Source organism: Trachurus japonicus, chromosome 18 (genome assembly GCF_045865225.1).
Source record: "Trachurus japonicus isolate A0001 chromosome 18, Traja_1.0".
Taxonomy (NCBI): domain Eukaryota; kingdom Metazoa; phylum Chordata; class Actinopteri; order Carangiformes; family Carangidae; genus Trachurus; species Trachurus japonicus.
Window position 1 is genome coordinate 25,614,458 of NC_140924.1, and position 144,179 is coordinate 25,758,636.

Consider the following 144,179-nt stretch of genomic DNA (forward strand, 5'->3'; position numbering starts at 1 on the left):
CATTGTTTAGCAAAATGATTCTTGCCTTGGCAAGTGGAGCATTGCTTACCAAACGCTGGACACTGTCTAGGCTTGTGCTGTGAGCCGCAGCGCTTGCAGTTTATCCTCACGTCCTCCTGCTGTACAGGCCGGGTCTCTGTGCGCCGTCTCCGCTGATACGACACTGCTCCAACCGCTGCCGCGCTGTCGCTCTGCGCCGAGGCGACTGCAGACATCTCGCTGAACGTCCTCACGTGCCTTTGGGACAGCTCACTGGCCTGGCAGATCTTAATGGCTCCTGCCAGCGTCAGCTCCATCTCCCGTAGTAGCCTCTCTCTGACCTTTTTATCCTCCACGCCGTAGACAATCTGGTCCCGGACCATGGGGTCCGACAGCGCCGCGAAGTTGCAGGACTGCGCCTTTAGCCGCAAGTCCGTCAGGAAGCTATCGAAGGGCTCATGCTGCCGCTGTGTACGAGACCGAAACACGTACCTCTCGTACGTCTCGTTCTTCTTCGGAGAACAGTGAGCATCAAACTTGCTAAGCACTACATCCAACTTTTCATTATCTTCAGGACTGTCAAACACGAACGTGTTAAATACTTCTATGGCCTGTGGCCCTGCTATCGTTAGCAGCAGCGCTACCTTTCTTGCCTCCGGCTTAGCCTCGAGTCCCGTAGCCGAAACATACAGGTGAAACCGCTGTTTGAAGGTGCGCCAGTTCTCGTCGACATTCCCCGTTAGTTTCAAACTTTCCGGTGGTTTTAAATCCATGTCGTTCATTCGAGTTTACTCCTGGTACCATGTCATGTTCGTGTTCCAAGGATGAGGCCGTGTTGATAGCAAGTAACTTAGTTTAATGTCTCACGTTCTCAACAACATACATGTGGCTCCATGCAGTCTTGCTCTACTGTCCTATATGGTACGGTAAGCTGACTACTAACCAGTACTGCCGCCTAGCGGTCAAACATGTAATAACATCTAATCATAACACATAGTTCAGGTCGTCTGAGCCCAGATTCTGGAGATAATAATCATAATGATTAATATTATAGAAAAAGGGATAGTTCAACATTTTGGCAAATTGGCCCATTTAGTTTTATCGTTTTAGGAGTACCACGCTATGAGATAACGGAACGTTATAGACAGAGTTGTTTTCGGGGAAAATGCAGAGACTGCTTGACGAAAAAAGGCCTCCGATGGGAGCGCGCATAATCGGTTTTGCATGAATTTACCTTGAAAACAACTCGTAACGTTCCATTATTATCTCATAGCGTGGTGAATGTGCAAGTCACAACTGAGAGTGTTTTCGAGTTGTTGAACTGTGTATTTGATGAGTTTGATGAGGGACACCAAGAAATCCCATTAGCCTCCCTAGCGTAGCTCTGAGCAGCTATCTGCTTGCCGTTCTACCTACTGCTAAAACTATAGGTATTATGGCAATGGGCGAATTTGCCAAAATGTTGAACTATCCTTTTAATTACCAAAATATTAACTGAGGTAAAAGAGGACCAGTAGGACTTCCTAATTGACTGAACTTGAACAGTTTGATGCCTGTTGCAGGACAATGGTACAAAAATCATTTGTTTAGATTCACCTTTCAGACATCAACCTACTCTGTACAGATTAAGGAGTTTCCACCAGTTTATTATAATCAAACCACTTTGTATAAAAACTTGGATGATTTAAATAATAAATCATCCAGCTTTTGGTCGATGATTCTCATTGGTTCTTTGAACACAGTCATCAATAGCAACCTCATTGCATAAATCAAATAATCAAGGTTGAACTGGTCCTGTCAGAACTGAGTTAACGATGTATCTTAGAGTAAAAGATGTTTTACCTGGTTTCTTCCTGTCTGTGGTTCTTCACTCACAGCTACAAAAGACAAACGTTAAATATTACTGACTGCAGTTGTGGAGTTTTCCATCATGTTGACACAATTTACATGAGTATGTGCAACAAATTATAAAATCAAATTACGCTGTACCTATGTGAAGTTTCCTGATTTTAACAGCCAAGACAATAATGCAGATGATGAAGAAAACCATCAAAACACCCAGAACCAGACCAACCAGTATCCCACTTCTCCAGGTGTTCATTCCACCAGACCCTGCTACGATAAGAATCATAGATAAACCTCGGGTTGCTTTAGACATGGTCTGTATTGAAATTGCTCTGTCGTAAAAGAGAGAAGGAGAACCTCACCTTCAGAGTCAACATTCTCTTTATTGTCAGATTCATCACCACCTGAAAAAACAAAGATTCCGTTTATGGTTGTTTCTTTGTTCTGCTTTCACTCTATTGTCACATTATATCAGAGATACAGTAAACATAATGGAAAATGTCTGAAAGAGATTAGACTTAAATACAATCTTACCTTGAACATTTAACTGTGTTGTATCACCAATGACTGTGTGGCCATTTATGTAAAATCCACAGAAATACAGTCCAGAGTCAGATAAATCCACTCTGTTGATCTTCAGAGAAACAGTGAAATTGTTGGAGCTCATTTCAAATCTACTGTCAAATCCATCACAGAGTGAAGCTTTGGTTACAGCCCATAACATAGAAGAGACACAGCTGACTCTGGTTCTGTTGACCACTCTGAACCACTCTGTAGTAGTTGCCGTTTTGGAAATGTTGGAGCACAGCAGTGTGATGTTTTCACCAGGCTGGACGTTCACAGTGTGAGACACTGAGACAGAGATCCAGCCTGAAACAAACAGCAGAGACAACAAAAGAGCTGATGACACAACAGCAGAACATCTTGAATGATGTTTCTGATGAATGATCCAACAACAGAACTTACAGCAGAGAAGTAAAGCTGACATCAAGGTGAGACTCTTCATTGTGCGTATGATCGTCTTGCTGCAGTGAGACTTTATGTCTCTGAACTCTTGTACCGGGGGTTTGGTTAGAAAGAGGTGGAGCCTGTCAATCAAAGTGACCACATTAATGATGCAAAGCCTGTGAACTCATTCAGGCAGCCAACTGAGTTGCACCGTTTTACTGTATAATCCTTGACATGTCTCTCACAGTCATTCACACCCTTCCAATTTGGGCTTTCTGTTTCCAAAATCTACCCATCTTCCTCTTTGCCCGTCAGTGACACTGCTTCCCCTCAAAAAGTCTATTGCATAGTTTTAGGCCCACTACCACCTCAGCCTCCATCTGCAGGCTCTCGAGGGTCAAGATATTTCCTCATCACTCAGATATACATTTAATGAAATCCTGTTCACAGGGAGTGAAGCTGCAATAAATATTTATTTGAAATAAATAAATATTTCAAGTGTGAGTTGTCTGACTGAAATTAAAAAAAAAAAACTCAATCGGCCTCTCTCAAAGAGCTCTCCTTTGGTTTAATTCATACTAGGGATGGGCAATAAGAGATACAATAAAATAAGTAAATAAAATCAAAATGTGTCTGCTAATAAATGTAAAAATCTAAACGTTTAACACAAATAACATAATTAAATAAATAAAAAATAAAACAACAATTGTAACTTACATTTGAATGAAATAAAATGTCAAAGCAAGGTCATTTTATGTGTATAACCCATTTTTACAAACAGTTTGTCAACATCCTCTGCCCTTAGACCCTCACATCCACTGAGGAAAAACTCCCAAGAAAACCCAGGAGAAACCTCAGTGTGAGCAACAGAGGAGGGATCCCTCACTCAGGACGGGCAGACGTGCAATAGATGTTGTATACAGACAAGGAAACAGTTTATAAGATGGAATATGGAAATGGAATCTTTCAGTTAACAAGAATGGGCTCTATGCACAGTTCCACTGTTTCCTGAATTTAAGGTAGCTCCTTTTCCTGTCTTACATTATTGGACAAACTGATTAATCCAGGTGTGTCTGACCATTGTGAGTACTCAAGACACAACTGGATTAATCAGTTTGTCCAATAATGTAAGACAGGAAATAAAGGAGCTGCCTTAAATTCAGGAAGTAGTGGAGCTGTGCGTAGGGCCCATTGATGAAAGGAGCTTCTGGTGGGAAGGCTAGATTATATACAGGAAGGATTTTTTTTAAGGACTATATACCAAACGAGGAGCTTCTTGATCTGCCCATCCCCAATGAGAGACTCTATGTATGTAATGTCTGTTACTGTGACTGCAACTGCTGTATGAACGTCTTATGTTGGACCCCCTTGAAAAAGAAATCTCAAGGGGATATTCATAAATAAATTGCAAATATTGTAATACAAAAGATCTTTGTAAACTTGTCGTCACACATCTGAAATAAAGAGACAAGTGATTTGCCAGCTGACATGAGGGTGGAGTTGATCTGGACAGGTTACCAGTTTATTACAAAGTCACATAGAGATGAACAATGCATACACATGCACATTCATATGGGAGATATAGAATCACCAACCTACTGATAGAGTCTGTCTTTGGACTGTGGGAGGAAGCTGAAGAACCTGGAGAAACCCACACAGGCAGAGGGAGAACATGCAAACTCCACCCAGAAAAGCCTCAGGCCTGGAAATCAAACCCAGAACCTTCTTGCTGAGAGGAAACAGCGCTAACCACAGGAGCACGGTGCCACCCAAGTCAGTGGCAGTTTATAGAGACTATAGTTTAAAGACACAGAGGTGATTTTTTTGTCTTCTGTGCATAATTGATGCGTTTATTGAAAATTCATATGAGTCAATTCAGTTGTTGAGCCAGCAAAGATGCAGAAAAGTGAAGGTGTCCAGGCAGAGAGCAGCAAGAAGCAGGAGAAAGGCTTTCAGCACAGGAAATACAGTTCATACAGTGAGACGGTGGTTTCACCACATGTGCCTGGGTTCCAGCTACTTCCTGAATCTGATGGCATCGTAGATAACATGAGTTTCCACCTCTCTGAGTGAAGCAGGTCTCTTGTTCTTCATTGTCTTTGAGAGGAGCCTCAGAGCTGCTGCTGAGTTCAGGTCATCAGAGTCCAGATCCTGTAAAACAGAGAGTTTACAGTCAAAAACATGGAGCCTTCTCAGAAAGCAGCACAGAATATGTGAGGTTCAGGCTTCCAAGAGGAAAGAGTGGACCTCTAAGTGATTAGTAGTTCTGACTTTAAAGGGAAACTTTGCTTTGCTTTGCTATGTTGCTAACCTTCCTTCTGGCCATGTCCATTTGTTTTCAACGAAGCTGACGTGAAATCAATTCATGGAGCTGTGGATAACGTTATTCATCATATACACGTTACAATGTGAATTTGTGTAGTCTTATTTGTTAAAAACAAGACATTAATGGTTACGGGGCACGTTTGTGTCGCGGTGCTGCAGAGACAAGAGCTGAAACGCCGGGTTGGTGGCTGGCTGTGCAATTGCAAGTGTGGTTTTGGGCCAACAGATGCTAGGTGGATGTCAGAGAGCCTCCATTGTCCATGTAACAAGTTACAAGTCATATATTTAACCATCACAATTACTCCGAAGCTGTTTAACTAAGGCAAAAATGTAGCATAGTTCCTCTTTTAAGGTTGTATTTTCGTGGTTGAAGGTGCTGAAACAGTATGATTACTGTTCATAGTTTAATCAATGTTATTTAACTCATTGAGCCAACCACGTAATTTCTCGTTTTTCATTCCCATGCGTTGAGTGCCAAAAATGAGATTTCTCGTTTTTTGCTTTTTTTTTTTAAATTATGAAACTAGACACTAAGCACACCCCAAATTTACACACCTTATGTGTAAATTTGGGGACTCTACGACGAGTAGAACTGAAATAGATGACGGTCAAAAAACTCCTGACAGCTGGGGCGGTGCGTGGCGCAGTGGGTAGAGCGGCCGCCCCATGTAGAGGCTACAGTCCTCGCCGCAGGCGTCCCCGGTTCGAATCCCGCGTCGGGCAGACCTTTCCTGCGTGTCATTCCCCCTCTCTCTGCCTCCCCATTTCCTGTCTATCTCTACTGTCATCACTATCAAATAAAAAAAAAAAAAACTCCTGACAGGAAGTTTTTATCATAACTCGACTTTTGCAAACGGAGTTCTGCATGTGGATGCAGCAGCTGCTCTGCTCTCACCCGCGAGGCTCCAGCAGCTCGGAGCTGAAACAGGAAGCTCTCAGCCGACAGTCCCACCTGGTCTTCATCTGGAGCAACACCGTGTCCTCCCCAAGGTCCTCCCGCGGTAAAATGTGATGATCCCTCGGTCAAAGCAGACCGGCACCACCGACCCGTACCACAGAAGGACCGCGACCACTGGTGGGGCCGGTGTTTCCGGACCTGCTGTGGCCGAGAGACCATCACATTCCGCGGCGAGAGGCTGTGACGCGGCACGGTGCGTCTGTGTTATTGTTGTGAGCCACAGTATGTGTTGGTGGCAATAATATAGAATACACTGTGGCTCTACAAAAATCGTCAAAAATGGTCTAAATTGCCGGTACACTTGACTAAAACTTTGGAAAGGAGCGTGGCACTCAATGAGTTAAGAAAAAAAGAAAAAAGATGATTCACCTTGTTTCTTTCAGGATGCTGCTGTTCATTTGCTGCTCAGTGATAAAAGACAGAGTAGTGAATTAGTTGCTGACCTAATACCTTGCTCCGGTCCTTTTTGTCACAATTTCACACAACATACCACAACATAAGAAACAAATACTACATCAGCTGTACCTGAATGAAGTTTACCAGCCAGAACAATGATGACTACAGTGAGGATACCAGTCAGAACTCCCAGTATCATAGTCGTCAGGTTCGTCACTTCACCAGGTTCTTCAACAATAAAGATAAGAGATCAACTGGTGGATTTCGACATGGTTCATATTGAAGTTACACACTCTATGGTAACAGAGAGAAGTAGAAGCTCACCTTCAGAGTCAACATCTTCTTCATAGTCAGATTCATCATCACCTGAATAAACAGTTCAGTTAAATTACAGTTTTTCCTTGTGCTGATTTTACTTTGTATCATTATGGTAGAGAAACAGTGATCATGATGATGTGAAAACGGCATCTAAGAGGTCAGACATAAATACAAACTTACCTTGAACATTTAAATATATTGTATCACCGATGACTGTGTGTCCCTTTGAGTAAAATCCACAGAAATACAGTCCAGAGTCAGATAAATCCACTCTGTTGATCTTCAGAAAGACGGTGGAGACGTTGGAGCTCATTTCAAATCTACTGTCAAATCCATCACAGAGTGAAGCTTCTCCCTCATACCCGTATTTAGAGGAGACACAACTGGCTCTGGTTCTGTTGACCACTCTGAACCACTCTGTCTGAGTTGGATCACTGGAAATGTTGGAGCACAGCAGTGTGACGTCTTGACCAGGCTGGACGTCCACAGTGTGAGACACTGAGACAGAGATCCAGTCTGAAACAAACAGCAGAGACAATGAGAGTGTATAAAGTAACAGAGCTCCTCTTCATTAATCTAGATGCTGATGGTTCACTGGTTGAGTCACACTGTTAGTTTATAATAAAGTACTTACTGATGCAGCAGAGACATAAAGCTGTTATCAAGCTGAAGCTCCTCATTGTTGCTGTCGATGGAGTCACTACAAAGATGGCTTCATCCACCGAGCTCATATAAAGAGGTGTAGAGGGGCGGAGTGTGTGTAGTCTTTCATCTCATCCGTCACACTAAAGGCTGTTTGTTCTAGAACGCCTCCAAAACATTTTTCTCACTTGCATCTCAGGAGTCGTTTTTAAAGATGAAAAAATAGAGCAATTTGTGAAAGGAATATTCTGTGAATTTCAGCCTGTTATCCAGTGTGAATTCAACTTATCATAGTGAATCCTATGAGAGTCATGCCCACTTTGTGTCCAACAAAATAATTCATTTAAGAGGTGAACTGTTTTATAAAAAACAAAACCTCATCATAACCAGTGATGTTAAAGTCCCATGATGTTTAATCCATGAGTTGATTTATAGCTCATCATGAAGAACACAGTCCCCAGAGGGAAAATCCAGACTTTGATGACCTGAACTAATCAGTTCTGAGTTTCAGGAGGAGGCCTGTGTCAGAGACAGAGAGGGATGGAGACAGATGTTGTGTTCACTGCCTCTGCTGAGACTCAGGAAACCTGTGGAACTGCAGCTCAGAGTGGAGGAAGCAAAGTGATACTGTCATTTTGTCCATCAGAGGAGTTAATGTCACTTGTTACTGAATTTGTTGCCAAAATATAGTTTTGTGGTAAATTTCTTGCTTCATGTCAAACAGTGATAACTTGTAGAGTGCAGAGTTAAATTCTGTGTGTGGTGGAGGCGGAGCCTGAGAAGCCACTGACAGTCGTCCAGAGTCTTTTATATTGAGAGTTAGATGAAGATGTACAGCAGTAGAGGTGTGAGTGAGGTCACATCACCTTTGATCAGAGTACAACTGGTCTGCACTCACATGCAACAGCCGGCATGTGAAGGCCCTGGTTCTCTGCTCGTTGTTTTCCATTGCGGTTTTCGAATGGCGCTTTTAGAGACGTTTAAACAGAAGTGCCAACCACAGGAAGACAGGCCTTCAGCTCTCTGCATCATAACCACACACAAGGCTTTTTTTCTTTGTACTGTTTCATCAAAAATATATTCTTAGTCCATTTTCGTTATTTGATCCAACCTCAGTGTATCATCTCATAGTCTACCTGTCTACTTCCTACATCGTGCATATGCAAAACCAGGAAATGCTTGAAATCCATGATGCCACACATATGTATTATATTAATAAGTGCAAAAAGAAAAAGAAGAGCAGAAAAAATGGTATTTGTATTTCCTATAATGTTCCACGCTGTGTAGTGTGATGACTTGATGAATTTAGAATTAACCGTCTCTGTCGAAGACGTGAAGTGTAACTCACAGCTCCTCCCTCCCTGCAGACTCCTCCTCCTCTTTGTTGTCAGTGTTACACAGGAAACTCACCCTCATTGGTTCATATCACATTTCGTCAATCTCTGTTCAAGAGGAGTTTCTTATGTGTTTGTATTTTTCTCTCAGCTGTCTTTCAAACAAGTGATGAGTTCACCTCCCTCCTCTCAGAAACATCAGTGTCCTGTTCTGGCTCCTCCTCTGACAAACCTCTGAGCATCTTCTGTTTCCTCTTCAGATCACAATCAAAGACTAAACAAGCTGCTGTGAAGTGACTGAGTGAATGAAAGCTGATCTTTACCCACATCTATCACCCTGTGTCTTCACAGAGGGATGATCTTAACTCTCTGCTTTTACCTGCTGTCTGTTTCATCACACCAAAGCTGCCAGGAAAGAGAGACAGTTGGTGCTGGTGTGTTCACAACCAGATCATTTCTGTATCGTGAATTAATTCCTGAAACTCTGGCTGGTACTTTAATCTTGAAGTGTGAATGCTGATGTTTATGAAGCTTGTGAAAAGAAAGTAGTTAGGTAAACAGTCAATGACAGACACCACTGTCTGAGGAAATATTACACATTTATTTTTTGACATTGAATACTTCACTACACACACACACACACACAAAAAAAACGTAACACGGTGTGAATAGGGCAAAGCCTCAGCTCCATCCTGAGCTGCTCTTCTAGACGTTTCCTGACTCTATCTGGTGGCAGCGTACACAACGTTGGGCTCCATCTCTCTATCTGATGCAGGCCTGCGGTGTCTTTTTGGTTTGGCCTGGAAACTTAGAGCTGCGTAGTTCACGTCATCTGGACCCAGATTCTGGAGATTATAAGCATAATGATTAATATTATAGATATATTAAAGGGATAGTTCAACATTTTGGCAAATTGGCCCATTGCCATAATCCCTATAGTTTTAGGAGTACCACGCTATGAGATAACGGAACATTATGAGACAGACTTGTTTTCGGGGAAAATGCAGAGACTGCTTGCCGAAAAACTGCCCCCATGGGAACGTGCATCAGCAGTTTTGCATAAATTTACCTAGAAAATCTTATTATCTCATAGCGTGGTGAATGTGCAAATCACAACTTGTCCATGAGAGCATTTTAGAGTTGTTGGATTGTGTATTTGATGAGTTTGATGAGGGAAACCCAGAAATCCCATTAGACTCCGTAGCGTAGCTCTGAGCAGCTAGTCGCTTGGCCGTTCTAAAAATAGCTTGCAAGGACAACTAAAGGTAACAAACCTATACTGCTAAGACTATAGGGATTCTCACACCACTTTGTATAAAAACCTGGATAAAGTGTTTTGAGACATTTCTTGATTTAAATATTTAATTAATCATCCAGCTTTGGGTTAATGATTCTCATTGGTTCTTTGAACACAGTCATCAACAGCAACATCATTGCATCAATCAAATAATCAAGGTTGAACTGGTCCTGTCAGTGAAAACTGAGTTAACGACGTATCTCAGAGTATAAAAGATGTTTTACCTGGTTTCTTCCTGTCTGCGGTTCTTCACTCACAGCTACAAAAGACAAAAGTGAAATATTTCTGACTGCAGTTGTGGAGTTTTCCATCATGTTGACACAATTTACATGAGTATGTGCAACAAAACATAAAATCAAATTACACTGTACCTCTGTGAAGTTTCCAGATTTTAACAGCCAGGACAATGATGCCGATGAGAATCACAACAACCAGAACCAGAACAATCAGTATCACACTTCTCAGGTTTTTTTTTTTTTTTTTTTTTTTAAAGTATATTTTTTGGCTTTTCATGCCTTTATTAGATAGGACAGTTGAGAGTGTGACAGGAAATGGGAGGCAGAGATGGGGGGAATGACATGCAGGATAGGGTCGTCCGATGCGGGACTCGAACCGGGGCCGCCTGCAGCGAGGACTATAGCCTCAGCACATGGGGCGGGTGCTCTACCAACTGAGCTAAACTCCGCCCCACACTTCTCAGGTTTTTAATTCCACCAGACTCTGCTACAATAAGAATCATAGATGAATGTTTCGTTGCTTTAGACAAGACCTGTATTGAAATTGCATTGTACCAAGAGAAGGAGAACTTGACTTTTACAGTCAACATCCTCATCACCTGAAAAAACACAGATTCAGTTTTTGGTTGTTTCTATATGTGCTGTTTCACTCTGTTTTCACTCAGATTAGATTTAAACATAATCTTACCTTGAACATTTAACTGTGTTGTATCACTGATGACTGTGTGTCCCTCCATGTAAAATCCAACGAAATACAGTCCAGAGTCAGATAAATCCACTCTGTTGATCTTCAGAAAGACAGTGACATTGTTGGAGCTCATTTCAAATCTACTGTCAAATCCATCACAGGGTGAAGCTTTGGTCTCAGACCCGAACATAGAGGAGACACAGCTGGCTCTGGTTCTGTTGACCACTCTGAGCCACTCTGTAGTACTTGCCGTTTTGGAAATGTTGGAGCACAGCAGTGTGACGTTTTCCCCAGGCTGGATGTTCACAGTGTGAGACACTAGCTGCGTTTCCATTACAGATTTTCGCAAAATAAAAGCGATATTTCTGAAACTTCGAAAAAGTGCAATTGCTATTTGCGGGTGTTTCCATTGAAAGGTATTTTGCGAATGAGCCGTAATGCGTCTTGCGTTTCTATGGTGACGGCACAGCGATCTCAGCTGCCGACAGCTGTTGCTGTTATTGTTTTTAACAAAGACAAAAACAGCGCTTGATTGCTGAAAGGCAAAGCCCGTGTGGCGCTGGCAGCGGCCACAAATAAGGATGCACTCACACGGGCCAGTTGCTCCGCACCATGCTGAAGCTCTAATGCCCCCTCCTCTGTCCCCGCTGGCCCACACTCACACCACCTCCAACCCAAGCTGCTCAAGCACGGTTGCCTCCGTTGATAGAGGGACTATTTGTTTACCAACACGGCGGATGTGCGCTTTAACTTGACTGCAGAAAGAACGGAGCCTTTTAAACACCAGCGGTGATGAGGCGCTGACAACAATATAGGTGGTTGTGTCCACACACCCGTACTGGTTTATGTGACTTAAGGTGACATGTCGGCGCAGGAGGGAGTGGGAGCCTGGATGCGAGCCAATCTCCTTCAACCATGCACGGAAAAGGGGATAGGAAAGGTTTTTCTAATTTATTGAGAAACAATGCCCAGCTCAGCAATGCATGACAATAAACATGTGGTTCATTTGTCCCCTCAAGTTACATAAACCAACACAGCGTGGACACACACAACTCCGGTGACGCCGGTGACGTGTAGAAAAGCGATAAAAGTGTTTCCATTACACTTTTGCGATACACGTTTGTATCGATACGTCTCAAAAACCACCTCATGAGAGCGTAAAAACTTTTTTGCGATATTTGAGAGTTTTTTCGAAATGTAGGTGTTTCCATTACCAGTTTTTAATTTCGATATTTAGGTTTTGCGCATTTCAAGGGGTAATGGAAACGCACCTACTGAGACAGAGATCCAGCCTGAAACAAACAGCAGAGACAACAAAAGAGCTGATGACACAACAGCAGAACATCTTGAATGATGTTTCTGATGAATGATCCAACAACAGAACTTACAGCAGAGAAGTAAAGCTGACATCAAGGTGAGACTCTTCATTGTGCGTATGATCGTCCTGCTGCAGAGACACTTAACGTCTCTGAGCTCTTGTACCGGGGGTTTGGTTAGAAAGAGGTGGAGGCTGCCATTCAGTGTGACCACATTAATGACGCAAAGCCTGTGAACTAATTCAGGCAGCCAACTCGAGCTGCGCTGTTTTACTGTACAATGCATGACATGTCTCACTCAATCATTCACACTCTCAATCAGAGATGGGGACTCGAGTTTGCGACTCGAACTCGAGTTGCACTTAAGTCGCACCCACAGAGACTTCAGACTTGACTTGGACTCGTGTTTTGGGACTCGTGAACAATCATTATTTTTTTTGGCCCGTGCCTCCCTCCTGACAGGACGACCGGCGATCTAACGTTATTCAGATTGAAGTTAGATCTTCATATTGAACTCCTACAGAGTGCAGCCAAACACCAGTGTCTAAAGAGAAAGGAGCAGCAGAGCTCTTCTGACAGCGCAGTCAGCTGCTTTGGATGAGTCGTGAGACGTGTCGACACGCCATGAGTTGACGGAGCTAGTTAAAAAAATAACAACAACCAGTTCTTCTCTAAGAAACATGCATTTCCAGAAAGGTTTTGCTGCACATAAAGATGTGAGCTATACTATCCAGATCTAATGACCTATAATTAACAGCCTAAATCATTTTCCATGTTGTTCATCTGGGTTTCCTGAATTCAACAAAGCAAAAAAAGAGAAAAGGCCAGTGCAGTGCAGAGGGCAGAGCAGCCTTGATTCTTTCTTGACTCAGAATACAGTTTCCTTTAAAGGAAAGCTTTCATTGTGTGTTTTCTTCATATTGCATTGCAATATCCTGTTTGAAGTGATCATATAATAAACAACTTATCAATACTGTATAGATAAAGGAGTGATAATAACCTACAGTAAATGCTTTGAATCTCTTAGATATAGCTGTGCAGTATCCTTAGTAGACCGGATAGCAGCAGATGATAGAAGGGTCATTACAACCAGAAGAGACAGGAGACTTTTATTTTTTAGAGACTTGAGACTTGACTCGGACTTGTGAGCAAAGACTTGAGACTTGACTTGGACTTGGCAAAAAAAGACTTGTGGACATCTCTGTTCTCAATTTGGTGTTCTGTCTGCAAAATCTACCCATCTTCCTCTTTGCCCGTCAGTGACACTGCTTCCCCTAAAACAGCATACTGCATAGTTTTAGGCCCAGCACCACCTCAGCCTCCATCTGCAGGCTCTGGAGGGTCAAGATATTTCCTCATCACTCAGATATACGTTTAATGAAATCCTGTTCACAGGGAGTGATGAGGTCAGAGCTTTGATGCCAAACTCTAAATGCATACTGAAGCTGCAACAAATATTTCAAGTGTGAGTTGTCTGACTGAAATTACTTGAAATGACAATGTGTTCACAGTTTCAGAGAATGGTAAACTCACTGCTCCAATTTTTCGGGATCATCCCTATGTTCCCCGGGTCCTATGTTCCCTGGGTTCCCCACTTTGTATGGGACCGGGGAACATAGAACCCTAGGGTCCCATGTTCCCCACTTTTCCCCCAAAGGGTCCTATGTTCCCCACTGTTTTTCAGACCCCCAAAAGGACCCGGGGAACATGCAATTTTTGTACCCATACCTGGAAGTGGAGTTGTAAGTGACTTGGCATATTTTTGCCTATTTTTGAGTGAGAAGTTGAGTTGTGACTTAGAGTGAGAAGTGTAATTGTCCCATTGGTTGGATTTAGGCAATGAAGAAAGGAGTTGGTTAAAAAGACCAGGTAGAGGCTAGACAGGCCAGATAGATAGAGAGAGTTCAGATAAGTAGAGAGAGTCTATCGACCGGCAACAGCAGGGAACATAGGACCCTTTTTTCCCCCCTTTTTTTTAAAAAAAGGTCCTATGTTTCCCGGTAACAGTGGGGAACATAGGACCCTTTTTCAGAAAAAGGGTCCTATGTTTCCCAGTATGTATTGCAACCGGGTAACATAGGACCATTTTTCAAAAAGAGGGTCCTATATTCCCCGATAGGGGAACATTTTTCTGCACTGAAGTAAGGCCTTTGACATTGTCAATCACCATCTACTTCTTGATAAACTTAACTCTATTTACCTCTCTCAAAGAGCTCTCCTTTGGTTTAATTCATACTTGGGATGGGCTATACCAAATACAATAACTAAATAAAATCAAAATGTGTTCTATGCAGGCTATGGGGTTGACAAAAGTATCATGTTTTTATTTTACCAGCAGTTTAATCAGATACTATATGGGATGTCATCATGGTATGGCAACCTCTCCATAAAACTAAAAACTAAGCTTGCTCGTCTAGTACACATGGCCATGAAGGTCACTGGAAAAAGCGACAACCAGACCCTGCAGTCCATTTACGTGCAAACTGTTTTTAGACAAGCCCAGAGGATAGTAAATGACCCCTCTCACATCCTTCACTCAGAGTTTGACCTCCTACCCTCAGGCAGATGATACAGAGTCCCTCACTGTAAACTCAACTGTTTTAAGAATTATTTTGTTCCAACTTCCATCAAATTTCTTAACAATACTGCTTGAGTTTGTGCAATAATTCTTATAGTGCTCTTACTATGGTGAATTTATGAGGTGTATGTAGCCTATGTGCTATGTTATGTGATATGTGCAATATGTGTTATGTCATGGTTTAGTTTAGTTTAGTTTTTTATATCAAAGACAATCCCAATTAATCAACTATATCAATAACAGTTAAAAGGGCAGCTTTAGCCAGCATGACTAATATCCTGCTGCAGTCCTCGGCCAGATGACAACAGGCACCCTAAAAAGCTAAACAAAAAACATATGTACTTTTGTCATTGTGGCCATCAAGGCATTCATGGTGCAGCTACAGAGTCCAAGACAAATTTCCCCGAGTGGGACAATAAAGTTTATCATATTGTATCGTATATTGTATCCTATCGTATCATAAATGTGAATGAAATAAAATGGCAAGGCAAGGTCATTTTATTTGTATAACCCATTTTTACAAACTGTTTGTCTCAAAGGGCTATACACAGCATCATAACAACATCCTCTGCCCTTAGAACCTCACATCCACCGAGGAGAAACTCCCAAGAAAACCCAGGAGAAACCTCAGTGTGAGCAACAGAGGAGGGATCCCTCAAACAGGACGGGCAGACATGCAATAGATGTTGTATACAGACAAAGAGAACAGTTTATAACATGGAATATGGAAATGGAATCTTTCAGTTAGCAAGAATTGGTGAAAGCAGCTTCTGTGTATTGATACTGTAGTATTGATCTGCCCATCCCTAATGAGAGCCTCTATGTGCGTATGTAATGTCTGTTACTGTGACTGTAATTGCTGTATGAACTTTGTGTCTTATGTCGGACCCCCTTGAAATTAGATAGTTGTTCATCTCAAGGAAAGTGAATTGCAAAAAGAAATTAATAAAGGAATCAAATCAAAGAATCAAATCAATCAAGAATGAAAGAGACAAGAGATTTGCCAGCTGACATGAGGGTGGAGTTCATCTGGACAGTTCACCAAGTCACATATAGAGATGAACAACGCATTCACATTGATCTGGGGAATTTAGAATCACCAACCTACTGATAGAGTCTGTCTTTGGACTGTGGGAGGAAGCTGAAGAACCTGGAGAGAACCCACACAGGCAGAGGGAGAACATGCAAACTCCACCCAGAAAGACCTCAGGCCTGGAAATCAAACCCAGAACCTTCTTGCTGAGAGGAAACAGTGCTAACCACAGGAGCACGGTGCCACCCAAGTCAGTGGCAGTTTATAGAAACTAGTTTAAAGATTAACACAGAGGTGATTTTTTTTGTCTTCAGTGCATAATTGTTGTGTTTATTATCAGTTCATATGAGTCATTCTAACAGTTGCTCATCCAGGAAAGATGCAGAGAGGTGAAGGTGTCCAGGCAGAGAGCAGCAAGAAGCAGGAGAGAGGCTTTCAGCACAGGAAATACAGTTGGTCTCATCTGAATCAAACAATGAGATGGTGGTTTCACCACATGTGACTGAGTTCCAGCTACTTCCTGAATCTGATGGCGTCGTAGATAACATGAGTTTCCACCTCAGAGCCTAAACCCTGTAAAACACAGAGTTTACAGTCAAATACATGGAGTTTTCTCAGAAAGTAGCACAAAATCTGTGAAGTTCAGGCTTCCAAGAGGAAATGTAGTTCTGAGTTTAAAGTTGTATTTCAACAGTATGATTATTGTTCATCTAAGTTTATCAGGGTTATTTATTAAAAAAGATGAAACTTGAGCTAACGATGTTTCTGTCAAGTAAAAGATATGTTACCTGGTTTCTTCCTGTCTGTGCTTCTTCACTTGCAGCTACAAAAGACATAGGTCAAATATCACTGACTCTATATAGTGAAGTTTTACATCACTTTCAAATCAAATTAAGTTGTACCTGTTGGACGTTTAACTGCCAGAACAGCAACTATGATGAAGAAAACAGTCAGAACACCCAGAACCAGACCAACATACAGACTCATCAGGTTTGTCATTCCACCAGGCACTGTTACTGTATAATAAAAATCAAATATTAAGCTATGGCTGCAAGTTGAAGTTATACACACTCTGGTAACGGAGAGAGGGAGAACCTCACCGTCAGAGTCAACATCCACTTTATTGTCTGATCCATCATGACCTGAAAAAACACAGATTCGGTTATTTTACATGTTTTAGTTTATTATACAGGTTGTGCTGTTTTCACTCCACTGAGCCATTATATCAGAGATACAGTAAGGGTAATGTGAAATTGATATCTCAGACTTAAATACAATCTTACCTTGAACATTTAAATGTGTCGTATCACTGATGACTGTACGTGCATTTATGTAAAATCCACAGAAATACAGCCCAGAGTCAGATAAATCCACTCTGTTGATCTTCAGAAAGACAGTGGAGACGTTGGAGCTCATTTCAAATCTACTGTCAAATCCATCACAGAGTGAAGCTTCTGCCTCAGCCCAGAACATAGAGGAGACACAGTTGGCTCTGGTTCTGTTGACCACTCTGAACCAGTCAGTCTGAGTGGCATGTTTGGAAATGTTGGAGCACAGCAGTGTGACGTTTTCCCCAGGCTGGACGTCCACAGTTTGAGACACTGAGACAGAGATCCAGTCTGAAACAAACAGGAGAGACAATGAGAGTGAATAAAGTAACAGAGAACAACAGCAGTTCTTCCAGCTCCTCTTCATTAATCTAGATGGTGATAGTTCACTGGTTGAGTCACAGACTGTTAGTTTATAATAAAGTACTTACTGATGCAGCAGAGACATAAAGCTGTTATCAAGCTGAAGCTCCTCATTGTTGCTGTTGATAGAGCCACTACAAAGATGGCTTCATCCACCGAGCTCATATAAAGAGGTGTAGAGGGGCGGAGTGTGTGTAGTCTTTCATCTCACCCGTCACACTCTGTAGCCAATGTAAAGCCATGTGTCTGCATATACACTGTGCCGTAGCTTCAGGAAATAACACAAACTTTGAAAAAATGACCTCGCTGTAAGTTTTGTCACTCTGTTATGATTTCATATCTTAAGGAACTCCTCTGATCCATGACTTGTTTTATGTTTTTATGACTGCAGCTGGTGTGTAAAACCAAGACAAATGTCCCACTTGTGGGACAATAAAGTCAATCTTGAATCTTGAATGACAGTGTGGTAAAACATGTGAAATATGACAGGACAACAAATGAACATCTCTTTAGCATCATATTTTCATGATACTGTTTTCTATTGATGCATTGATTTAGTCAATTTATGGTGTTGTTCATATCATAAAAACCATACCATGATGTTGTAATGGCTTCATTCACTCTTCTCTCTACATAAAGAATGCTGCCTTCAAACACTAAACAGCTTCATGGAGTTTTGTTCTTGATGCCCCAGTCTGTTCTGAGGATACATTTCTGTGTCCATTGTGTTTTAAATTATGTAAAAAAAAAAAAATCCTCAATTAACAAACATGGATCAGGCCTTGTGCTCCACCCACAACTGGTTCCTCCACTTTCTTGTCAGGTGAAAGAGCTTCAAGATGGTTGGAGATGGAAACTTCAGAGAGACTGAGGAGTGTGAGACCAGAACCAGAGCCCAGAGAAGTTAGTTCTTTTCTTTTTCTTTTAATTTGTAAGTGTCAGAGGCTGACATTCTACTAATGCAAACTATCTCTCTGTAGAAAGAGGTTTGGGGTTATTTGCAACTCTTGACTCTCCTGACTGCTCCTACAGCACAGTCCTGAGGTTCATTGTCATGATCAGCTATTGGATGATATGAAGTTTAATGACACATTATTGATATGATGTAATAATCTTACACTAATACAAAGCTCAAAGCACCAGTGTCACAGAGTCACTAGCATGGCTCTGTACACAGACACTATTTCATCAACTCCTCTCACCATTACAGAATATGTTCATGTTCAAAAGGCAGACTGTGTTCTGTGGATCATCACACATCTTTATTCGGTATCGAAGGCAGATGTTGTTGTAGTGTGTCAAGTTTGTCCTCAGTGGGTGAGGTTTCACTACGTCTTTTTTAACTTTCCTTCAGAGCCTTGTCTTTAGGGGCCTTGTGATTTTCACCTCAGCTGAACTCAGACCACAGCATGCTGTCTCTTCCTGTTAAACAAGTGATGTGTATCTCACACTCTCCACCCACCACAGACCAGTGCATTGTCCCTATAAGTCAGTTTGACAGTGGTCGGAGTCTTTTCTGACTACTCCTCTATTGTTTCCCCTCAGACAAGAGGCAGAAAACTTAAGATTGACACAGAAAGAGACACCACTGTGTGAAGAAAATATCATACTTTTATTTATTTTTTTGGCATTTAGTCCTTCAGTACACACACACATAGAAAACACAACAAGGTGTGAATATGACAAAGCCTCAGCTCCATCCTGAGCTGCTCTTCTAGACGTTTCCTGACTCTATCTGGTGGCAGCGTACACAACGTTGGGCTCCATCTCTCTATCTGATGCAGGTCTGCGGTGTCTTTTTGGTTTGGCCTGGAAACTTAGAGCTGCGTAGTTCAGGTCGTCTGAGCCCAGATTCTGGAAATCAAAGTATTTAGAGTCACATAATGCAGAAGACACACAGGAACTATATTTACCAAAAATCTGTTAAACTGGCAGATTTGTAAAATGTCCCACTTACACCCAAATCTTGTGTTAGATATGTGTATATAGTGTTAGAGTCATACTTTAGCTGAAATCTAATTTCAGATTTTTAATTGAACTATTGCACATTTCAAAATTGTACATCAACACTAAGTATTTCACCAAAGACATCTGTTGCTTTAAACACTTCATCAGCCTCAACAATGTTGAGGTTGATGAAATGCAGGCAGAGAGTAACACACTGAGTAGAACAGTCACAGTCGCAATGATAATCTGGAAACATCAACAAATAAAAGGTTTTACTGGCTCTGTTATTTAATGTAACCACATTTAACAACGCTTCACACACAAATTGTTGTTTGTATAAATAATGTTTTACCTTGTTTCTTTCTGTCTGTGGGGTTTCGTTCACAGCTACATGACAATGACAAAAGTCTGATTAGTTAATCATTATATACAGTCTGAGTGTTTGAATTGAGTTTTCAATCATGTGCAACAAATTATAACTTATAATTCAACTGTACCTTTCTGAAGTTTCCAGGTTTTAACAGCCAGAACAATGATGACTACAGTGAGGAACACAGTCAGAACTCCCAGAATCATCGTCGTCAGGTTTGTCATTTTATCAGGTTCTTCTACAATAAAGATAACAGATTCAGCTCTAGTGGATTTAGACATGGTTCATGTTGAAGTTACACACTCCATGGTAACATAGAGAAGTAGAAGCTCACCTTCAGAGTCAACATCTTCTTCATAGTCAGATTCATTATCACCTCAAAAAACACAGATTCAGTTATTTGGCATGTTTCAGTTTATAGTTGTTTCTTTGTGCTGTTTTCACTCGACTGTGACAGTATATTAGAGATACAGTACAAATAAAAACATCCTGAAGAGGTTAGATTTAAATACAAACTTACCTTGAACATTTAACTGCTACGATAAGAATCATAGATAAACCTCGGGTTGCTTTAGACATGGTCTGTATTGAAATTGCTCTGTCGTAAAAGAGAGAAGGAGAACCTCACCTTCAGAGTCAACATTCTCTTTATTGTCAGATTCATCACCACCTGAAAAAACAAAGATTCCGTTTATGGTTGTTTCTTTGTACTGCTTTCACTCTATTGTCACATTATATCAGAGATACAGTAAACATAATGGAAAATGTCTGAAAGAGATTAGACTTAAATACAATCTTACCTTGAACATTTAACTGTGTTGTATCACCAATGACTGTGTTTCCCTTTGAGTAAAATCCACAGAAATACAGTCCAGAGTCAGATAAATCCACTCTGTCGATCTTTAGAAAGACAGTGAAATTGTTGGAGCTCATTTTAAATCTACTGTCAAATCCATCACAGAGTGAGGGTTCTCCCTCAGATCCATACATAGAGGAGACACAGCTGGCTCTGGTTCTGTTGACCACTCTGAACCACTCTGTCTGAGTTGGATCACTGGAAATGTTGGAGCACAGCAGTGTGACGGCCTCACCTCTGTGCACGTCCACAGTGTGAGACACTGAGACAGAGATCCAGCCTGAAACAAACAGCAGAGACAACAAAAGAGCTGATGACACAACAGCAGAACATCTTGAATGAAGTTTCTGATGAATGATCCAACAACAGAACTTACAGCAGAGAAGTAAAGCTGACATCAAGGTGAGACTCTTCATTGTGCGTATGATCGTCCTGCTGTAGTGAGACTTTATGTCTCTGAACTCTTGTACCGGGGGTTTGGTTAGAAAGAGGTGGAGCCTGTCAATCAAAGCGACCACATTAATGACTTTTGAAATTAATGTGTTAAAACAAAATAAGAAGCTTAAAAGTTTTTTTTTCTCCAATAGACCATTAAACTTCAGACATATTAAACTGTTCTATATAAAAAGTCAACTGTTCCCATCTCACTTAAGAAAGAAACTTTTACTAACAATGTCTTCACAATGCTGAAACAAATAGAGACAAGACATTTACCAATACAAGCTAATCTCAAAGGATGGCAGTAAAAATCTATTCACCTGTACTGAATAAATGAGATGGTGATAGTTTACTGTTGTCATAAGTAACATTAGTTGAGTCAGTTCAGGTACTTACAGTTGCAGCAGAGAGATGAAGCTGTTCTCAAGCTGAAGCTCCTGATTGTGCTTTTAGTCGTGTCAGTGCAATGATTGTTTGAAGCGCTGAGCTCATATAAAGAGGTTCAGAGGGGCGGAGTGTCTGTAGCTGTCTCTTACCCGTCATACTCACCAGCCAATGTAAAGCAATGCTCTTATGAACTCTACTGAAGCTATAGCACACGTAAAATAAGACTTCAATGAAAAATCATTTGTTGTTTCCTCATGAGACAATTCAGAGACAGCAGTTTGGACAAAGAACTGCTGAAGGGTCAACTCCTCAGTGACTCATCATACAAATACATACACGTTATATAAGTGTTTTCAGCTAATCAGTGGTTACAATAACATGACTCACTGTATGGACTTGCATTTATTTCCTATTTTATTTTGAAATACATAACATATTCACTGCTCGTTTTACTTGTCTTTATTCAGTTTCCTGTTACTGTATTGTGACTGTATCCTACACACTGCTAAGTTACACTCTATTTCACAAATTTCTGGTGACCTCGCAATCACGTGACTGCACATGATCACGGCCGTCAATCAAGATGCTCCAGCTCAGATATTTTTATATGCTGCATTTTATTTGAACTCGATTTATATTTGAGAAAGTGGAAGTATGGAGTATATGTTTAAGATTGTGTGTGGTGCTTTCATTCATAATTTTAAAAAGAATAATGATTAAAGGTATAATATGTAGGAATTACCCCCATCTAGCGGTGTGGTTGCATATCTGAACGTATTCTTGATGTTGCATTCACGTGGAATCGGGCAGACATCAGACAGACAACAGACGCTGCATGTAACAGGATAAACAAGCATCTATGTAAACAAGTGGTCCGCCAGCACGAGGCAAAACAATACAGGCGTGACAATATGTTGTCATGGTGATGTGGTATTGTTTACCTGACCCACGTTTTACCGTCTTGCCGACGACGTCATTCAGGTGTCTGACTGCACCTGAATGCAACATCAGTGCCTCCGTCCTTCCTCACACTACACAGTGGTGACAGTTTTAACAGGCGCTACCTGGAAAACTTTCTCCCCGAGCCGACAGCTCCAGTGAGTTTCCGTGGTAACCTACAGTCACGCTGCCACTGAACGTAAAAAATGGCGATGCAACATGGCCACCTCGGTTCAGTGCGTCGCCCCCTTGTATATTTGTAACGACTTGTAACAACTCATTCTAAGGTACGAGAAAGCTTTCATTTGTATGCGGGTGTGATTCGACAATATTTGATTTTTGCTAATAAAAAGCAAAATAAGTTACATACTGGGGCTTTAATTCAAAAAATATTTTCATCAAATTTTCTTTTTATCAATTAGGCCTACTAGACATTTCAGGCGACCCCATTTGAATTCCAGGTGACCCCAAGTGGGGTCTTGACCCCAAGGTTGAAAAACACTGGGTTAGGCAGCGAGGCAGAGAGCATTTCACTCTTCCAATGGGAAAATGAAAACGGCACCAGAGGAAAATACGATTGATGATGGACTATATGAGGTGTTTGTTTTGCTAACGTTACAGACACACGGTGTACAGATGCACTGTGTATGACACTTTCTACATTTGGTCCTGTGTTTGGCCCAGTGAGCATTCACACTGCATATGAACCGCACCATGGACCAAACAAGCGTCCTCTCTAGTGTTCGGATGAGCTTTCACACTGGCCCAAACGAAGCGGACTAACCCAGGAAATGAACCCTGGTCCGCTAAAGAGGAACTATGTAAGTCTGGTCGCTTTTCTGCTGTCATGCTAGCTGTCCACCTGGCCATGTGCATTTGTTTACAATGAAGCCGGTGAAAAATCAATACATGGAGCAGTGGATAACTTATATAACACATAGGATGTTATGACGTATATATTTGTGTAGTTTTAACTGTCATAAACAAAAGATTATGCGTTATGGAGCATGTTTGTGTCGCGGTGTGCAGAGACGAGAGCTGGACACCGGGGTGGCGGTTACTACTACACTGATGTTGGTTGGTTTTCATCCATAAGCCAGGTGGAAGGCAGAGAGCTTCCATTCTCACTCGTCACAAGTCATGTAGCCTAGTTAACTATCACAATTACTCCAGAGCTATTTAATTAAGGTAAAAATGTAGCATAGCCACAGAAAAATCCTGCTTAGTACCCCTTTAAGTGGACCAAATAGCTCTGTTGTAAAAGTGACCTCAGTGAAGGTGAAACATAGCGAGTGAATATCCAACTCCTTTACAGTTGCCATGATGCAGGATACTATTGTAGAGACCAAAACTGTTTAAACATGTTAACATTATTGCTGTAAAGTTGGACATTTAAACATGGTAGTCTATGGGGACTGACTCACTGTTGGAACCAGACTCTAGTGGACAACTGAGACACTTTTTTGACTTCCATCATGACTTCCTGTTCAGCCATGGAGGTTGCTACCTGCAGTGTTCTCCTTCTTTGCACCTAATCTTTTGTGTTGTTGGTGTATTGGATCTGGTTATGTTTGATACTTTGATCCATCTATAATAATCTGATATGATTACATGATGTATGAGAAGAAAATGAACCAACCACCCATTCAAACCACGGCTTTAATGGATGCACTGTATGGATTAATCCAAGAACTGTTCAGTGGACTGATATCATCTGTCCTCAGATCATTAACCAATGATCAGCTCAAATATAATAATGTTCGGCCTACTGATGGTTTAATTCACTCTACACCATCAAGTGTGTGGTGTGTATAAAACTTAGTTACCTACAGTAGTTTCCTTTTGCTCAGATCTCTTCTTCTAACACACACCAGTGTACCTTTCATATTTCTTTATCAATCTCCACTTTTTTTAAAGTCCTGAGTTATTTTCCTGTTTACACAAAGAGCATATGTAGAATCCTGCAGTACATGAACATGTTTCATATTGTGACACTTGCTCATTTGTGTTGTTGGTGTTTTGGATGCAGTTACCTTTGATCCTTTTTTCTATCTATAAGAATCTGATGTGATATTTGATAAGATGTAGCGCTGTCCTCAATAAATATTAATAAGGGCAGGCTTCTGGGTTCTTTTATTATATTTATTAATTGTGTTTTAACCCTACTTTTTCAATAAAATGTTTTTTTTTACCAAAAGGTGTCTGTCCCTTTAAACATGAAATGACTCTCTTCAGCTAGATAAGTGGAAATGAAACACACAACTCAGTTTTTTTAGCAAACTAAATGTCAATTATTTATCTTGTGAAAGAATGAATTTAGTTTCAGCAACAAAAATAAAATAATATATGTACCCTTTAAATTTTCAAAATGAAATTCACCTGTTGCACAGGAAAATATCCTTGAGCACGACTGTGCAGTAATATTTGTACACAAAATACTTTTTAACCCTGACGGAAACTCAAAATATCATTTAAAGGTTACTTTTCCACACAACCAATATATTTTGTGGGCCCACACACACACACACACCTGAGGAAATACTGTTCCTAAAGCCGGCAAATTAAATCTACTCAAACCAAAATATAATGTTGCAGGCCTGATGCGTGGCTCGGGATCGTTGTGGCCCAAAATTACAAGACCCCTTTGCTCTCTGGTGAGCAAAATAAACTGTAATGTACCTTATTCCTTGTGTGTCTTTAACCAACCGCTGGAAGTGCAGGTCCGGGCACAGGTCCGACTCCCGCAGCTCCTCGCCGCCACGGTGGATGATCTTGTCCTTCTCTCCTTCACGTCACCAGCAGAATGCACAGCTCAGCCCTGGTTGCTCCTCCGTCAGGGCTTTGTCGTACCTTCAGTCCGAAAGCAGCTGTCCCCGAATGTCACTCGTCCAACCGTGGGGTTAAACTGTATCTAGAAATTGCCCGTTCACTTGTAGTGTACCGACTGAGGCTATAATTCACTTTAGCTAAACATTAGCATTAGCATTAAGCAATCGCGAGTAGCGTTAGCATTAGCTCAGACATAAACAATTACGGAGCTTCGTGCAGAAGTCCCTCTTGTTTCGTAACATGCATCACGTCTTCTTTCACTCGACTGCTGTGTTAACAATCGCACAGAACAGGATACACACGGTTTAACTCACTTAAAGCTCACTTTTGCCTCTCTACCATGCTGATGCTCACGCTCTGGCTCATTCCTGGTTCCCACCCTCTCTAACGTCCGTGCAGAAACAGCGCACCTGACACTCCAGTAGGCTAACCTGTTCACTCCATAGGATGATCTAGACAATTATCAAGACAACATATTAATTGTTCACAAATCAATATCATACATATTTAAAATGACTTTAACAGTTTTATAACTTTTTTAATTTATTTAATCCCCTTTTTGAATGAACCCTTTTTTTAAATGAACAATCACTACTTATTATGTAGGGGAGCGCCGGGTCGATTGATACACTTTTCATTTAAACGTCTTTTTCAAAGATGACGTTATGTGACAGTTGAGGTTCCTGTCACTATGCCCCCAATTGATCATGCGCCCTGGCTACTTGGCCAAGAAGATGTCCCTTTGGCCAAGTGGCAAGCGCGCATCACTCTCACCCCGGGAGGTGTGGGTTCAATCTCTGCCCGGGCCCTCTTCACCTTGCCACATACACAAACATTTTTATCATGTGATCAACAACTTACATGTGTATTCTCTTAGTTACAAGTGTAATTTAACACATATGTTGGATGATCGCGCTGTTTTATAACTTTGAACGTAAGTTGACATTTGTCTCAAACGCCCCACCTATGCGGGTCGTTTGAAACACAGAGGAGGGACGGTTGAAACAGCATGTTTTAAACAGAAACTACTGTCATTACTCTCGTTTTTATGAAGCATATCGGACAACATACTAGTGTACTCGTCATTGCCAAAATGTCACATCATTTCTCACAATATAAATAGGTCAAATAAATATTTTTGTCCCGTGCGTAATTGTCAAGATCCGCATTTCGATTAAACTCACCTTATACATGTTGTTCATTCAAATTGGTTGTTGGTCATTGCAAAACAGTTAGGGTATTAATTCGGTGATTTATATACAGATATTGATCGCGCAATGTGACCACAATCAGTACGCACGGTGGCGTGAGGGACATTTGAAACAGCTGTATCAATCGTCCCTGCAGCGACTACTGACACTTCAACCTGTATTGCCTCTAAACTTCAAAACTATGACATTGCATACGTTAGGACCTGTTTATGTACGAATTCATCTGTTGTTAGGTGATATTATTATTGCATGAAACACACAATACAACTTTTGATCACAAAAAAACTACCGCACGTAACATTTTACTTTCCGTAGTCAAAAACCGGTTCGCGCTAATAACTTTTGAATGGCGTGACGTCATTTCACGAGCTTTCCCGGGATTGGTAGAGTGTTGAGTGCTGAAGGTGGTGACGAAATCTGACGGCTCAAGCTTGTGTGGTTTTCGAGGAAATCGCTGTGTATTAATCGTCCCGTGTATCAATCGACGGTTACACCCCGCCTTTCCGAAGCCCCGCCTTTCCGACAATAGACTTCCATTCATCGTAATAGCGGGGTTTTCTATTTTTTCTAAAGACCCCGCTACTCCGAAAAGGCTATTGGGGGAAACCCCCAGTGCGCAGTGCGCATTGATCCTTTTTTCCTTTTTGGGGTCAAACGGATCATGTGCATAATTAACTGCAAAACAAGCAAATACTTCATATTAATGACATAATGTTCATTATGCTTAGCCTGTCTAGCCTCTACCTGGTCTTTTTACTAAGCTTAACCAACTCCTTTCTTCATTGCCTAAGCCCAACCAAAGCATCTCCCTCAGTCAGCTGTCAGCAAGAGCGGCGGCTGCAGCAGCCTCGCGCCCCTGTGAGCTCAAGCCGGGTTCAGCCGCGCTCGAGCGGCGCAGGGGGGGAGAAAAAAAGTGTATTCCTTTTACTGTGTGGAGATCTCCAACAACGGAGTCGGGGAGAAAGCAAGTGGGACAGATCTGCCCAGTCCCTGAGCAGCGCACGTTTCACAGACAAGCCACAAAGCAGAATGTAAACAACATCACGCGGTTCAGCACCTTCGACATTGGACAGCTGCGGGGGGACTGTGTCGGAACAGCGGTGTTTCGAAGTGGGGGTATTTCGGAACAGCGGGGTGTCGAAATGGAGGGGTGTCGGAATGGAGAGCTGTCCCCTCAATCGACCCGGCGCTCCCCTAAACTATTTATACTATAGCTTCAGGCTTTTTTAACAGGGTTACATATGAAATAAGAAAAGCGCTTTATAAGTGCAAGTCCATTTACCATTTACCACATTCATGACTTATGCTGCTTTCTTGTAGGCTACTGTTCAGATTCATCCTGAAAGTGTTCAGCGGGCTGATATCATCAACTCACGTGTTATTGATGGTTTAATTCATTGTACACCCTCAAGTGTGGGTGTGTATACACTTAGTATGTTTCCTTTTGATGCTCAGATCTCTTCTTCTATCACACACCAAATGTACTCTCAATCTCCACTTTTTTATGTTTACATGAAGAGCAGATGTAGAATCCTGCAGTTACATGAACATGTTTCATATTGTGACACATTAAAGCTAGATCCTGTATTTAAGTGAGTTGAGTTAAATATGATTCTAAACAGCTTAGTCTTCACAGCTTCTTCTTACACTGTCCATCAGGGACTTGACCTTGAACTCCTCAAGAGGCAGAAACCATAACAAAGACACAGAAAGAAACTTTAAATTTTTTTTGGCATTTCCTCCTTCAATCCACAGCAGACACACAAACACACAACTCCATCCTGAAGACGTTTCCTGACTCTATCTGGTATCTAATTAAGTTATACCTCTCTGAAGTTTCCTGATTTTAACAGCCAGAACAACAATGACTATGATGAGGAAAACAGTTGGAACACCCAGTATCACACTCATCAGGCTTGTCATTCCACCAGATACTGCAACGATAAAAATTACAGATAAAGGTCGCTTCAGAAGTGGTTCATATTAAAATACAATCATTTGTCATTTTATAGTTTTTCATTTGTGCTGTTTTCACTGTGTGACATTATATTAAATACAATGAAAACATGATTATGTGACAATAGCATGTTAGAGGTTATGTACAATCTTGCCTTGAACATTTAACTGTGTTGTATCACCGATGTCTGTGTGTTTGTTTAAAGCAGATATCAGTGGAATGTTTTTGTTAATATAAGTCCTAAATAGTCCTATTTTCCGTCAGCAATCACTTACATGAAGTATTTCAGCCTAAACACGAGTCTCTCCGTCACTCTGCTCTGCTGTAACCCGAGGAGAAAATTTTCCTTGTGGGATACAAGTGTTATCCAATGAGGGGAGAGAACGGCATGAAGGGCTGTGTGTGCAGCCAAGGGATGCGCGTGAATGTGGTGACGTAGCACGAGGACCAATTGATGCCTGACAAGGGCGGGGGCTGCTAACTCATGGTGCGTTCAAGGAAACTCGTACTTTGTGTTTTTCCTTCCTGTGAAGTCATACCAGTTCGATCTGGTACGAGTTCACGGGTCGGAAGTTACGAGTGGCCGTTATAGGGAACTTTCACAGACAACAGGACGGTAAAAACACGAGCTACGGGTTACCTGGAACGCTACCAAGTCGTAGTTGTGACTTGAAGCTGTAACTTACGGTTTCAAAAGCCTGCCTTGAACACAGCATTAGCCGAAACGGCCGTGCCACTGATATCTGCTTTAAGTAAAATCCACAGAAATACAGTCCAGAGTCAGATAAATCCACTTTGTTGATCTTCAGAAAGACAGTGGAGACGTTGGAGCTCATTTCAAATCTACTGTCAAATCCATCACAGGTTGAAGCTTCTCCCTCAGCCTGGAACATGGAGGAGACACAACTGGCTCTGATTCTGTTGACCACTCTGAACCACTGTGTCACAGTTGCCTGTTTGGAAATGTTGGGGCACAGCAGTGTGATGTCTTCACCTCTGTGGACGTCCACAGTGTGAGACACTGAGACAGAGATCCAGTCTGAAACAAACAGCAGAGACAACAAAAGAGCTGATGACACAACAGCAGAACATCTTGAATGATGTTTCTGATGAATGATCCACCAACAGAACTTACAGCAGAGAAGTAAAGCTGACATCAAGGTGAGACTCTTCATTGATCGTATGATCGTCCTGCTGCAGTGAGACTTTATGTCTCTGAGCTCTTGTACCGGGGGTTTTGTTTGAAAGAGGTGGAGCCTGTCAATCAAAGTGACTACCTAAATATAGCGAAGCCTTTGAGTTAATTCAGGCAGCCAACTCAAGCTGCACTGTACTCTCCATCATACACCCCCTACAAACTAGGCAGTAAATGTACCCATCCTCCACTCTGTCTGTCAGTGACACTGTTGCTCTGTGTGCTGCCACCTACTATTGTTTTATTCTCACCACCCACCAGCAGCCTTGACCTGTAGGCTTTGTGGGTGTCAAGATACTTTTTCATCACTCTGTAGCCTACTTACTGACAGTTGACATGAAGCAATAATCTACAGATGTAGCCACCTAGAAGTTCCCCCTGGTCCCTGGTGGGACCACTGTGGGACCGTGGCAGGTCCGTGACGGGCTCCCGCTTGGCCCGTGGCGATAATTTAATCCCCCGCGATGACGTAGCGAACACACCCACGACTGTTAACGCCCCTCTGCAGCCCGTGTGAAAATCAGCTGCAGTGTCTCATTTGTCCACGGGGAGGAGCAGTGATTTTGACCTGAGTTAATCTGTCAATCACTTTTCCTCCTCCTTTCTTTTTTCCCTCAGATGAATTGCTATAATTGCCTCCAAAACAGGCGATCTATAAGTAGCTTCAAAGATAAATAAACACCGACAGAGCACAAATAAAAATGTATATCACTCGCAGTTTACCTGTCTACAGATTTTGCATTCTAGTAAATGTTTGCCTTGTGGTGGTTTTAATGTTAACACTGAAGCATATGGTGCGCAAATAAACCCTAACGAATAAATAAACAGCATGCCAACATGTCCGTGAATATAAACGCATGAGACTGTATGTGTAAAATTAAAGTGTGGTCCTAAGTGACCGGCCTTATTCAAACAAGAGGAAAGAGAAATAATTATGAGGTTTATAAATTAAAACACCATGATTGTGCGTCGTGCGCCCTCGCCATGGCACAGCTGAGACTTAACATAGGCTACTGGATGTTTTTTGTTTGTTTGTGTGAAACCTGTAATATAAACAGTTATTTACAAGCCCCTCTTTCAGTTTTTGCCAGTCGGCAACCATGAAATCTGCTGTGCATCTCTGGCTTGCTCATTCACTCCCGATCCGCAAATAAATAAATACATTTCTAGTGACCACAGCGTGTCACGTCTCAGAACCACGGGCTACATTTGTGTATTTATTAGGGCTGTGCAAGTTGCGTTATGGCAACTCATTAAACTATTAACGCCGACATTAATTTTATCACGCATTAATGCATGTTGCTCACATGCTTTTATTTTGTAAAAGTCTGTTGCTGGCTGCTGCTGTGTAGGGATCAGAGTCGCTGGACACCGTAAACATGCGCTGTGCACCTCTGTAAAATTCTCAATAAAATTTCATGAATGAGTGTATTTTTCACCACAGAATACTAATATCCCTCCCCCTGCGCTATGCTGACCTGACGCATCTAGAGTGGTTGACAGCTCTCTCTCTTTTTTTTTCACTTTTAATGATAAAGTCACGTCAAACCAGCCATTCCCATTAGGAGAGCCAAATGCCTGACGCGCGATCTACTGGCACTGACGCACCTGTCTTAATATGGAACTCAACATGAGAGCGAAGGTGCGCTCTGCTCTTATTTCCATCTCACCCCACACACGTCGACCTGTGTCTTGTGAAGACGTACAGCGCGATGGAGAGAGAGAGAGAGAGAGAGAGAGAGAGAGAGAGAGAATACAGTAGGCTATACTGTACAACGCGCACTGCACACCAGCTGATCCGCCGGTCCACTGAGTGAAATAAGCAAGTCAGGGCCTGAACATCAGGGCCTTTGCTAGGAATTCTGGGGCCCCTGAAAGAATACTAAAGTGGGCCCCTGACTTTTCCACTTTTTTTCTTAGACTATATATGTATGATCATTTTTTATTTAGCCTACTTTGTTTTGATGCTAATGCAGCATTACTATGAGTATTAGTCAGGGTCTTATGCAGAATAATTCAGTCATACAAAGATTAGACTAGGTGCAGCAGGTGTGTTCAACTTTGTGAAGTTGTGATATCAAATCGGAATGGGGTTTATAGTGGGATTGACAGTATAGGCTAGTGCTATAACTAGTAAATTATAGTGAAAAATCAATACATTTAATTAATAAATTTAATCCAGGGGAAGTACAGAGTTAAATGAAATTCCAGCACTGACTCCATATGTTCAGACCATCTGCAATCCTGTCTGACTTGTGTGTGTGTGTGTGTGTGTGTGTGTGTGTGTGTGTGTGTGTGTGTGTGTGTGTGTGTGTGTGTGTGTGTGTGTGTGTGTGTGTGTGTGTGTGTGACAGTTGAGGGTCCTGTCACTATGCCTCCTATTGATCATGCACCCTGGCTATTTGGCCAAGGGGATGTCCCGAATGGTTAGCGCACATGACTGTTACCCGAGAGTCTGGGGTTCGAAGCCCGCCCTGGACCCTGTTCACCTTGCCACATGTGCCTTTCCTAACCTCTGCCATGAAGCACTGTTGCACAATTACAACATTTTTTGTAAGATAGATAATAATGAAAATAAAAATGTTTAAAGCAGGACCTTCTAAGGAAATACCTGCTCATTTTCTAATCAATTCATAGTCAAAGCGGTGGGGGATGCTTGGAGATGGTAATGCTCTGGAGCAGGTGTGAATGTTCAGGGGTTTGGAGTGTGTTGTTGCTCAGGAGAGAGTCTGGTCCAGCTAGCCTTCCAACATAACCTCCCCCGGTCCTCCTTCAAAGTTGAACAGCCAGCTCCATTGCAGGCTCTGTGCGATTTGTGTGACAATGGGTGACCAATAGGTGGCCCATTAGGGCAAACAAAAGATTGAGCAATGATAATGCTAATTCCCTGGTCAAAGGCATGCACTGAATACCTGCAACTGCAAACATCTTAAAAAGGCTTTCATCACTCCCTTATTTTTTCCTATTTAAATGTAGAATCACAGTAAATAAATTGTGATAAAAAAAATTGACAGTAGGTATTATTAGCTACAACAATTTATTTCGAGATAAAACAGTGGCCAGCGCATCTCCAGTAGCTAGGTCTGTTATAATTTCACTTCTTAAATCAAACATGTACTCGTGGTTCTATGAATTATGAGAATTTCCACTCACCACCAGCGGCGGCACTTTAAATGCCGCCTCTGGCGATATGTACTGTTCTGTGAGAGAAGCGCCATCTCCTGGTCATGTCATGTATTTCATTGAATGGGTGGAGTTCCAGTAAAAACTAGTCACACCCAGGAAAAGGAGGGGGTCACTCCAGCTGCTGGGACTTTGCTGGAGCTCTGCTGGAACTCTCATGGGAACAGCATGGGAACAGCATGGCAGCAGCATGGCAGGGGAATTTCTATGTGGCTCCCACTGTATGTTTATTTACCAAAATAAGACCCCACAAAATAAATATATAATAATCTCTACTACCTGGGTAGGTGAAGAGTGTGTGTGTCTTATCTGTTCTCAGAATGTGTGATTCAGATGATCTGGAGCAGTGGTACCCAAACTTTTTGTGCCCAAGGCACACCAAAGGAAAATGTCAAGACACACCTATTGTGCAAAATAGCCTTTATAACACGTGTTGTGATTTATATCATGTAAAAATATCTGTAAATGTGCATAATTCAGGGATGCAAACAGCGCGCCGAAAAGCGAAACTCGACAAACACAACTATATTACTCATTAAATATCTATTAATGAAATATTTCAAAAAATTAATTTGAAACTTTATCAAATTAGGCTTCATCAAAGCAGCAACACACCCATTTAAACCAGACAGGTCACAGAATTAAAAATGAGGCAAAGGAAACTCAGCAGAAATTCAGCACAGAGAACTGCCACTGCAAGGAAACTGCACTGTCCATGGTCCTGAACTACCGATTGTAAATGTAACATTTTGAATCAGCATAAGTTTGGCAACTAATGCCTCTCAATGCAAAATGCAGTGGTTTGTCACAATATGTGGGTTTTGTCCCACATATCCCACTATGCTTTCACTCCCCCTGCCATGCATGCTGCACCATCTGTGCAAAGACTGACGCACATATTCCAGGTCAGACTGTTCTCTTTTAATTAGATATTTTTTCTTGTGTAGTATGGCTTTCCATTTCTTTGCAAAAGAAAACAGTCTCTTTGATAGAGTGACCATCAACATATCTGATGTTTGCCAGAAGTTGGGCAGCCCCACTTATGTCAGTAGATTAGTCTACTTATAGGGAAAATCTGCCGCCCGCCAGCAGTTTCTGTCAAATGTTGCTCAATGTCTTCTGACATACATTAGTCCCAAAATTGATACCATCTACAACTCCCTGGACTACTATCCATCCTCATCCTCCTGGACCTCACTGCCCCCTTTGACACCATCAACCATTCCATACTACTTTCCCAGCTGAACTCCCTCCTCAACATCACAGACGATGCCCTCTCCTAACTCCTATCTCTCTGACGAACAATAATTCAACTTAACAACTGCTCCTCCTCAACTGCCCACTTGCCCCTCACTGTCTTTCACTGTCGCTGAAACTCTGATCCACGCCTTCATCACATCCCGCCTCAATTACTGCAACAGCATCCTTTATGGTACAACCTCCAAACTCCTCAATAAAACTCTACTGCACGCTTCCTGTTTCTATAGTCTGTAAAGAAACTTTGAGTTCCCTGAAAAGCGCTCTATAAATAGGATGTATTATTGTTATTATTATTATGTTGTTGATTCTTCTTTTGATTGTATTATCAGATGACGGCACATTGGATAGCTCATTTGGACCCAGCATGACACCTGCAATTGTTTTGCAAGCAGAGAGGATGAGTGTCTCTGCTATTGTGTGACGCTTCTTCTGCTTTGCAATAAGCTCCGCTAGCATGTAACTAGCCTCCATTGCCTTTTCAGACACTTTCACACAATCCAACAAACGGTCTTGCTGCCTCTGGTTCAGATCCCATGCTCCTTTGAAGTAGGCCAAGTTTCTCTCAACATGGAAGAGATGTTTTGTTTCCAAGTGCCTCTTCAGCTTGTTTGGAACCATGTTAGCATTAGCTAACTTCTCCCAACAGAGGACGCACTCGGACGGAGGACTGTTGACATCCCCGATGAAGCCATCAGACAGGTAACTTTCATGATACTGTCTGCTACAGTATTTTTCCTCTTTTCTTTCAGTGGTTGGTAGTCTCTGCACTGGTGGTTGGTGGTTTGCTCCACACAAGAAAGCGCTCCTTTGTCCCTCTCGCATGTTTCTCTGTTTTAATGTTCTTCTGCAGGAGTGAAGACATGGAAGAAGGTCATATCCTCCTGAGAACTTATGACAACTTTTCCTGACACCACCATATCCTTATTGAATGTTAGGACAGGTGTGTCATACCAGAGGCAGCTCAGTTGCAGCGGTCATACACGATGTGGTGTGTGTGTGTGTGGTCATGGCTCTCTCTTTTGTGAGGCTTGGAGCGGATATATCGTCAGGGATGATGTTGTTATTCACAGGAAACATCCCTGTCCCCCTGAACCCAGCCTGTACATTCTCCACAGTGGCAGTCTATTCCAGGTCTGACTAAACAGGGTGAAGAACTCAGTTTTTTGGTGCTTCTGTCCTGCCGTTCTTTGTGTCCACTTCCTCCCCTCCTCATGCCAGTTGTTTTTTAAACTGCCTTTAAAGTGCCTTGTCAGCAGGCTGGAGGACATGGAATGGGATGGGTACGCCATCACATGCACATTGTTGGATCTCAGCAGAACATGGGGCCTTGGATCGTCCTTGGGCAGCTGCTCAGTAAACATCTGGGCCCACTCCAGGAACAGATAAGTGCAACATTTTCTGAGCACCCATAAATCCATTCACTCCTGAGTCGCTTTTCTTTAAAGATTACCATTGGTCTGGCAGAACTTTCCAGATGCATTGAAATCTGCAAGGACTGTTGTGGCTTCACCTTTCTCTCCTGCTGTTATTTCCACACAGGGTTTACCCACCTCCCCAACAAGACACTTGGAACAAAACTGGTCTTGCAGGCCAGACTCATCACAATTCCAAAGATGTGATGGAACATCTTTGATTCCAAGTTCCTCCAGGAGGTCTTCATACTGCTGAAACCACTGTCCTACCACTTCTGGGTGTATCCCTGCTGCTCTTGCTGCTCAAAGAGCCTCTGCTTTCTTTTTTTTTTGTGATCAAATTTTTATTGAGATTTCGAGGACAACAATTTTCATTCAACAGCACATAGAGCCTCTGCTTTCTTGATGCTGAGGTGTGGATTGTATTTCAGAAAATTTTGAAACCAATAATATTAGGGGTGGGAAAAAAAATCGATATTGCAATATATTGTTGTGCTCTCTGTCGCAATAAATAATCGATACACTGACGGCAAATATCGATATTTTGTTACAACACACATTATGGATTTACCCCGTTGTCACCGTCAGTACTTTTTTTTTTCACCGTCATTACTTAATCTCTCCTGTCCTTTTTGTGGGGGCGCTAATCCCGTAAATGAGGGTAAAGTAGGCGTGAGTAGCGGCCGGTGAAGAAGAAGACCCACCCGCAAGTTTCCACCAGAGTTTCCACTCTAAAGTGTGGACCTGTGGACCCACTTTGGCCTTTACGAAACAGATGACAGGAGAACACTGGATAAAGAATAGAATCTGCAAGAACTGTTTTGCGAAGGTAAAATATACAGCAACCACACAGACAGGCGTATGTCTCTCTGTGTGTGTGAGTTACTACGGTTACTGCGACGCTCCCATCCCCCGGATATTTCTGCAGCTTGATTTACATGATCCGGTCTGAGACATGAAACTCATGGACTGAGGAGTCGTCCCACTGCGTCTGCACGTCACACCGACGGTCGTACATTTGTAGGAGGAAGTTGTAGTTGCTGTTGTTGCCGTTGTGCGCGACGTAGAGCTGCCGCTTCCATTAGCGAGTTTTTTTTTTTCCCCCCACAATCGCCCGTTCATTCAGCCTGGTGAGGGAACTTGTTCTTCTTATCACCAAAGAGGCTGATCTCTCTCTGACAGCTGATTTTTAAATACCATGAATGGAAAATTACATAAAACAAGTTGCTACTGACTTTTCAGTATCATAAAGCACTGTCCTGGTTTACATAAGACATGTTATTAATGTTCATGCACTTTAATGTCTCCAGCTGTACAGTGTTTATTCATTTGTACATTGTACGAAGTTTTGGAATAAATGCATGAGACTTTTTCCTTTTTATGTTTTTTTTTTTCCAGTCACATATATCGTGATATATCGTTGATGAAATTTCTTGCAATATATCGAATATCGCAGATATCGTGTATCGTGATATTATCATTATCGTGGGCCAAATATCGCCACAGTATCGAATCGTGAGTTACCCATATCGTCCCACCCCTAAATAATATATAGCAGTGCCTTTTACCTCAGAGAAGTCTTTCATATTATTGACCTTTGCATAATTGACCCTTCGCCAACTCCTCCCACAAACGGCTATTGTCCAATCCTACGTTAGCAACCGTAACTATAGGCCTGGCAAGCTTTCCGCAGTGAGTCATTACGTTTGCTTTTGTGGACACATTTTGAGACTAAAAACGAAAAACATTTGTTTGTAGAGAAGGATGTTGTTGTTGCTGCTGCTACTACGGCGGTGGCGGCGGCGGCAGCAGCAATATAGAGATGTTCAGCTACGAGCGGACTTTTTTTTCGACTTGAGCAAGTGTAAATATGGGGATAACCATATGTTCACCTCCGAAATGACAGCTGTACTTTTACGGCATTTACCTGGGCTTTTAGGCGAGGGATCCTCCAGGCAGGGACTGCTTTCACTGACTGATACAGCGGTGGGAGAAAAAAAAACATCAGCGAAAGCTGTATGTGGTTCACAATCGCCCAAAAACTTAGAGTTTGACAACGTTTCATGACCAGTGAGATGACCGAAGTCTTCGTGGGTTGATAGACGGTAAAATTACCGGTCCTTACTGCTGCTCTGTACATTGTCCAGTCGTGTCGTTGAACAGATGTTTTATCCTCCTGCGCGAGTCACGTCACTGAAAACTATGAATGATCTTTGTGACTTCTTCTCTCTATTATCTCAGAACAGTTTATCCAGACATTTGCTGATATTTCCTTTGAAATCGATACCAAATACTGCCAGGAGCATGGCTGGGAGTGAAAGCTTGCCCGCCGTAGCAACAGTAACCAAGGGGGCGGGGCTTACGCGAAGGGTCAATTGAATGCACTCCTCTGTATATCCCTCTTAGTAAGGGGGAAACCTCCTTTGGAGAGGAGCTTGATAACACTGGCCAGTTCTTTCTCAGATTCCTCTGGCAGGCATTGCTTCCTCCCACACCATCACAGAATAGAACATGTTCATGTTCACAAGGCAGAGCTGTGTTCTGTGGATCATCAGACGACTTTTAACTGACTGTTAAAGTTTGTCTTCGACAGTAGGTGATATTTCAAGACTTTTTTCTTTTTTTAACTTTCCTTCAGAGCCTTGTCTTAAGGGGCCTCGTGATTCTCACCTCAGCTGACCTCAGACCACAGCATGCTGTCTCTTCCTGTATACCTCACTTGCTCCACCCACCACAGACCAGTGCATTGTCCCTATAATTCAGTTTGACAGTCGGAGTCTTTTCTGACTCCTCCTCCATCGTTTCCTCTCAGACAAGAGGCAGAAAACTTGAGATCCACACACAAAGACACAGAAACACCCGGAAATATTACACATTTATTTTTTATTTTTTTTGGCATTTAGTCCTTCACTACACACATATACAAAACAAAACAAGGTGTGAATATGACAAAGCCTCAGCTCCATCCTGCTCTTCTAGACATTTCCTGACTCTATCTGGTGGCAGCGTACACAACGCTGGTCTCGATCTCTCTTTCTGATGCAGGTCTGCGGCGTCTTTTTGGTTTGGCCGGGAAATTTAGAGCTGCGTGGTTCAGGTCGTCTGAGCCCAGATTCTGGAGATTATAATCATAACAATTGTTTTTTTCAGATTCATTAGATAACCATCATATTAACTGAAGAGGACCAGTAGGTCTTCCTGCTTGACTGAACTTGAACTGTTTGACGTCTGTTGCAGGACAAAGGTACAAAAATCATCATTTCTCATTTGTTTAGATTCACCTTTCAAACCTCAACCTACAGATTACAGGGTTTCCACCAGTTTATTACCATCACACCACTTTGTATGGAGCAAATGTTTTGAGACTTTTTTCAGTGACCACACAGTTTTGGCTTGATGAATTTCATCGAGTCATCAATCGCAACAGGCATCATTTCATCAGTCAAATAATTAAAGTCGACCTGGTCCTGTCAGTGAAACCTGAGCTAACGACGTATCTGTCAGAGTAAATGATGTTTTACCTGGTTTCTTCCTGTCTGTGGTTCTTCACTCACAGCTGCAAATGACAAAAGTCAAATATTACTGACTGTACATTGCGTGGAAGTTCCATCATGTTGATACAATTTATATGAACGTGTGCAACAAAATATAAAATCTAATTAAGTTGTACCTCTCTGAAGTTTCATGATTTTAACAGCCAGAGCAGCAATGACCACGATGAGGAAAACAGTCAGAACACCCAGAACCAGAGCAACCAGGATCAGACTCATCAGGTTTGCCATTGCACCAGGCTCTGCTACCATAGAAATAATAGATCAAACTTTGGTTACTTTAGATGCGGCTCATGTTGAAATTGCACTATGGTAAAATATAGGAAGAAAATCTCACCTTCAGATTCATTATGGTGTTTATTGTCAGATTCATGATCGCCTGAAAAAAAAACAGAGATTCAGTTATTTGACATGTTTCAAGTTACATTTCTTTCTTTGTGATGCTTTTATTCTACTGTGACATAATATTGCAGTTGAATGAAAACAGGATAGGCTATGAGAACATGATGATGTGAAAATGAAATGTGAGAGATTGGATTTACATCTTACCTTGAACATTTAAATGTATCATATCAGTGATGACTGTGTGTCTGTCTTGGTAAAATACACAGAAATACAGTCCAGAGTCAGATAAATTCACTCTGTTGATCTTCAGGAGGACAGTGGAGATGTTGGAGCTCATTTCAAATCTACTAAATCCATCACAGGGTGAAGCTTCTCCCTCAGACCCGGACATAGAGCAGACAGAGCTGACTCTGGTTCTGTTGACCACTCTGTACCAGTGAGACAGAGTTGGATTACTTTTGATTTTGGAGCACAGCAGTGTGACGTCTCTACCAGGCTGGACGTCCACAGTGTGAGACACTGAGACAGAGATCCAGTCTGAAACAAACAGCAGAGACAATGAGAGTGTATAAAGTAACAGAGCTCCTCTTCATTAATCTAGATGGTGATGCTTCACTGGTTGAGTCACACACTGTTAGTTTATAATAAAGTACTTACTGATGCAGCAGAGACATAAAGCTGTTATCAAGCTGAAGCTCCTCATTGTTGCTGTCGATGGAGTCACTACAAAGATGGCTTCATCCACCGAGCTCATATAAAGAGGTGTAGAGGGGCGGAGTGTGTGTAGTCTTTCATCTCACCCGTCACACTAAAGACCGTTTGTTCTAGAACGCCTCCAAAACATTTTTCTCACTTGCATCTCAGGAGTCGTTTTTTAAAGATGAAAAAATAGAACAATTTGTGAAATAAAAATAGAATAACTCTGAAAGTTATCCACTTAATTCACTGCGATGACTTCTGGCAGGTCAGTAGTGTGAATTTGACTTTTAATTGTTTGTGTCCAACAAATTAATTCATTTAAGAGGCCACTTCTTTCATAAAAACTCGACATTAACAGTGATGTTAACTCCCATGATGTTTAATCCATGAGTTGATTTATAGCTCATCATGAAGAACACAGTCCCCAGAGGGAAAATCCAGACATTGATGACCTGAACTAATCAGCTCTGAGTTTCAGGAGGAGGCCTGTGTCAGAGACAGAGAGGGATGGAGACAGATGTTGTGTTCACTGCCTCTATTGAGACTTTTTCACCGGAAAAGTTAATGTCACTTATACTGAATTAAGTATAATATAGTATATTAGTAAAGTTCTTGCTTCATGTCAAACAGTGATAACTTGTTGAGTGCAGAGTTAAATTTGGTGTGTGGTGGAGGCGGAGCCTGAGAAGCCACTGACAGTCGTCCAGAGTCTTTTATATTGTTTGAAGAGTTGAAGATCTGCAGCAGTAGAGGTGTGAATGAGGTCACATCACCTTTGATCAGAGTACAACTGGTCTGTACTCACATGCAACACTCTTTGTTTTCCATTTTGGTGTCAAACGACACTTTGAGAGAAGCTCAAACAGAAGTATCAACCACAGGAAGACAGGCCTTCAGCTCTCTGCATTCTAACCACACACAAGGCTTTTTGTTCTTCTTTGTTTCATCAAAAACATATTTTTAGTCTGTTTTCTTTATTTGATCCTACTTCAGTGTATCGTCTCATAGTCTACCTGTCTACTTCCTACATCGTGCATATGCAAAACCAGGAAATGCTGGAAATCCACGATGCCACACAAGTGAAAATATATTTTCTAGTTACATTGCAACATGAAAAAAAGCTGATATATTGACGTGTATTTCCCATAATGTTCCACACTGTGTAGTGTGATGACCTGTTAAACTTAGAGTGACCTGTCTCTGTCGAAGACGTTTAGTGTAACTCACAGCTCCTCCCTCCCTGCAGACTCCTCCTCCTCTTTGTTGTCAGTGTTACACAGGAAACTCACTCACTATTCATTGGTTCGTATCACATTTCATCAATCTCTGTTCAAGAGGAGTTTCTTATGTGTTTGTATTTTTCCCTCAACTGTCTTTCAAACAAGTGATGAGTTCACGTCCCTCTTCCCTCCTGTCAGAAACATCAGTGTCCTGTTCTGGCTCCTCCTCTGACAAACCTCTGAGCATCTTCTGTTTCCTCTTCAGATCACAATCAAAGACTAAACAAGCTGCTGTGAAGTGACTGAGTGAATGAAAGCTGGTCTTCAGCCCACATCTATCACCCTGTGTCTTCACGGAGGGATAATGTGTAATGCCTGACCCCAGAAATAATGGACAGAAAATTCTGATTCTTTTGAATCTGAAACCTTAATAAAATTTAATTAATATTATTAAATTATTTGCATATGTTTTTCCATTTGAAATCTAAATGATACATCTGGCATGCAGTTCTGGCGATACAACAAGAACATCAGAACATCAGCAGTTTTCAAACTGCTAGCTTTCCCAGTAACTATTTATTTTATTATGAACAGTGATAAGCATGAAAACAGAAGTTCAGGCAACAAGAACATCGGCCTATAATTTTTTCAAACTGCTACCTTTTCCAGGCACTTTTTCTATTATTATGCCATGTGGTAATGTGGTATGATGGACGTTGCATTTTCCACAACATACATGGGAAAAGTGTCCTGTGCAGTGTGCAGTGTATGCACCTTTGTCGCTTTTCCCAGTGTGACAGTTGAGGGTCCTGTCACTATGCCTCCAATTGATCATGCACCCTGGCTACATGGCCAAAGCGATGTCCCTTTGGCCAAGTGGTTTGCGCGCATGACTCTTACCCGGGAGTCTGGGATTCGAAGCCCGCCCGGGCCCTCTTCACCTTGCCACACCAGGATGGGAAGTGGTCGACCATATCTCTCCTCACATCTGGAGGCACAATGGTTGATCACCACCTCCTCTGTGGTGGTGTTGGTGATTGTGATGGTCTGCCAACCCTGACTTTTGCTTTTCCTGTGCTTGCCAGGGAAGAGCCAACTGAGGTCTGAAACCTTCTCAGAGGCATGGTGTTCTTCTCTAGGTCCAGTGCCTTCAGATGTCTTCAGTACATACCCAGGGGGCAAAGCAGAAAAACGGACACGGAGCGTTGTAAAAGGTTTGACACCAGAAATGATATCTAGGAACTTCAAGGATTAAAACCTGGGTGGACAACCCGGTCAACTAGCTGCTAGAAAGCTACAGGGGGCCAAAACCCCTTTCTGGGGTCATTTTCCTGGCAAAATGATGTAAATGCAAATATTTAGGTACTACAGTGGCATAAATAGTCATACAACTATAAAATTTGGCAGAGAGTATCTTGACACATAGGGGGAGGCATGAAAAAAAGATTCTGGGGTTTGTTGCAACTCAATTTTAAGATATCACCCTCAACATCCCAAAAAAGACCAAAAAAAGTACTGTTCACCTGACAAATTCTCATGAAAATTATTATTTTTCAGCACTTTATGGAGAATATCTATGCTTAACATGTATATAGAAAATTTCCTTAATTCATAAGCTTCCATTTGAGTCCTCTATGTCACTTGAATTGCCATCGAGGAAGCGGAAGACATCTTAACTCTTTGACTGCCAGCCATTCTCACAGCATCTTCCTCCAGCTTGCCAGGCATTTTCCAGATTTTTGACTGATTTTCATAGACCCACCATATATTATGTACTGTTACTACATACACATTCAACCCATCAAAGGAAAGATGAGGGTCTCTAGTTTCCAGCAAAAAAAAACTGTTTGTTTCTATCTTGTTCCAGTCTTGTGGAATTGGCGGTTGAATATAGGTTGGTTTAGCCCAAAATGCCATTTTGGCACCAAAATCTTGAGAAAAAGAGGTTTTTGTGTCGGCTGTCATTTTCAGGTGAACCAGTACAATTGGCTCCTTTATATTTTGCTTTAGTGATGCCTCAACATCTGTACAGTTGTTCTCTTGTAAACAACAACAAAATCAACACTGAAAAATGACTTTTGATGACAAAAGACAAAACATTTAGCTACTGACACACACTACTGCAGCCTTTTTTCTTTCTTTTCTTTGAGTTACAACTTTTTCTTTCCTTTTTTAGTGTGTGTGCGTGGTGCGTGACGTGTGCGTGTGCGTGTGTTCGGATCAGTTCGACAGGTTTTTGTAGCCGAAACACGGCCCCTTTAGATCAGATCCAGCTTCCTCTGGTCAGCAGGCAGCGGTCTTACTCACTCTCTGTCTCACACACACATCTACACACACACACACAGCCTACAGCTCTGGCTGACGTGCCCCCTGAACTCACAGCCACAGACATGTACGCTCACAACAGACACTCCCACCATCTTTAGCTCTCCTCTCGTCACGTTCGCCGGCGCCGTCCGTTCCTCATCCACACTAGATCGCGGGATTTTCAAGCTGCTATCTGAGTGATTTCTCGCAAATCTGGCGACTTTCCAAACGCTCTTGATGACTAACGACGAGCGATCAACGGGGTTGTTGTTACTAACGTTTGTGCTTTGTATCACGGAGCTGCACGGAGCTTCGACGAGCTGCCGAGCCGCCATGAGCCCCGCCGCCGCCCCCGAAGCTCTCACCGGCGGCCAGAGTGTCACGGAGCGGCGCCGCTGCAGTCAGACACCCGCTCCGCTCCGTGAGGGGGGAAACACACAATATTTTTTATATCTCTCAATCCAAATGTGTTTTTCTGCACTTTATTTTGATGATACAAGTCTGATCTTCACAGAGGAGTAGGGCAAGACATTCAACATGGCGTTGCCATTAAAAAAACGCTAAGACGAGTTATCTCGTCTTTGGCAGACTACGCTTGGATTCGCTAAGACGAGATAACTCGTCTTTGGCAGTCAAAGAGTTAAGCACAGTACCGTTTATCCATCTAAAGTACAGAATTATATGTTTATCAATTTGTAAGTGCAATTATTTGTTCTAAACACCACAATTCGATCTGTAATTTGTGTAATTGATTCATCAAAACATTTTTATGATGCACAATGGTCAATATAATGCATATTGAACCAAGACAAAAAATATAATGACAATTGAGAGATTTACCACCAAATTCCACTTTTTACCTGTACTGTAGTATCAAATTTGAATGCACATTTTCTGTACGATTTTACTATATAATAAAATGCAAAAAATTACGTAATTATAACTTCCTTCAACAGATTAAGTGCTCATGTTGAAATATCAGTAAACATTTCAAAGAAAATTTCACTGGAAAATTTTCACAATTACATTTTTTTTTTTTTTTTACCTTGATCCAGCGAGTTGGGAATTACTTGAAGGAGGCCATCTTGGATTGTCCCATGTTCTGTGTCCGAATTGTTGGTATCCACCAGGGGGTGGAAGACACAAGAGGGTGTTTAGTAAAGTTTTTTTTTTTATCATATAGTGATGCAATAGGTCTCAGAAATGCTTGTATCAAATTTGATACATTTGGCTCTCTGCTTTTACCTGCTGTCTGTTTCATCACACCAAAGCTGCCAGGACAGAGAGACAGTTGGTGCTGGTGTGTTCACAACCAGAACATTTCTGTATCATGAATTAATGCTGATGTTTATGAAGCTTGTGAAGTGAAAGTAGATATAGGTCCGTTTATGTACAGACACATACACAGCTTTTACTCTCTCTATAAATAGTATGAAAGTCATCGGTCTCTGGCTCCTCCTCATCATGTCTTTGTTCCTCTCAGATGAAGACTGGATGGACGACTTCATTCAGTATTGGGGGCAGATGTTGTTGTAGTCTGTTAAAGTTTATCTTCGACAGTAGGTGATATTTCACTACTTTTTTTTTTTTTTACTTTCCTTCAGAACCTTGTCTTATGGGGCCTTGTGATTCTCACCTTCTGAACTCAGACCACAGCATGCTGTCTCTTCCTGTCAAACAAGTGATGTGTATCTCACTCACTCCACCCACCACAGACCAGTGCATTGTCCCTATTAAGTCAGTTTGACAGTGGTCGGAGTCTTTTCTGACTCCTCCTCCATTGTTTCCTCTTAGACAAGAGGCAGAAAACTTAAGGTCCACACACAAAGACACAGACAGAAACACAACTGTGTGAGGAAATATTACACATTTATTTATTTTTGGCATTCAGTCCTTCACTACACACACACAAAGGACAACAAGGTGTGAATATGACAAAGCCTCAGCTCCATCCTGAGCTGCTCTTCTAGACGTTTCCTGACTCTATCTGGTGGCAGCGTACACAACGCTGGTCTCCATTTCTCTATCTGATGCAGGCCTGCGGTGTCTTTTTGGTTTGGCCTGGAAACTTAGAGCTGCATAGTTCAGGTCGTCTGAGTCCAGATTCTGGAGATTATAATCATAAAAACAATTATTCATAACCATGATATTAACTATAGAGGACCAGTAGGACTTCCTGCTTGACTGAACTTGAACTGTTTCACGACTGTTGCAGGACAATGGTACAAAAATCATCATTTTCATTGAACAGAGTCATCAATCGCAACAGGTATCATTGCATCAGTCAAATAATGAAAGTTGAACTGGTCCTGTCAGTGAAACCTGAGCTAACGAGATATCTATCAGAGTAAAAGATGTTTTACCTGGTTTCTTCCTGTCTGTGGTTCTTCACTCACAGCTACAAAAGACAAAAGTCAAATATTACTGACTGTACATTGTGTGGAAGTTGAGTTTTCCATGATGCATTCATACGAGCGTGTGCAACAAAATATAAAATCTAATTAAGTTGTACCTCTCTGAAGTTTTCTGATTTTAACAGCCAGAGCAGCAACGACTACGATGAGGAAAACAGTCAGAACACCCAGAACCAGAGCAACCAGGATCAGACTCATCAGGTTTGCCATTCCACCAGGCTCTGCTACAATATAAATCATAGATCAAACTTTGGTTGCTTTAGATGTGGTTCATGTTGAAGTTGCACTATGGAAACATATAGAAAGAAAATCTTACCTTCAGATTCATTATGGTCCTTATTATCAGATTCATCATCACCTGAAAAAAACTGAGATTCAGTTATTTGACATGTTTCAAGTTACATTTCTTTCTTTGTGATGCTTTTATTCTACTGTGACATATAATATTGCAGTTGAATGAAAACAGCATAGGCTTTGGAACATGATGATGTGAAAATTAAATGTGAGAGATTGGATTTACATCTTACCTTGAACATTTAAATGTATCATATCAGTGATGACTGTGTGTCTGTCTTGGTAAAATACACAGAAATACAGTCCAGAGTCAGATAAATCCACTTTGTTGATCTTCAGGAGGACAGTGGAGATGTTGGAGCTCATTTCAAATCTACTAAATCCATCACAGGGTGAAGCTTCTCCCTCAGACACGGACATAGAGCAGACAGAGCTGACTCTGGTTCTGTTGACCACTCTGTACCAGTGTGACAGAGTTGGATTACTTTTGATTTTGGAGCACTGCAGTGTGATGTTTCTACCAGGCTGGACGTCCACAATGTGAGACACTGAGACAGAGATCCAGTCTGAAACAAACAGCAGAGACAATGAGAGTGTATAAAGTAACAGAGCTCCTCTTCATTAATCTAGATGCTGATGCTTCACTGGTTGAGTCACACACTGTTAGTTTATAATAAAGTACTTACTGATGCAGCAGAGACATAAAGCTGTTATCAAGCTGAAGCTCCTCATTGTTGCTGTCGATGGAGTCACTACAAAGATGGCTTCATCCACCGAGCTCATATAAAGAGGTGTAGAGGGGCGGAGTGTGTGTAGTCTTTCATCTCACCGTCACACTAAAGACCGTTTGTTCTAGAACGCCTCCAAAACATTTTTCTCACTTGCATCTCAGGAGTCGTTTTTTAAAGATGAAAAAATAGAGCAATTTCTGAAATAAAAACAGAATAACTCTGCGAGTAATCCACTTAATTCACTTCAATGACTTCTTATAGGTAGGCAGGTCAATTGTGTGAATTTGACTTATCATAGTTTGTGTCCAACAAAGTAATTCATTTAAGAGGCCAATTGTTTTATAAAAACAAAAACTCAACATTAACAGTGAAGTTCAAGTAACATGATGTTTAATCCATGAGTTGATCTATCACTCATCATGAAGAACACAGTCCCAGAGGGAAAATCCAGACATTGATGACCTGAACCTTAGTAGTATTTTGTATATCTCTATTCTATTCTTTTATAGTACATGTGCATTTATAGTTTATGCATATAGTATATGCATATCTTTTGCATTAGAATATTTTAATTAATTCTATTTTGTTTTATTTAAATTCTTAATTCTCTAAATTCTTATTCTATTCTATTTTTGGTATACCTTTATGTTTGCACCTGACACCAAGACAAGTTCCTTGTGCTGTAAACTGACTTTTACTGCTCTGATTCTGAACTAATCAGCTCTGAGTTTCCGGAGGAGGCCTGTGTCAGAGACAGAGAGGGATGGAGACAGATATTGCGTTCACTGCCTCTATTGAGACTTGTTCACCAGGAAAGTTAATGTCAATTACTGATTTTGTTGAAAAAAATATACTTCTGTAGTTAAGAAGCCACTGACAGTCGTCCAGAGTCTTTTATATTGAGAGTTAGATGAAGATCTGCAGCAGTAGAGGTGTGAATGAGGTCACACCACCTTTGATCAGAGTACAACTGGTCTGCACTCATATGCAACAGCCGGCATGTGAAGGCCCTGGTTCTCTGCTCGTTGTTTTCCATTGTGGTGTCAAACGTCACTTTTAGAGAAGCTCAAACAGAAGTATCAACCACAGGAAGACAGGCCTTCAGCTCTCTGCATCATAACCACACACAAGGCTTTTTGTTCTTTGTACTGTTTCATGATAAACATATTTTTAGTCCGTTTTCTTAATTTGATCCTACTTCAGTGTATCGTCTCATAGTCTACCTATCTACTTCCTACATCGTGCATATGCAAAACCAGGAAATGCTGGAAATCCACGATGCCACACAAGTGAAAATATATTTTCTAGTTACATTGCAACATGAAAAAGAAAAGCCCATATATTGACATTTGTATTTCCCATAATGTTCCATGCTGTGTAGTGTGATGACCTGTTAAACTTAGAGTGACCTGTCTCTGTTGAAGACGTGAAGTGTAACTCACAGCTCCTCCCTCCCTGCAGACTCCTCCTCCTCTTTGTTGTCAGTGTTACACAGGAAACTCACCTTCATTGGTTCATATCACATTTCATCAACCTCTGTTCAAGAGGAGTTTCTTATGTGTTTGTATTTTTCTCTCAGCTGTCTTTCAAACAAGTGATGAGTTCACCTCCCTCCTCAGAAACATCAGTGTCCTGTTCTGGCTCCTCCTCTGACAAACCTCTGAGCATCTTCTGTTTCCTCTTCAGATCACAATCAAAGACTAAACAAGCTGCTGTGAAGTGACTGAGTGAATGAAAGCTGATCTTTACCCACATCTATCACCCTGTGTCTTCACAGAGGGATGATCTTAACTCTCTGCTTCTACCTGCTGTCTGTTTCATCACAGCAAAGCTGCCAGGAAAGAGAGACAGTTGGTGCTGGTGTGTTCACAACCAGATCATTTCTGTATCATGAATTAATTCCTGGAAGTCTGGCTAGCACTTTAATCTTGAAGTGTGAATGCTGATGTTTATGAAGCTTGTGAAGATAAGCTTATGTAGGTCAGTTTGTGTGCAGACACGTACACAACTTTTCTTCTCCCTATATGAGTAGTTTAACATTCGTCAGTCGATGAGACTCATCATCATGGCCCTCATTTATCAAACGTGCGTACACCAGCTCTGACCAGGTGTACGCACTTTTTGAACCAGCGTAGAACATGCAGGAACCAGTGCTGCTGTGTCAGAATGATAATTAAACCATACTAATGCAGCAATGCAAAATGAATAAGTAAAATAAATAAATACAAGTCTGTGTTGAAAACTTAACTCGACATTTATAAAAAACCACGATATGACAGATGCTCATTAATCAGCTGTGTAAACACGAAAGAGTCAATGACAGACACCACTGTCTGAGGAAATATTACACATTTATTTTTTGACATTGAATACTTCACCACACACACAAAAAAACGTAACAAGGTGTGAATATGGCAAAGCCTCAGCTCCATCCTGAGCTGCTCTTCTAGACGTTTCCTGACTCTATCTGGTGGCAGCGTACACAACGTTGGGCTCCATCTCTCTATCTGATGCAGGCCTGTGGTGTCTTTTTGGTTTGGCCTGGAAACTTAGAGCTGCATAGTTCAGGTCGTCTGAGCCCAGATTCTGGAGATAATAATCATAATGATTAATATTATAGATAAAGGGATAGTTCAACATTTTGGCAAATTGGCCCATTTAGTTTTATAGTTTTAGGAGTACCACGCTATGAGATAACGGAACGTTATAGACAGAGTTGTTTTCGGGGAAAATGCAGAGACTGCTTGACGAAAAAATGCCTCCGATGGGAGCGCGCATCATCGGTTTTGCATGAATTTACCTTGAAAACAACTCGTAACGTTCCATTATTATCTCATAGCGTGGTGAATGTGCAAGTCACAACTGAGAGTGTTTTCGAGTTGTTGAACTGTGTATTTGATGAGTTTGATGAGGGACACCAAGAAATCCCAATAGCCTCCCTAGCGTAGCTCTGAGCAGCTATCTGCTTGCCGTTCTACCTACTGCTAAAACTATAGGTATTATGGCAATGGGCGAATTTGCCAAAATGTTGAACTATCCTTTTAAATTACCAAAATATTAACTGAAGTAAAAGAGGACCAGTAGGACTTCCTAATTGACTGAACTTGAACAGTTTGATGCCTGTTGCAGGACAATGGTACAAAAATCATTTGTTTAGATTCACCTTTCAGACATCAACCTACTCTGTACAGATTAAAGCAGAAGTAAGTGGTCCGGTCGTTTTCGCTAATGCTGCGTTCCAGGCAGGCTTTTGAAATCGTAAATTACAGCTTCAAGTCACAACTTACGACTTTGTAGCGTTTCAGGCAACCCACTCGTGTTTTTCCGACCTGTTTTACCGGTGAAAGTCACTATAACGGCCACTCGTAACTTCCGACCGGTGAACTCGTACCAGATCGAACTGGTACGACTTCACGGTCGGAAAAATACGAGTTTCCTTGAATGCACCATAACAGTCCTCGTCCCTACGTCGCCACATTCACGGCGTTCCTTGGCTGCACACACAGCCCTGCATGCCGTTCTCTCTCCTCATTGGATAAAAACTGTAGGATACGATAAATGTTTTCTCCTCGGCTCAGAGCAGAGCAGAGTGACTGACAGACCCGTGTTTCAGTCCAAACACTCTATGTAAGTGATTGCTGTCGGAAGATATAACTATTTAAGACTTATATTAACACAAATATATCACTTACTTCTGCTTTAAGGGGTTTCCACCAGTTTATTATAATCAAACCACTTTGTATAAAAACTTGGATAAAATGTTTTGACACATTTCTTGATTTAAATAATAAATCATCCAGCTTTTGGTCGATGATTTTCCTTGGTTCTTTGAACACAGTCATCAATAGCAACCTCATTGCATCAATCAAATAATCAAGGTTAAACTGGTCCTGTCAGAACTGAGTTAACGACGTATCTCAGAGTAAAAGATGTTTTACCTGGTTTCTTCCTGTCTGTGGTTCTTCACTCACAGCTACAAAAGACAAACGTTAAATATTACTGACTGCAGTTGTGGAGTTTTCCATCATGTTGACACAATTTACATGAGTATGTGCAACAAATTATAAAATCAAATTACGCTGTACCTCTGTGAAGTTTCCTGATTTTAACAGCCAAGACAATAATGCAGATGATGAAGAAAACCATCAAAACACCCAGAACCAGACCAACCTGTATCCCACTTCTCCAGTTGTTCATTCCACCAGACCCTGCTACGATAAGAATCATAGATAAACCTCGGGTTGCTTTAGACATGGTCTGTATTGAAATTGCTCTGTCGTAACAGAGAGAAGGAGAACCTCACCTTCAGAGTCAACATTGTCTTTATTGTCAGATTCATCATCACCTGAAAAAACAAAGATTCCGTTTATGGTTGTTTCTTTGTACTGCTTTCACTCTATTGTCACATTATATCAGAGATACAGTAAACATAATGGAAAATGTCTGAAAGAGATTAGACTTAAATACAATCTTACCTTGAACATTTAACTGTGTTGTATCACCAATGACTGTGTGGCCATTTATGTAAAATCCACAGAAATACAGTCCAGAGTCAGATGAATCCACTCTGTTGATCTTCAGAGAGACAGTGAAATTGTTGGAGCTCATTTCAAATCTACTGTCAAATCCATCACAGAGTGAAGCTTTGGTTACAGCCCAAAACATAGAAGAGACACAGCTGGCTCTGGTTCTGTTGACCACTCTGAACCACTCTGTAGTAGTTGTGCTTTTGGAAATGTTGGAGCACAGCAGTGTGATGTTTTCACCAGGCTGGACGTCCACAGTGTGAGACACTGAGACAGAGATCCAGTCTGAAACAAACAGCAGAGACAACAAAAGAGCTGATGACACAACAGCAGAACATCTTGAATGATGTTTCTGATGAATGATCCAACAACAGAACTTACAGCAGAGAAGTAAAGCTGACATCAAGGTGAGACTCTTCATTGTGTGTTGATCGTCCTGCTGCAGAGACACTTAACGTCTCTGAGCTCTTGTACCGGGGGTTTGCTTAGAAAGAGGTGGAGCCTGTCAATCAAAGTGACCACATTAATGATGCAAAGCCTGTGAACTCATTCAGGCAGCCAACTGAGTTGCACTGTTTTACTGTATAATCCTTGACATGTCTCTAACAGTCATTCACACCCTTCCAATTTTGGCTTTCTGTTTCCAAAATCTACCCATCTTCCTCTTTGCCCGTCAGTGACACTGCTTCCCCTCAAAAAGCCTATTGCATAGTTTCAGGCCAACCACCACCTCAGCCTCCATCTGCAGGCTCTGGAGGGTCAAGATATTTCCTCATCACTCAGATATACTGTACGTTTAATGAAATCCTGTTCACAGGGAGTGATGAGGTCAGAGCTTTGACGCCAAACTCTAAATGAATACTGAAGCTGCAATAAATATTTCAAGTGTGAGTTGTCTGACTGAAATTACTTGGAATGACCATGTGTTCACTGTTTCAGAGAACACTGTTCACTGGTCCCATTTTTCTTCACTGAAGTATTGTATTTGACATTGTGAATCCCTTTCTACTTCTTGATAAACCTAACTCAATCGGCCTCTCTCAAAGAGCTCTCCTTTTGTTTAATTCATACTAGGGATGGGCAATAAGAGATACAATAAAATAAGTAAATAAAATCAAAATGTGTCTGCTAATAAATGTAAAAATCTAAATGTTTAATACAAATAACATAATTAAATAAATAAAAAATAAAACAACAATTGTAACTTACATTTGAATGAAATAAAATGTCAAAGCAAGGTCATTTTATGTGTATAACCCATTTTTACAAACAGTTTGTCAACATCCTCTGCCCTTAGACCCTCACATCCACTGAGGAAAAACTCCTAAGAAAACCCAGGAGAAACCTCAGTGTGAGCAACAGAGGAGGGATCCCTCACTCAGGACGGGCAGACGTGCAATAGATGTTGTATACAGACAAGGAAACAGTTTATAACATGGAATATGGAAATGGTATCTTTCAGTTAACAAGAATGGGCTCTATGCACAGTTCCACTATTTCCTGAATTTAAGGTAGCTCCTTTTCCTGTCTTACATTATTGGACAAACTGATTAATCCAGGTGTGTCTGACCATTGTGAGTACTCAAGACACAACTGGATTAATCAGTTTGTCCAATAATGTAAGACAGGAAATAAAGGAGCTGCCTTAAATTCAGGAAGTAGTGGAGCTGTGCGTAGGGCCCATTGATGAAAGGAGCTTCTGGTGGGAAGGCTAGATTATATACAGGAAGGATTTTTTTTAAGGACTAAATACCAAACGAGGAGCTTCTTGATCTGCCCATCCCCAATGAGAGCCTCTATGTATGTAATGTCTGTTACTGTCACTGTAACTGCTGTATGAACGTCTTATGTTGGACCCCCTTGAAAAAGAAATCTCAAGGGGATATTCATAAATGAATTGCAAACATTGTAATACAAAAGATCTTTGTAAACTTGTCGTCACACATCTGAAATAAAGAGACAAGAGATTTGCCAGCTGACATGAGGGTGGAGTCTATCTGGACAGGTCACCAGTTTATTACAAAGTCACATAGAGATGAACAATGCATACACATGCACATTCATATGAGAGATATAGAATCACCAACCTACTGATAGAGTCTGTCTGTGGACTGTGGGAGGAAGCTGAAGAACCTGGAGAGAACCCACACAGGCAGAGGGAGAACATGCAAACTCCACCCAGAAAGACCTCAGGCCTGGAAATCAAACCCAGAACCTTCTTGCTGAGAGGAAACAGTGCTAACCACAGGAGCACCGTGCCACCCAAGTCAGTGGCAGTTTATAGAAACTATAGTTTAAAGATTAACACAGAGGTGATTTTTTTGTCTTCTGTGCATAATTGATGCGTTTATTGAAAATTCATATGAGTCAATTCAGCAGTTGTTGAGCCAGCAAAGATGCAGAAAAGTGAAGGTGTCCAGGCAGAGAGCAGCAAGAAGCAGGAGAGAGGCTTTCAGCACAGGAAATACAGTTGGTCTCATCTGAATCAAACAGTGAGACGGTGGTTTCACCACATGTGCCTGGGTTCCAGCTACTTCCTGAATCTGATGGCATCGTAGATAACATGAGTTTCCACCTCTCTGAGTGAAGCAGGTCTCTTGTTCTTCATTGTCTTTGAGAGGAGCCTCAGAGCTGCCGCTGAGTTCAGGTCATCAGAGTCCAGATCCTGTAAAACAGAGTTTACAGTCAAAAACATGGAGCCTTCTCAGAAAGCAGCACAGATTATGTGAGGATCAGGCTTCCAAGAGGAAAGAGTGGACCTCTAAGTGATTAGTAGTTATGACTTTAACCCAGTCCTGTTGCTTCTTTGCTGTGTTGCTAACCTTCCTTCTGGCCATGTCCATTTGTTTTCAACGAAGCTGACGTGAAATCAATTCATGGAGCTGTGGATAACGTTATTCATCATATACACGTTACAATGTGAATTTGTGTAGTCTTATTTGTTAAAAACAAGACATTAATGGTTACGGGGCACGTTTGTGTCGCGGTGCTGCAGAGACGAGAGCTGAAACGCCGGGTCGGTGGCTGTGCAATTGCAAGTGTGGTTTTGGGCCAACAGATGCTAGGTGGATGTCAGAGAGCCTCCACTGTCCATGTAACAAGTTACAAATCATAATAACCATCACAATTACTCCGAAGCTGTTTAATTAAGGCAAAAATGTAGCATAGTTCCTCTTTTAAGGTTGTATGTCCGTGGTTGAAGGTGCTGAAACAGTATGAGTATTGTTCAAAGTTTAATCAATGTTATTTAAAAAAAAAAAAAAAACGTGATTCACCTTGTTACTTTCAGGATGCTGCTGTTCATTTGCTGCTCAGTGATAAAAGACAGAGTCTGATTAGTGTATTAGTTACTGACCAGATACCTTGCTCCGGTCCTTTTTGTCACAATTTCACACAACATACCACAAAATAAGAAACAAATACTACATCAGCTGTACCTGAATGAAGTTTACCAGCCAGAACAATGATGACTACAGTGAGGATACCAGTCAGAACTCCCAGTATCATCGTCGTCAGGTTTGTCATTTCACCAGATTCTTCAACAACAAAGATAACAGATCAACTGGTGGATTTCGACATGGTTCATATTGAAGTTACACACTCTATGGTAACAGAGAGAAGAAGCTCACCTTCAGAGTCAACATCTTCTTCATAGTCAGATTCATTATCACCTGAAAAAACAGTTCAGTTAAGTTACAGTTTTTCCTTGTGATGTTTTTACTTTGCATCATTATGTTAGATATACAGTGAGCACGATGATGTGAAAAGGGCATGTTAGAGATACTTAAATACTTAAATACAAACTTACCTTGAACATTTAATTGTGTTGTATCACCGATGACTGTGTGTCCCTTTGAGTAAAATCCACAGAAATACAGTCCAGAGTCAGATAAATCCACTCTGTTGATCTTCAGAAAGACAGTGGAGACGTTGGAGCTCATTTCAAATCTACTGTCAAATCCATCACAGGTTGAGGGTTCTCCCTCTGATCCATACATAGAGGAGACACAACTGACTCTGGTTCTGTTGACCACTCTGAACCACTCTGTCTGAGTTGGATCACTGGAAACGTTGGAGCACAGCAGTGTGACGTCTCTACCAGGCTGGACGTCCACAGTGTGAGACACTGAGACAGAGATCCAGTCTGAAACAAACAGCAGAGACAATGAGAGTGTATAAAGTAACAGAGCTCCTCTTCATTAATCTAGATGCTGATGCTTCACTGGTTGAGTCACACTGTTAGTTTATAATAAAGTACTTACTGATGCAGCAGAGACATAAAGCTGTTATCAAGCTGAAGCTCCTCATTGTTGCTGTCGATGGAGTCACTACAAAGATGGCTTCATCCACCGAGCTCATATAAAGAGGTGTAGAGGGGCGGAGTGTGTGTAGTCTTTCATCTCACCCGTCACACTAAAGACCGTTTGTTCTAGAACGCCTCCAAAACATTTTTCTCACTTGCATCTCAGGAGTCGTTTTTAAAGATGAAAAAATAGAGCAATTTGTGAAAGGAATATTCTGTGAATTTCAGCCTATTATCCAGTCTGAATTCAACTTATCATAGTGAATCCTATGAGAGTCATGCCCACTATGTGTCCAACAAAATAATTCATTTAAGAGGTGAACTGTTTTATAAAAAACAAAACCTCATCATAACCAGTGATGTTAAAGTCCCATGATGTTTAATCCATGAGTTGATTTATAGCTCATCATGAAGAACACAGTCCCCAGAGGGAAAATCCAGACATTGATGACCTGAACTAATCAGTTCTGAGTTTCAGGGGGAGGCCTGTGTCAGAGACAGAGAGGGATGGAGACAGATGTTGTGTTCACTGCCTCTGCTGAGACTCAGGAAACCTGTGGAACTGCAGCTCAGAGTGGAGGAAGCAAAGTGATACTGTCATTTTGTCCATCAGAGGAGTTAATGTCACTTGTTACTGAATTTGTTGCCAAAATATAGTTTTGTGGTAAATTTCTTGCTTCATGTCAAACAGTGATAACTTGTAGAGTGCAGAGTTAAATTCTGTGTGTGGAGGAGGCGGAGCCTGAGAAGCCACTGACAGTCGTCCAGAGTCTTTTATATTGAGAGTTAGATGAAGATCTGCAGCAGTAGAGGTGTGAGTGAGGTCACACCACCTTTGATCAGAGTACAACTGGTCTGCACTCACATGCAACAGCCGGCATGTGAAGGCCCTGGTTCTCTGCTCGTTGTTTTCCATTGCGGTTTTCGAATGGCGCTTTTAGAGACGTTTAAACAGAAGTGCCAACCACAGGAAGACAGGCCTTCAGCTCTCTGCATCATAACCACACACAAGGCTTTTTTTCTTTGTACTGTTTCATCAAAAATATATTCTTAGTCCATTTTCGTTATTTGATCCAACCTCAGTGTATCATCTCATAGTCTACCTGTCTACTTCCTACATCGTGCATATGCAAAACCAGGAAATGCTTGAAATCCATGATGCCACACATATGTATTATATTAATAAGTGCAAAAAGAAAAAGAAGAGCAGAAAAAATGGTATTTGTATTTCCTATAATGTTCCACGCTGTGTAGTGTGATGACTTGATGAATTTAGAATGAACCGTCTCTGTCAAAGACGTGAAGTGTAACTCACAGCTCCTCCCTCCCTGCAGACTCCTCCTCCTCTTTGTTGTCAGTGTTACACAGGAAACTCACCCTCATTGGTTCATATCACATTTCGTCAATCTCTGTTCAAGAGGAGTTTCTTATGTGTTTGTATTTTTCTCTCAGCTGTCTTTCAAACAAGTGATGAGTTCACGTCCCTCTTCCCTCCTGTCAGAAACGTCAGTGTCCTGTTCTGGCTCCTCCTCTGACAAACCTCTGAGCATCTTCTGTTTCCTCTTCAGATCACAATCAAAGACTAAACAAGCTGCTGTGAAGTGACTCAGTGAATGAAAGCTGGTCTTTACCCACATCTGTCACCCTGTGTCTTCACAGAGGGATGATCTTAACTCTCTGCTTTTACCTGCTGTCTGTTTCATCACAGCAAAGCTGCCAGGACAGAGAGACAGTTGGTGCTGGTGTGTTCACAACCAGATCATTTCTGTATCATGAATTAATTCCTGAAACTCTGGCTGGCACTTTAATCTTGAAGTGTGAATGCTGATGTTTATGAAGCTTGTGAAGAGAAAGTAGGTAGGTAAACAGTCAATGACAGACACCACTGTCTGAGGAAATATTACACATTTATTTTTTGACATTGAATACTTCACTACACACACACACAAAAAAAAAAAACATAACACGGTGTGAATATGGCAAAGCCTCAGCTTCATCCTGAGCTGCTCTTCTAGACGTTTCCTGACTCTATCTGGTGGCAGCGTACACAACGCTGGTCTCCATCTCTCTATCTGATGCAGGCCTGCGGCGTCTTTTTGGTTTGGCCTGGAAACTTAGAGCTGCGTAGTTCACGTCATCTGGACCCAGATTCTGGAGATTATAAGCATAATGATTAATATTATAGATATATTAAAGGGATAGTTCAACATTTTGGCAAATTGGCCCATTGCCATAATCCCTATAGTTTTAGGAGTACCACGCTATGAGATAACGGAACATTACGAGACAGAGTTGTTTTCGGGGAAAATGCAGAGACTGCTTGCCGAAAAACTGCCCCCATGGGAACGTGCATCAGCAGTTTTGCATAAATTTACCTAGAAAATCTTATTATCTCATAGCATGGTGAATGTGCATATCACAACTTGTCCATGAGAGCGTTTTGGAGTTGTTGGATTGTGTATTTGATGAGTTTGATGAGGGAAACCCAGAAATCCCTACTGCTAAGACTATAGGGATTCTCACACCACTTTGTATAAAAACCTGGATAAAGTGTTTTGAGACATTTCTTGATTTAAATATTTAATCAATCATCCAGCTTTGGGTTAATGATTCTCATTGGTTCTTTGAACACAGTCATCAACAGCAACATCATTGCATCAATCAAATAATCAAGGTTAAACTGGTCCTGTCAGTGAAAACTGAGTTAACGACGTATCTCAGAGTAAAAGATGTTTTACCTGGTTTCTTCCTGTCTGTGGTTCTTCACTCACAGCTACACAAGACAAACGTTAAATATTACTGACTGCAGTTGTGGAGTTTTCCATCATGTTGACACAATTTACATGAGTATGTGCAACAAATTATAAAATCAAATTGCACTGCCCTGCTAAGCCAGACCGCAGTAACTACGTGAAAATTCCAAATTGAGTTTTTTGTAAAATTGAACTTGTCAATAAATGTTTTATCTTGTGTAAAATTTTCAGCGGTCAATTTTGCTCAGTTTTAGAGATATGAGGTATGAAAAATTGCAGTAACTACAAAATCACTCTTGAAACTGAGCCAGACCGCAGTAACTACAGTTACTGCACTCTGTATCTGTTTCCCTGTACAAAATCACACTCAAAACTGAGCCAAACCACAGTAACTGCGCAGTTACTGCACTCTGCCTCTTTTTCCCTGTACCTCAGCTGCAGTTACTGCGCTCTATTACACACCGCTAGCCAGTTACGGTAGCTAGCTAACATTAGCTTCGACAGGTTAGCACAAGCACATAAAAATTTAGCTAAACACTGGACATTAATGTTAGCTCACTAAAGTTTGTACTGTCAAATTATTAATCACTTTTGAGGTGGTCAAAGTTAGTAATTAAAGCAGAAGTAAGTGATATATTTGTGTTAATATAAGTCTTAAATAGTTATATCTTCCGACAGCAATCACTTACATAGAGTGTTTGGTCTGAAACACGGGTCTCTCAGTCACTCTGCTCTGCTCTGAGCCGAAGAGAAAACATTTATCGTATCCTACAGTTTTTATCCAATGAGGAGAGAGAACGGCATGCAGGGCTGTGTGTGCAGCCAAGGAACGCCGTGAATGTGGCGACGTAGGGACGAGGACTGTTATGGTGCGTTCAAGGAAACTCGTATTTTTCCGACCGTGAAGTGGTACCAGTTCGATCTGGTACAAGTTCACTGGTCGGAAGTTACGAGTGGCCGTTATAGTGACTTTCACCGATAAAACAGGTCGGAAAAACACGAGTGGGTTGCCTGGAAACGCTACAAAGTCGTAAGTTGTGACTTGAAGCTGTAATTTACGATTTCAAAAGCCTGCCTGGAACGCAGCATTAGCGAAAACGACCACGGACCACTTACTTCTGCTTTAAGTAATGAAAGCTGGAAGAAAACAACAACATTGTAGTTACTGCACTTTGCCTCAGCATTACCTGTCTATCTGTGTAAGGAAACCTGTCACCAGAGCGCAGTATCTGCTTTTTAGGGGTAAAATGTAAAATATGTGGTCATATATTTAATTGCATGAATATTACTTAATGAAAACCTGTCAAATCTGTGTATTTTCACTAATCTACCTACAACACATTTGGAAGGCAAATCAAAAAACTTTAAAGCCATTTTTCTCAGTTTCACTGTTACTGCGGTCTGGCTTAGTAGGGCCTCTGTGAAGTTTCCTGATTTTAACAGCCAGGACAATGATGCAGATGATGAAGAAAACCATCAAAACACCCAGAACCAGACCAACCAGTATCCCACTTCTCCAGTTGTTCATTCCACCAGACCCTGCTACGATAAGAATCATAGATAAACCTCGGGTTGCTTTAGACATGGTCTGTATTGAAATTGCTCTGTCGTAACAGAGTCAACATTGTCTTTATTGTCAGATTCATCATCACCTGAAAAAACAAAGATTCCGTTTATGGTTGTTTCTTTTTACTGTTTTCACCCTATTGTCCCATTATATCAGAGATACAGTAAACATAATGGAAAATGTCTGAAAGAGATTGAACTTAAATACAATCTTACCTTGAACATTTAACTGTGTTGTATCACCAATGACTGTGTGGCCATTTATGTAAAATCCACAGAAATACAGTCCAGGGTCAGATGAATCCACTCTGTTGATCTTCAGAAAGACAGTGAAATTGTTGGAGCCCATTTCAAATCTACTGTCAAATCCATCACAGCATGAAGCTTCTCCGTCAGCCCAGTACATCGTGGAGACACAGCTGACTCTGGTTCTGTTGACCACTCTGAACCACTCTGTAGTAGTTGCCATTTTGGAAATGTTGGAGCACAGCAGTGTGACGTCTTGACCAGGCTGGACGTCCACAGTGTGAGACACTGAGACAGAGATCCAGTCTGAAACAAACAGCAGAGACAACAAAAGAGCTGATGACACAACAGCAGAACATCTTGAATGATGTTTCTGATGAATGATCCAACAACAGAACTTACAGCAGAGAAGTAAAGCTGACATCGGTGAGACTCTTCATTGTGCGTATGACAACACGTTCTCACTCCCAGTGCGTCAACAGCCTGACGAACGGTCACTGTCCCTCACCGTCACATACCTGACTCATTAGGTACCCGTTTTTCGTCAGGTTTTGACGCGCTCGGCTTTCAGTTGATTCCAATGCAGTCCCCTTCGCGGCGATATGTGACGCTCAGAGCAAGTGATCCAGCCGAGCCGGCGTGCGGCACTGACAGACGCTGTGAGCAGAGGAAAACTTTTTTTTTTTTTTTTGAACTTTTCCTTAAATCTTTATTGAACCTGATGCTGCTGTGTCTGACGTAGCTTTCGGCAAGGACGTGCTTTCGGTTATTTATTTATTTATTTATTTATTTAGTGATCATGGTGTTTGGTGCAGAATAATCAATCAATCAATAAATAAATAAATTACGTCCTTGTCGGAAGCTGCGTCAGACCAGGAGGGGGGGGGGGTTGTGGATTCTACAGGTGAAGACCACTTCCGCGTTCAAAAAGCTGCTCTGTTTAATCAATATTTTGAAGAAAGATCTGATTATTAGCCATAACGCTGTAACCATCCAAGGAAGACTGTGTAACAATATTATGTGCTTCTGCTGAGTCCAAAAGCCCTGTGTAATATCAACTTTATTTTAAGAAAACACGCTTTGTTTCCAATGTCATATCACAGAGAAGCACTACATTACCCATAATCCTCATATTTATCAGCGACGTGTCTGATTGGTTGAGCTTGCTGTTACCAGCAAATGAAAAAATAAAACAAATTGAGCTTATATTATTTTCTTAGTAACTAAAAGGTCTTAACATCTTTTTTGTTTTCAACATTGAATAAAAAAAGGGTGCTATATTGTTAAAATTCAACAATAAAGTGCATAAAAGTTGGCTTGACTTCTTTCTTTTTTTCTTTTTTTTCATAATTTTCACCAGCATCTTTCCGGTCCACATCACATCACATTTATTGTAATTTTTAATTCAATGAGTGACATTTTATTTTTTATCTGAAAAACATTATTATGAATTCAAGGGTCAGAGGTCACTGGTGTTAAATGTAACCTTTTTGACCCTGTTTCCTTGAATAAATCACTAAGACTTTGATGCGGGAAGCTGAGATTTTGATTTGATTTTGTTCAGAGCACTAGGGACAAAGTTTCTGTAGAATTTCAGACCTGTCGGACCTCCAGAAGGGTCACAGCTGACTGTCCAGGCTCGTTTCTCGGCCTTCAAAGCCTAGATTTAGAAGCCTTTTGTCTAATAACGTCTACATCCTTGGGGTTATAAGGCTGAAAGTTTCATGCATTTGTCCGGGGGCCTAAGGCCATCTACCATGTGCAATTTCAAACCTGTGCGACCTTCACAAGTGTCAAAGGTCGCTGATCTGTGACCTTTTTGACCCCGTTTCCTTGAATAAAACACCAAGACTTTGATGCAGGAAGATGAGCTTTTAATAGGTTGTCCAGAATGTCTAGTAGATTGTGTGTGCACAGATTCAGAGCTCTGTGACATTCAGAAGGGTCACAAATAGCCAAAAAGCAATGCTCCTTTCTCTGACCTCATATTAAAGGAGAAATGCAATTCTTTAATAGCTTCCAGGTGCTTTGGCCTATCAGGTTGAATTTTTAGCTAAAGGAGCTGGTGTACGATCAGGAAGTAGGGGAGCTGTGCATAAAGCCAATTGGTAAGTGTCAAAGGTCACAGGGGTCAAACACCAAAGTGAATCCAGCCATTCCTGCTTTTTCTCAACAAAACATACACGCTTTAAGTTATCATCATGAAATATTAATAGGTTGTATATCAGAGAGTCCTCTATCAGAATATTTTGGTCCCGTTGCTCTAGGGGCCCCAGGGGGCCCCGGGGGGCCACTTGGCTTTCCCATGCTCCCACAGAGTTGGGTCTCGGGGTGATGGATAAAGGCCTCACCATGAGTCCACAGGCCAAGTTTCAAGTGATTTGGTCGGTTTCTATGGAAACGGCGGCCTCAAGGATACAGAGGAATGCGACTGTTTGAAGCCCCACCTCTCGAAAAGCAATGGCTCAATCAGGACCAAACACACATCTACGCGTTCGTCTTGGGCCCCCGAACCATATATTACGAAATCAGAACTGCACGACTTTTGGAAATGTGTTTTGTCTATTTCGGCTTTTCTGACTAAGAGGGTCTCTCAAGCTTTAAGTCTGACAGACTCTGAGTCTGAAAAGCCGAAATAGACAAAACACATTTCCAAAAGTCGTGCAGTTCTGATTTCGTAATATATGGTTCGGGGGCCCAAGACGAACGCGTAGATGTGTGTTTGGTCCTGATTGAGCCATTACTTTTCGAGAGGCGGGGCTTCAAACAGTCGCATTCCTCTGTATCCTTGAGGCCGCCGTTTCCATAGAAACCGACCAAATCACTTGAAACTTGGCCTGTGGACTCATGGTGAGGCCCTTATCCATCACCCCGAGACCCAACTCTGTGGGAGCATGGGAAAGCCAAGTGGCCCCCCGGGGCCCCCTGGGGCCCCTAGAGCAACGGGACCAAAATATTCTGATAGAGGACTCTCTGATATACAACCTATTAATATTTCATGATGATAACTTAAAGCGTGTATGTTTTGTTGAGAAAAAGCAGGAATGGCTGGATTCACTTTGATGTTTGACCCCTGTGACCTTTGACACTTACCAATTGGCTTTATGCACAGCTCCCCTACTTCCTGATCGTACACCAGCTCCTTTAGCTAAAAATTCAGCCTGATAGGCCAAAGCACCTGGAAGCTATTAAAGAATTGCATTTCTCCTTTAATATGAGGTCAGAGAAAGGAGCATTGCTTTTTGGCTATTTGTGACCCTTCTGAATGTCACAGAGCTCTGAATCTTTGCACACACAATCTACTAGACATTCTGGACAACCTATTAAAAGCTCATCTTCCTGCATCAAAGTCTTGGTGTTTTATTCAAGGAAACGGGGTCAAAAAGGTCACAGATCAGCGACCTTTGACACTTGTGAAGGTCGCACGGGTTTGAAACTGCACATGGTGGATGGCCTTAGGCCCTCGGACAAATACATGAAACTTTCAGCCTTATAACCCCAAGGATGTAGACGTTATTAGACAAAAAGCTTCTAAATCTAGGCTTTGAAGGCCGAGAAACGAGCCTGGACAGTCAGCTGTGACCCTTCTGGACGTCCGACAGGTCTGAAATTCTACAGAAACTTTGTCCCTAGTGCTCTGAACAAAATCGAATCAAAATCTCAGCTTCCCGCATCAAAGTCTTAGTGATTTATTCAAGGAAACAGGGTCAAAAAGGTTAAATTTAACACTAATCAGTGACCTCTGACCCTTGAATTCATAATAATGTTTTTCAGATAAAAAATAAAATGTCACTCATTGAATTAAAAATTACAATAAATGTGATGTGATGTGGACCAGAAAGATGCTGGTGAAAATTATGAAAAAAAAGAAAAAAAGAAAGAAGTCAAGCCAACTTTTATGCACTTTATTGTTGAATTTTAACAATATAGCACCCTTTTTTTATTCAATGTTGAAAACAAAAAAGATGTTAAGACCTTTTAGTTACTAAGAAAATAATATAAGCTCAATTTGTTTTATTTTTTCATTTGCTGGTAACAGCAAGCTCAACCAATCAGACACGTCGCTGATAAATATGAGGATTATGGGTAATGTAGTGCTTCTCTGTGATATGACATTGGAAACAAAGCGTGTTTTCTTAAAATAAAGTTGATATTACACAGGGCTTTTGGACTCAGCAGAAGCACATAATATTGTTACACAGTCTTCCTTGGATGGTTACAGCGTTGTGGCTAATAATCAGATCTTTCTTCAGAATATTGATTAAACAGAGCAGCTTTTTGAACACGGAAGTGGTCTTCACCTGTAGAATCCACAACCCCCCCCCCCCCCCCCCCCTCCCCCCTCCTGGTCTGACGCAGCTTCCGACAAGGACGTAATTTATTTATTGATTGATTGATTATTCTGCACCAAACACCATGATCACTAAATAAATAAATAAATAAATAACCGAAAGGACGTCCTTGCCGAAAGCTACGTCAGACACAGCAGCATCAGGTTCAATAAAGATTTAAGGAAAAGTTCAAAAAAAAAAAAAAAAAAAAAAGTTTTCCTCTGCTCACAGCGTCTGTCAGTGCCGCACGCCGGCTCGGCTGGATCACTTGCTCTGAGCGTCACATATCGCCGCGAAGGGAACTGCATTGGAATCAACTGAAAGCCGAGCGCGTCAAAACCTGACGAAAAACGGGCACCTAATGAGTCAGGCATGTGACGGTGAGGGACAGTGACCGTTCGTCAGGCTGTTGACGCACTGGGAGTGAGAACGTGTTGCGTATGATCGTCCTGCTGCAGAGACACTTTATGTCTCTGAACTCTTGTACCGGGGGTTTGGCTAGAAAGAGGTGGAGGCTGCCATTCAGTGTGACCACATTAATGACACAAAGCCTGTGAACTAATTCAGGCAGCCAACTCGAGCTGCGCTGTTTTACTGTACAATACATGCAGGGCCGGCTCTAGGCATAGGCGATATAGGCGGTCGCCTAGAGCGCCAACTGCTGGAGGGGCGCCGCCAGTCAAGGGGAAAAAAAAAAAAAAGGTAATAATAATGATTTATGTCCGCTGGCGCCCCCTCACTTAGTGTTTTCTGTGTAGAAAAAAAACCCCAAAACAAATAAATAAACAATGACAAACATGTTCATAAACTGTGTATAGTCACACACACAGCAGATAGCCTACCTGTCTGCAGCAGGAAGCCGTTTTCTTGTTAGAAACGCCACATTTTAAATTAGATGTGTGGCACAAATGCCGGCGCGTTTGCGTGACCGTCTCCATATGTTTTTTTTTTTCATATTTCGGTCATTTACGCAGAAGAAATGCGGTTCAACTACTGTGATTGGGAGACCGCACGCCCTTGACGACCTGTCAATCGAAACAACAACAGTGAAGCGCTTCGAAACAGCAGAGTCGTTCAGAGGGATAGAGAATATGCATGCATCCATGTGCTATGGAAAGGGAACTCCTGGAGTACAAACCAGGGTTCCACCAGCAGATAGTGATGGACAGTGAGACAGTGATGACGAGTACATACCTGCACAAGGTGATAAAAATAGCAGTAATAATGATATAATACTGTACAGACTTCCAGCTTTTGTATTGTTAGCCTCATATTTGTGGATGTCACCGTTAGAGCGCGCTGTGTATTATGTAAATACAAATGTCTGCACTTTTCAATAGTGTTTTTTTTTTGTTTGTTTTTTTTTTACAGGTGACCACAGCAGCAGTAGCAGTGATGACAGCAGCACTGAAGGAGAGGATGATGCACTTCCTAGCACAGTTACTCCTGCAAGAGCAGCTGCTATCAGAACGAAAAGACATAGGGTGGAGTGGAAGTCAGTGAAACCAAACTCTGCAAAAGAAGTCCCAGTGTGGAAAGCTGCTCATTCAGTACTTTTGAGATTTCTTCGACACCGAGCTTCTAAACAGTATTGTGGAACAGAGCAATCTATACTACATACAAAAAAATCCAAACTGTGTGCTAAAATTGGATTGTAGTAATTTACATGAGTGTTTTGCACTTACTTCGCTCACGAATGTACTGGTCCACTCACTCTCACACACACACACACACACACACACACACACACACACACACACACATACACACCAATAGGGGGAACAGGGGACCTGTCGGGCCAAGCTGCCAAGAGGGGTCTTATGTTTACACTTATTTCGAAAAAACAAACATGGAATATAAAATTTACTTTTAAGGTGTTTTACCATAATATTACTGAAAATGTGACTTTTAATTATTTTTAAAGAAATTGCCAAGAGGGGACTTGGATCTCTGAGCGACATTTACCTATCAAAGAGTGGACCTCCACATACTGCAGTGGAGCTGTCTTCACCCATTCATTCACCTAACGACCCATTCACCTAATGAGTCTTTGTTTACAACAATGACTTTCTCAGTTTCTTTCAAAAATGGATAATATAACTTTAGAGTTATCGTTACTTATTTTAAAGTCTCTGTAGTACAAATTGTATATAAATATATAATCATGGCCACATTTGAGAGTGAATATTTTTTATTGAATTGCATGCAGTTCAGAAGTAACATGACTGCATGCACTAATATCAAGTTCTGCAGTATAAGCAACAACATTTACTTTAAACCGGCTTTAATATAGATTAATTCTTTTTTCTTAACAAAGATAATTTGCTCGTCCGTCTTTACTCATCCATAAATGCGTTGCCTCTGTCATTCTTAGCAGTCCAAGAGGGGATCTACTATCATCTCAATTTTAAATAGTCAAAATGCTCTAGACATTTGGTTTCAACCAATTAATAGGAAATAGGAATGCATTTTATTTATTGTTTTGCATTGCAGAAAAAAGGTCCACACTTGGTTTATATGGAATGACAGGGGTCCACTGTTGGCTGGTGCATAATGACACAGGTTCCCACTTAGTTAGCATGGAGTGACATACACACTCCATCATGTATGAATATGAAAGAAATAAGCAAAAGTGATCATTCTTAAGATATTTTTTTTCATCAAAACTTAACACAAACATTTCTAATAAAGTAGCACCAATAATGTTTTGATTATTTTTAAATGTAGGTTGTACTACTGCAACACACATATCTACAGTCTATTAATTTTTCCCCTACAAGAGTTTTATACTCCTTGACTGCATTTTTGTTATAGGAAAAATATTTGAATTAAAACTCAGGGTTTTAGGTCATTTTAATGTACTTGCATCACGAATCTGTATTTATAAGGATGTATTTTATTTACTGTTTTACATTACAGAAAAAGGTCCACACTTGGTTTATATGGAATGACAGAGGTCCACTGTTGGTTGGTACGGAGTGACACACACACTCCAGCATGGGTGGATAAGCAGAAATGAGATAAATTGCTAAGTTTCAAGATACATTTTTAATCTAAATTTAATACAAACATTTGTAACTATTAATACACACAACACACACACACAAACACATGCAAACACACATATTTAAACTAAAGTAGCACTGGTGAAGTTGTCATTGTAGTTTTTTTAAAACATGGAATGTACTGTGAAAACTCAATGGCAACCTATCAAGATACTTAAGTGAATATTTCAGTTATTGACATTTATGGCTCAACAATAAAACATGTATGGGAAAATAAAGGAGGCGCTGGGGGGTCATCAGTTTGTCTGAGATACAAGGGATAATTCTTCTAGAGGATGGATTAACCTCACTAAGTAATATGATATACCACTGCAACACACCTTTCTACAGTCTGTCAAGTTTTTGACTTACTGAAGTTTCATACTCCTGGACTGCATTGTTGTCATGGGAAAACTACTTTAAATAACTAAACTCAGGATTCAACATGGTCTGATGGCCCAGAGCCACAAAGTGTTATTCTGTAGTCACCTAATGTCCCATATAGATGAAGCTCTGTGGTGGCCACCTATTGTCACTCTTCTACTTTTTAACAGCACATGGTTTCAATCAATTTTAATGTACTTGCATTCTAAATCTATATTAATAGGGATGCATTTTACTTATTGTTTTGCATTGCAGAAAAAAAAGGTCCACACTTGGTTTATATGGAATGACAGGGGTCCACTGTTGGTTGGTGCATAATGACACAGGTTCCCACTTAGTTAGCATGGAGTGACATACACACTCCATCATGTATGAATATGAAAGAAATAAGCAAAAGTGATCATTCTTAAGATATTTTTTTTTCATCAAAACTTAACACAAACATTTCTAATAAAGTAGCACCAATAATGTTTTCATTATTTTTAAATGTAGGGTGTAGCCTACTACTGCAACACACATATCTACAGTCTATTAATTTTTCCCCTACAAGAGTTTTATACTCCTTGACTGCATTTTTGTTATAGGAAAAATATTTGAATTAAAACTCAGGGTTTTAGGTCATTTTAATGTACTTGCATCATGAATCTGTATTTATAAGGATGTATTTTATTTACTGTTTTACATTACAGAAAAAGGTCCACACTTGGTTTATATGGAATGACATGGGTCCACTGTTGGTTGGTACGGAGTGACACACACACTCCAGCATGGGTGGATAAGCAGAAATGAGATAAATTGCTAAGTTTTAAGATACATTTTTAATCTAAATTTAATACAAACATTTGTAACTATTAATACACACAACACACACACACACAAACACATGCAAACACACATATTTAAACTAAAGTAGCACTGGTGAAGTTGTCATTGTAGTTTTTTTAAAACATGGAATGTACTGTGAAAACTCAATGGCAACCTATCATGATACTTAAGGGAATATTTCAGTTATTGACATTTATGGATCAACAATAAAACATGTATGGGAAAATAAAAGAGGAGCTGGAGGGTCATCAGTTTGTCTGAGATACAAGGGATAATTCTTCTAGAGGATGGATTAACCTCAAAAGCTCAAAACTTTCATCAAAACTTAATACAAACATTTATAATGAAGTAGCAACGGTAATGTTGTGTTTTTTTATGTGGGGGGTACTGTGAAAACTCAATGGCAACCTACGATGATATTATGTACAAGTAAACCATCAAAGAGGTAGCCTACTGATATACGACAATTTGATATGGGAAAATACAGAGGGAATGGGGGATCATCAGTTTGTCAGAGATACAAGGGATAATTAATTGAGAGGATCCCTATGTTAAACTATTGCCACACACATTCACACAGTCAAAATGTTTTTAAACTGTCACGACCTCGAGAAAGCCATCCATGCGTTGCAGTAATCAGTTCTAGATTGGACTATTGCAATGCACTTTATGTTGGCGTCTCCCAGTCTTCACTCAGTCGCCTCCAACTTGTCCCAAACGCTGCTGCCCGTCTTTTAACTAACACTAATAGACGTGAGCACACATATTTAAACTAAAGTAGCACTGGTGAAGTTGTTATTGTAGTTTTTTTAAAACATGGAATGTACTGTGAAAACTCAATGGCAACCTATCATGATACTTAAGGGAATATTTCAGTTATTGACATTTATGGCTCAACAATAAAACATGTATGGGAAAATAAAAGAGGCGCTGGGGGTCATCAGTTTGTCTGAGATACAAGGGATAATTCTTCTAGAGGATGGATTAACCTCACTAAGTAATATGATATACCACTGCAACACACCTTTCTACAGTCTGTCAAGTTTTTGACTTACTGAAGTTTCATACTCCTTGACTGCATTGTTGTCATGGGAAAACTACTTTAAATAACTAAACTCAGGATTCAACATGGTCTGATGGCCCAGAGCCACAAAGTGTTATTCTGTAGTCACCTAATGTCCCATATAGATGAAGCTCTGTGGTGGCCACCTATTGTCACTCTTCTACTTTTTAACAGCACATGGTTTCAATCAATTTTAATGTACTTGCATTCTAAATATATATTAATAGGGATGCATTTTACTTATTGTTTTGCATTGCAAGAAAAAAAGGTCCACACTTGGTTTATATGGAATGACAGGGGTCCACTGTTGGTTGGTGCATAATGATACAAGTGCCCACTTAGTTAGCATGGAGTGAAATACACACTCCATCATGTATGAATAAGAAAGAAATAAGCAAAAGTGATCATCCGTAAGAGAAATCTTTCATCACAGCTCCACGTTACACTTGTTCCAGGCTCTGTCCGTCGTTTTTCTCTAGAAATAGAAACTTTTTCCAACTTTTTTATCTCCGTAGCGATCGCACTCGTCTTCTCCTTCTTCTTCACTTCTTGCTCTGATCTACAGTCTCATTCGTTCTACACTTCCCAGAAGCCCCAAAATTACTCACAGTGTGGGCGACAGCGTCCCCATTTACCAGCCGCAGAAAACTGCGTTTGACATATATGTATGTCAATGGCACTCAATGAGTTAAGTGGGAGGTACACAATAAATCTAATTCTAATCAAATTTATTTTGAAAACAAATAGTAGACTGGCAATCTGATTCAGTGATTAATTTGTTACACATTTGGGTTGCTTCCTAATGATTTTTTGATGTTTTAGTACCCAGCCAAACACAAGTGTGTATATTCCTTACTATCTACAGTATGTATGTGCCTTGTAGGCACTTTACTTGCAAGTGTGTGTATGCAGTGTTTTATAAATCTGAATATTTTTTGTCACATCACATCTACCCTGACACTTTAGAGCGCTTCTGTCTCGACGCCGTGTTTGCCTTCGTTCTGACCTGAACACAGCATGTGTTGTTTGGGTTAGAAACATGCACATTTGCAAAGGAAAAAAAGCTAAATTGATTAGCGGAATCATTAAGCATGCACACACAAAATCCCAAGGAAATGATCACGTGGGAACCAGTTCTGAAGAGGAACCAGTTCTCAGTTCCCACCCATAGACTTCAGTCTATGATGTGGACACAAAAGCATTCCTCTACATTGAAGTAGTGAAGTCATCAACACTCATGTATTTCACAGATCCTAAATCCTGGTACACACTCTAAATTTCAACCAATTTTTTTTATCTGTGAAAGACCCCACACATGAAGATAAAAAATCTGTGATTGAACAGTTTTGATCGTATTGTGTGTGGTGTGCTGTGATATTCCAAACACAGCTCACCACACACATTAAGATTTTTCAGAATCTTGACCCTCTGGTCAGAAAACTCAGAAAGAGATCAGTATTGTTGTAGCTACTCTTTCGGGTCTATTTCCGGAATGGACAATGAGAGCGATGTAATTTTTTTTTAATGAAAGCGGGACACTTCAGCCTTTACAACGATCCCGTCTGTGTGTGTCTGTGTGTCTGTGGCTTCGGACGCCGAGCAGTCAAGCGGCTGTGAGCGGCGGTCACATGATCGCTTAAACACGGCTGCTCTATTGCTGGCTGTTGCCGGCTACGAGCGCTACTGTCTTTGCTATCGGCTATCAGGAAATCTCCCGTGTATGCGTGAATGTCTGTGTGAACCTCATGTAATGCCAGGGCTGCACCGTGGCTCTCTGTGGGATTGCCGGTGTTGTGTCGAGAAGTGGCTTGCCGCGAGCAGCATGCAGAGCTTGGCAAGCAGGCACTTCTCAGCACAACACCAGCTTTCCACACACAAGATGACTTTTGATTTGTAAATATTGAACATGTTTAATATTTACGATTATCGGCGTCAAACGTTTTCCGAGGCGATTGTTGTGAGAATTTTGACTCTTAACACACCACACACTACAAGAGAATCTCATAAAATAATCTTAAAACCATAGGATAATCGGCCGATTTTTGTCTTTGGTCGGAAGGGGGAAAATCGGGGCAAAATCAGCCCGATTATCTTTATGTGTGTGGTAGGCTTAACTCTACCTCCACTCTCCACTCTAAATGTGGAACTGGCTTCTGAGAAGTGAGTGAAGTGAGTGAGGGCTTTAAATCTGTGCCAGACGACTTGTGTCAGTCCTTGACTGTCGGCAGTGTGGGGGATGGTTTCTTGTAGCTGACGATGGTCGTTAGCAACTCTGAAGGGCAACCTGGAAAAGACTAACATCCTTCAGCCAAGATCTTATATCCAAATCAGACTAGCAGACAATGGAATTCCCCAGTCCTAGGTTGGCCATGTGCTACACACCTATGGACTTCTGTGGCAACTGTAAAGAGTGGGTGTCCCAGCAATAATCCACCCTGTCAAGTCTTTGATGAGTTTTGTAAAGGTGTGTGATGCCTTGTGATCAGTATAATATTTTGTCAGCCTTTATATGATCTACCATTGTGTGCCAGTAGAAATGTTGTCTGAAATTAGGATTAATCAGATTGCCAGAGATACAGGGGATAAATCAGCTACAGTGGATGGAATAACTCCAAAATACCCACTGTTGAACTACTGCAACACACATTTTTACTTAACAAACTGTTAGCTCTACTGGAGTTCATGTATACCTGTCTGAATATTTTTGGTCCACAACAAAAATGAAAACTAAAGCTAAATTTGTGTTTTTTTCTGTATATTACACACTGTATCACATCGTCATACACATCTATAGATGAAATTGGTGTATAAATTGAAACCTAATTTAAAGTTGTCAAAAGGTACAGGATTGGCACAGGATCAGAGAGTTTACATTAAGTGGGAAGTACACAATAAAAGCTGTATTCAGTTCACACTGGTGCTCAGCAGAAATGGGTCTGATTGCTTTCAGGATGTGTGGATTGTACATTAAACAATCCCATATTACCTTATTCATAGCATCTGAAGTGGATTATAAACAAATTCAATTAATTGTGTTCAGAAGATGGTTATCTAATTAATGTATATTTTTAAGTAATTCATTTCTTATCTATTTTGGTTGTTTCCTAATGATTTTCTTTCGTTTCAGTACCCAGCTAAACACAAGTGTGTATATTCCTTATTATCTAGGTATAACCTTGTGCATGTTGTAGTAAGCAATGTGACTTCATTACATTTACACACAGTTTTCTAAGTCGAGTTGAACATTTTTAATGGGGTTTCAGTCTATGATGTGGGCACAAAACATTCCTCTACATTGAAGTAGTTAAGTCGCCAGCACTCATGTATTTCACAGATCCTATCTTTAAGGTAGAGTTGTTGAACTGCAGGGGTAGACAATAAGGGAAATTTGCCACAGGCCCTCTGGGCCAGTGGCTTTTGAAGATCACTGGCCCCACCATTCTAACCACTGGCCCAGGACAATAGGTATCGATCCCCATATTAACGAAAAACAACATATCCCAGCCAATTCCTGCGGTCTCGCCATCGAGGCTGGAACTTTCTGATACCATTACTAGTCAATTTCCAACATTCTTGATACTTATTCAATACCACGATCTTGTAGTTTCTTGAGATTTTGGGGGATTATTTTGTTATATGTATTTTAGTGATTATGTATGAGTTGGTATATTTGTGTTTAATTTTTGTATGTTGTTATTTATTTGAGTCTGAGGATTTATATCCTGTATCAGATATTTTTCATTCAATTTCATTAAAGAAGGTCAAAAAAAGTGCTTTTAAATTCATCAGGCTACTTTATTTAATAAATAAATAACTGTTTCACATATTTAGCCTCCACTGTGGTTTAACAATGAAGTAAAAACAGAGTTAAAATGGTAAATATGCCTCAACACAAATATGAAGTTATGTAGTCATTACTTTTATCCTCCAAGTAGTTCAGTGATATAACTGTTGTTCTCATTCATTCACGTTTAGGCTGTTTCCACAGATTGGTGCAAAACTGACTCATTGTTTCATTTTCAGCTCAGTTTTGCGTTTACACACGTTTTTTTGTTGTTGTTATTATGGTCTAAATGTCACGTGACGTGCCACCGCTGTGGCGCACACCGAACAGCTGGCGCCCCAGCGCGAGCTCTGGCCCGTGTGTAACGTTCGCGTCGGTCCCGACAGGACTCGACCCGACGCACTGAGGAGGAGGGAAGTTTCATGGTTAAGAAAAAGGTTTTTATCGGTTCTTGTGACGACCTTCTATCAGCAGCAGTGAGTGAGCTGGAGCTGCAGCTGCTTGCAGGTGGTGCTGACGTGCCAGGGCACAGCGCTGGCTGCGCACAGAAAGTAGATGTCTCTGTCGTTGATCGGGTCGGGATCTCTTAGCACTAATTACCGAGACGATTTGACAGTTATCATTTCAAACCACAGGGATTTAATGTGAAATTAGATTTATTTATTTACTTGTTATATTTTTTTCTTGGAGCGTTCTGGTGGCCCTGACGGTTTGAAAAGTACGTCCGGGCCACCGGGCCATTTATATTGTCGACCCCTGAACTGGGATCTGAGAAGTGAGTGAATGGAGTGAGAGCGGAGTGAGTGCCAGATGACCTGTGTCAGTCCTTGAGTGTGGGCAGTGTGGGGGATGGTTTGTCGTCGCTGACGATGGTCGTTAAGCTTTTTCAGGTTGGGCTTCAGAGTTTCTACCTTCTTTCAGCCAATATCTTTATCCAAATCAGACCGACTGAGACACAGGTATTCCCAGGTCTTAGGTTGGCCATGTGCTACCTACGCACCTATGGCCTTTGGTGACTCAACTTCTGTGGCAACTGTAAAGAGTGGGTGCACCAGCAATATTCCATTTTGTCTAAAGAATTGTCAGTTCTTTGATGAGTTTTGTGAAGGTGTGTTTTAATATTCTGTGACAGGGCCTTTATATGAGCCACCAGGGTTCAAACTTAACTTTTTTGCTCACTGGCCAACTGGCTAGTGAGCTTTAAAAATCTACTGGCCAGAAAGATTTTTTACTGGCCAAAAATTATGTATACGGTAGCTGTTTTGTACATTTTTCATTGTGTTGAACTGTTATAATACACTCATAAGCATTTTTATCACATATCATAGCTATTAGCATATTCTAGTGTGGAATAAAGGAGTCAAGTTTGCCTTTTTTCCCTAAAAGGTTTATTTTAGAGATGCACATGGTTAACCGTTTAACCATTAACCTATAACAAGAACTTGACCGAATAATACTATCAGTTATTTATATATATTTATTTATTAGCTCCTTATGTCGTCAACTCATGGGGGCGTGTCGACATGTGCAGACTTCCACTGCCTTCAGTCATATTATTTAGTAGCTAAAAGTTTCACAGGAGGACTGACACTGTGCACCATGAAGGAAGATCAGACAATAAATGTAGCTACACGGACATAGATGTGCATCACCTGTAATAACGGCGCTGCAATAAAAAAAAGACGTGGCAGCTCTCCTGCAGGTCCACAGAGGAGCTGTCAGAGGAGCTCTGCTGCTCCTCTCTCTTCAGTCTGGTGTTTGGCTGCACTTTCAATAAGAAAAGTTCCATATGAGCGCGATCAGCAGAGACAGAGCACAATGGATGTGGCATTGATCAGATATCGCAGCGGCAGCGCACATGTTTATTTAACGGCAAAAAAATAAATAAATAAATTGGAGCAATGTTTTTTTTGCCGTTAAACAAACATGTGCGCTGCGATATCTGATCAATGCCACATCCATTGTGCTCTGTCTCTGCTGATCGCGCTCATATGGAACTTTTCTTATTGAAAGTGCAGCCAAACACCAGACTGAAGAGAGAGGAATACACACGTGCGCCGCGAGCGTTGTAATCGGTCACAAATCATTGCTATACGGCATGTTGTGAGCTTTAAGATCTGCACGACACCGGCTCACAACCCAAGCGTCACAGCCGGGTCGGGAGGAACAGTAACAACAACGAAGTAGTTTTTTTTTTTCACTCGCCAGAGTGGCCAGTCAGCCGGCTTCCTTTACTCGCCAAAGTATCAAAGTTAGTCGCCACTGGCGACTGGCGACCACTAATTTTGAACCCTGTGAGCCACCATTGTCTGCTAGTAGTAATGCTGTCTGAGAACAATTAACATGGACTAAGAAATTAGGATTCATCAGATTGTCATGGATACAGGGAATATGTCAGTGTGTGGACGGAATAACCCCAAAAAGCCCCCTGTTAAACTACTCATTAAAAGGTATTTAGAAAATCAAGGGAAACAAAGGAACGCATAAATATAAAAAAACATGCAAAGCCTTACAAAGGCTTGTAAAGGACAATTAGGACACAGCAAGGACTATATTCCTCAGACACGGTCCACACCACTGTCAACTTTTTTTATTTGTGTTGCAGCAGTTCAACATTGAGCTATTTGGGGTTATTCCATCCACACAATGCCTTATCCCTTGTATCTCGGACAATCTGATGAATCCTAATTTCTTGTGCCATGTTAAGTAAGCTGTTGTTCCCAGACAACATTTCTGGCAGAGAATGGTAGCTCATAAAAATGCTCTGTGACTCTATATTGCATTTACCCATGTCTCAGTCAGTCTGATTTGAATGTAAGTAAGTGGAGTGAAATGCACACTCCATCATGTATGAATAAGAAAGAAATAAGCAAAAGTGATCATCCTTAAGAGAAATTTTTCATCAAAACTTAACACAAACATTTCTAATAAAGTAGCTCAGATAAATACAGTGGGGCCAGGCTGTTAAGTGCTTTAAAAAGTTATATGTTAAGAACAGGAGTAATGTGCTCACGTCTATTAGTGTTAGTTAAAAGACGGGCAGCAGCGTTTGGGACAAGTTGGAGGCGACTGAGTGAAGACTGGGAGACGCCAACATAAAGTGCATTGCAATAGTCCAATCTAGAACTGATTACTGCAACGCATGGATGGCTTTCTCGAGGTCGTGACAGTTTAAAAACATTTTGACTGTGTGAATGTGTGTGGCAATAGTTTAACATAGGGATCCTCTCAATTAATTATCCCTTGTATCTCTGACAAACTGATGATCCCCCATTCCCTCTGTATTTTCCCATATCAAATTGTCGTATATCAGTAGGCTACCTCTTTGATGGTTTACTTGTACATAATATCATCGTAGGTTGCCATTGAGTTTTCACAGTACCCCCCACATAAAAAAACACAACATTACCGTTGCTACTTCATTATAAATGTTTGTATTAAGTTTTGATGAAAGTTTTGAGCTTTTGAGGTTAATCCATCCTCTAGAAGAATTATCCCTTGTATCTCAGACAAACTGATGACCCTCCAGCTCCTCTTTTATTTTCCCATACATGTTTTATTGTTGATCCATAAATGTCAATAACTGAAATATTCCCTTAAGTATCATGATAGGTTGCCATTGAGTTTTCACAGTACATTCCATGTTTTAAAAAAACTACAATGACAACTTCACCAGTGCTACTTTAGTTTAAATATGTGTGTTTGCATGTGTTTGTGTGTGTGTGTGTTGTGTGTATTAATAGTTACAAATGTTTGTATTAAATTTAGATTAAAAATGTATCTTAAAACTTAGCAATTTATCTCATTTCTGCTTATCCACCCATGCTGGAGTGTGTGTGTCACTCCGTACCAACCAACAGTGGACCCATGTCATTCCATATAAACCAAGTGTGGACCTTTTTCTGTAATGTAAAACAGTAAATAAAATACATCCTTATAAATACAGATTCATGATGCAAGTACATGAAAATGACCTAAAACCCTGAGTTTTAATTCAAATATTTTTCCTATAACAAAAATGCAGTCAAGGAGTATAAAACTCTTGTAGGGGAAAAATTAATAGACTGTAGATATGTGTGTTGCAGTAGTAGGCTACACCCTACATTTAAAAATAATGAAAACATTATTGGTGCTACTTTATTAGAAATGTTTGTGTTAAGTTTTGATGAAAAATTTCTCTTACGGATGATCACTTTTGCTTATTTCTTTCTTATTCATACATGATGGAGTGTGTATTTCACTCCATGCTAACTAAGTGGGAACTTGTATCATTATGCACCAACCAACAGTGGACCCCTGTCATTCCATATAAACCAAGTGTGGACCTTTTTCTACAACGTAAATCAACGAATAATTCCTATACAGATTTATGACGCAAATACATTAAAATTAATTGAAATCACATGCATTTAAAAAGTAAAAGTCTGACCATAGGTGGCCCCAACAGGGCTTCATTTATATGAGATGTACGTGGCCAAAAAGTAACTTTTTGTGGCTCTGAGCCATCAGGCCATGTCAAACTGTGAGTAGTTTAAGTACTTTCCCGTGACAACAATGCAGTTAAGTAGTATAAAACACCAGTACAGTGAAAAATTAATAGACTGTAGAAATGTGTCTGGCAATAGTTTAACATAGGGACTTGCTAAGTGGGTTCGTGTGTCATTATGCATCAACCAACAGTGGACCCCTGTCATTCCATATAAACCAAGTGTGGACCTTTTTCTGCAATGTAAGTCAACTAATAATTCCTATACAGATTGAGAACACATGTATATTGTATAATTGAAACCCTGTGCTTAAAAAAACTGGACAAGCAACAATAGCAAGGTCAATTATTTTTAATGTTTAATCAGAATTCAACAGAAATTATCTAAATGACCATTTTATCTCAAATTTTGTCATGGGTGATCAATTTTTTCAATATTTTAAAATTTCTATTATACCTAATACAGTGTTGAGTTTAAACTTAAGACATCCATGAAACTGGGACCTTCATATTTTGTTACGAAGAATAACAAATTATGTTTCAAGGTACTGGTTTGTTCACTAAGGAGCCTGTTTGATAGCCTCTCTACAGTCTGAAAGGCTGCCAGGGCTGCAAGTCGTTCACACTATGGAGGAGTGTAAGAAACGACGTGTGTGAATGAGTCGTTAAAACCCCTGCTCCAGCCTGCCGGGGCACTGCTGAATATGGTATTTTACACACACACACACTCAGGTCCCCTCTTGGCTAAAGTTGAAAAAATTAACCAGAAGGTTTTTCACATGATTTTAAGTTGATTTAAAGCATGTCCAACAGGGGACCTAAAAAAAGTCCCCTGTTGGCTGCTTGGTCCCCTGTTGGTGAATGTGTAACGACGCCGATGTCCCCTCTTAGATAGGAACAACAGTGCACACACACACACACACACACACGCACGCACACACACACACACATACACACCAATAGGGGTAAGAGGGGACCTGTCAGGCCAAGCTGCCAAGAGGGGTCTTATGTTTCTGCTTATTTTGAAAAACCAAAAATGGAATATAAAATTGACTTTTAAGGTATTTTACCATAATATTACTGAAAATGTGACTTTTAATTATTTTTAAAGAAATTGCCAAGAGGGGACTTGGATCTCTGAGCGACATTTACCTATCAAAGAGTGGACCTCCACATACTGCAGTGGAGCTGTCTGCACCCATTCATTCATCTAACGACCCATTCACCTAATGAGTCTTTGTTTACAACAATTACTTTCTCAGTTTCTTTCAAGAATGGATAATATAACTTGAGAGTTATCATTACTTATTTTAAAGTCTCTGTAATACAAATTATATATATATATATATATATATATATATATATATATATATATATATATATATATATAAATAATCATGGCCACATTTGAGAGTAAATATTTGTTATTGAATTGCATGCAATTCAGAAGTAACATGGCTGCATGCGCTAATATCAAGTTCTGCAGTATAAGCAACAACATTTACTTAAAACCAGCTTTAATGAATGAATTCCTTTTTTCTTAACAAAGATAATTTGCTTGTCTGTCTTTACTCATCCATAAATGTGTTGCCTCTGTCATTCTTAGCAGTCCAATAGGGGACCTACTATCATCTCAATTTTAAATAGTCAAAATGCTCCATACATCTGGTTTCAACCAATTACAGTAATAGGAAATACATTAATATGTAATATGTATGAATAAGAAAGAAATAAGCAAAAGTGATCATTCTTAAGATAATGTTTTTCATCAAAACTTAACACAAACATTTCTAATAAAGTAGCACCAATAATGCTGTAATTATTTTTAAATGTAGGGTGTACTACTGCAACACACATTTCTACAGTCTATTAATTTTTCCCCTACAAGAGTTGTATACTCCTTGACTGCATTGTTGTTATAGGAAAATATTTGAATTAAAACTCAGGGTTTTAGGTCACATTTAATGTACTTGCATCATTAATCTGTATTTATGAGGATGTATTTTATTTACTGTTTTACATTACAGAAAAAGGTCCACACTTGGTTTATATGGAATGACAGGGGTCCACTGTTGGTTGGTGCATAATGATACAAGTGCCCACTTAGTTAGCATGAAGTGAAATACACACTCCATCATGTATGAATAAGAAAGAAATAAGCAAAAGTGATCATCCGTAAGAGAAATTTTTCATCAAAACTTAACACAAACATTTCTAATAAAGTAGCACCAATAATGTTGTAATTATTTTTAAATGTAGGGTGTACTACTGCAACACACATATCTACATTCTATTAATTTTTCCCCTACAAGAGTTTTATACTCCTTGACTGCATTGTTGTTATAGGAAAAACATTTGAATTAAAACTCAGGGTTTTAGGTCACATTTAATGTACTTGCATCATGAATCTGTATTTATGAGGATGTATTTTATTTACTGTTTTCCATTACAGAAAAAGGTCCACACTTTGTTTATATGGAATGACAGGGGTCCACTGTTGGTTGGGGCATAATGACACAAGCTCCCACTGAGATAGCACGGAGCGACATACACACTCCAGCATGGGTGGATAAGCAGAAATGAGAGAAATTGCTAAGTTTTGAGATACATTTTAAATCTAAATTTAATACAAACATTTGTAACTATTAATACACACAACACACACTCACAAACACATGCAAACACACATATTTAAACTAAAGTAGCAATGGTGAAGTTGTCATTGTAGTTGTTTTTAAAACATGGGATGTACTGTGAAAACTCAATGGCAACCTATCAAGATACTTAAAGCAGAAGTAAGTGGTCCGGTCGTTTTCGCTAATGCTGCGTTCCAGGCAGGCTTTTGAAATCGTAAATTACAGCTTCAAGTCACAACTTACGACTTTGTAGCGTTTCAGGCAACCCACTCGTGTTTTTCCGACCTGTTTTACCGGTGAAAGTCACTATAACGGCCACTCGTAACTTCCGACCGGTGAACGACCGGTGAAGTCGTACCAGATCGAACTGGTACGACTTCACGGTCGGAAAAATACGAGTTTCCTTGAACGCACCATAACAGTCCTCGTCCCTACGTCGCCACATTCACGGCGTCCCTTGGCTGCACACACAGCCCTGCATGCCGTTCTCTCTCCTCATTGGATAAAAACTGTAGGATACGATAAATGTTTTCTCCTCGGCTCAGAGCAGAGCAGAGTGACTGACAGACCCGTGTTTCACACCAAACACTCTATGTAAGTGATTGCTGTCAGAAGATAACTATTTAAGACTTATATTAACACAAATATATCACTTACTTCTGCTTTAAGGGAATATTTCAGTTATTGACATTTATGGCTCAACAATAAAACATGTATGGGAAAATAAAGGAGGCGCTGGGGGGTCATCACTTTGTCTGAGATACAAGGGATAATTCTTCTAGAGGATGGATTAACCTCACTAAGTAATATGATATACCACTGCAACACACCTTTCTACAGTCTGTCAAGTTTTTGACTTAATGCAGTTTCATACTCCTTGACTGCATTGTTGTCATGGGAAAACTACTTTAAATAACTAAACTCAGGATTCAACATAGTCTGATGGCCCAGAGCCACAAAGTGTTATTCTGTAGTCACCTAATGTCCCATATAGATGAAGCTCTGTGGTGGCCACCTATTGTCACTCTTCTACTTTTTAACAGCACATGGTTTCAATCAATTTTAATGTACTTGCATTCTAAATCTATATAAATAGGGATGCATTTTACTTATTGTTTTGCATTGCAGAAAAAAAAGGTCCACACTTGGTTTATATGGAATGACAGGGGTCCACTGTTGGTTGGTGCATAATGATACAAGTGCCCACTTAGTTAGCATGAAGTGAAATACACACTCCATCATGTATGAATAAGAAAGAAATAAGCAAAAGTGATCATCCGTAAGAGAAATTTTTCATCACAGCTCCACGTTACACTTGTTCCAGGCTCTGCCCGTCGTTTTTCTCTAGAAATAGAAACTTTTTCCAACTTTTTTATCTCCGTAGCGATCGCACTCGTCTTCTCCTTCTTCTTCACTTCTTGCTCTGATCTAGAGTCTCATTCGTTCTACACATCCCAGAAGCCCCAAAATTACTCACAGTGTGGGCGACAGCGTCCCCATTTACCAGCCGCAGAAAACTGCGTTTGACGTATATGTACGTCAATGGCACTCAATGAGTTAAGTGGGAGGTACACAATAAATCTAATTCTAATCTAATTCTAATTCTTCTATTGAAAACAAATAGTAGAATGGCAATCTGATTCAGTGATTAATTTGTTACACATTTGGGTTGCTTCCTAATGATTTTTTGATGTTTTAGTACCCAGCTAAACACAAGTGTGTATATTCCTTACTATCTACAGTATGTATGTGCCTTGTAGGCACTTTACTTGCAAGTGTGTGCATGCAGTGTTCTGAATATTTTTTGTCACATCACATCTACCCCGACACTTTAGAGCGCTTCTGTCTCGACGCCGTGTTTGCCTTCGTTCTGACCTGAACACGGCATGTGTTGTTTGGGTTAGAAACATGCACATTTGCGAAGGAAAAAAAAGCTAAATCGATTAGCGGAATCATTAAGCATGCACGCACACAATCCCAAGGAAATGATCACGTGGGAACCAGTTCTGAAGAGGAACCGTTTCTCAATTCCCACCCATAGACTTCAGTCTATGATGTGGACACAAAAGCATTCCTCTACATTGAAGTAGTGAAGAGTTCTAAAACTTGAACTTGCGTGTTTGTTTGATGAAGTACGCAGGAGACGTTCAATTACAAAATTTTCCAAAATTTATTTATAAAAGAATCACCTAGGAAAAGAGATCGTGTACAGAGCTCCGGACCAGACTAAGTTTCCCTGACCAACATGCCGCAGCAGCATCAGTTCACGAAGTCTGATGCTGTCTCCTGTCCCTGTCCGGTTTTATAGTTACTGATTACACAAATGCAAGATATATGATGTTATTGATGTAATGTGCATTCTCATTGGCTGGAGTCCAACACGCCATCCTGCAGTGTTTAATTCCACTTTCACGCCTTGTCCCGGTCAACTGCTGATAGCTCCTATCAAGCAAAGAAACAGACAGAGAAAAGGACAGAGACACACAACCCCCCGCATTCGTCAGCTTTCCCCTGCGTCAGCTGACTATCACAGTTAGGTAGGAAGACCAGATATCCCAATTGTTTATCAAACAACCAGTACACTCAGTCCCTGTGTGTATCTGCTACTTCCCCTGTCATGTGTATGTCATTCTCTGGGCTGTAAGAGCAAAACACAGTAATTACACCAATTATAGAAAAGTTGATTCCATGCTTCATTATTAATCTGTTTGTCATGAGCTTATCATATGTCTAAGGCAAATGTCAATATCCCAAACATTAGCCTATAGCAATATACGATTTTGGAGTAAATATCACAACAATCCCCCTTTTGATCTCAGACTTTTCTGAGATCAACCAACATGCCCTGTCACTCTGTAAACACCGTCACCATCTCATCCTCCTCATCTCATTCCCCCTCCCCCAGAAGTGGCATCTGGTAGGGAGGAGGAGGGATGTGTTTCCCCTCAATGGTGGCAGTGATGAGGTGGACACAGAGAAAACGAATACCGGGGACACAACAATACCCACCCAAAATCAGCATACCTGTGACGGCAATCAGGGAGGGGATAACGGAGATCACCAAGTTTCATAATTTCCCGAACCAGTTATCAAATATGTCAGTGAATGGATTGTTAATGCCTGGCCGTGGTTGTTAGCCAATCCAACCACGTGTTTTTTTTGTTTTTTTTTTCAGGACAACCAGTAACCAATATCCTTACCTGTTAATTTGGCCAAGTCAATTTCAATAACCTTTTGTGTTTCTATTTCTGCCTCGGGTGACTGAGGTGCAGGTGTGGTCGTGATTTCAATTGGTTCTGGTGTCAGTATATTAACTTTGATCAGTCCCACTGTGTCGGTGCCGGATTGATCCACCCCCAGTGCTAAATACACCCAATTTTTGTCCGCGTGCCCACAGTGAGTCAGTAGTTTAGTTCGATGCCCCCATACTAGTGTAAGCCGGTGTCCTGTAGATTCTTACCCTTCTGATGGGTGAATTCTTGTTCTGGTCGAACCTGTACCTGGTCTCCGTGATCACCCCCTTTTCGTCCCGCCGTCTCCCATAACAAAAAAGGTACAATTATTAAATAGCAATGCATGTAAAACCCAAAACATATCCCACTTCTCTGTCCCCATCTTGTAATGATATATTTAACCCCGTGAAACCCACACCTAGAGAAAAAAGGAAGAAAACAAAACAAAACTTTTAACCACTCAGATGTTGTAGGAGGCCTTTGAGGGTGAAAATGAAGTGTTAGGAACATTCTGTAATATTGCAACAATTATAAAACACAAGCTCTATATAAAATCTAGGGAAGATCGTCCACACTAATAATAATGTTCTTGGCAATTTAGTAAACACAAAAAATCATGTGAGGCATTCTACTAGCTTAAATCTGACAGATTTAGTCCACTAATGCCGAATCTAAACTTAGAATAGAATAGAATAGAATAGAATAGAAGCTTTATTTGTCATTGTAAAAGAAAATACAACGAAATTGCCAGTGGCCTCTGTGTCAACAAGTGCAAACAAATATATATATACACACAAACACATACACAACCATTCTGGCCAGCAGGTAAAAATAACTATGTAACTAAAATGTATAAAAATATATAAATAGGCTATAAATAACAGTGCAAATGGTAAAAGTGCATCAGTGCTTCTGGTTCAGGGAGTGTATGGCCTTGGGAAAGAAACTGTTCAGAAGTCTAAAGTAAACTTTGACTTCTTGCCATCAGGGCGGGCGTGATATGCAAACTTATGGTTCAAAAACATTGTGAGTGGCTGCTGTGGAACAAATCACACCTCTTTTGCAAAACTCAGTGGCCTAATTTGTGAAACCTCTTGTGAACCAGTGTCTCAGCATCTCATTCACCATCTCATTCACCCCCCCTTGACACATGGTCCAACCCATGTGTCAATTTAGCAAAGTGGGGTGAAAAAATACCTGGGGAGACATGGCAGGCCATCAGGGCCTGTCCACATTCTGTCAATTACAGTGCAGCCTGCTTTTCTTCGAGTGACCTTCTCCGCCTGAAAGGCCCTAATCTGCAGTTCTGCCATCTCTGCTGTAGTCAAAACTGGGGGAGTAGAATCAAGGGTTAGTGAGGCACCAAACATCTCATGAGACAATGGCAGCCGTGAGGCTGTTTTTTGCAGCCATGTCCGCTCGTGCATTCCCTAGAGAGATAGGATCAGTGTTGTTAGTGTGAGCTTCACATTTACCCCCAGCAATTTGTTTAGGTAACAACATGGCGTCCAAGAGAGCAGCAACCAGCACATGACGGTGGACATCAGGAACCACACCCCAAGCATATCTGCTGGCTGTGCAAATATTAACAGATTTGCCTTCAGCCAGTTTACACACCTCTGTACAAACCACCCACTCAGGTGCCTGAGATGAGTGTAAAGATGAGAGAGGTCGTGCAGTGACTGTCTCGTGCAGTGTTGTGGCGGCAAAACCTGCAATATTTTTACCCATCTCTGGATCCCTAGAAGCTGAACCATTAATGAAAGATTAAAATCAGTATTTTCAACAGGCACATCTCTCAAATTCGGCCTGGGTGAACAAACAGAAGTTATAACCGCCACACCGTCGTGTGGCTCTCCGTCCTCAGCTGTTGGCAAAAGAGTAGCATGGTTTAAAACAGTACATCACTTTACCTTCACGTTAAGCCATTCCAACAGAACAGCATTATAATGAAGCCACCTTGCAGCAGACAGTGAAGTTTTCTGCTCGAGTGGATCAGAGATACTGCATGTGGGACTAGCAAGGTCAAATCGGTGTATCCCACAATGTCACGCGATGCCATAACTGCTTTCTCTGCAGCAGCTACTACCCTGAGGCAATGAGGCAGACCTGCATCCACAGTATCAAGTTCAGATGAAAAATAAGCCACAGGTTGTTGTTTTCCCCGTGATCTTAGCGGTCCAAGTGACAGAGTCCTAGTTTCTAGGCCTTCTCCATGAGCAATTGCTGCTGATGGTGCCTCTAATTCAGCATAATGAGCAACCCATTGTCTGCAATAGCTTGTCATGCCCAAACATGACATTACCTGTTTCTTTGTCACTGGTTTAGGAATTTTCTGTATCGCTTCAATTCTTCTGGTTGAGAGGGATTTTGCCCTCTGTTGAGATCACATGGCCCAGAAACGTGACCTCTTTGGTAACAAACTTGTAATTTGGACAAGCTGGCTTTGTGGCCCTGTTCAGCCAGGTGGGTCAAAACAATCATCAAAACAAAATGCAACCATAAAAACAAAATGCAAACCAAAATTGATTGTTTGAATGTGTGTGGATTCGGTACCATCAGCGCCCTGGCCTGCACAGCAGCATTTACAGCTTGCAGGTCTTGCACAAATCTCCACTCCGCAGGCTCGCCCTCAGGTCGAATCTTTTGCACTGGAAAAATAGGGGTTCTCAATGGAGAACCAGCACATGGTACAATTACGCTGGCTTTCAGCAAAGTGTCAAACACCGGCCTATTGCTTCAACAGCTTCATGTCTGAGAGGATCTTGGTTGTGACAGGGCCTGTAGTCAGATTTTGGTGTTATGATGACGGGCTCACAGTTTTTATCAGGCCCACATCCTGTTTACCTTTTGCCCAGAGATGACTGGGGATATCTTTTAATGCCGGGATCTCTTCAAAATAAATTGTTGCATGGGAAAATTCAACATCACAATTGAACACTCTGTGGATCAGATTCTTTTTTTTTTTTTTTTTTTACAAAATTGGCCGCTTCAGCAGGCACTGTCAGTGAGGCAGCACATTTAACATCATTCCAATATAGCCAAACTAAATGTAAACCATTCCTGTTCTGCATTATTTTGTTCGCAGTACTCTTAAAGTGTTTGGCTGCCGAACTTGAGAACAAGAGGGTATCCACCAATGCCATGCCTCTAAACGCCCAGTCTACCGTCCCACAGAAAATGTTTGTCCGGGAAGGGGAGAAACGGCGGACCAAGTCATCTCCCCCGGAATCTGGCCCATTGAGCGCAGCCCGGGATTGGGAAATGCGGGTGGACCTCAACCAGAGGCTCACCTTTCCACCCGAAATTGCAGCAACCAATCTGCGACCAGACCTGGTCCTCTGGTCCAAATCCTGCCGGCATGTTTTCATCGTTGAGCTGACTGTCCCGTGGGAGGATGCCATCGATGAGGCATTTGAACGGAAGAGGCTGCGGTATGCCAATTTAGCAGCTGAAGCAGAGGGGCGGGGCTGGAACGTGAAGGTGTGGCCAGTGGAGGTCGGCTGCAGAGGCTTTGTAGCAAGGTCCACCACAAGGCTCCTGAAGGAGGTGGGGATCAGAGGGCAGGCCCAACGGAAGGCAATCAAAGAACTTGCCACTGCAGCAGAGCGGAGCAGTCACTGGCTGTGGCTGAAACGCAGGGACGCAACATGGGCTGCCAAGTGACCGTGCGGTGCCACCGCTTGACACTCACCCAGGTCTGATCAGCCTGTGGTGGGCCAACCCCAGCAGAGGGTGTATTGTGTTAAGTGGCCGAAACACCTGATGAAGCTGGGGCACACAACTGATGATGTGTCGAGCTGGTGGCACCGCACGATCAGTGCCTAAGTCTACCCCACCCAAGAGGACCTCAACTGCTGTGCTGATTAATTTACTTTGGGATCTATAACAACTAGTCCTATTAAGAAGTCTCATAATCACAATATGTGTGTGGCTTTGATCTGATTTTTGTTGGAAATTCATGGTACGACATATATTAATTCATCAGAAACTTTACCCCAGACTTTGCATCCTCATTGTTTCTTATAGTAGGTATGGCTTCGACCCACAGATACCTATATCCTTTCCCTCTCTCTACCATGTCAGTGTAATCAATCACCATTTTCTGATCTGTGATAAGCCACATGTGTGTCTGTGTGTATTGGTCAGGCGTGTATCTAATGCAACAGACCTAAGTGACAAATTAAAGGACTCTGCAGTTACATCTTGTTCTTGTTTATCAAGCTAGAGTCACACTATCTTATCTGACTTTGTGTGTACACACATTAGGTTATGTACGTTCAAGTACAGAACACATGATATATTAAACCATACAGCAAACTATGTATACAAACACAGTACATAATATCTCAGAACACAGCCAATTCTATCAATTCCCCCTTTTGACATGATTTCATCCTGTCAATCAAAATAAGGTAGGAACGATATCTCTGTATTGTATCACATCAGCTGGTGGCAGCCATCCCAGCAGGCCCCCAAACTGCAGGTGACCACCTTCCTTAAGATGTACCACAACCAGGCAGGAGATTTTTATGTATCCCCCTTTTGATATGAATCAGTCATATCAACAATCAACTAAATCAGATATTGTGCGTAAGCACGTCTTCATTGCAAATAGCAGCCTATATGTGAGCGACTATGTGTAAGCTGTTCTTCTTTGCAATTACCAGCAGCAAGCATTTCATCATTGCACCAGCATGTGGAAATATTTAACCAGTCTCATGATTGGTTAATAAAAAACATTCTTTTAGAACTTTCATTTACCAAAAAAAGAAAACTATAAGTATCACGCCTCTATGTGTATGCAATAACTATACGTAAGGATGTATTAGACCTTTAGCAGTTCTCATTATTCTTTTAAAATATGTTCGGCCGCTTCTTCTCGTGTTCATCTAACTTCTGCTTTGTTGCTGCCTTGAGCTGAGCAAACAGACCAAGTAAACCACCTGTCTTCTCCACAATTTCCTTCCAGTAATTCGGTCCACAATAAGTCGCACTGTTCGCTTCTTTATTTAAATTTTTGCATGTCCACTGACTACCTGTTGTTTAACAAACCTCCACTGTTCTTTTAAGGACAGGGTCGTCCCTTCCATCTTGGTTTTTCTGTGTGGCACCCTGCTCTGTCACTATGTGTGTGTGTGTGTGTGTGTGTGTCACTGTGTTTCGTTTCTCTGTGTATGCGCGTGTGTGTCTCCCTGTTGTGGCTTCAATGAATCTATGTGTGTGTGTGTGTCCTTGCTCTCTCTCTCTCTGTGTGTGTGTCACTGTTTTGTCTTCAGTGAATCTGTGTGTGTGTGTGTGTGTGTGTGTGTGTGTGTGTGTGTCTCTCTGCGCTGTCTGTGTGTGTGTTTCTGTGTGTGTGTATGTAACTGCTCTGGCTTCTCATTTCACAGGTGTGGTATTGTAATTATTGTCAAAGTACAAAATTACAATATTCTCCCCAACACCTTGCTTGTTCGTTTGTTTCTTTTTCACTACCTTCACTCGTACTATGGAATTACTAAAATACTGTTACAGACACACATTCATATGTGCAAGCTGGGATATGACGGCTCAGCAGCCGTACTTTACCCGCTCCAACACTTGATCCATTCTTACTAACACCCAATAATTCTAACACATTCAATTAACTTTGCACTATTTTACACTTAACACACTCTTACTGACACACAATTATATTACCACATTCAAACATTAACTTTGCACTATTTTACACTTAACACACTCTTACTGACACACAATTATATTACCACATTCAAACATTAACTTTGCACTATTTTACACTTCACACACTCTTACTGACACACAATTATATTACCACATTCAAACATTAACTTTGCACTATTTTACACTTCACACACTCTTACTGACACACAATTATATTACCACATATTTACATTACCGAGGTGTACCTTCCTCAGGGATTTTAGGCCCCCGGCCAGGGTTTCCAACCAATGGGACTCTAACCCAATTTCAGTCTCTCGGATCCTCACTGGATACCTCCAATATGGAATTTCTTACAATGAGTTGAGAATCACAAGCTTAGCTTCCATTACGGAGAAAAACAAATTAACACACTCTGCAGCAATCCCCCTAGACTACCGCTTCCCGCTTGCTCCTCTGATCCTTTAAATGACCTACTGTGCTCCACTACTCTCTGTCAATAGCAAACACCCGGGAGATTTAGGGTTACAAACCCTTGGTATCCAACCCTTGTTGGGATCCTCGATCCCATCTGGAAAGACCCAGCCAGACTCCCCGAACCCCGGACTTTCCTCACGCACGGGACAGTGTCACGTCGTGTGAGCGTCCTTGACAGGCCTAGAGTCCCGGGCTCAGTCCAGCCCCTCTGGAAAGACCCAGCCAGACTCCCCGAACCCCGGACTTTCCTCACGCATGGGTCTGCGATCACCAGTTACAGTGTCACGTCGCGTGAGCGTCCTTGACAGGCCTAGAGTCCCGGGCTCAGTCCAGAGAACTCAGGAGGTCCCCGACCGTCACTGAGATAAAACAAAGAAAACAAATAGGAGAGCAAAATCACCTCGGATGGTCCTCGACTGTCCCGAGCGTTTGCACAGTGAGAAATTGATGTCAAACTTACCCAGGGAGGTCCCAGACCCTTCCCGGAGACTGATTCTAGCCTCCACCATGGTTCACCACGATCTCTTCTCCCAGATTCTCCTTTGCTCTACAGACAATGATCCAGATACAAAAGCCAACTGTCAATTTTGTTTTAAGCCCAATGTGCAGATGTTTGGTCAAACAGGGATCTGCTTCCCCTTTGTTTAGTCGAGGCCTCGCAGTTGTCCTTGTGCCTGGGTTGTCTGAGTCAAAGAACTCAAAGCTGAGATAAGTCCAATTTCTCCGTTTTTGTTAAAGTCCTGCCTTCATCACGTCGGGGTCACCATTTGAAGAGTTCTAAAACTTGAACTTGCGTGTTTGTTTGATGAAGTACGCAGGAGATGTTCAATTACAAAATTTTCCAAAATGTATTTATAAAAGAATCACCTAGGAAAAGAGATCGTGTACAGAGCTCCGGACCAGACTAAGTTTCCCTGACCAACATGCCGCAGCAGCATCAGTTCACGAAGTCTGATGCTGTCTCCTGTCCCTGTCCGGTTTTATAGTTACTGATTACACAAATGCAAGATATATGATGTTATTGATGTAATGTGCATTCTCATTGGCTGGAGTCCAACACGCCATCCTGCAGTGTTTAATTCCACTTTCACGCCTTGTCCCGGTCAACTGCTGATAGCTCCTATCAAGCAAAGAAACAGACAGAGACACACAACCCAATTCATCAGCTTTCCCCTGCGTCAGCTGACTATCACAGTTAGGTAGGAAGACCAGATATCCCAATTGTTTATCAAACAACCAGTACACTCAGTCCCTGTGTGTATCTGCTACTTCCCCTGTCATGTGTATGTCATTCTCTGGGCTGTAAGAGCAAAACACAGTAATTACACCAATTATAGAAAAGTTGATTCCATGCTTCATTATTAATCTGTTTGTCATGAGCTTATCATATGTCTAAGGCAAATGTCAATATCCCAAACATTAGCCTAAACAATATACGATTTTGGAGTAAATATCACAACAGTAGTGAAGTCATCAACACTCATGTATTTCACAGATCCTAAATCCTGGTACACACATCAAGATTCTCTAAATTTCAACCAATTTTTTTTATCTGTGAAAGACCCCACACGTGAAGATAAAAAATCTGTGATTGAACAGTTTTGATCGTATTGTGTGTGGTGTGCTGTGATATTCCAAACACAGCTCACCACACACATTAAGATTTTTCAGAATCTTGACCCTCCGGTCAGAAAACTCAGAAAGAGATCCGTATTGTTGTAGCTACTCTTTCGGGTCTATTTCCGGAATGGACAATGAGAGCGATGTAATTTTTTTTAAATGAAAGCGGGACACTTCAGCCTTTCCAACGATACCATCTGTGTGTGTGTGTCTGTGGCTTCGGACACCGAGCAGTCAAGCGGCTGTGAGCAGCGGTCACATGATCGTTTAAACATGGTTGCTCTATTGCCGGCTGTTGCCGGCTATGATCGCTACCGTCTTTGCTATCGGCTATCAGGAAATCTCCCGTGTATGCGTGAATGTCTGTGTGAACCTCATGTAATACCAGGGCTGCACCGTGGCTCTCTGTGGGATTGCCGGTGTTGTGTTGAGAAGTGGCTTGCCGCGAGCAGCATGCAGAGCTTGGCAAGCAGGCACTTCTCAGCACAACACCAGCTTTCCACACGCAAGATGACTTTTGATTTGTAAATATTGAACATGTTTAATATTTACGATTATCGGCGCCGAACGTTTTCCGAGGCGATTATTGTGAGAATTTTGACTCTTAACACACCACACACTACAAGAGAATCTCATAAAATAATCTTAAGACCTTAGAATAATCAGCCGATTTTTGTCTTTGGTCGGAAGGGGGGAAATCGGGGCAAAATCAGCCCGATTATCTTTATGTGTGTGGTAGGCTTAACTCTACCTCCACTCTCCACTCTAAATGCGGAACTGGCTTCTGAGAAGTGAGTGAGGGCTTTAAATCTGTGCCAGATGACTTGTGTCAGTCCTTGACTGTCGGCAGTGTGGGGGATGGTTAATTGTAGCTGACGATGGTCGTTAGCAACTCTGAAGGGCAACCTGGAAAAGACTAACATCCTTCAGCCAAGATCTTATATCCAAATCAGACTAACAGACAATGGAATTCCCCAGTCCTAGGTTGGCCATGTGCTACACACCTATGGACTTCTGTGGCAACTGTAAAGAGTGGGTGTCCCAGCAATAATCCACCCTGTCAAGTCTTTGATGAGTTTTGTAAAGGTGTGTGATGCCTTGTGATCAGTATAATATTTTGTCAGCCTTTATATGATCTACCATTGTGTGCCAGTAGACATGTTGTCTGAAGTTAGGATTAATCAGATTTCCAGAGATACAGGGGACAAATCAGCTATAGTGGATGGAATAACTCCAAAATACCCACTGTTGAACTACTGCAACACACATTTTTACTTACCAAACTATTAGCTCTACTGGAGTTCATGTATACCTGTCTGAATATTTTTGGTCCACAGCAAAAATGAAAACTAAAACTAAATTTGTGTTTTTTCCCTTCTGTATATTACACACTGTATCACATAGTCATAGATGAAATTGGTGTATGAATTGAAACCTAATTTAAAGTTGTCAAAAGGTACAGGATTGGCACAGGATCAGAGAGTTCACATTAAGTGGGAAGTACACAATAAAAGCTGTATTCAGTTCACACTGGTGCTCAGCAGAAATGGGTCTGGTTGCTTTCAGGATGTGTGGATTGTACATTCAACAATCCCATATTACCTTATTCATAGCATCTGAAGTGGATTATAAACAAATTCAATTAATTGTGTTCAGAAGATGGTAAAACGTTATCTAATTTATTTATATTTTTAAGTAATTCATTTGTTATCCTTTTTCTTTGTTTCCTAATGATTTTCTTTCGTTTCAGTACCCAGCTAAACACAAGTGTGTATATTCCTTATTATCTAGGTATAACCTTGTGCATGTTGTAGTAAGCAATGTGACTTCATTACATTTACACACAGTTTTCTAAGTAGAGTTGAACATTTTTAATGGGGTTTCAGTCTATGATGTGGGCACAAAACATTCCTCTACATTGAAGTAGTTAAGTCACCAGCACTCATGTATTTCAGAGATCCTAACTTTAAGGTAGAGTTGTTGAACTGGGATCTGAGAAGTGAGTGAATGGAGTGAGAGCGGAGTGAGTGCCAGATGACCTGTGTCAGTCCTTGAGTGTGGGCAGTGTGGGGGATGGTTTGTCGTAGCTGACGATGGTCGTTAGGTATTTTCAGGTTGGGCTTCAGAGTTTCTACCTTCTTTCAGCCAATATCTTATATCCAAATCAGACCGACTGAGACACAGGTATTCCCAGGTCTTAGGTTGGCCATGTGCTACCTACGCACCTATGGCCATTGGTGACTCAACTTCTGTGGCAACTGTAAAGAGTGGGTGTACCAGCAATATTCCATTTTGTCTAAAGAATTGTCAGTTCTTTGATGAGTTTTGTGAAGGTGTGTAATTACCTGTTATAATATTCTGTGACAGGGCCTTTATATGAGCCACCATTGTCTGCTAGTAGTAATGCTGTCTGAGAACAACAATTAACATGGAATAAGAAATTAGGATTCATCAGATTGTCATGGATACAGGGAATATGTCAGTGTGTGGACGGAATAACCCCAACCCCCCCCCCCCCCCCCCCCCCGTTAAACTACTCATTAAAAGGTATTTAGAAAATCAAGGGAAACAAAGGAACGCATAAATATAAAAAACACATGCAAAGCCTTACAAAGCCTTGTAAAGGACAATTAGGACACAGCAAGAACTATATTCCTCAGACACGGTCCACACCACTGTCAACTTTTTTATTTGTGTTGCAGCAGTTCAACATTGAGCTATTTGGGGTTATTCCATCCACACAATGCCTTATCCCTTGTATCTCTGACAATCTGATGAATCCTAATTTCTTGTGCCATGTTAAGTAAGATGTTGTTCCCAGACAACATTTCTGGCAGAGAATGGTAGCTCATAAAAATGCTCTGTGACTCTATATTGCATGTACCCATGTTTCAGTCAGTCTGTTTTGAATGTAAGTAAGTGGAGTGAAATGCACACTCCATCATGTATAAATAAGAAAGAAATAAGCAAAAGTGATCATCCTTAAGAGAAATTTTTCATCAAAACTTAACACAAATATTTCTAATAAAGTAGCTCAGATAAATACAGTGGGGCCAGGCCGTTAAGTGCTTTAAAAACAAACATTAAAAGTTTAAAATCAATTCTGTAAAGGACAAGGAGCCAGTGAAGGGAGTTAAGAACAGGAGTAATGTGCTCACGTCTATTAGTGTTAGTTAAAAGACGGGCAGCAGCGTTTTGGACAAGTTGGAGGCGACTGAGCGAAGACTGGGAGACGCCAACATAAAGTGCATTGCAATAGTCCAATCTAGAACTGATTACTGCAACGCATGGATGGCTTTCTCGAGGTCGTGGCAGTTTAAAAACATTTTGACTGTGTGAATGTGTGTGGCAATAGTTTAACATAGGGATCCTCTCAATGAATTATCCCTCGTATCTCTGACAAACTGATGATCCCCCATTCCCTCTGTATTTTCCCATATCAAATTGTCGTATATCAGTACCTCTTTGATGGTTTACTTGTACAATAATCATCGTAGGTTGCCATTGAGTTTTCACAGTACACCCCACATAAAAAAACACAACATTACCATTGCTACTTCATTATAAATGTTTGTATTAAGTTTTGATTAAAGTTTTGAGCTTTTGAGGTTAATCCATCCTCTAGAAGAATTATCCCTTGTATCTCAGACAAACTGATGACCCCCCAGCTCCTCTTTCATTTTCCCATACATGTTTTATTGTTGATCCATAAATGTCAATAACTGAAATATTCCCTTAAGTATCATGATAGGTTGCCATTGAGTTTTCACAGTAACTAACCCTAACCTAACAAAACTACAATTACAACTTTACCAGTGCTACTTAAGTTGAAATATGTGTGTTTGCATGTGTTTGTGTGTGTTATGTGTATTAATAGTTACAAATGTTTGTATTAAATTTAGATTTAAAATGTATCTTAAAACTTAGCAATTTCTCTCATTTCTGCTTATCCACCCATGCTGGAATGTGTATGTCACTCCGTACCAACCAACAGTGGACCCCTGTCATTCCATATAAACCAAGTGTGGACCTTTTTCTGTAATGGAAAACAGTAAATAAAATACATCCTCATAAATACAGATTCATGATGCAAGTACATTAAAATGACCTAAAACCCTGAGTTTTAATTCAAATATTTTTCCTATAACAACAATGCAGTCAAGGAGTATAAAACTCTTGTAGGGGAAAATTAATAGACTGTAGATATGTGTGTTGCAGTAGTACACCATACATTTAAAAATAATTACAGCATTATTGGTGCTACTTTATTAGAAATGTTTGTGTTAAGTTTTGATGAAAAATTTATCTTACGGATGATCACTTTTGCTTATTTCTTTCTTATTCATACATGATGGAGTGTGTATTTCACTCCATGCTAACTAAGTGGGCACTTGTATCATTATGCACCAACCAACAGTGGACCCCTGTCATTCCATATAAACCAAGTGTGGACCTTTTTCTAAAACGTAAATCAACGAATAATTCCTATACAGATTTATGATGCAAATACATTAAAATTAATTGAAATCACATGCATTTAAAAAGTAAAAGTCTGACCATAGGTGGCCCCAACAGGGCTTCATCTATATGAGATGTACGTGGCCAAAAAGTAACTTTTTGTGGCTCTGAGCCATCAGGCCATGTCAAACTGTGAGTAGTTTAAGTATTTTCCCATGACAACAATGCAGTTAAGTAGCATAAAACACCAGTACAGTGAAAAATTAATAGACTGTAGAAATGTGTCTGGCAATAGTTTAACATAGGGACTTTGTGAGATTAATCCTTTCAATGAATTATCCCTTGTATCTCTGACAAACTGATGATGTCCCAAACCCTCTGTATTTTCCCCAAAGATAACAAATTGCCGTGCCAATACTTTAATATCAGTTACTCTTTGATGGTTTACTTCTACATAATATATCATCATAGGTTGCCATTGAGTTTTCTGTAATATAAAACAGTAAATAAAATACATCCTTATGAATACAGATTTATGATGCAAGTACATTAAGATTACCCTAAATCCTAAAACCCTCTATTAAAAAATGAATAGACTGTAGAAATGTGTGTTGCAGTAGTACGCGCTACATTTAAAAAATAATTACAACATTATTGGTGCTACTTTATTAGAAATGTTCACTTCTTCACATCACTTTTGCTTATTTCTTTCTTATTCATACATGATGGAGTGTGTATGTCACTCCATACTAACTAAGTGGGATCATGTGTCATTATGCATCAACCAACAGTGGACCCCTGTCATTCCATATAAACCAAGTGTGGACCTTTTTCTGCAATGTAAGTCAACTAATAATTCCTATACAGATTGAGAACACATGTATATTGTAAAATTGAAACCCTGTGCTTAAAAAAACTGGACAAGCAACAATAGCAAGGTCAATTATTTTTAAGGTTTAATCAGAATTCAACAGAAATGATCTAAATGACCATTTTATTTAAAATTTTGTTATGGGTGATCAATTTTTTCAATATTTTAAAATTTCTATTATACCTAATACAGTGTTGAGTTTAAACTTAAGACATCCATGAAAACGGAACCTTTATATTTTGTTACAAAGAATAACAAATTATGTTTCAAGGTACTGGTTTGTTCACTAAGGAGCCTGTTTGATAGCCTCTCTACAGTCTGAAAGGCTGCCGGGGCTGCAAGTCGTTCACACTATGGAGGAGTGTAAGGCCCCGTCCAGACGAATACGCGGCTTCACCGAATCCGATCTTTTTCTTAATCGTTTTGAAAAAAATCTCCGTAAACACGGCATCGTTTTCAGAAATATCTGCGTCCACACGCATCACCTGAAAACGACCCAAAACGCTGTAGTACCTACATACTGCAGGCGTGTGTGTGGAGCGTGTGTGGCGCTGTAGTGCTGCCTGCCACACATAAACACTTAAGACAGAGAAGAAGACGGAAAGTCCCCGCTGTAATTCAATAGAAGAAGTTCCCCGCTGTATTCAAACTCAAACATGGATTAAATGTTGACAGGGAGTCGTGTCAGAGTAAATATGACGGTCAGTGATGATTAAACAGGCGCGATTCAGCCGCAGCGTCTGAGCAACCTGACGGTAGTCGGCCGAGATGCAGCTGCTGCTGCAGCGGTGTGTGTGTGTGTGTGTGTGTGTGTGTGTCTCAGGTTACAGGTAGAGCGGCGGGGGGCATGACATCATCGTTTTAGAAAAAATCCGTATTGGCCGTCCAGACGAAAACGCTGGGGCGGCGTTTTCAAATTTTCCCACTCTGGGTGGTTTTCAAAAAATACCGTTTTCACCCCCTGAAAACGCCGGATTCGTGTGGACGCGAGGCCGATCCGATAAAGTATTTATCCGGATTCGAAAAAAACGGATTCGTCTGGACGGGGACTAAGAAACGACGTGTGTGAAGGAGTCGTTAAAACCCCTGCTCCAGCCTGCCGGGGCACTGCTGAATATGGTATTTTACACACACACACACACTCAGGTCCCCTCTTGGCTAAAGTTAAAAAAATTAACCAGAAGGTTTTTCACATGATTTTAAGTTGATTTAAAGCATGTCCAACAGGGGACCTAAAAAAAGTCCCCTGTTGGCTGCTTGGTCCCCTGTTGGTGAATGTGTAACGACGCCGATGTCCCCTCTTAGATAGGAGCAACAGTGCACACACACACACACACACACACACACACACACACACACACACACTCACCACACACACATACTGGATGCTGCATCAGGGCTGTCATTGAGGACATACACAGACAGTCAGAAACAAGTGGTTGACGTCGGCTCAATCAGGCCTGCAAGTCACGTCAGGTCCTGCACTGAACTACACACACATACACGCACTTTTTTTTATTGTTGTTTTGTTATCATTGTCATGATGAAGTTTTGAATGTCTGTCATGAAACCAGATTACAATTTAAATTTAAATACTATGTTGGCATTAATAAAATCAATTTCATACCTCAGATGGGAAATGTGTTTTATTACTACTTTATTACTACTTTTATCCATCAATGCCCGTCGCTAATTTGCATCATACCCAAATTTATAACTATTCTATGTGCTATAGTCAAATTAATAATCTCCACTCAATTTAGTCTCTGCTTGAAAGCAAAAACACAAATAATTAATTTTTTAACATAATTGCATATAAATTCAGGCGTCAAGGGGTTATATAGGCTAAATATTGTACATTTTGAGTGTTTTTTGTCTATTTAGTTGATATTTGGAGAAAATTTCTCATTTAGGGCTACACACATCTCATGAAGTTTGAAATGTAACGTGAAGTCAATATTTAGCTTCTGTTATCCCACATTTGAGACATTTGGTGAGAATGACAGTTAGGCCTAACATTTATGCTCAAAAAGCAATTTCACAATTTTTTTTCTACACTTATCGCCAGTGACGGCTGGTATCAATGGGCTAGTGGGGCTAAGCCCTCCCTGCATTACACAACAAAAGATGAGGAAAAATATTCTCTAAATAACATACAAAATATTGTTCTAAGTCTTAGTAAAATCGGAACTGGCAACAATATTGAATAGTTTCAAGAAAAACACAGGGTATTGTGGTGGCCCTGAAGTGCAAAACACAACGGCAAATCAGACAACAACGGCAAAAGAGAAAACACAACACAAAAAGAGAAAACACAACGGCAAAAGAGAAAACACAACACAAAAAGAGAAAACACAACACAAAAAGAGAAAACACAACACAAAAAGGGAAAACACAACGGCAAATCAGAAAACACAACGGCAAATCAGAAAACACAAAAGCAAAAGAGAAAACACAACACAGAAAGAGAAAACACAACGACATTAACCAAACCGGAAAAGGTAGGTACCCTTGAGTGGAATACGTCAACGCGGCCGCCATCTTGGTCAGGGGGAAGCCGTAGCTACTTCCTGCACTAGTCAACAGAAGCAGAGATCTATCAACCATTAAAATCACCATAACTCACCGAATATTCAACCGATTCTCAAGCCGTTTGGTTTATTATAAATGTCAGACACATATTTATGACACAACAACAACAAAAATTTTTTGAAAAATTGTATAATTTTTTTTTTTAATGTATTAAACATACACTTAGATACTCAGACACCCCGCATGCATAAATACACTGTTTTCTGATTTGCCGTTGTTTAGAAATTTGTCGTTGTGTTTTCTGTTTTTTTGTTGTGTTTTCTGATTTGCCGTTGTTTTCTCTTTTTGTGTTGTGTTTTCTCTTTTTGTGTTGTGTTTTCTCTTTTTGTGTTGTGTTTTCTCTTTTGCCGTTGTGTTTTCTCTTTTTGTGTTGTGTTTTCTCTTTTGCCGTTGTGTTTTCTCTTTTTGTGTTGTGTTTTCTCTTTTTGTGTTGTGTTTTCTCTTTTGCCGTTGTGTTTTCTCTTTTTGTGTTGTGTTTTCTCTTTTTGTGTTGTGTTTTCTCTTTTGCCGTTGTGTTTTCTCTTTTTGTGTTGTGTTTTCTCTTTTGCCGTTGTGTTTTCTCTTTTGCCGTTGTTGTCTGATTTGCCGTTGTGTTTTGCACTTCAGGGCCACCGTAGGATATCTCTAAATGGGCTAATTTTAATCAGCCCGAGCTCACTGAGTCTGCTCTCATTCATTTTCCAACTGTGGATGATTGACAGGTGCCATGTCCCGCCCTCGCCATTGACCGAATGTTTGGGCTAATTTCATTCAGCCCACAGGCCGAGCGGTTCTGACCAATCAGCAGCGGGCTGACGCAGGGTCAGTGATTGACAGGTGCCATGTCCCGCCCCCTTGGTTTACTTGTCATTGGGGCTAATTTCATTTAGCTCAACACCGCTGTTTTCAGACCAATGACAGGAAAAGTTGTGTTGTTGTGGGAGGGAGAAGACAGAAACAGCGGCGCTAGACGCTAGCATCACAGGTAGCATAACTTTACTGCTCTAAACTGTCTTTGCTAACATGAACGAAGTGGAGAATCTAGTTTCTAAACTCATGGAGCACCAGACTTAAATGACATGGCGATAACAGACCAGAAAGGCCGTCGATATGAGCTGCATATATCGTCTTCTTTTTTCTTTTTTTTTAATTGAGCAATATCGTCGGGTGTGTGTGCGTGCGTACGTGTGTGTGTGTGTGTGTGTGCGTGCGTGAGAGAGAGAGACTGTGTGTGTGTGTGGGTGAGAGAGAGAGAGAGAGACTGTGGGCCCTAGTTTGCTGGCGCAGCGCAGGTGGCGCAAGGTAGCGCAGCTGGTCTAATGCAAGTTTCGACCAGCGCAGCCTAGCGCAAAGTCAGATTGGAAGATTGGCAGATCGCGCTGCGCTGAGATAGGCGTGGCCGCGCAGCAGGGGGAGGCGTCACAGATCCAGCTTGGTGCAGTGGAAGTTTTATGCGAAAATGTCCCGCCGAGGTTGCGCTGAAAGCTCGCCACCTCCAACCAGGTCTACTCTCAGCGCAGGGCGGAGCGCAGCAGGTGCAGTGGAAGTTTGGCTGACTGACCTGCAGTGCACACACGTCACCAAGACTTCACAGGCAGATCTCCACAGTTCCAGACACATTTCAATGTAATAAATATCCACAATAACCACTATTTAATGCAACTAACGGAATCAACACGTGAATTTATATCTATATAGATTGTCCCGTCACATCTGACGTCAGATCAAAGCAGAGATCAAAGGCTGTCGGCAGCGTAATGGAAACTCCACCTGAATTAACACAGCAGGGACGAACTGGCACTGAAAAGCAGCTGTGGATGTCCCAAGCAGGACTGAGAGTGGATGACTGCATGTCGCTGCCGTGTTGAGATACCACTCTGCCCTTGTGATGATCCCCTTTATTTATTTATTTATTTACTTATTAATTCATTAGCGCGTGCGACCGCATCACGCAGCCGTATTGAAAAACAAAACACAAATCATTATCTCTCTTAGTCCACCACAACAGCCTCGGTATCAGATAGTCAGTATAGCCTACTACAGTATACTCAGCATCTCTATCACAGAAAAAAAAGAGACGGACAGAGAGAGAGAGAGAGGAGGACAGAGAGAGAGGAGGACAGAGAGAGAGAGGAGGACAGAGAGAGAGAGAGAGAGAGCGTCCTTTACGCTGATTTCATGGTGTTTGTTCATGTTGTGATTAGTGTAGCCTACACCTCTCATCTTGCTTACACAGGGTTTGAATAAATGTGAGTTTCTTTATTAGTTTATTAGTTGTTGTTTCTTACATTGGGCAGCCGTTCTCAGTGTATCAGATCAAACCTGGTTAAGTATATTAGTAAACTCATTATTGGTCACTCTGAGCTCGGACCTCCGGACCAAAACAGCTGTTTCCTCCTGGGAGAGGTTCGGCCTCTGGCGTCGCTGTTTCCTCCGTCCATGTCCAAGTATAAAATGACAAACTTGCAGCGCGCATCACCCGCCGCACAGTTAAAGGTGAGGAGAGGAGCTCATTTGATTGGTGAAGATCTGACTCGGCTGTGTCAAACCCACTCCACGCCTTTCTCTCCTCCTCCTGTCTCCCTCCCGCCCTCTCTCCTCCCTCTTCACCGTTTGCGCCGGTGGGAGGGACGAGGGGAGGGGCTGCGCTGGTCTAAGTCTGACTGCGTGGCCCACCAATCTTGCGAAATGGACCTGGGCCACACCCCGTTGGCGTGGCGAAGCTGCGCTGATGTTAGACTTCACCTGGTCTAAGAAACTAGGGCCCTGTGTGTCTACGTACAGTACTGTGTGAGATAACCAGGTGAAGTTTTTTTTTTTTTTTTGGACTAGACCCTTCTACTTAATGCAGTGTGTAGGCCTAGTTAGTTGCTATAGGCCTACTTTTGTGAGATGGGATAACCCTAACTTTTAGCTACTGCTCTGTTAACCATTTAATGGGTATAATTTATTTATTAGCCCACCCAACTAATTTGACCACCAGCCGCCACTGCTTATCGCCTTATATCATACAGTATATTCCACTGCTTTTGTGAAGCCCAGACTTTCGTATAGGCTACCCATTTCAAGCACCACAACAGTTTGTTCTCATGATCGTGAAGAGACTAATTTTTTCATGTCTTCACCCAGGATTTACTCAATGCAATTTTACTGATTGTTGTGCAAGTTGTGTATCTCAGGGTCAGAGGGGGCATAGAGATACACTGCTATGTTATCGTTATGATCATTATGATCATTGTTGGGGGGGGGGCGCCTGAGAGTAATCTCACCTAGGGCACCAAAATGGCTAGAGCCGGGCCTGAATACATGCCATGTCTCACTCAATCATTCACACTCTCATTTGGTGTTCTGTCTGCAAAATCTACCCATCTTCCTCTTTGCCCGTCAGTGACACTGCTTCTCCCTCAAACAGCCTACTGCATTGCTTTAGGCCCACCACCACCTCAGCCTCCATCTGCAGGCTCTGGAGGATCAAGATATTTCCTCATCACTCAGATATACTGTACGTTTAATGAAATCCTGTGAGTGATGAGGTCAGAGCGTTGATGCCAAACTCTAAATGAATGCTGAAGCTGCAACAAATATTTCAAGTGGGAGTTGTGTGACTGAAATTACTTGAAATGACAATGGCAGTTTATAGAAACTATAGTTTAAAGATTAACACAGAGGTGATTTTTTTTTGTCTTCAGTGCATAATTGTTGTGTTTATTATCAGTTCATATGAGTCGTTCTAACAGTTGTTCAGCCAGCAAAGATGCAGAAAGGTGAAGGTGTCCAGGCAGAGAGCAGCAAGAAGCAGGAGAGAGGCTTTCAGCACAGGAAATACAGTTGGTCTCATCTGAATCAAACAGTGAGACGGTGGTTTCACCACATGTGACTGAGTTCCAGCTACTTCCTGAATCTGATGGCGTTGTAGATAACAAGAGTTTCCACCTCAGAGCCTAGACCCTGTTAAACACAGAGTTTACAGTCAAATACATGGAGTTTTCTCAGAAAGCAGCACAAAATCTGTGAAGTTCAGGCTTCCAAGAGGAATTGTAGTTCTGACTTTAAAGGGATAGTTCACCCAAAATTGAAATTTCACTCATTATCTACTCACCCTCATGTCGACTAAGGGCTGGGAGAAGTTTCAGAGTCCTCTGTGTCTTCTCTGAGTTACAGGGGGTCTCGGCGTAGCAGTGCATGTCCATATAACGGTTGCAAATGGATACCAACTGTCTTCGTAACAAAAAGACACACCAAAAAACATCCAAATACCTCCATGCTGCTTGTATGTAATGTCCGTCTTGTATTGAAGCCCCGAAATGCGAAATTGTCCCGAAAAAAAATTAAGTAAGTCTATATTTCAAGCTTGTTTTGTAGCGGAAGCTTCTCAAAGCTGACTCTGACAGACGACAGACAGACCTTGGTTAGGGACAATTTTGCATTTCGGGGCTTCATTTGCAACAGTTATATGGACATGCACTGCTATGCCGAGACCCCCTGTAACTCAGAGAAGCCACGGAGGACTCTGAAACTTCTCCCAGCCCTGAGTCGACATGAGGGTGAGTAGATAATGAGTGAAATTTCAATTTGGGGTGAACTATCCCTTTAAAGTTGTATTTCAAGAATATGATTATTGTTCATCGAAATTTATCAGGGTTATTTATTAAAACGGATAAACCCTGAGCTAACAATGTTTCTGTCAAGTAAAATATATTTTACCTGGTTTCTTCCTGTCTGTGGTTCTTCACTCACAGCTACAAAAGACATAGGTCAAATATCACTGACTGTATATTGTGGAGTTTTCCATCAATTTCAAATCAACTTAAGTTGTACCTGTTGGACGTTTAACTGCCAGAACAGCAACTATGATGAAGAAAACAGTCAGAACACCCAGAACCAGACCAACCAGTATCAGACTCTTCAGGTTTGTCATTCCACCAGGCACTGTTACTGTATAATAAAAATCAAATATTAAGCTTTGGCTGCAAGTTGAAGTTACACACTCTGGTAACCGAGAGAGGGAGAACCTCACCGTCAGAGTCAACATCCTCTTTATTGTCTGATCCATCATGACCTGAAAAAACACAGATTCGGTTATTTTACATGTTTTAGGGCCGGATTTACTAAAGGTTTGCGTGTATTAAAACATGTGCAAACGTGATTGCACACGCAAACACACGTGGAACCTGGGCCCTACTAACCGGGCGCACCGAGGATTGCGTCTCTCAAACGGGAATCCATTTAGCGTGTTTGCCTTGATGAATATGTAAATAGGAGGAGATGCAAATAGATTTATTTAGCACGCGCAATGTGATTTACCAAACCAGGAAGAGATTGCGGTGGCTGTTTTTGCGTCTTTATTTACCACGTCTGAAAACCATGTACTAACTGATACAACTTTGCCAAAACTTAAGCGTTTATTGGTTTGATACCTGTCAGAGCCCCATGATCTTACATCTCTGCATTTCCTCATGTCTGGGTAATTCTGTAACAGTTTTTCAGCCGTGTTAAAAGTCTTTTACGCGCCGTTACGCACGGCACACGTCTGTCCTGCAGTGCGCTCCGTTGGCTCCTCTCCTCTCCTCTCCTCTCCAGTACCTGGCTGCTCAGCTCATGGCACACATTAGCCAGCAGGCGGAACATTGCATGTGCAACACAACAGGTGTGCCTATTTTACCAGGGCGGGGGAACACGAGCCCTAACCAAACACGCAATATTTTAGCGGGTGCAAACAATTTAGCGCCCGCTATCTGGGACCTTAGTAAATCCAGCCCTTAGTTTATTATACAGGTTGTGCTGTTTTCACTCCACTGAGCCATTATATCAGAGATACAGTAAGGGTAATGTGAAATTGATATCTCAGACTTAAATACAATCTTACCTTGAACATTTAAATGTGTTGTATCACTGATGACTGTGCGTGCATTTATGTAAAATCCACAGAAATACAGTCCAGAGTCAGATAAATCCACTCTGTTGATCTTCAGAAAGACAGTGGAGACGTTGGAGCTCATTTCAAATCTACTGTCAAATCCATCACATAGTGAAGTTTCTCCTTCAGCCCAGAACATAGAAGAGACACAGCTGGCTCTGGTTCTGTTGACCACTCTGAACCAGTCAGTCTGAGTGGCATGTTTGGAAATGTTGGAGCACAGCAGTGTGACGTCTTGACCAGGTTGGACGTCCACAGTGTGAGACACTGAGACAGAGATCCAGCCTGAAACAAACAGCAGAGACAATGAGAGTGTATAAAGTAACAGATAACAACAGCAGTTCTTCCAGCTCCTCTTCATTAATCTAGATGGTGGTGGTTCACTGGTTGAGTCACACACTGTTACAGTACTTACTGATGCAGCAGAGACATAAAGCTGTTATCAAGCTGAAGCTCCTCATTGTTGCTGTCGATGGAGTCACTACAAAGATGGCTTCATCCACCGAGCTCATATAAAGAGGTGTAGAGGGGCGGAGTGTGTGTAGTCTTTCATCTCACCCGTCACACTCTGTAGCCAATGTAAAGCCATGTGTCTGCATATACACTGTGCCGAAAAAATGACCTCGCTGTAAGTTTTGTCACTCTGTTATGATTTCATATCATAAGGAACTCCTCTGATCCATGACTTGTTTTATGTTTTTATGACTGCAGCTGGTGTGTAAGACCAAGACAAATGTCCCACTTGTGGGACAATAAAGTTAACTCATTGAGTGCCAACCACGTAATTTCTCGTTTTTCGTTCCCATGCGTTGAGTGCCAAAAACGAAATTTTTCGTTTTTTGCTTTTTTTTTAAATTATGAAAATAGACACTTTAATACACATTATATGTAAATATGGGGACTCTACGACGAGGAGAACTGAAATAGATGACGATCAAAGTCACATGACAGCTCATGATCTGGAAGTTTTTATCATAACTCAGCTTCTGCAAACGGAGTTCTGCATGCAGATGCAGCGCAGCTGCTCCGCTGCTGCTCCGCCCTCACCCGCGAGGCTGCAGCAGCTGGGAGCTGAACCAGGAAGCTCTCAGCCCACTGTCCCGCCCGGTCTTCATCTGGAGCAACACCGTGTCCTCCCCAAAGTCCTCCCGCGGTAAAATCTGATGGTCTCTGGGTCAAAGCAGACCGGCACCACCGACCCGTACCACAGAAGGACCGTGACCACCGGCGGGACCGGTGTTCGCGAGCCGCTGTGGCCGACAGATCCTCACGTTCCGCGGCGAGAGGCTGTGACACGGCACGGTGCGTCTGTGTTATTGTTGTTTAGTGGCGCCCCCCCCGCCCCCGATGGTGGTTTTGTGAATAGAACAACAATTGTTGTGTATATTTATCTTATACGAGCCCTTTGATCCAGAAATGCGAGTGTCAGAAGAGCGACAGACACAAACAGCGCACCTTTCATAAAAGACGCTCTATCTCCTTTTCTAGAAAAAAAGGAGGGATTTTGGTGAAACCCAGCCATGTTTAGCTTGACTTTTCTCAGGAACGGAGGCACGTAGAAACAAACGGTTTGTGGCCATTTGAAGGATAAAATTAAACCTTTCAAATGAGCTACAGTATGTGTTGGTGGCAATAATATAGAATACACTATGGCTCTAAAATAAAAAGTCAAATATGGTCTAATTTGCCGGTACACTTGACTAAAACTTTGGAAAGGAGCGCGGCACTCAATGAGTTAATCTTGAATCGTGAATGTCAGTGTGGTAAAACGTGAAATAAATATGACAGGACAACAAATGAACATCTCTTTAGCATCATATTTTCATGATACTGTTTTCTATTGATGCATTGATTTAGTCAATTTATGGTGTTGTTCATATCATAAAAACCATACCATGATGTTGTAATGGCTTCATTCACTCTTCTCTCTACATAAAGAATGCTGCCTTCAAACACTAAACAGCTTCATGGAGTTTTGTTCTTGATGCCCCAGTCTGTTCTGGGGATACATTTCTGTGTCCATTGTGTTTTAAACTATGTAAAAAAAAAAAACCCCTCAATTAACAAACATGGATCAGGCCTTATGCTCCACCCACAACTGGTTCCTCCACTATCTTGTCAGGTGAAAGAGCTTCAAGATGGTTGGAGATGGAAACTTCAGAGAGACTGAGGAGTGTGACACCAGAACCAGAGCCCAGATAAGTTAGTTCTTTTCTTTTTCTTTTAATTTGTAAGTGTCAGAGGCTGACATTCTACTAATGCAAACTATCTCTCTGTAGAAAGAGGTTTGGGGTTATTTGCAACTCTTGACTCTCCTGACTGCTCCTACAGCACAGTCCTGAGGTTCATTGTCATGATCAGCTATTGGATGACATGAAGTTTAATGACACATTATTGATATGATGTAATAATCTTACACTAATACAAAGCTCAAAGCACCAGCGTCACAGAGTCACGAGCATGGCTCTGTACACAGACACTATTTCATCAACTCCTCTCACCATCACAGAATATGTTCATGTTCAAAAGGCAGACTGTGTTCTGTGGATTATCACACATCTTTATTCGGTATCGAAGGCAGATGTTGTTGTAGTGTGTCAAGTTTGTCCTCAGTGGGTGAGGTTTCACTACGTCTTTTTTAACTTTCCTTCAGAGCCTTGTCTTTAGGGGCCTTGTGATTTTCACCTCAGCTGAACTCAGACCACAGCATGCTGTCTCTTCCTGTTAAACTAGTGATGTGTATCTCACACTCTCCACCCACCACAGACCAGTGCATTGTCCCTATAAGTCAGTTTGACAGTGGTCGGAGTCTTTTCTGACTCCTCCTCCATTGTTTCCTCTTAGACAAGAGGCAGAAAACTTAAGACTGACACAGAAAGAAACACCACTGTGTGAAGAAAATATTATACTTTTATTTATTTTTTTGGCATTTAGTCCTTCAGTACACACACACATAGAAAACACAACAAGGTGTGAATATGACAAAGCCTCAGCTCCATCCTGACTCTATCTGGTGGCAGCGTACACAACGTTGGGCTCCATCTCTCTATCTGATGCAGGCCTGTGGTGTCTTTTTGATTTGGCCTGGAAACTTAGAGCTGCATAGTTCAGGTCGTCTGAGCCCAGATTCTGGAAATCAAAGTATTTAGAGTCACATAATGCAGAAGACACACAGGAACTATATTTACCAAAAATCAGTTAAAATAGCAGATTTGTAAAATGTTGGATTATAGTGTTGGAGCCTCACATTTGCACCAATACAGAATCATTGACAAACATTTGAGTCATACTTAATCTGAAATCTAATTTCAGATCTTTAATTGAATTATTGCACATTTCAAAATTGTACATCAGCACCAAGAATTTCACCAAAAACACTCAATGCCTCAACAATGTTGGGTTGATGAAGCGCAGACAGAGAGTAACACACTGAGTAGAACAGTCATGGTTGCATTGTTAATCTGGAAAGGTCAATGAATAAAAAGGTTTTACTGGCTCTGTTATTTAATGTAACCACATTTAACAACACTTCACACACAAATTGTGGTTTGTAAAGAATGTTTTACCTTGTTTCTTTCTGTCTGTGGTGCTTCGTTCACAGCTACATGACAAAGACAAAAGTCTGATTAGTTAATCATTATATACAGTTGGAGTGTTTGAATTGAGTTTCCAATTATGTACAACAAACAATAACTTCTAATTCAACTGTACCTTTCTGAAGTTTCCAGATTTTAACAGCCAGAACAATGATGACTACAGTGAGGAACACAGTCAGAACTCCCAGAATCATCGTCGTCAGGTTTGTCATTTTATCAGGTTCTTCTACAATAAAGATAACAGATTCAGCTCTGGTGGATTTACACTTTGTTCATGTTGAAGTTACACACTCCATGGTAACATAGAGAAGTAGAAGCTCACCTTCAGAGTTAACATCTTCTTCATAGTCAGATTCATTATCACCTCAAAAAACACAGTTTCAGTCATTTGGCATGTTTCAGTTTATAGTTGTTTCTTTGTGCTGTTTTCACTCGACTGTGACAGTATATTAGAGATACAGTACAAATAAAAACATCCTGAAGAGGTTAGATTTAAATACAAACTCACCTTGAACATTTAACTGTGTTGTATCACCAATGACTGTGTGTCCTTTTGAGTAAAATCCACAGAAATACAGTCCAGAGTCAGATAAATCCACTCTGTCGATCTTCAGAAAGACAGTGGAGACGTTGGAGCTCATTTCAAATCTACTGTCAAATCCATCACAGGTTGAGGGTTCTCCCTGAGATCCATACATAGAGGAGACACAGTTGGCTCTGGTTCTGTTGACCACTCTGAACCACTCTGTCTGAGTTGGATCACTGGAAACGTTGGAGCACAGCAGTGTGACGTCTTGACCAGACTGGACGTCCACAGTGTGAGACACTGAGACAGAGATCCAGTCTGAAACAAAGAGCAGAGACAACAAAAGAGCTGATGACACAACAGCAGAACATCTTGAATGATGTTTCTGATGAATGATCCAACAACAGAACTTACAGCAGAGAAGTAAAGCTGACATCAAGGTGAGACTCTTCATTGTGCGTATGATCGTCCTGCTGTAGAGACACTTTATGTCTCTGAGCTCTTGTACCGGGGGTTTTGTTAGAAAGAGGTGGAGCCTGTCAATCAATGTGACCACATTAATGACTTTTGAAATTAATGTGTAAAAACAAAACAATAAGCTTATAAGTTGTTTTTTTTCCAACAGACCATTAAATTTCAGACATGAAACTGTTGTATATAAAAAGTCAACTGTTCCCATCTCACTTAAGAAAGAAACTTTTAGAAACAATGTCTTCACAAAGCTGAAACAAATAGAGACAAGACATTTACCAGAGTCTATAATACAAATTAGTCTCAAAGGATGACAGTAAAAATCTATTCACCTCTACTGAATAAATGAGATGGTGATAGTTTACTGTTGTCATAAGTAACATTAGTTGAGTCAGTTCAGGTACTTACAGTTGCTGTTCTCAAGCTGAAGCTCCTGATTGTGCTTTTAGTCGTGTCAGTGCAATGATTGTTTGAAGCGCTGAGCTCATATAAAGAGGTTCAGAGGGGCGGAGTGTCTGTAGCTGTCTCTTACCCGTCATACTCACCAGCCAATGTAAAGCAATGCTCTTATCAACTCTACTGAAGCTATAGCACACGTAAAATAAGACTTCAATGAAAAATCATTTGTTGTTTCCTCATGAGACAATTCAGAGACAGCAGTTTGGACAAAGAACTGCTGAAGGGTCAACTCCTCAGTGACTCATCATACAAATACATAAGTTATATAAGTGTTTTCAGCTAATCAGTGGTTACAATAACATGACTCACTGTATGGACTTGCATTTATTTCCTATTTTATTTTGAAATACATAACATATTCACTGCTCGTTTTACTTGCTGTCTTTATTCAGTTTCCTGTTACTGTATTGTGACTGTATCCTACACACTGCTAAGTTACACTCTATTTCACAAATTTCTGGTGACCTCGCAATCACGTGACTGCACATGATCACGGCCGTCAATCAAGATGCTCCAGCTCAGATATTTTTATATGCTGCATTTTATTTGGACTCGATTTATATTTGAGAAAGTGGAAGTATGGAGTATATGTTTAAGATTGTGTGTGGTGCTTTTATTCATAATTTTAAAAAGAATAATGATTAAAGGTATAATATGTAGGAATTACCCCCATCTAGCGGTGCGGTTGCATATCTGAACGTATTCTTGATGTTGCATTCACGTGAAATCGGGCAGACGTCAGGCAGACAACAGACGCTGCATGTAACAGGATAAACAAGCATCTATGTAAACAAGTGGTCCGCCAGCACGAGGCAAAACAATACAGGCGTGACAATATGTTGTCATGGTGATGTGGTATTGTTTACCTGACCCACGTTTTACCGTCTTGCCGACGACGTCATTCAGGTGTCTGACTGCACCTGAATGCAACATCAGTGCCTCCGTCCTTCCTCACACTACACAGTGGTGACAGTTTTAACAGGCGCTACCTGGAAAACTTCCTCCCCGAGCCGACAGCTCCGGTGAATTTCCGTGGTTACCTACGGTCACGCTGCCACTGAACATAAAAAATGGCGATGCAACATGGCCGCCTCGGTTCGGTGCGTCGCCCCCTTGTATATTTGTAACGACTTGTAACAACTCATTCTAAGGTACGAGAAAGCTCTCATTTGTATGCGGGCGTGATTCGACAATATTTGATTTTTGCTAATAAAAAGCAAAATAAATTACATACTGGGGCTTTAATTGAAAAAATATTTTCATCAAATTTTCTTTTTATCAATTAGGCCTACTAGACATTTCAGGTGACCCCATTTGAATTCCAAGTGACCCCAAGTGGGGTCCTGACCCCAAGGTTGAAAAACACTGGGTTAGGCAGCGAGGCAGAGAGCATTTCACTCTTACAATGGGAAAATGAAAGGAAAATGGCACCAGAGGAAAATACGATTGATGATGGACTATATGAGGTGTTTGTTTTGCTAACGTTACAGACACACGGTGTACAGATGCACTATGTATGACACTTTCTACATTTGGTCCTGTTTTTGGCCCAGTGAGCATTCACACTGCATATGAACCACACCATGGTTCACTTGCAAGCGAACCAAGACCCACGTTTTCAGGCGGACCAGGGTTCACTTGTTTGGTCCTCTCTAGTTTTCGGATGAGCTTTCACACTGGCCCAATCGAAGCGGACTAACCCGGGAAATTAACCCTGGTCCGCTCAAGAGGAACTATGCAAGTCCGGTCGCTTTTCTGCTGTCATGCTAGCTGTCCACCTGGCCATGTGCATTTGTTTACAATGAAGCCGGTGAAAAATCAATACATGGAGCAGTGGATAACTTATATAACACATAGGATGTTATGACGTATGTATTTGTGTAGTTTTAACTGTCATAAACAAAAGATTATGCGTTATGGAGCATGTTTGTGTCGCGGTGTGCAGAGACGAGAGCTGGACACCGGGGTGGCGGTTACTACTACACTGATGTTGCAAGGTTGGTTTTCATCCATAAGCCAGGTGGAAGGCAGAGAGCTTCCATTCTCACTCATCACAAGTCATGTCGTTAACTATCACAATTACTCCAGAGCTATTTGATTAAGGTAAAAATGTAGCATAGCCACAGAAAAATCCTGCTTAGTACCCCTTTAAGTGGACCAAACAGCTCTGTTGTAAAAGTGACCTCAGTGAAGGTGAAACATAGCGAGTGAATATCCAACTCCTTTACAGTTGCCATGATGCAGGATACTACTGTAGAGACCAAAACTGTTTAAACATGTTAACATTATTGCTGTAAAGTTGGACATTTGAACATGGTAGTCTATGGGGACTGACTCACTGTTGGAACCAGACTCTAGTGGACAACTGAGACACTTTTTTGACTTCCATCATGACTTCCTGTTCAGCCATGGAGGTTGCTACCTGCAGTGTTCTCCTTCTTTGCACCTAATCTTTTGTGTTGCTGGTGTATTGGATCTGGTTATGTTTGATACTTTGATCCATCTATAATAATCTGATATGATTACATGATGTATGAGAAGAAAATGAACCAATCACCCATTAAAACCATGGCTTTAATGGATGCACTGTATGGATTAATCCAAGAACTGTTCAGTGGACTGATATCATCTGTCCTCAGATCATTAACCAATGATCAGCTCAAATATAATAATGTTTGGCCTACTGATGGTTTAATTCACTCTACACCATCAAGTGTGTGGTGTGTATAAAACTTAGTTACTTACAGTAGTTTCCTTTTGCTCAGATCTCTTCTTCTAACACACACCAGTGTACCATTCATATTTCTTTATCAATCTCCACTTTTTTAAAAGTCCTGAGTTGTTTTCCTGTTTACACGAAGAGCAGATGTAGAATCCTGCAGTACATGAACATGTTTCATATTGTGACACTTGCTCATTTGTGTTGTTGGTGTTTTGGATGCAGTTACCTTTGATCCTTTTTTCTATCTATAAGAATCTGATGTGATATTTGATAAGACATATGTAGTGCTGTCCTCAATAAATATTAATAAGGGCAGGCTTCTGGGTTCTTTTATTATATTTATTAATTGTGTTTTAACCCTACTTTTTCAATAAAATGTTTTTTTTTACCAAAAGGTGTCTGTCCCTTTAAACATGAAATGACTCTCTTCAACTAGATAAGTGGAAATGAAATTAGCAAACTAAATGTCAATTATTTATCTTGTGAAAGAATGAATTTAGTTTCAGCAATAAAAATAAAATAATATATGTACCCTTTAAATTTTCAAAATGAAATTCACCTGTTGCACAGGAAAATATCCTTGAGCACGACTGTGCATATTTGTACACAAAATACTTTTTAACCCTGACGGAAACTCAAAATATCATTTAAAGGTTACTTTTCCACACAACCAATATATTTTGTGGGCCCACACACACACACACCTGAGGAAATACTGTTCCTAAAGCTGGCAAATTAAATGTAGTACTCAAACCATAATGTTGCAGGCCTGATGTGTGGCTCGGGATCGTTGTGGCCCAAAATTACAAGACCCCTTCGCTCTCTGGTGAGCAAAATAAACTGTAATGTACCTTATTCCTTGTGTGTCTTTAACCAACCGCTGGAAGTGCAGGTCCGGGCACAGGTCCGACTCCCGCAGCTCCTCGCCGCCACGGCGGATGATCTTGTCCTTCTCTCCTTCACGTCACCAGCAGAACGCACAGCTCAGCCCTGGTTGCTCCTCCGTCAGGGCTCTGTTGTACTTTCAGTCCGAAAGCAGCTGTCCCCGAATGTCACTCGTCCAACCGTGGGGTTAAACTGTATCTAGAAATTGCCCGTTCACTTGTAGTGTACCGACTGAGGCTATAATTCACTTCAGCTAAACATTAGCATTAGCATTAAGCAATCGCGAGTAGCGTTAGCATTAGCTCAGACATAAACAATTACGGAGCTTCGTGCAGAAGTCCCTCTTGTTTCGTAACATGCATCACGTCTTCTTTCACTCGACTGCTGTGTTAACAATCGCACAGAACAGGATACACACGGTTTAACTCACTTAAAGCTCACTTTTGCCTCTCTACCATGCTGATGCTCACGCTCTGGCTCGTTCCTGGTTCACACCCTCTCCAACGTCCGTGCAGAAACAGCGCACCTGACACTCCAGTAACCTGTTCTCTCTATAGGATGATCTAGACAATTATCAAGACAACATATTAATTGTTCACAAATCAATACCATACATTTAAAATGACTTTAACAGTTTTATAAGTTTTTTAATTTATTTAATCCCCTTTTTGAATTAACCCTTTTTTTAAATGATCAACAATCACTACTTATTATGTAAACTATTTATACTATAGCTTCAGGCTTTTTAAACAGGGTTACATATGAAATAAGAAAAGCGCTTTATAAGTGCAAGTCCATTTACCATTTACCATATTCATGACTTATGCTGCTTTCTTGTACTGTTCAGATTCATCCTGAAAGTGTTCAGCAGGCTGAAATCATCAACTCACGTGTTATTGATGGTTTAATTCATTGTACACCCTCAAGTGTGGGTGTGTATACACTTAGTATGTTTCCTTTTGATGCTCAGATCTCTTCTTCTATCACACACCAATGTACTCTCAATCTCCACTTTTTTATGTTTACATGAAGAGCAGATGTAGAATCCTGCAGTTACATGAACATGTTTCATATTGTGACACATTAGCTAGTTCCTGTATCTAAGTGAGTTGAGTTAAATATGACTCTAAACAGCTTAGTCTTCACAGCTTCTTCTTACACTGTCCATCAGGGACTTGACCTTGAACTCCTCAAGAGGCAGAAACCATAACAAAGACACAGAAAGAAACTTTTAATTTTTTTTTGGCATTTCCTCCTTCAATCCACAGCAGACACACAAAAACACAACTCCATCCTGAGCTGCTCTTCTAGACGTTTCCTGACTCTATCTTGTGGCAGCGTACACAACGTTGGGCTCCATCTCTCTATCTGATGCAGGCCTGCGGTGTCTTTTTGGTTTGGCCTGGAAACTTAGAGCTGCATAGTTCAGGTCGTCTGAGTCCAGATTCTGGAGATTATAATCATAATAACAATTCATCAGGCTTTGCATCACAGTCATCAATGGCAACAGGCATCACAGCATCAATTAAATAATCAAGGTTGAACTGGTCCTGAAGTGAAACACAATTAAAGGATGTATCTGTCAAGTAGGCTAAACAGTGTTTTACCTGATTTCTTCCTGTCTGTGGTTCTTCACTCACAACTACAAAAGACAAAAGTCCAATATTATTGGCTGGAGTTTTCCATTATGTTGACACAATTTGTTATGTGTGCAACAAAATCTAATTAAGTTGTACCTCTCTGAAGTTTCCTGATTTTAACAGCAAGAACAACAATGACTATGATGAGGAAAACAGTTGGAACACCCAGTATCACACTCATCAGGCTTGTCATTCCACCAGATACTGCAACAATAAAAATCACAGATAAAGGTCGCGTCAGAAGTGGTTCATATTAAAATACAATCATTTGTCATTTTATAGTTTTTCATTTGTGCTGTTTTCACTGTGTGACATTATATTAAATACAATGAAAACGTGATTATGTGACAATAGCATGTTAGAGGTTATGTACAATCTTACCTTGAACATTTAACTGTGTTGTATCACCGATGTCTGTGTGTTTGTTTAAGTAAAATCCACAGAAATACAGTCCAGAGTCAGATAAATCCACTCTGTTGATCTTCAGAAAGACAGAGGAGACGTTGGAGCTCATTTCAAATCTACTGTCAAATCCATCACAGAATGAAGCTTCTCCCTCAGCCTGGAACATAGAGGAGACACAGCTGGCTCTGATTCTGTTGACCACTCTGAACCACTGTGTCACAGTTGCCTGTTTGGAAATGTTGGAGCACAGCAGTGTGACGTCTTCACCAGGCTGGACGTCCACAGTGTGAGACACTGAGACAGAGATCCAGTCTGAAACAAACAGCAGAGACAACAAAAGAGCTGATGACACAACAGCAGAACATCTTGAATGATGTTTCTGATGAATGATCCAACAACAGAACTTACAGCAGAAAAGTAAAGCTGACATCAAGGTGAGACTCTTCATTGTGCGTATGATCGTCCTGCTGCAGTGAGACTTTATGTCTCTGAGCTCTTGTACCGGGGGTTTTGTTAGAAAGAGGTGGAGCCTGTCAATCAATGTAACCACATAAATATAACGAAGCATGTGAGCAAATTCAGGCAGCCAACTCAAGCTGCACTGTTCTCTCTGAATCATACACCCCCTGCCAACTAGGCAGTAAGTTTACTCGGGTCATTTCTGACTGCTCCTCCTCCTTTCCTCTCAAGAGGCACAGTGACACAGACTTTGAGAGGGACAAATAAACTTTTATTTTTTGGCATTTAGTCCTTCAATCCACAGCAGACACACAAAAACACAGCAGCAGGTGAATATGACAAAGCCTCAGCTCCATCCTGAGCTGCTCTTCTAGACGTTTCCTGACTCTATCTGGTGGCAGCGTACACAACGTTGGGCTCCATCTCTCTATCTGATGCAGGCCTGTGGTGTCTTTTTGGTTTGGCCTGGAAACTTAGAGCTGCGTAGTTCAGGTCGTCTGAGCCCAGATTCTGGAGATTATAATCATAATAACAATTATTCATACAGATTAATTAGATAACCATGATATTTACTGAGGTAAAAGAGGTTGGTCCTGTCAGTTAAACCTCAGCTAACGACATATCTGTCAAGTAAAAGATGTATTACCTGGTTTCTTCCTGTCTGTTGTTCTTCACTCACAGCTACAGAAGACAAACGTCAAATATTACTTATACAAACTGTGGCATTTCCCATCATGTTGACATAATTTACATGAGCGTGTGTAACAAAATGTCAATTTGAAATAAGTTGTACCTCTCTGAAGATTCCTGATTTTAACACCTAGAATAATGGCAACTACGATGAGGAAAACAGTCAGAACACCCAGAACCAGAGCAACCACGATCACACTCATCAGGTTTGTCATTTCACCAGGCACTGCTAAAACAAAAATCAAAGAAAGCTCTGGTTGCTTTAGACATGAGTATGTTGTACTGTGGTAACATAGAGACGGCGAACCTCACCTTCAGAGTCAACATTCTCTTTATTTTCAGATTCACCATCTCCTGAAAAAACACAGATTCCGTTATTTGCCATTTTTTATTCTTTCTTTGTCATGCTTTTACTATGTAACATGATATTGTCGTAGAGTAAAACCAGCACAGACACAAATAAACATGATGATGTGAAAATGGAACATGAAAGATAAGACTTACACACAATCTCACCTTGAACATTTAACTGTGTTGTATCACCGATGACTGTGTGTCTGCCTGGATAAAATCCACAGAAATACAGTCCAGAGTCAGACAAATCCACCCTGTTGATCTTCAGAAAGACAGTGGAGATGTTGGAGCTCATTTCAAATCTACTGTCAAATCCATCACAGAGTGAAGCTTTGGTCCCAGCCCTGAACACAGAGGAGACACAGCTGGCTCTGGTTCTGTTGACCACTCTGAACCACTCTGTCTGAATGGGATTATTGGTCATTTTGGAGCACAGCAGTGTGACGTCTTGACCAGGCTGGACGTCCACAGTGTGAGACACTGAGACAGAGATCCAGTCTGAAACAAACAGCAGAGACAACAAAAGAGCTGATGACACAACAGCAGAACATCTTGAATGATGTTTCTGATGAATGATCCAACAACAGAACTTACAGCAGAGAAGTAAAGCTGACATCAAGGTGAGACTCTTCATTGTGCGTTTGATCGTCCTGCTGCAGTGAGACTTTATGTCTCTGAGCTCTTGTACCGGGGGTTTGGTTAGAAAGAGGTGGAGCCTGTCAATCAAAGTGACTACCTAAATATAGCAAAGCCTTTGAGTTAATTCAGGCAGCCAACTCAAGCTGCACTGTACTCTCCATCATACACCCCCTACAAACTAGGCAGTAAATGCACCCATCCTCCACTCTGTCTGTCAGTGACACTGTTGCTCTGTGTGCTGCCACCTACTATTGTTTTATCCTCACCACCACCACCACCACCACCACCAGCAGCCTTGACCTGTAGGCTTTGTGGGTGTCAAGATACTTTCTCATCACTCTGTAGCCTACTTACTGACAGTTGACATGAAGCAATAATCTACTGAAGAGAGTAAAACTGTTTGTGTTCCAGACTGCCAACATGTTTGTTAAGCCGTTTTCCCACTAAAATTAGCGGGTCGACACAGGTTTTTTAAACGCGGGTCGACCCGCTAACAATCGACATTTGGCCCCTTTCCCATTGACCAAAATGACCCCCCCGCCCCCCCTACTGGGGGATCAGACAGAGCATAAACCAGTTGTCCCGCTTTCATCCACGGTGCGAGAAACACACCGTATCAGAGCCGCCCGCCGCCAATGGCGCCGGAATGGGGGGGGCCAAGGGGCCATTGGCCCCCCCACTTTACGGCCCTGCCCTGCTCTACCGGTCGCTGATCACCACACGCTATCCCGGTTTCAATAATTCCCCCGGTCCCACCCACATCAAATGAAATAAACCAGTAAAACATAGAAGAATCTTTCATTTTAAATCAAATCTAATGCTACTCTGTCTATAGTGCAGCCCAGTAAATAGTCCCAATTCAAGTCTCTCCGGCCATATGGTGCCCACGTGAATGCACAGCTGAGCGGAGCTTCTCCAGCTTCCGTCGTCCTCCCTCCGCTTATTATTGTCACCTTCACCTTCGTCACCTTCTCATCCTGTAGGCTTCATCCACAAACACTGTGGACCTAGTGCAACTTCTGCTCTGCCGGTGAGTGAAGGGAATTTTACTTTGAAAAAATGCGAGGAAAAGATGAATTAACCTGATTAGGATGTGTAATAGCCTAGTTCAGATTTGGTGATCTGCCTTTAGTTATTATCAATTCCAGGTGTTTTACAGTTGTTTCACCTGGAGATGACGTAGCCTACACACCCACAGAGACAGGTGATGAACCAGACTACAGCGGCGAGAGATTTATGATGTTACGTAATTCAATAATCAATATTAACGAGGGCGAGTATGTGTCTGCTTATTTCCAACACGTCACTGTCTGTTTACAAAATCAACATCTAGCTTATTCCTAAAGTTTGTGAAGTGTGGAGCGGTCAAGCGTAGGCTACCTGCTGACAGATGTGCAGCTGACAGTGACAGACATCTCTAACCAGCTGATCCTCCCCCACTCACCTCCTGAGGATGGGACAAAGTCTCCTGGATATTATTTTTTCTTTTTCCTTTATTCATTTCTAACTGGCTCATTTTGCCAGTAAAAACCATAACTTGTGAGAAAAAGAAGAGACGCGCAAAAACAACAAAATGGAAACATTGTAATAACTCATGTGACCACAGCTGGCCGAGTGGTCTATAACAGCTGTCTATATGAAGCGAGCACAGTCACGGACTGAGACAAAGTTATTTATCTATAGCCTACATAAAGTCTAAACGTCTATCTTAGCAGGCGTTGACCTTAAGCATTGTTCCTATTATTAAAACATGAATGACAAGAATAAGAGGTGAAAAGTAGCCGCTGCAGACTGATGCGCCACAGACCTGAGTGCTCATAAACTGTTACAGTAGCCTACTTCGGCTTTTACAAAGGCTGATTTTCTGCTTGATCCATGATGGTAAATTTACCTACAGAAAAATTTTAGAGATCTCAAATTCACAAATGGTGTTTTCTACCGGGTCGAGTCTTTGAGAACCTAGCAGTTTATAGACACTGCTCAAACGGGCTTTAAGAGGTGTATTCACAACATTTTATTTACTCAAACATGCAGCCAGACCAGCACAGGAGACCGGAAAACACAGCTTTTTTTTTTTTTCTTTTTGAGGAGTTACGGTAGGCATGACGGTCTGGGAGACGCTGGCGGGGGGAGGATTACGCATTATGCTGGTATTACGCTGGTATTACGCATCACGGCCGGACGCTACAATATGACTATTGCACCGACCGACAGTGAGTGTGTAGATCTATGCCCCGTAACAACCCAAACTCCATGGCCTCCCCACCTCTAAAATGAATCCGGCGCCGCCGCGGAGTGTGAGGTCCGTTCGCCGAGGCAGATGAGGCGTCTGGCTGACCTGCAGAGCACCAGGACCGTGGAGGACAGAGAGTCTGCCGTGGCGGTACGACGGACGTCAGTTAAACAGACTGTTTAACGTGGCGTCACGTAACGCTTAACGTCATCACGTAAATTAGCGGGTTGACCCGGGTCTCGTGTTCCCACTGCAAGAAGATCGGAGCCGAGCCGATTGAAGCTGATTTTAACCCGCGTCGCTTGCCGAGTCGTTTGACGTGGGTCAACGCGGGTCGGTGTGCCTTTCCCACTGCCACCAAAAGCCAATTGTTAGCGGGTTTAAACAGGTTATTTTTGGCCAGTGGGAAAGGGGTATTATGGTTGTAAAGTTGGACATTTGAAAATGGGAGTCTATGGAGACTAACTCACTGTTGGAACCAGACCCTAGTGACCAAATCTATTATGTTCGTCGATTTATGTTCAGTGTTTCTGTGACCTATTCTGTCTATGCTGTGTTTTGCTACTGTTTGGTTTGATTGTTTTTTTCCTTGTGACAACCAGGGTGTGAAGAGAGACACTCACGGGTCAAGTGCCTGTGTGACAGTCGAGGTTCCTGTCACTATGCCTCCAATTGATCATGTGCCCTGGCTACTTGGCCAAGGGGATGACTGGTAAGCGCGCATGACTCTTACCCGGGAGGTGTGGGTTCAGTCCCCGCTCGGGCCCTCTTCACCTTGCCACATTCTGGCGTTGTTGGCAGGATCCATGTAGCACTAGGGGTGGGTCCATGGATTCCTAATGTGTGGCAGCCTGCGCGGAAGCACGAGGACGTGCTTGTGAAAAGAAGGGGAGAGATGTGACAGTTGAGGTTCCTGTCACTATGCCTCCAATTGATCATGTTCCCTGGCTACTAAGCGCATGACTCTTACCCGGGAGGTGTGGGTTCAATCCCCGCCTGGGCCCTCTTCACCTTGCCACACCTGGAACGATGTTTTTTTTTGTTACAACACAAACTGCTGAACAAAGCGGAAGCCTCAACACACACTCATTCACTCTTTCCCATTTTTGTGAAACTGAACACAATTTAACCACAGAACAAATGAATTAATTAACACATTGTAACAACTATGTGTGACTGATGTAGAAACCTCTGCGTTGCATTGTTATTGGAATGCTCTTCCACACAGCGGGTGACAATGCAAACCGTTTTGCCAAGAGGTCAATGACCACTTGGCAGCCGGGTCTTTAATGAGTTTAATGAGTTTTTTTTAACTTGCAATACCGCTACTCGCCTCAAATCGTCACTTCACCTCTCGGGTCCCCTGCGACTCTTAGTGGCTATACTCGCGGACCTCCGTTACACTCACCCCCCTAAACTCACTCCACCCAGACCACCCGTGTGGTCGATGTAGAAACCTCTGAATTGTGTTGTTATTGGAATGCCTCAGTCGGGTTTGGACCCTGGTCTCCCGCACCGCAGGGGACGATGCAAACTGTTTCACCATGAGGTCAATGACCACTTGGAAGTTGGGTTTGCATGTCTTTTATGGGTGAGTGAGTTTTAACTTGCAGTACTGCTACTGCTACTGTTCGTGGTGCACATTTGCATATTTTGTTCAGTTTTACTATGTTAAAATATATGTTACTATAATGATTAACAGTACAAAATATCTTTGGCACACATGCACTAATGTTCACGGTGCACATTTACCCATATTGTTTATTATATTCGATGTAAGTTACTATAATGACTAACAGTAAGTAACATTGACGCACACACATGCACACGCATATACCAATTATGTTAAACAGTAATGCAAGTGTTCAATAAAAATCAGTTTAAATGAAATAGGAAAACAGTCCTCTAACTACATCCAAGTGAGTTGAATTTAATTTGTCTCTAACAGGTTAGTCTTCACAGCTTCTTCTAATACTTTCCTTCAGGGACCTTAAACGCCTCATGATTTCACCTCAGATGTGGTCAGACCTCACTCTGCTGTTTCTTCCTGTCAACCAAGTGGTGAGTATCTCACTAACTCCTCCCACCACTGATGATGTCACTCTCTCTTTAAGTCAGTTTGTTTCACCCTGGTCCTTCATGACTGCTCCTCTTCCTTTCCTCTCAGACAAGAGGCAGAAAACTTAACAAGGACACAGATTTTGAGGGACAGAAAGAAACTTTTATTCTTTTGGCATTTAGTCCTTCAATCCACAGCAGACACACAAAATCACAGCAGCAGGTGAATATGACAAAGCCTCAGCTCCATCCTGAGCTGCTCTTCTAGACGTTTCCTGACTCTATCTGGTGGCAGCGTACACAACGTTGGGCTTCATCTCTCTATCTGATGCAGGCCTGCGGTGTCTTTTTGGTTTGGCCTGGAAACTTAGAGCTGCGTAGTTCAGGTCGTCTGTGCCCCGATTCTGGAAATCAGAGGATTTAGAGTCATGTAATGCAGAAGATGCACTGGAACTGTATTTGCCAAAATGCCAAAATCAAATTCTTTGATAAAAAATAATAAAAGAAAGACATTTAATTTAACTATTACATTGTTCAAAAGTGTATATCAAAACCAAGAAGTTCACCAAAGACATGTGTTGGTTTCAACACTTCATCAGTTTGAACAACATGAAGCACAGACAGAGAGTAACACACTGAGTTACAGTAGCTACTCAGTCACGGTTGCAATGTTAATCTGGAAATGTCAACTAATAAAAGGTTTTATTAGCTCTTATTTAATCTAACCACACTTATCAATGCTTTGTGGATGAATTGTAATAATGTTTTACCTTTTTTGTTTCTGTCTGTGGTGCTTCGTTCACAGCTACATGAGAAAGACTGATTAATTAATATTTATGTATCACCTTGAAGATTTCAGTTTTCAATCATAGCTACTGAGAATGTGCAACAAACAATGAATTCTAATTCAGATGTACCTTTCTGAAGTTTCCAGATTTTAACAGCCAGAACAATGATGACTACAGTGAGGAACACAGTCAGAACACCCAGAATCATCGTCGTCAGGTTTGTCATTTTATCAGGTTCTTCTACAATAAAGATAACAGATTCAGCTCTGGTGGATTTAGACTTGGTTCATGTATAAGTTACACACTCCATGGTAACATATTGAAGTACAAGCTCACCTTCAGAGTCAACATCTTCCTCATAGTCAGATTCATTATCACCTCAAAAAACACAGATTCAGTTATTTTTCGAATAACAGTTTAGTGTAGTTTCTTTGTGCTGTTTTCACTCTATTGTGGCATTCTATTAGATTCAGTAATCATAATGTGAAATTGACATATCAGGGGTTAACATTTTTATAATCTTACCTTGAACATTTAACTGTGTTGTATCACTGATGACTGTGTGTCTCTGTATGTAAAATCCACAGAAATACAGTCCAGAGTCAGATAAATCCACTCTGTTGATCTTCAGAAAGACAGTGGAGACGTTGGAGCTCATTTCAAATCTACTGTCAAATCCATCACAGAGTGAAGCTTTGGTCCCAGCCCTGAACATAGAGGAGATACAGCTGGCTCTGGTTCTGTTGACCACTCTGAACCACTCTGCCTGAGTGGCATGTTCGGAAATTTTGGAGCAAAGCAGTGTGACGTTTTCACCAGGCTGGACGTCCACAGTGTGAGACACTGAGACAGAGATCCAGCCTGAAACAAACAGCAGAGACAACAAAAGAGCTGATGACACAACAGCAGAACATCTTGAATGATGTTTCTGATGAATGATCCAACAACAGAACTTACAGCAGAGAAGTAAAGCTGACATCAAGGTGAGACTCTTCATTGTGCGTTTGATCGTCCTGCTGCAGTGACACTTTATGTCTCTGAGCTCCTTTTCCGGGAGTTTTGTTTGAAAGAGGTGGAGCCTGTCAATCAAAGTGACCACATGAAGTGAAGCTTGTGAGCAGATTTAGCTACCTTCCTCTTTGCCAGTTTGTGACACTGACACACTGTGTCCTCTCACCTACTGTCTGTTGCAGTTACATTAGTTCAGTTAATAAAGTACTTACTGCTGGGACATAGAGCTGTTATCAAACTGAATCTCCTTATTGTGCTTTGATTCATGTTTTAGCTCCTGGAAATGTCCAGTAATACAAAACTTGCAACAAAAACACAAACAAAAAAAACATCATTGTAAAGTTGTTTGCTGTTTTCAAATGAGACAAATAGAGAGATGGCTGTTTCAACAAAGAACTGCAGGAGGATCAACTCCTCAGTGACTCCACATACAGGTATATATCCAAGTATAAGCTAGTCCATATGGTCATGATCTGACCTGAAATGACACATTGTATGGATTTTGATTAATTTCCTGTTTTATTTTGAAACCCAAACCTTGTGTATTCCCTGCTCACTTTATTTCCTGTCTTTGTCCAGTTTCCTGTTATAGTGACTGTATGATACACACTGCTGTGTCGTTACCTCCTCCATTTGTGTGTGTTCATAGACTGTGTAAAGATGACTGCATCCTCCATTACATAACCCACAGTTTTCTGGAAAACAGTTTTGTATGTCGTTCTGACATCACCATCTTGGAACTGTGTGACTCTGACTCAGGATTTCTATCTAATGTGACCATGACAAGTGAATATGGTAATATGAATTTCCACACGTTTGTTATTGTTATAAAGTTGGACATTTGAACATGGTAGTCTATAGGGACTGACTCACTGTTGGAACCAGACTCTAGTGGCCAATTGAGGCACTTTCTGACTTCCATCATGACTTCCTGTTCAGTCCAGGGGCCTCATTTATCATTGTTGATACACGTTTTTTTACACGCTCTTTCCCCCGTTTTGTGCGTACGCACTTTTCTCCGCCTAATTTGGGATCTATCAAACCAAAACCTGTCGGGAGAAAGTGCAGAAATTTACGACCAGTCTGACCATGGCGTACCGTGATTTACACGCTTTAGCACTTAATAAACCTCGCTCTGAACTGCTCAGCGCCAGAAAAAAGAACAGCAAGAACTTTTCCTTTACTTGCATTACTACGTACTCCCCTACTTCATATGTGATCAAATCAGCCTTCAAGAAACATTGGCACATCATAAACTCAGATCCAGAACTGACTCCTCTCTTCAAAGATCCCCCTCTTTTTGTGTTCAAGCGGGACCGCAACCTTAGAGATCACCTGGTGCAGGCCACCTTCACACAGGGTGGCTCACCTCAGTTTGCCCAGTCTCTCTTGAGTCCCCTTCCCAATGGAAATTACCGCTGTGGCAGTTGTGCACAATGTAACAACACCTCTAAAGTTTCATATTTTTGCCACCCTCACACAGGAAAACGTTTTCCTATAAAAAGTGTGATTACTTGTGCCTCTACCCATGTTGTGTATTTGCTAAAATGCCCCTGTGGTTTATGTTATGTGGGTAAGACCACCAGAAAATGAAAAGTGAGAATTTGTGAACACAAGAGCGCCATTCGCAGGCAGGACAGAAACTCACCAGTGGCCTTACACTTCAATGAGGCCAAACATGACATTACTACCCTGCGATTTCATGGCATTGAACTGGTTAAATCACCACCTCGAGGTGGTGATCATGACCTTACTTTGAAGAGACGTGAAGCATTCTGGATCTTCACCCTACAAACTTTATCCCCTAAAGGCCTTAATGATGAATTTTTATTAAATGTGATGCTGTAATTTTGTATTTAGTGATGAATGGCATATGATCAGCAAATATTTTATTTATGATTATCTGCTTATCATTGTATGCCTCTATCACCAGGTATTGAAGCCCTGCTGGACAACGCCCCCCCCTCATGACCCCTATCTTGCTATTAGGATGTCAGGCATGGTCGTACTATGACTATTCTCTTCCTCTCCATGCACTGTAAGGTTTTTTGTTTAAAATTAAAAATATAAAAAAATATATGTATTTTTAACTTATGCCAGGCATGGTCTTACTATGACTATTCTCTTCTTCTCCATGCACTGTTATGTTTTTTGTTTAAAATGAAAAATATAGATTTCTCTTGGTATAGTATATACATTGTAGTGTTTGTTTTTCTTCTGTTTGTAAATTGCTCTTTGCCTACTATTGTGTTGATATATATTTGTGGGTGTCCCTGCCGTTATAGAGAGACACACATGTGAGCTCTCACTCACATATATGTCTGCCTGAGGTGAAATTAACTTTACAGGCTCACTACCTATCCAGCTACTCACTGTGTCTGTTGGCACACCCCTTGGGTGGAGCTGCACAAATCACCACTAGTTGACTACAGCTGTAGGACCTTCTGGGACCCCCCACTGACCCAGCCTGTGATTGGCTATCTTAGTCATAGTAGGCCATATATTTGCCTGAAATGTCTTTTAAAAAAATCTCTGCTTGAAAAAGGTCCTGTGGACCGAAACGTTGTTTGTTTTATTAAAGTCTTTTGCAAGTGACTTGACAGTGTGCGGGAGACCCTATTTTCCTTTGTTCACTCCCTACCTATGCTCCAACGCACCCGTTTTTTCAAGATTTTTTAGGTGTGCATCAGCTTCCACACCTTGACAGTCACACTGGTTGAATTTTTGGCTAAAAAGCTACTGAATCGATTTCAAGTCACTGAATTGTATTGGATCTTATCTTTCTAAATGAACCAGTATCTCCTTGAATTGTATTGGCAACCACAAATCTTGATTCAAATTGAATTGTTGTTTAAACAAATACTACCCAATATAATTGTAGGCTACTTTATTTTTTTTTTGTAAAATTTCTTTTTGATGAAGGACTTGATTAGGCTATATGTTTTAATGAAAAAACTATGCATGTGAATTTAAATACCGTCACCATAGTGCATAATGGTGATATTATAGTGAGGCTGCTGTGTATGTAGGTGTCCGTGGGTGTGTGCGCGCGTTCGGCGGGGGGTCATCTGGTTGGGGGCCTGTGCCCCTGTAAACCTGCAGGCCTAGCAACGCCCCTGGCATTTACACTAGTTTGTTCCTAAATACTGGCTTTATAAAACTAGTTTTCTTTTGATATCATATTGATATTTTTCCCCTGCATGTAGGCTACACCTCTTCCACAACCAGTCTGTCCAGTCTGGAAAATAATTTCTGCGACGTGCGTGTGTTAAGTAGCCAGACTGGACACACACAAGCAAGCAGCAAGCCCAATAATGTCGGCGCAAATCAAAGCAAATGAGAAAACATGATCAATATTTTTTGTGTGAATAATATTTATTGTATTTAACAAAATTGGGTGCTGCCCAACATCATTTTAGGAAAAGTCACAGACTGGTGGACTTCAATGTTTTTTTTTACTTTTATATATAGCTATGCACAAATGAAAATCAAAGTCGTTCAGTGAACGGCAGTTGGCGGTTAGTGGAAAGGGGTGCAAAGTAATAGTAACTGGCAGTGGAAACCCTGCTTTAAATTATTATGACATAATCTAAAATAAGGGGCAGAATAAATATGATTCTTCTTCTTTCTGCTCTGTTTCATTTAGATTTGGGAGTTTTTTTGTTTTTATTGTAGCCTTTCAATGCAAGATGATGTTTCTGACTGATATTGCCGTCACGTTACCGTGTATCTCGCTTTTAGAGAAATTCCGCTTCTTTCTCCGCTCTCAGTCCGTCTGTTTTCTTCACCGTCTTCCACTGACGTCATTCCACATTTCCAGAGTGCACATGGCTACTTAATATGCACGTACTGATTTGCATTGACCATATGGTTGTGTGGGGCCGTTTAGGGGGCTGGATATGAGGCGTGTTCACATCCGCACTTTTCTTGGGTCCGGTGTGATTTATCAAGGGAAATACCGTGCAGCCATGTGTACGCAGAGTTTGATAGATCTGAAAAGAGCGTATATTTTTTGGTCGTACGCACATTTCGCCTTTCCGTTGTACGTGAAAATTTAAGAGGACTTTTACACCCAGTTTGATAAATGAGGCCCCTGGAGGTTACCACTAGTCTCTGTGCTCTCCTTAGTTGCACTTGTTTGAGTTGTTGGTGTTTTGGAAACAGTTATGTTTGATACTTTGATCCATGTATAAGAATCTGATATGATAAGATATTAAATATGAAAAGAAAATGGACCAAGTGTGGCGGCCTGGGAAAACCCGTTGGAAGTCACTGACGTTCTATTGTGGCAAATAGCCTCCACTTTTTTAAAGTCTTGAGTTGTTTTTCTGTTTACATGAAGAGCAGACGTAGAATCCTGCAGTTACATGAACACATTTTATGTTGTGACACATTAACAAACATGGCGCTTCACTCAGTTGAATCGTTAAACTCCTAGCAATCGTTTTAACATTACTGATATTAAATGAATAGTTAAACTGAAATGGGAAATTGTCCTCGAACTAGATACAATCTCTTGAAGTGGGCTACATTTAATTTGTCTCCAAACTACAGGTTAGTCTTCACAGCTTCTTCTAATACTTACTTAAACGCCTCATGATTTCACCTCAGATGTGGTCAGACCTCACTGTGCTGTCTCTTCCTGTCAACCAAGTGGTGAGTATCTTACTAACTCCTCCTCCCACCAATGATGTCACACTCTCTAGAAGTCAGTTTGTTTCACCCTGGTCCTTTCTGACTGCTCCTCCTCCTTTCCTCCTTTCCTCTCAGACAAGAGGCAGAAAACATAACGACACAGACTTTAAAAGACAGAAAAAATACAGACAGACAGAAACTTTTATTTTTTGGCATTTAGTCCTTCAATCCACAGCAGAAACACAAAAACACAGCAGCAGGTGAATATGACAAAGCCTCAGCTCCATCCTGAGCTGCTCTTCTAGACGTTTCCTGACTCTATCTGGTGGCAGCGTACACAACGTTGGTCTCCATCTCTCTATCTGATGCAGGCCTGCGGCGTCTTTTTGGTTTGGCCTGGAAACTTAGAGCTGCGTGGTTCAGATTCTGGAAATCAGAGCATTTAGTGATGTAATGCAGAAGATGCACTGGAACTGTATTTGCCAAAAATTATTTAAACAGGTGGGTTTGTAAAATGAAACATGGACTTAGTGTTGGAGCCTCACGGTCGCACCAATACAGAATCATTTACAAACACTTGAAGTTACATCTTTGATCAAATCTATGAAAGACATTTAATTGAACTATTGCATAGTTCTAAACTGTAGATCAACACCAAGAAGTTCACCAAAGACATGTGTTGGTTTCAACACTTCATCAGTTTCAACAACATTGGGTTGATGAAGCGCAGACAGAGAGTACAACACTACTCTGAGTTACTCAGTCACGGTTGCAGTATTAATCTCGAAATATAACTAATGAAAGGTTTTATTGGCTCTTATTTAATCTAACCACACTTATCATTGCTATATCAATCAATCAATCAATCAATCAATCAATCAATCAATCAATCAATCAATCAATCAATCAATCAATCAATCAATCAATCAATCAGACTTTATTTATAGATCACTTTTCATACAAATGAAATGTAGCACAAAGTGCTTTACACCATACAAGCAGACAAAACAAAGCAAAAATAAAATGCAAAATCACGCAACTACAACTACAACCCCACACAGTCATTTATAGAGCCTGAAAGAAGGCAAAATATATGAAGGAATGTTTTACCTTTTTTCTTTCTGTCTGTGGTGCTTCGTTCACAGCTACACGAGAAAGACTGATTCATAAATAATTATATGATACATTGAAAAATTGATTGAATTTCAATCATAAAGAATGTGCTGCAAAATATAATTTCTAATTCAGATGTACCTTTCTGAAGTTTCCAGATTTTAACAGCCAGAACAATGATGACTACAGTGAGGAACACAGTCAGAACACCCATCGTCGTCAGGTTTGTCATTTTATCAGGTTCTTCTACAATAAAGATAACAGATTCAGCTCTAGTGGATTTAGACTTGGTTCATGTTGAAGTTACACACTCCATGGTAACATATTGAAGTACAAGCTCACCTTCAGAGTCAACATCTTCCTCATAGTCAGATTCATTATCACCTCAAAAAACACAGATTCAGTTATTTTTTTTCGAATAACAGTTTATAGTTTCTTTGTGCTGTTTTCACTCTATTGTGACATTATATTAATCATGATGTGAAATAGACATATCAGGGGTTCAAATGTATATATTCTTACCTTGAACATTTAACTGTGTTGTCTCACTGATGACTGTGTGTCTCTGTATGTAAAACCCACAGAAATACAGTCCAGAGTCAGATAAATCCACTCTGTTGATCTTCAGAAAGACAGTGGAGACGTTGGAGCTCATTTCAAATCTTGTGTCAAATCCATCACAGAATGAAGCTTTGGTCCCAGCCCTGAACATGGAGGAGACACAGCTGGCTCTGGTTCTGTTGACCACTCTGAACCACTCTGCCTGAGTGTCATGTTCGGAAATTTTGGAGCAAAGCAGTGTAACGTCTTCACCAGGCTGGACGTCCACAGTGTGAGACACTGAGACAGAGATCCAGTCTGAAACAAACAGCAGAGACAACAAAAGAGCTGATGACACAACAGCAGAACATCTTGAATGATGTTTCTGATGAATGATCCAACAACAGAACTTACAGCAGAGAAGTAAAGCTGACATCAAGGTGAGACTCTTCATTGTGCGTATGATCGTCCTGCTGCAGTGAGACTTTATGTCTCTGAGCTCCTGTTCCAGGGGTTTTGTTAGAAAGAGGTGGAGCCTGTCAATCAAAGTGACCACATTAATGAAGTGAAGCTTGTGAGCAGATTTAGCTACCTTCCTCTTTGCCAGTTTGTGAAACTGACACCCTGTGTACTCTCACGAGTGCCTGTTGCTTCAGTCCCACCACCGCCTCAGCCTCCACCTGCAGGCTCCTGGAGGTCAAAATATTTCCTCATCACTCACATACACAATTCATGAAATCCTGTTCAGGGAGTGTTGAGGTCAAATACTCTAAATGCATACCGAAGCTGTAATACATATTTAAATCATCAGTTGTCTGACTGAAATGACAATAAGATAGTGTAATATAATAACAGTAAAAAGTAAAATTTCCTCTGCCTTATTAAATTAGATTCAATCATTGTCATCAGTCAGTTCAAGTACTTACTGATAGAACAGCAGGGGCATACAGCTGATCTCAAGCTGAAGCTCTTTATTGTGTTTTAGTTCCTTGAAATGTCCAGTAATATAACATTTGCAAATAAATAAATAAATAACTTCATTGTAAAGTTGTTTGCTGTTTTCAAATGAGACAAATAGAGAGATGGCTGTTTCAACAAAGAACTGCAGGAGGATCAACTCCTCAGTGACTCCACATACAGGTATATATCCAAGTATAAGTTATATACAAGGATTTCCAGCTAGTCCATATGGTCATGATCTGACCTGAAATGACTCACTGTATGGATTTTGTTGAATTTCCTGTTTTATTTTGAAATACAAATCTTGTGTATTCATTACTCACTTTACTTCCTGTCTTTGTCCAGTTTCCTGTTATAGTGACTGTATGATACACACTGCTGTGTCTAGTTACCTCCTCCATGTGTGTGTGTTCAGATGGCTGCATCCTCCATTACATAACCCACAGTTTTCTAGAAAACAGTTTTGTATGTCGTTCTGACATCACCATCTTGGAACTGTGTGACTCTGACTCAGGATTTCTATCTAATGTGAGCATGCCCTCAATGATGGCTGAAGTAATTTTTAAAAAAAAGTGCATATGGTAATATGAATTTCCAACTTCCATTTGCCATGAAGGAAGAATCTTGAGAGCAAAACTGTTTGTGTTCTAGGCTAAAAACACGTTTGTTATTGTTATAAAGTTGGACATTTGAACATGGTAGTCTATAGAGGGATTATTTGTTTACCAACAAATCAGGATGCGTGCGCAACCTGACTGCAGAAAGAACCGGTTGTCATGGTTACCTCTATGGATCTAGTGTAGTCAAAGCGGTGTTAGCTAGCGATGTTGTCAGCCTACTACAACAGTTTATCACCTACTGATGTAGGGGGAGCATACGTCAGTCCGACTGCCCACAAGTCCGACGGCTCATTTCTCCGACTACCCATTCTACAGTGTTGAGGTTAGGTTTAGGGTAAGGTTAAGGGTTAGGGCTACTTAAGTCGGAGAAGTGGGAGGTCGGACTGATGGACGCAAAAATAAAGAAATGTATGGTCGGAGTCGGAGAAATGGGTGGTCGGAGAAATGGGTAGTCGGACAGACGTCACGCGCCCCTGATGTAGTGTGTGTTTTATACATAGACGGTTTTATAGTTTTATAACGGCAGGAAAAAAAACAAACGTCAGGACGGAGGATCAAGTTTGTACCGCGGCAAGAGCAACTCAGCCACGGGACAAGCCACGGCAACTCAGCCACAGCACGACGTCGGTCGGTCAGTGGTAAAAACAACACTGTCACTGTGCATCCCTAACGTTACCTACAGTTATTTAACAGACAATAATGTTCAGGAAAATACTCACGATTACAAAACTCAGTGGCTGTGAGGACTGATGCTGCCTGGTCAGAGACGAGGGAAGAGGACGGACCTGTCTAAAGTCTGGAACAACTGCATAACGTAACTATAACGTTACGTGCATGGCTGAGTATGTACCGGTAATGTAAAACAATATAGCTTAACGTTAATTAATCTCAGCTTGCTTTCCATCAGTATGTGACCTCGTCTTCAGTCACTGTCGTAGTAAACATTTCACAACTCATTCGCTGCAGTTCTCCAGCTGTGCCTGTGGGCATATCTAGCTTTATCACCATTCAAACCAACGTATCTAACATGTTATATTGCTTGAAATTAATCGCCAATGTACTATTTTCTCTCTCGTTTGCGTTGAAAGGGGTGCGAGTTGACGCTATTCTGTAAATTTTGCGCGTTTTGTTATTTTTATCAAAACAATTAGTGCAACTAACAGCACAAAAAGACATGATCACGGCTCTTGCTGCTCTTTTTTAAGTTAATTTCTAACAGATCAAACTTGGTGAAGGGAGACTCAAATGTCCCAAAAAGAGACGAAGATGGAAGAAATTATAAAAGAAATTAACGAAACGTTAACCTCTTCATGCAGAGGCCATTTTTGGCAATTTCCGCCTGTTTTTGTATCACTGCAATTAAAGCTTAATAACCACAGAAGTACTAATCCCACAACTATGGTTTATGGCTTAAATGAAAGACAACCTTTGTCCCTTTACATCTATATGTATAAAATATTGAATTGAGTCATTCCATAAAAAAATGGGCTTCTGAAATTACTTTTTTTTTTTGGAAAAAAAAAAAAAACGAGTTTGAAATTTTTGGTGAAAAGGTGATATATCAAAATCCTAATTATAAAACAGGTTGAATTTTACATATATGGTTCACACACTCCCTGTCCACATATGTACCAAATTTTAGGTTGATATGTAAAACTACTGAGGCACTATAGAGTTTTTCCAAACAGTGTCCCTTGGCGATGTACAGTGTGCAAAACGGTTACACCCCGCCTTTCCGAAGCCCCGCCTTTCCGACAATAGACTTCCATTCATCGTAATAGCGGGGTTTTCTATTTTTTCTAAAGACCCCGCTACTCCGAAAAGGCTATTGGGGGAAACCCCCAGTGCGCAGTGCGCATTGATCCTTTTTTCCTTTTTGGGGTCAAACGGATCATGTGCATAATTAACTGCAAAACAAGCAAATACTTCATATTAATGACATATAACGTTCATTATGCTTCTAGCCTGTCTAGCCTCTACCTGGTCTTTTTTACTAAACTTAACCAACTCCTTTCTTCATTGCCTAAGCCCAACCAAAGCATCTCCCTCAGTCAGCTGTCAGCACGAGCGGCGGCTGCAGCAGCCTCGCGCCCGTGTGAGCTCAAGCCGGGTTCAGCCGCGCTCGAGCGGAGCAGGGGGGGAGAAAAAGATAAAAAGGTGTATTTCTACCTACTGTGTGGGAGATCTCCAACAACGGAGTCGGGGAGAAAGCAAGTGGGACAGATCTGCCCAGTCTCTGAGCAGCACACGTTTCACAGACAAGCCACAAAGCAGAATGTAAACAACGTCACGCGGTTCAGCACCTTGGACAGCTGCGGGGGGGAGGAGGGGGTGTCGGAGTAGCGGTGTTTCGAAGTGGGGCTATTTCGGAACAGCGGGGTGTCGAAGTGGAGGGTTGTCGGAATGGAGAGCTGTCCCCGTGCAAAACCTGTCCAAAATTGTCCAATTTGGCTAAAATGCACACTGCAAGATTTTAGTGAGATTTTTTTTTTTTCCAACAGATAACCTATTGGGGCCAATCACACACTTGATGGCTTTTAGGAACATTAGTTACATAAGTAAAATGCCATTTGAAAATTTAATTAATGTGGATGAATATTTAGTGTCCAAAACCCATCCAAACATGAATTTACCTATTTTCGCCTGCATTATATTGTTATTTTCCTTTATAACTCCAGAAGTAAACATCCCACAACCATCAGTGATGGCTTAAATTAACAAGGACATTTGAAATAGTTAATTTTGTCTTTTATTATTATTTTAATTAAACTTGGGGCAGTAAAAACACACTTTTTGTGGAGACTTGTATTGCTTACTTGTTGACACTAGGGGGAGAGGGAACCACAGGAACACCTTAGAGCAGGGGTGTCAAACTCAAATACGCCACGGGCCAGAATTAAAAAAATGTTACAAGTCGAGGGCCACATGGTTGTTTATTGAGAACTTATTGAATGACCTTTTTACACATATTGAACCTAAAACTAATAAAGCTCGTAAGTTATTGCACATAAAACAACAATAATCATTTAATAAAAAAAGAAAAATCAGTTGCATTCATTTCTAATGGCTCTATCTGCAGCTTTCCATAGTAATTTCTAATTAGGGATGCACATGATTAACCAATATCAAAAACTTTGACTGATTAATATCAATTAATATTTTTTAAACTTCTGTCAACTTATGGGGGCTTGACTCCTACTCTCGTGCCTTCAGTCATATCAGTCATTCGTTTCTCAGCAGGAAGTTAGACATATGTGACAGTTATGCAGCGCAGTCCAGTGACAGACGGTCAGACGACAAACATAAAGGGACGTCTGCGTGTGCATCATCTGTAACAACGGCGCTGCTAAAAAAAAAAAAGAAAAAAAGTACGGTACTGTGTTCTCCAGCGCTCCCCAGTGTCAATCTGCAGCTGCACTCGCGCTGTGTGCTGTGTGTTTCATAACGGCAAGAAAAAAAAAGCACATCGTCGATCACCCTCTCAATTGACAACAGAGGATCAGGTTGCTCGCGGCCCCCTGATAGACGTGCACTGGCAGTGCATTGTGGGATTTGTAGTTTTAGTGGTACGTGCAACATACCGGCGGGCCATAATTAGATATTATCAAGCGGGCCAAAGATAATTTGGCATAATTAAGCACTCGCGGGCCACATAAAATGACTTGGCGGGCCACATCTGGCCCGCGGGCCTTGAGTTTGACATATGTGCCTTAGAGTCTCTGCTATTGGACCAAAAAGTTTTCACCCCCGTGACTTTGATTGACAGGCGATGCCAGCTGCGCAAAGCGGGTGCGCAGTCTGACGGAGAATGACTCATTAGCATTAGCACTGCGGGTAAACGTAACCATTGATGGATTATCTGGTCACGATGGATTAAATCGCCCATGCCTGTTTTGTCGACCACATCTTCAGCTTTAAATAGAGGGTAAGCTTGTAATTTTATTCAGTGTTTTAGTGGGTCTATGATTGACAAATGTCCGTATTTTTCGGCACTCGAAAATGACTTCCGGGTTTGTTTGTGTTGAGTGAGCAGGCTTGTTTAAACCTTTAATGGGGTAAAAACTGCATTTTTGTTCTTTGCTTTTGTTTATATGACAGTAAACGATTTTTTGGTGGTGAAAGAAGAGGTGTACAGATGGTACATATATGTTTAAATCACCTTCGTTGTTGACGTGACGTCGCTTGTGGGCTGCCGTAGTCTGATATTGTTTGAGACATTTTCAGTGACTGTGAAAAAACCGTAGCACCTAGAAACTTCATTTTTTTCCCTACTTGTTGCCGAAAGTGTCCTTAAAGGGTCTGTGGTGGAGTTTTCATTACAGCATGCCTACTTTTCGTTATATTAAGGACGCCGTTCATGTGTTATTGATTTGGGACGCCGGCGTCCCAACCACTAGGGGGCCTGCGTGAAGCTGTCGGAAGAGGTGAAACAGGTAGCAGCGAAACAAACAGAGCTGGTGAGCCTCATGACGGAAGTACACAAACTCAAGGAGAAGCTTGTAGAAAAAGAAAAGAAAATCACCGAACTAGAAGGAAAGGTGGAGAATCTTGAAAAGCTGGAAAAAAGAGTCCAAGACCTGGAGCTTTTCACTCGAAAGGAAGATGTGATAATCAGCGGCATGGATATTAAACCGAGGACATACACGGCGGCAGCGCTCTCTGGAGCAGGAGGTGAAGAGGGACTGCGTCTGGAAGACCAAGGGTCGCTGGAAACGCAAGTAATTAACTTTATGAAAAGTAAAGGCATTTTCTTGGATAAAAACAACATTGCGGCTTGTCACTCTCTTCCACGAAGGGACCGCAAAGCCAAACCCTCGATCATCATTCGGTTTGTAAATCGCAAGCACAAAATTGAATTACTGATGCAGGGGAGAAAGCTCAAGGGAACATCTGTCTACATGAACGAACATCTCACAGCAAAAAACGCTGAGATAGCCAGAGAAGCGCGTCTGCTAAAGAGAAATGGCAGAATCAAAGCAACATGGACCAGAGACTGTAAAGTTCTTATTCGGTTGAATGGTCCCTCGCCTGAAGCTGAGAAAGTGATGGTGATAAAGGAGCTTGAGCAGCTTGAACGATACAGATGAAGATGAAGATGAAACATACAGATGAAGATGAAGATGAACCATACAGATGAAGATGACTGACAAATTTATTTTGTATTTTTTTGGTTTATCATATTTTTTTACGGATTCTTCTTTTTTTTCTGAATCGAAATATTATTTTCCTTTTTACATCATATTTTTTAGAGATCTCTGACTTTTTTCTGGGATCAAATCTTTTTTTCCTTTTGTTATACTTCTTACAGACCTCTGCTTTTTCTCTGAGACTAAATACTTTGTTCTTTTTGATATTATATATTTTACAGATCTCTGCTTTTTCTCTGAGATTAAATACTTTTTTCTTTTTGGCAACATATTTTTTACAGACTTCCGCTTTTTTCCTGAGACTGAATACTTTTTTCTCTACGATATTATATTTTTTACAGATCTCTGCTTTTTCTCTGAGATTAAACACTTTTTTCTATTTGGCAACATATTTTTTACAGACTTCCGCTTTTTTCCTGAGACTGAATACTTTTTTCTCTCCGATATTTTATTTTTTACAGATCTCTGCTTTTTTTCTGGGACTAAATATTTTTTTCTCTTTGTCAACAATAACCTTTGACTCTGGTGTGAATGGTGGTGCGAAGGTGTGTGTGTGGGAGCAACTGCAGAATTGTGTATGGATGCGTATGAACGTGTGGATGTGTAAGTGGATGATCAACTATGTATGCGTACTCGAGAGTGCGAGTGGAGTGTTGCGGTGCGTATGGGAGCCATGGCGTAACTGCGCTTGGGTATATGTGAGTGTGTGGAATGGAAATGGTAAATGGGTGCCGGAAACACTGAGGGTGCACAAACATCTCGCCTGGGATGTGCGAAGTGTGTGCCCACAACGGGTGTGGCTACGGACTGATCAACCAATGGACACTTGTACCTCCCCACATAGTTCTGTGAACTGGGGGCCAATAAGAAAAGTGATCTATTATTGGTATGACTCTGATTGTTATCTCGATGATGTGTGCTGGACTACATTATCTCCTTGTTATTTAGATGCAGTGTGTTATGTGCTCATCTTGATAGTATGTGCGGGATTAATTTATCTTTGCAGTATTTTTGATGCTATGTGCTGGGTCATTTACTTTATATAAATATGCATGATCTTGATCAAGACATAGACCCAGAAAGAATTTTTTTTAATAACATTAAAATCAATTGTGAATACTATACAGAGGAAAAAGTCAATGATGAATTACTTAAAGATGGGACTAATCGATTTTCAATTATACACTTTAATGGCAGAAGTTTATATGCAAACTTTGAACATATTAAAGATTATCTAAGTCAGTTTACCACACCATTCTCTGTGATCGCCATTTCAGAGTCTTGGATTAAAGAATCAAAAGGAGTAGCGGATATTCAGCTAGATGGATATGACTTCAAACATATGAATAGAATGAACAAAGGGGGAGGTGGGACAGCTTTATATTCAGAATCATTTAAAATTTAAGGTGGTGGAAGAAATGTCAACTGCCATTAAGGGCTTATGTGAATGCATCACGGTGGAGATATTCATGGAGGGACAGAAGAACATCTTGGTCAGCTGCGTTTATAGGGCGCCCACCTCAAATATTGTCACTTTCAGAGACACAATAGAGGACTTATTGATAAAAACTGAACAGAAAGTTACCTTCTTCTGTGGTGATTTCAATATTAATCTATTAAATCCTCAAGTCCTGACAGATGGTTTCACAGAGGCAATGTACAGCATGGGCCTATACCCTGTCATTAACAAGCCAAGCAGAATCACCACACACTCTGCTACTTTAATAGATAATATCTTTACTAATAATATATATAATAATCTATTCAGTGGCTTATTAATGAATGACATAACTGCTCATCTACCAGTGTTCGTAATGTTTGATTGTGAAGGTCAGATAAAGAGGGACACAATGACTAGACCTTCAAACAGTAGGAGAATACGCACAGATGAAGCAATAGAAGCATTTAAATATGAACTAGCAATAGAAAAATGGAGAGAGGTGTATGAAGCCACTGACGTGGATGAAGCTTATGGTGGTTTTTTAAATAAATTCCTGGAATTATTCGACAGGAGCTGCCCAGTCTTGCAACAAGGTAAGTGGGGTAAAAAATCAAAGACTCCACACAAGCCATGGATTTCAAAAGGAATCCTGAATACATGCAAAAAAAAGAACCATTTATATAGAGACTTTATAAAGCATAGATCAAATGAGAAAGAAATTAAATATAGAAGATACAAGAATAAATTAAAGCAGAAGTAAGTGATATATTTGTGTTAATATAAGTCTTAAATAGTTATATCTTCTTCCGACAGCAATCACTTACATAGAGTGTTTGGTCTGAAACACGGGTCTGTCAGTCACTCTGCTCTGCTCTGAGTCGAGGAGAAAACATTTATCGTATCCTACAGTTTTTATCCAATGAGGAGAGAGAACGGCATGCAGGGCTGTGTGTGCAGCCAAGGAACGCCGTGAATGTGGCGACGTAGGGACGAGGACTGTTATGGTGCGTTCAAGGAAACTCGTATTTTTCCGACCGTGAAGTCGTACCAGTTCGATCTGGTACGAGTTCACCGGTCGGAAGTTACGAGTGGCCGTGACTTTCACCGGTAAAACAGGTCGGAAAAACACGAGTGGGTTGCCTGGAACGCTACAAAGTCGTAAGTTGTGACTTGAAGCTGTAATTTACGATTTCAAAAGCCTGCCTGGAACGCAGCATTAGCGAAAACGACCGGACCACTTACTTCTGCTTTAATTGATATTATTAGAAAATGTAAGAAAGAATATTATAACAATTTATTGGAAAATAATAAGAACGATAGTAAAGGAACATGGAATATAATTAATAAAATTATTAGAAAGTCTACTAATAAACCAAGCTATCCAAATTACTTCACTGAAAAGGAAAAGGACATAACCAACATGGATGATGTAGTGGAGGGCTTCAATACATTTTTTGTTAGTGTGGGGCCGGATTTGGCGGAAAATTCTAAACATAAAATTGACAGAAACCCATCCACAATTTTCTTACATGATGTAACTAGAAAAGAAATAATAGATGTAGTCAAGAACTTCAAAAATAAAGCATCTATTGATGAGAATGGCATAGATATGGCCTTAATCAAAAAAGTTATCGAAGAAATAGTTGACCCTATTACTCATATATGTAATCTATCATTCAAACTAGGTACCTTTCCTACAGAAATGAAAACAGCTAAAATAATACCGATTTATAAAACAGGAGATAAACATTTATATACAAACTATAGACCGATCTCACTATTGCCCCAGTTCTCTAAGATCCTTGAGAAACTCTTTGTTGCCAGACTGGACAGTTTTATTGAAAAGCACAGTATTTTGATTGAAGGCCAGTATGGCTTCAGAACCAACAGATCCACCTCAATGGCTCTCACAGAAGTAATAGAGGAATTAACAAATTCAATAGATAACAAGGAGTATGCTATTGGAGTCTTTATTGATCTAAAGAAAGCTTTCGACACCATAAATCATGACATATTATTACATAAATTAGAGAGATATGGAATCAGAGGAATAGGACTTAGTTGGATACGGAGTTACATACAAAACAGAAAACAATTTGTCCAAATAGGCGACTATAGGTCATCATGTTTAAACATTTCCTGTGGAGTACCACAAGGCTCTGTATTGGGTCCAAAATTATTTATATTATATATTAACGATATAATCATGGTATCTGACATACTTAAATATGTAATCTTTGCAGATGATACCAATATTTTTTGCTCAGGTAAGGACATTCAACAGTTGTTACAAGTTATTACAGCTGAACTAGAGAACTTAAAACGGTGGTTTGATAGTAATAAGCTCTCATTAAACATAAACAAATCTAAATTCATCCTATTTGGTAATAAGAAGGTAAATCCAAGCACTCAAGTAGAGTTAAGTATTGAAAATGTAAAACTTGAAAGAGTACAGCAGTATACTTTTCTGGGAGTCATAATCGATCAAAACCTGAGTTGGAAATCCCAAATTAACCATGTCAGATCGAAAACGGCTAGGAGCTTAGGCATCCTAAGAAAAACAAGATACATATTAAATCTGAGATCTCTGTTTTTGATTTATTGTACCCTATTATTACCTTATTTAACGTATTGTGTTGAAACCTGGGGAAACACGTACAAAACTAATCTGAATCCCCTCAGCATTATGCAAAAAAAGGCTATAAGAATCGTACATAATATGGGATACACACATCACACCAACAAATTGTTTTTTAAATCGAACACACTGAAACTATTGGCCATAGTTGAACTGAAAACAACTCAGATAGTTTACAAAGCAAGAAATAACCTGCTCCCTGGAAATTTACAGAAATTGTTTAAGGAAAGAGAAGGGAGATATGAATACAGATATACACTAAATTTCCAGCAACCTAAGGCACGGACAACGCTGAAGAGTATGTGCATTTCAGTTCAGGGAGTAAAACTATGGAATGGATTACCAGACGAGATTAAAATAAGTAAGAATATTTATCATTTCAAAAAAATGTTTATAAAATCTAAACAAATATTGGATGCATAGGGGCAGGGAAAGAGTCTTTGAAGGTTTATGTATTTCTGAGTATGAAGGATTTGATGTTGGCTCATAGCTTTAAGGCTTTGTGTGTTTTGTACATGATGATTGTTTCAAATGTGTTATGAAATTGCGTTAATAAGTGAGAAGAAAGCTATTCCTCATTTCTCATAAAGTGTGAGGTATGAATTATGTATGAATTTTGCCAAAGTAACCCACACTCGTCTTATTTTCTTATTTAACAATGTTTGCTTACTGAATCATGTCTTCCAACTTGTCTCTGTATTATATGTAAGTACCTTAGTGATATTGTCTCTACACCATGATTGATTGTAAATGTAATAGTTGTAAGGGGGTAGGTTCCTCATAAGCCTTTGGCTTCTTACCTATTCGTTTTGTATGTACATATGTATGTATGTCATTCATACGAAATAAAACAATCAATCACTCTTTCTGCAGGCGACATGCGCAGTAGAACGTCAGTGACGTAGGCTGATAATCCCTCTATTGGGACTGACTCACTGTTGGAACCAGACTCTAGTGGCCAATTGAGGCACTTTCTGACTTCCATCATGACTTCCTGTTCAGTCCTGGAGGTTACCACTAGTCTCTGTGCTCTCCTTAGTTGCACTTAGAGTACTCGATTGAGTTGTTGGTGTTTTCGAACAAAATATTGGTGAAACGAACGAGTTTCGCACCAGATAATGTGTTATTTAGAGGCTACATTGCGCTGCCCCATGTACTTGCATTATATGGATACGCGGCTCTCGGCTGGATCTAATTTCGTCGGAATGACTTGTAATGACACCAAAGTTATCTGAGTGAGTAAATGATCGTATTTTATGTTTAGTTAAACTGAAATGGGAAATTGTCCTCCAACTAGATACAATCTCTTGAAGTGAGCTAAATTTAATTTGTCTCTAACTACAGGTTAGTCTTCACAGCTTCTTCTAATTCTTTCCTTCAGGGACCTTAAACGCCTCATGATTTTCTCTCAGATGTGTTCAGACCTCACTGTGCTGTCTCTTCCTGTCAACCAAGTGGTGAGTATCTCATTAACTCCTCCCCCCACCGATGATGTCACTCTCTCTAGAAGTCAGTTTGTTTCACTCTGGTCCTTCATGACTGCTCCTCCTCCTTTCCTCTCAGACAAAAGGCAGAAAAATTAACAACGACGCAGACTTAAAAGGCATTTAGTCCTTCAATCCACAGCAGAAACACAAAAACACAACAGTAGGTGAATATGACAAAGCCTCAGCTCCATCCTGAGCTGCTCTTCTAGACACTTGCTGACTCTATCTGGTGGCAGCGTACACAACGTTGGGCTCCATCTCTGCAGGTCTGCGGTGTCTCTTTGGTTTGGCCTGGAAACTTAGAGCTGCGTAGTTCAGGTCGTCTGAGCCCAGATTCTGGAAATTATAATCATCATATACTGATCGATTAGATAACCATGATATTAACTAAGGTAAAGAGGACCAGTAGGACTTCCTGCTTGACTAAACTCAAACTACTTGACACCTGTTGCAGGACAATGGTACAAGAATCATCACTCATCATTTGTTCAGATTCACCTTTCAGACCTCAACCTACAGATTACAGGGTTTTCACCAGTTTATAATTACACCACTTGCATGAAAACCCAGTTAAAATGTCTTAAGACATTTTTATTCATTTAAATACTTCATTGATCGATGAATTTAATGGGTCCTTGGAAACCCAGTCATCAATAGCAACGCCATTGCATCAATCAAATAATCAAGGTTGAACTGGTCTTGTCAGTGAAACCTGAGCTAACAACATATCTATCAGAATAAAATATGTTTTACCTGGTTTCTTCCTTTCTGTGGT

At 41.0% G+C, this 144,179-nt stretch overlaps 10 protein-coding genes, 1 long non-coding RNA gene and 1 pseudogene across 11 annotated transcripts in view; all 12 read right to left on the minus strand.

Annotated features, from left to right (window-relative positions):
• Positions 1 to 4,783: 4,783 nt before the first annotated feature.
• On the minus strand, positions 4,784 to 7,449 carry LOC146969416 (uncharacterized). Its single transcript, XM_085760466.1, has 6 exons — positions 7,404 to 7,449; positions 6,950 to 7,285; positions 6,776 to 6,817; positions 6,581 to 6,679; positions 6,425 to 6,459; positions 4,784 to 4,923 (listed from the first exon to the last, which is right to left on the minus strand). The coding sequence occupies exons 1-6, from the start codon at positions 7,447 to 7,449 to the stop codon at positions 4,789 to 4,791; spliced, it is 693 nt and encodes a 230-aa protein (XP_085616592.1). The 3' UTR covers positions 4,784 to 4,788.
• A 2,013-nt stretch (positions 7,450 to 9,462) lies between these two features.
• LOC146969417 (uncharacterized) lies at positions 9,463 to 17,698 on the minus strand. Its single transcript, XM_085758909.1, has 5 exons — positions 17,653 to 17,698; positions 17,161 to 17,512; positions 16,796 to 16,935; positions 16,682 to 16,716; positions 9,463 to 9,590 (listed from the first exon to the last, which is right to left on the minus strand). The coding sequence occupies exons 1-5, from the start codon at positions 17,696 to 17,698 to the stop codon at positions 9,468 to 9,470; spliced, it is 696 nt and encodes a 231-aa protein (XP_085615035.1). The 3' UTR covers positions 9,463 to 9,467.
• A 1,530-nt stretch (positions 17,699 to 19,228) lies between these two features.
• Positions 19,229 to 20,141, minus strand: LOC146969418 (uncharacterized). Its single transcript, XR_015034195.1, has 3 exons — positions 20,029 to 20,141; positions 19,884 to 19,918; positions 19,229 to 19,438 (listed from the first exon to the last, which is right to left on the minus strand). It is a non-coding gene; the product is annotated as an uncharacterized LOC146969418 (long non-coding RNA).
• A 25,532-nt stretch (positions 20,142 to 45,673) lies between these two features.
• Positions 45,674 to 47,130, minus strand: LOC146969419 (uncharacterized; annotated as a pseudogene).
• Positions 47,131 to 49,592: 2,462 nt separating this feature from the next.
• On the minus strand, positions 49,593 to 52,076 carry LOC146969420 (uncharacterized). The gene is made up of 6 exons (XM_085759475.1): positions 52,040 to 52,076; positions 51,605 to 51,940; positions 51,413 to 51,474; positions 51,215 to 51,299; positions 51,068 to 51,102; positions 49,593 to 49,715 (listed from the first exon to the last, which is right to left on the minus strand). Exons 1-6 carry the CDS (start codon positions 52,074 to 52,076, stop codon positions 49,593 to 49,595), a joined length of 678 nt encoding a protein of 225 aa, XP_085615601.1.
• Positions 52,077 to 54,185: 2,109 nt separating this feature from the next.
• On the minus strand, positions 54,186 to 55,963 carry LOC146969421 (uncharacterized). Its single transcript, XM_085759390.1, has 5 exons — positions 55,918 to 55,963; positions 55,464 to 55,799; positions 55,285 to 55,326; positions 55,093 to 55,191; positions 54,186 to 54,355 (listed from the first exon to the last, which is right to left on the minus strand). The coding sequence occupies exons 1-5, from the start codon at positions 55,961 to 55,963 to the stop codon at positions 54,186 to 54,188; spliced, it is 693 nt and encodes a 230-aa protein (XP_085615516.1).
• A 2,023-nt stretch (positions 55,964 to 57,986) lies between these two features.
• Positions 57,987 to 60,947, minus strand: LOC146969422 (uncharacterized). Its single transcript, XM_085759392.1, has 6 exons — positions 60,926 to 60,947; positions 60,494 to 60,829; positions 60,315 to 60,363; positions 60,128 to 60,222; positions 58,697 to 58,731; positions 57,987 to 58,109 (listed from the first exon to the last, which is right to left on the minus strand). The coding sequence occupies exons 1-6, from the start codon at positions 60,945 to 60,947 to the stop codon at positions 57,987 to 57,989; spliced, it is 660 nt and encodes a 219-aa protein (XP_085615518.1).
• Positions 60,948 to 108,893: 47,946 nt separating this feature from the next.
• Positions 108,894 to 110,463, minus strand: LOC146969423 (uncharacterized). Its single transcript, XM_085759029.1, has 6 exons — positions 110,415 to 110,463; positions 109,992 to 110,327; positions 109,806 to 109,847; positions 109,599 to 109,709; positions 109,454 to 109,488; positions 108,894 to 109,016 (listed from the first exon to the last, which is right to left on the minus strand). Exons 1-6 carry the CDS (start codon positions 110,461 to 110,463, stop codon positions 108,894 to 108,896), a joined length of 696 nt encoding a protein of 231 aa, XP_085615155.1.
• Positions 110,464 to 115,870: 5,407 nt separating this feature from the next.
• On the minus strand, positions 115,871 to 117,042 carry LOC146969424 (uncharacterized). The gene is given in 5 exon segments (XM_085759076.1): positions 115,871 to 115,993; positions 116,154 to 116,188; positions 116,283 to 116,390; positions 116,514 to 116,903; positions 117,000 to 117,042. Coding segments are annotated over 5 exon segments (696 nt in total). The 5' UTR covers positions 117,040 to 117,042.
• A 395-nt stretch (positions 117,043 to 117,437) lies between these two features.
• LOC146969425 (uncharacterized) lies at positions 117,438 to 118,728 on the minus strand. The gene is made up of 6 exons (XM_085759393.1): positions 118,689 to 118,728; positions 118,257 to 118,592; positions 118,041 to 118,094; positions 117,844 to 117,969; positions 117,697 to 117,731; positions 117,438 to 117,560 (listed from the first exon to the last, which is right to left on the minus strand). Exons 1-6 carry the CDS (start codon positions 118,726 to 118,728, stop codon positions 117,438 to 117,440), a joined length of 714 nt encoding a protein of 237 aa, XP_085615519.1.
• A 4,545-nt stretch (positions 118,729 to 123,273) lies between these two features.
• LOC146969426 (uncharacterized) lies at positions 123,274 to 124,809 on the minus strand. Its single transcript, XM_085759394.1, has 5 exons — positions 124,770 to 124,809; positions 124,340 to 124,673; positions 123,942 to 124,099; positions 123,795 to 123,829; positions 123,274 to 123,440 (listed from the first exon to the last, which is right to left on the minus strand). The coding sequence occupies exons 1-5, from the start codon at positions 124,807 to 124,809 to the stop codon at positions 123,306 to 123,308; spliced, it is 702 nt and encodes a 233-aa protein (XP_085615520.1). The 3' UTR covers positions 123,274 to 123,305.
• An 18,817-nt stretch (positions 124,810 to 143,626) lies between these two features.
• LOC146969427 (uncharacterized) overlaps positions 143,627 to 144,179 on the minus strand; it is a 1,515-nt gene continuing 962 nt past the window's right edge. The window contains exons 5-6 of the mRNA XM_085759442.1: positions 144,158 to 144,179; positions 143,627 to 143,740 (exon numbers count right to left, since the gene is read on the minus strand). The exon at positions 144,158 to 144,179 is cut by the window's right edge and continues 13 nt beyond it. Coding sequence (XP_085615568.1) covers positions 143,627 to 143,740; positions 144,158 to 144,179 — 136 coding nt within the window. The remainder of the gene's footprint in view (positions 143,741 to 144,157) is intronic.

Bases quoted from the DNA above. Each gene is read 5' to 3' on its own strand.
- LOC146969425 (XM_085759393.1), bottom strand. From the start codon at position 118,728: ATGAAGAGTCTCACCTTGATGTCAGCTTTACTTCTCTGCT. The intron at 118,095-118,256 runs GTGAGATTGTGT...GTGTTTTTTCAG, and splicing joins AACACAGTTAAATGTTCAAG to GAGATGGTGAATCTGAAAAT. The intron at 117,732-117,843 runs GTACAACTTATT...TGTCTTCTGTAG, and splicing joins AATCAGGAATCTTCAGAGAG to CTGTGAGTGAAGAACAACAG.
- LOC146969420 (XM_085759475.1), bottom strand. From the start codon at position 52,076: ATGAAGAGTCTCACCTTGATGTCAGCTTTACTTCTCT. The intron at 51,300-51,412 runs GTTACGACAGAG...AGTGGGATACAG, and splicing joins GTGAGGTTCTCCTTCTCTCT to GTTGGTCTGGTTCTGGGTGT. The intron at 51,103-51,214 runs GTACAGCGTAAT...TGTCTTTTGTAG, and splicing joins AATCAGGAAACTTCACAGAG to CTGTGAGTGAAGAACCACAG.
- LOC146969417 (XM_085758909.1), bottom strand. From the start codon at position 17,698: ATGAGGAGCTTCAGCTTGATAACAGCTTTATGTCTCTGCTGCATCA. The intron at 16,717-16,795 runs GTACAACTTAAT...TGTCTTTTGTAG, and splicing joins GGCAGTTAAACGTCCAACAG to CTGCAAGTGAAGAAGCACAG. The intron at 9,591-16,681 runs GTAACATATCTT...TATAATCTCCAG, and splicing joins CACAGACAGGAAGAAACCAG to AATCTGGGTCCAGATGACGT.
- LOC146969416 (XM_085760466.1), bottom strand. From the start codon at position 7,449: ATGAGGAGCTTCAGCTTGATAACAGCTTTATGTCTCTGCTGCATCA. The intron at 6,680-6,775 runs GTGAGCTTCTAC...TTATTGTTGAAG, and splicing joins AGAAGATGTTGACTCTGAAG to AACCTGGTGAAGTGACGAAC. The intron at 6,460-6,580 runs GTACAGCTGATG...TTTATCACTGAG, and splicing joins GGCTGGTAAACTTCATTCAG to CAGCAAATGAACAGCAGCAT.
- LOC146969426 (XM_085759394.1), bottom strand. From the start codon at position 124,809: ATGAAGAGTCTCACCTTGATGTCAGCTTTACTTCTCTGCT. The intron at 124,674-124,769 runs GTAAGTTCTGTT...TGTTTGTTTCAG, and splicing joins GTCAGCTTTACTTCTCTGCT to GCTGGATCTCTGTCTCAGTG. The intron at 124,100-124,339 runs AGGTAAGATTAT...AACTTATACATG, and splicing joins ACAACACAGTTAAATGTTCA to AACCAAGTCTAAATCCACCA.
- LOC146969423 (XM_085759029.1), bottom strand. From the start codon at position 110,463: ATGAAGAGTCTCACCTTGATGTCAGCTTTACTTCTCTGCTGTAAGTTC. The intron at 110,328-110,414 runs GTTGTTGGATCA...TCTTTGTTTCAG, and splicing joins ACTTCTCTGCTGTAAGTTCT to ACTGGATCTCTGTCTCAGTG. The intron at 109,017-109,453 runs GTAAAACATTCT...TTTGATTTCCAG, and splicing joins CACAGACAGAAAGAAACAAG to AATCTGGGCTCAGACGACCT.
- LOC146969422 (XM_085759392.1), bottom strand. From the start codon at position 60,947: ATGTCAGCTTTACTTCTCTGCT. The intron at 60,223-60,314 runs GCAATTTCAATA...CAACTGGAGAAG, and splicing joins GTTGACTCTGTTACGACAGA to TGGGATACTGGTTGGTCTGG. The intron at 58,732-60,127 runs GCCCTACTAAGC...TGTCTTGTGTAG, and splicing joins AATCAGGAAACTTCACAGAG to CTGTGAGTGAAGAACCACAG.
- LOC146969421 (XM_085759390.1), bottom strand. From the start codon at position 55,963: ATGAGGAGCTTCAGCTTGATAACAGCTTTATGTCTCTGCTGCATCA. The intron at 55,192-55,284 runs GTGAGCTTCTTC...TTGTTGTTGAAG, and splicing joins AGAAGATGTTGACTCTGAAG to AATCTGGTGAAATGACAAAC. The intron at 54,356-55,092 runs GTACAGCTGATG...CTTTCTGAGAAG, and splicing joins GGCTGGTAAACTTCATTCAG to GCTCCATGTTTTTGACTGTA.